The following is a 125,585-nucleotide window of genomic DNA, read 5'->3' as shown; positions in this document are numbered from 1 at the left end:
CTTTGAATTATATGTGATGCTGACATGCTCTGGTATAAGAAGGCAACTTTGACAAAAGAAGAAACCAGTGAAAGAGGAGATAGTAGAGCCAGTGAGACCAATTAGGGTTTTTCCCATAGCCATAATTATCAAATGCTGGCTTCTGAGTAAGCTTTTCTTCAGAATAGGTATACAAGTCAAAGTACGATTTATTTTATCAAGTTCCTGCTATGTGCTAGGAATTATTTCAGGACACTTTTAAAGGTTCTCTTAATTCTAACAGGAAGTTGAGATTATTTTTTAAAATTTTTATTCAATTTATGTAAATAGAACAAAACGGTTCATCCCTTTCTCCCACCCCCATATTCTGCCTCTTGCAACCCCCAATCTATTTTCTGTATCTGTAAGCTTATGTGTGTTTTAAATTCCACATATAAAAGAGATCATACAGTATTGGTCTTTGTCTTACTTATTACACTTAGCATAATGCCCTCGAGGTCCATCAGTGTTGTCACAGCCAAATTTCCTTCTCTTTTACAGCTGAATAATATTCCATTGTATATAGACCACAATTTTTTTTATCCATTCATGCACTGATTGTTGTTTCCATACACTTAGGTTGTTTCCATATCTTGAATATTTTAAATAAGGCTGCAATAAGCATGGGGAGTATATATCTTTTTGAATTAGTGTTTTTGTTTTATTTGGATAAATAGCCAGAAGTGGAATTGCTAAATTATATGGCAGTTCTACTTTTAATTTTTTGAGGAACTTTCCACAGAGGTTACACCAATTTACAGTCCCACTAACAGTGCATAATAGTTCCCTTTTCTCCAAACCTCAGCAAAACTTGCTATCTCTTATCTTTTTGATACTAGCCATTCTGACAGGTGTGAGGTGGTATCTCATTGTGGTTTTGATTTACATTTCCCTGATGATTAATGATGTTGAGTATCTTTCACATACTTGTTGGGCATCTGCATGTCTTCTTTGGAAAAATGTCTATTCAGATTTTCTGCCCCTTTTTTAATTGGACTTTTTTTATTCTGTTGAGTTGTATGACCTCTTTATATGTTTTGGATATTAGTCCATTTTCAGATACATGGTTTACAATTATTTTTTCACATTACGTAAGTTGTCTTTTCTTTTTGTTGATTTCTTTGCTGTGCAGAAAGTTAAAAAATTTTTTTAAGTTTTTATTTAAATTCCAGTTAGTTAACATACAGTTTAATACTAGTTTTGACGTACAATTTATTTTATTTTATTTATTTTCTTTTTTTCAAATTTGTATTTAAATTCTAGTTAATATACAGTGCAGTATTGGTGTCAGGAGAATAATTCAGTGATTCATCACTTAGGTACAACACCTAGTGCTCATCATAACAAGTGCCCTCCTTAATACCCATCACCCCTCTAGCCCATCTCCAACCCACCTCCCTCCATCAACCCTCATCTATATTTAAGAGTCTCATGGTTTGCTTCCCTCTTTCCCCCCCTCTCCCATATCAGGTGTACAATTTAGTGATTCAGCACTTACAGGCAACACCTGGTCCTCATCACTAGTGCATTCCTTAATCCCCATCACCTATTTCACCCATCCCCCTACCTATCTCCCCTCTGGTAACCATCAGTTTGTTCTCTATAGTTAAGAGTCTGTTTCTTGGTTTGTCTCTTCCCTCTCTCTCTCTCTTCTTCCCCTTTACTCCGTTCTTTTGTTTCTTAAATTCCACATATGAGTGAAATCATATGGTATTTGTCTTTCTCTGACTTCGTTCACTTACTGTAATACTCTCCATCTCCATCTGTATTGTTGCAAATGGCAGGATTTTATCATTTTTTACAGCTGAGTAATATTTCATTGTGTACATATACCCACATCTTCTTTATCCATTCATTAATCAGTGGACACTTGGGCTATTTCCATTGGTTATTGTAGATAATGCTGCTATAAACACCAGGGTGCATGTATCCCTTTGAATGAGTATTTTTGTATTCTTTGGGTAAATACCTGGTAGTGCTACTGCTGGATCATAGGGTAGTTCTGTTTTTATGTTTTTGAGGAATCTCTATACTGGTTTCCACAGTGGCTACACCTGTTTGCATTTCCACCAACAGTGCAAGAAAGTTCCCCTTTCTCCTTATCCCCATCAACACCTTGTATTGTTGTTTCTTGTGTTACTGATTTTAGTCATTCTGACAGGTGTGAAGTGATATCTTATTGTAGTTTTGATTTGCGTTTCCCTGATGATGATTAATGTTGAGCATCTTTTCATGTATCTGTGTAGAAACTTTTGGTTTGATATAATCTTACTTGTTTGTTTTCGCTTTTGTTGGTTTTGCTTTTGGTGTCAGATTTAAAAAAATAATTGCCAAGACCTGTGTCAGGGAGCTTACTGCTTCTGTTTTATGGTTTCTGGTCTTACATTCAAGTCTTTAATACAGTTTGAGTTAATTTTTATGTATGGTGTAAGGTAGTGGTCCAGTTTCACTCTTTTGAATGTAGCTGTCTAGTTTTTCCAACACCATTTATTTATTTTTAAAAATTTTAATGTTGTTTATTTATTCTTGAGAGACAGAGAGAAACAGAACGAGTAGGGGGAGGGGCAGAGAGAGACAGAGACACAGAATCTGAAGTCGGCTCCAGGCTCTAAGCTGTCAGCACAGAGCCTGATGTGGGGCTCGAACCCATGAACTGTGAGATCATGACCTGAACCAAAATCTGATACTTAACCAACTGAGCTACTCAGGCACCCCTCCAACACCATTTATTGAAGAGACTGTCCTTTCCCTGTTGTATATTGTTGGCTCCTGTGTTGTACGTTAATTGACCATATATGCATGGATTTATTTCTGGGCTGTCTAATCTGTTTTGTTATATGTCTGTTTTTATGCCAAATACCACAGTGCTTTAATTATAAAAGCTTTGTAATATAGTTTGAAATCAGGGAGTGTGATGCCTCTAACTTTGTTCTTCTTTCTCAAGATTGCTTCGGCTATTTGGAGTTAGAAGGTTGAGATTTTCCCAATTTCCAAGCGCCTTGAACAGATCTAACACTTTCCTCTCTCAGTAAAGATTGTGCTCATCCCTGACCTTCAGGGCCTCCATTCTACATGAAGGCCTACCTTCAGCCAGATCCTTGGAGAAGTGACGGATATTTTGTAAAATATCTTAAAGTGATAATTTAGCTCTCTGTCCTTGGGGTACAGCCTCTCAATTTTCTGAGATTGGATCTAAGCCTGCTCTTAGGTACTGAGATGTCTGAATGGTAACTTTTATTTAGAAGTGGTTATCATAATGTTACTTGAACATTGAAACTTGGGAGTTGGAGTTAATCTTGAAGAAACACCAGAGACCCTGTCTGAATGCCATAGGAGAAATAACCGGACAATATTATAAGATCTGTGGTGTCAGAAGTTCAATTTAACACCAAGGCACCCTCTGCGTAGTTTTTCAGATACCGTTAGAGCTTAAAGATCACACCCTTTGTGGGTTACCTTGCAGAACTGTGATACAAACTAGTGAAATTCATGGTCTCCAGAGGGTTAGTAGCATGTTACACCATATAACTAAGATTTTTGGATAGGTTAGAGTGGGTTATAGAAAACACTTAGTGTGATGAATTAAAGATAAAGAAGGACCATAGCAGAAGTGATGATCTGGAGACACTTGGGATTAAGTGCCTATTGAATTTTTGACCCCAAGAAATCTCTGGACTTCACACAGAAAGGTAAAGGACTCTCCAGAAATCACAGAGGCCTTTCAGAAATTAAGTTGGCAGTCCACTGGAGCAAAACAGTAAGCCCTCAGATCTCCAGAGGCCTCTTGTAGAGCAGTCATTTCTCTAGCTGCATGCAAACCCTGTGTTCCTGAGGGCAGTGCAGAATTTCTGGATATTCTTATTGCCCAGACTGCATATTCAAAAACCAGTTTATTAATCTATTCACTTTGGAGAGAGCAGTTGAGAAAATCCCAGCATGTTAATCATAACATGCTGAAGGCTGGTTATAATCCTTGCAAAAACCAACAAGCATCTGTGGGTTCTCAGGGTTCATAATATTTCAGGAAACAGACTATTTCTATTCCTCTCATTTCTAGATTAGTGTATAATTTTCTCAATGATCAATTTTCAGATATTAATCTGTTGCAGGTGTGTAGAAAAAATCTTGAATAAAGCACTTTAATTGTAGAGGGAACTAATGAATCCACTAATCAGTGCACACTTCTTTACCTCCATTTTTCATATAGGAATGGGTATCCTTAAGGATGATCATGGTGGACTGATAGAAATGGAGTAGTGAACTTTCCCTGAAGCTGTTCTTAGAGTGTCCATCTCTGCCATGTTCTAATCCCACCTTACATGTTGTCAAGTGATCATTGGCCTTGTATGAGTGGTCTCACTGTGCCCCAGAACAAAAGGAGTCCAGACTGGCAGAATGACTAGCAGAACAACTAAAATATTTTCCCCAATAACACCAGGCTCCCACCAGGGCTCACATTCGGTTTATAGTTCAACATGTATGTGCCAGGTACTATGCTAAGCCAGGTGTCTAAAGAGCAACAGAAGTCTTAGCGTTTACACAATAGTTCTCTAAGCTGACAGCTATCCACCATGTACCACCATGGGAGTGGTGCAACATGAGGGGGTAGTCTGCCTATGTAGCTCCCCTCTGCTCTGGCAGCTGGGAAGAGACCAGTCCTGTGCTTCAGCTAACTACCTGGGACCTACTGTGCTTGTAGAAAATCTGATAGCCTTTCTTTCTCCTCTTAAACTTGTGACTTTATTTCAGAGAGATAGGTATAAGTTGAACCTGTCTCTGCATCTTCAAATACAGTCCTGTGAGGTTTACAGTTTTATGCACAAGTCACAGTTCTAGCCCTTTACCCAATCTAGATCCAAGGTCTTGTATCCTTTTCCTGTGTGACCATTGCCTGCTATTATGAAGCTCAAATGAGATGATGGATGTGAAAGTATTCTAAAAACCACAAGCTTTATGTGAGAATATTATAATTTTTAGGGTAAATAGTATGTTTGTGTAAGGTAGAGAGTAAGGGTACTTTGATTCAGAAAGACCTCCAGTTCTGTCTTTAGCGTTCATTGTATTTGAAATTTGTGGACGGTCAGTTAATCTTGGAGTCTCAGTTTCTGTATTTTTAAAGTGGGGACAATAATATTGCCTTTTGTAAACCTTATTTACAAGATTGTTGTCAGAACCAAATGAGATAAGGGATATGAAACTGCTTCATAATATATGAATAGCCATTATAAATAGCCTTAGTTTATTAATCCATTCAGTTTGGAGAGAATACATGTGGACTTTGTAAGATATGCTTAGACTTCAAAAATAGGAAACTGTAATGTTGGTTACAATCCAGATCATTTATATAATGTACAAAGGTGGTCTCCCCCTGGTATGCTGTTGTCTAGCAAGGAAGGAGTCTGGTGTTCCCAGGGGAGACCTGTACTGGAGTCAGAGCACTCTGAAGGTCCCAGTGTCATCAGGACTGCTCTGCCGGCAGAGTATTCAAGCCTGACCTTTGTGTCTCTTTCAGCTTCTGCAAGGTTCTTTCCAGCTGAGGTCTAAGTCTTGGGCTTAGGGACCCCCTGTTTTTCTTTTGTTTCTTCTCATGTATCAAGACAGCAGTTAGTTTGGACAGAGGTCCTAAAATGTCCCAAAGACTGAGGGAAATAAATTGTTAGTCTGAGCTCACTTATCACAAATAACTAAGTTTTGACTCTAAATAGACTAAACATGTTTCTTTGTAATTTTTGCTTCTTTGTAAACTATAAGGTCATTGCAATTTATTGCAGCCCCACCAGGTTTTTTATATACTTTGTCTCATTTAATTCTCTGAAGACTTCTATAAAATAGATCACCACTGTTTTACAGATGAGACAGACTCAGGTAATTTATCCAAGAGGACACAGTAATTCAAATTGAGTTCTTCTGATAAAAAAATTAATGCTTTTTCCCCAATAGTATAATGATCTTAAGTCTTGGGGGGCTGTCTCAGCCTCTTAGAACAATACTACATGAGACAGAATGAGGCTAAGCAGCTTATCATTTGTTCCAAGACAAATTTTTGTTTATAACATTTCCAGTCAGGAAATGTGTAAAGTTTGAAGAAAGTCTAGGAGTTTGAAATTCAAATCTTGCCAAGTTGACAGGGTTTGGATAAACTCCTTGGACTTCACATTAAAATCCCCAAAGAGCTGTGCCTTAAAAGTAAGTCTGGAACTTTAGGACTAAGGGCTAAAATAAACCTCCCCTAACAAAATGTAAAGACTGGTCCCCATAGACAGGATCAAGGTTATCTGACAATAATTTTAAATCACCAGAACAAAATGCATCATTTTTTAAAATATTTTTATTTATTTTTGAGACAGAGAGAGACAGAGCATGAGCAGGGGAGGGGCAGAGACAGAGGGAGACACAGAATCCAAAGCAGGCTCCAGCCTCTGAGCTGTCGTGGGGCTAAAAGCCTGACGTGGGTCTCGAACTCACGGACTGTGAGATCATGACCTGAGCTGAAGCCAGACGCTTAACCTACTGAGCCACCCAGGCACCCCAAAAACACATCATTTTTTAGCAGACAGAACAAAATCCAGAATTGCATCAATGTATTATCAGTAATGACCAGTATACCAAAAAACAAAATACAAAAAAAACACTGCAGGTAAAGAAGCAGGAAAGGATCACTGATAATCAAGAGGAAAAACTTGCGTATAGAAGCAGACTCACAGGCGACATAAGTGTTGGAATTAGCGGAGGACAGCTACTATAAATAAGTTAAAGGATTTAAGGACGTCAAAGATGGAGAATTTTGGCAGAGAAATGAAAACTATGAAAGAACTAAATTGAAATTATAGCACTGAAAAATGTCTGGGAAAAAATGAACTGGATGCAGTTAATGGCAAATTAGAGATGACTGAAGGAAGAGCTAAAGATAGGTCAGTAGCCATGATCTACTTTGAAGAACAGAAAAAATAATTGGTGGACAGATGAGCTTCAGTGGTCTGTGACATGATATTGAAAGGTCTAACATACATGCAATTAAAGCCCAGGAGAAGAGGAGAGAGAAAGTAGGATATAAAAAAAAAATATTTGAAGGAACAATGGTCATGAAAAATAGAGGTAGACTGAAGGTCAGGGAACTTTAAGCAAGATAAATACAAACCATACCTGAGCACATAACAGCGAAATCACCAAAAACCAAAGATAAATCTTGAAAGCATTCATAAAACTCTTCATTGATTTAACACTGGCTTCAAATTAAAACTCCAAACTGTTTTTCTCTTTCGTTGCTTTCTTGAGTTATGTCATTTCCCACTTCACATTTTCATGTTATCTAGTCATAATCTTCATTGTTTGGCTATCCCTTTTCCATTTTTTTATGTCTGTTTTATGGTCTTCCTCCACAGTTGTAATTGCTCTGTTATATTTTTTCTTTTTAAAATATATATATAGGAATATTAGCTTAGAATTTTCGTCTACCTGCAGTGGGCATTTTGTGTGTGGGAGTTTTTATTTATAGGAAAATTGGTACTCTATTTTTTTCTTACACTGCCTTAGTCTAGATGCTGAGCATATTCATTTTTATTAATCATAGTTGAATGAGATGGAAATTTCTGGATTAGAATTAGAAGTTTCTGTGGAGTTTGTTGGGAAGCCAGGATAGCTTTCCAAGCTTCATAGTTCAGGGAAACAAAACAGCTGCCTTTGTGGATATAGTCCTATCTCCCATGGTTCTCGGGACCCAGCCTAGTTTAGGGACCCTGGACTTCCACAGATTCTTTGTATGTTGCCATTACCAAGAAACACAGTAATCACCTTCCAAGAGGATGTACTTTTCAAAGTTGGTGGGAACTTTGTGAAATCTGCCCCTTCAGGGTTCCGTCTTCCAGCATTTTCTGAGCATTTCTCTTTGCCCCTCTCCACTGGTATCCTGTCAGACTTCAGTCTTGTTCACAATGGTTTCTTTTCCACATAGGATCCTCTCTTTATAGAATGTAACATTTGTGGAAATCTCTGAGATCTTCCACTGCCGGGCCCTCTGTTCTTCTCTAAGACATGCATCACAAACTCCTATGCAGGCTTCTTAGCTACCCTACCTTTGGTAGTGCTTATGCCCAGTTTTGAGTTTTCAGATTTTCCCTGTCTCCTGTATTCACTGAAATGTAGTTTGAGGGATTTTTCTTTCTCCTCCCATTTCTCTGGTTTCTAGAAGAAATAGTGCAATTCAGAATTTAGTTTCTACCTCATTCCAATGGAACCCAGAACTCTAAGTAAGACAAAATATATCCAATTGAATATTTAGATGATTTTCTTTGTAATTGAGATTTTGAAATAAGAGCTAAATTACACGAATGATGGCAGATGGTGGGAGCCAGGTTTCTCACTGCTAGGGGTGGGGGTGGTTACAGATAAGAGCAGGAGGCTGGAATGATCCATGTGGTGAGGATTAGTGTTGGAGACATCAGTAAGAACTCATGTTTATCTTAAAATATAGATATAGATGGTCACATATAGGGGATTTTTTGTAGTTAGGTGTATTTTACACAGGTTATTATACACATATTTCTTTGGTCAGTTGAGAGAATAACACCTAAAAGAAAACACTCCAGTGGCAACCAGCACACCTAATGCCCAGATCTTGGTTTGTGATATTCTCTAATAAAAGACTCCTTGGAGAAATAATTGATTCTAGGACTGAGGAAGTAAATATATATATGATGAGCTTGAAGCATCTTGTAGTGCCAGAAAGTAAGGAAGTGATCATAAATTCAAAACCAAAACCCACACACATACACACATTAATGGTGATATGTAAAAGGGACACAGGAGTTAGCTGAAAGAGCTCCCGATCGGCAAAAGTGGAACAATTTGAGCAATTAAATTAATGAAGGAGTGTTGAATTATAACCCAACATATAAAATAAATATCTGTAAGTCTGTACCGATGTAAACAAATGATTGAATAAATAAATCAATGTGAGAGAATAGACAGATATCCTGTGCAGAATTCTAAATAATAATGTAGATACTTCTCCTTCAACTCTCCACTCACTAAGTGTGGTGTAGGCATAGTAACTTCCAAAGAGTACAATATGGAAAGGGTTTGGAAAAGGAGTAGGTTTATTGGAGAAATATAACAAACATGCCCCAGCCAGGTAAAGTTAATATGGGCCAAGTTATATTGATAATATATACTATTGACATAATGTTATGAGAATGGCTCTTTACCTCTGTTTCTTCCTTCCAAAAACCCATAATCCCATAATCATGAGAAAAACATCAGAGAAGTCCCACTTGAGAGACATTTTACAAAGTCCTTCATCAGTACTCCTCAGAACTGTCAAGGTCATCAAAAACAAGGAGAGTCTGAGACACTGTCACAGCCAAGCAAGGAGGAGTCTAAGGAGACATGATGATTAAATGTAATGTGGTATCTGGGGTGCAATTTTGGGAAAGAAAAGAGGCAGTATGTTAAAAACTAAGGAAATCTGAATAAAGTATGGATTTTGGTTAATAATGTATCAGTATTAATTAATTGTGACAAATACATCACACTAATTTAAGATGTTAATAATAGGGGGATGCTGGGCAAGGGGTACCTGGAAATTCTCTGTATTCACAACTTTCCTGCAAGTCTAAAACTATTCTAAAGTTAAAATTTTATTTACAAGTTGTTTTTAAAATACCTCCACAAATTTCTAACTTGATTCCTAGGAGCTCCCTAGGAGATGGTATTATTCTCATTGAGAACCTACTGAACTGGTCCCATACTTCAAATTCTGATGTCTTACCTCTCTTTGCTCACTTAGAAAAATTGAAGGTAAGGTGGAATGCACAAACTTTTTAGGAATAGATAAGGACGTTGTCTCACTTGCCATGGAGTTTGTGTGAAATATTTTCACTAGGTAATTTGGTTTGCTGCCCATTTTGTAATTGTAATAATGATGATGATATTAATTACAGTAATAATATTGATGATAGTGATATTGGTAAACTCCAGAGGGAAATGGAGAACAAGTCGGGCTTCTTGTTAAATCCTAATATTGAGAGTAATACATGTTGGGGTGGGATTCTCAGACTTACTACTGGAAAGACAAGGAAAAACTGTCATTGGTGTGATTTTCCTATAAGCAATTAGTGTAGCTCATTTTCTTTGCTGCTTATAGTAGAAACTGGCCTCTTAGAAAAGTGGTATTATTCTGTTAGAATACACACCAGCCTCAGCAGAGTCTTTTTCTTAACAAAGATAGTTGATCTGTAATCAGACAATCCTTAAGAGAAGGGAAAGAATTTCCAACCTGACATATTCTTTCTGTATCTCCTTTAAAAGAACTATAATCACTGGACATAGCAGAAAGAGAGGGTTATAAAAAAGTTCCTTGCTTCTATGAAAGCTATGAGTTCTATAAACTCATGAGTTCCTTGCTTCTATAAAAGCTATGTGAATGACTAAAAGAAGACTTTTGTTAAAACAAGACTGTCTGAAAATATCAAATTTTCCCTTATTAGTAGAAAAGTCAGATAAAGAGAACAGTATGCCATTAGAAAGTAGATTATGTCAGAGGAAAGACAAAAACCTCACCAGGAATGGGTAGTGTAAATAGACCATGAAGTAGTGGTGCAACAGACACATTATGAAACAGAAGGTGATGTAGAAGATTGCATGCGAACAGCTTATACAGGTGATCCTAGAAAGATAAGCTTACCCTAATTTTTGTGGGCGTCTAACAAATTTTTAGGGCATCACGGTAATTTAGCCTACTATAAATTTGCTTTTGCAACAACATATGTTGCTTAATGCTTTTTCTTTTAATAGAAGTTCCTTTGGATTTTTGCTTGTAAGTTGGACAGTTAATGCCAGATTATTGAACCTTCCAGAGGAAAATTTTTTTCTCAAGTTTATGCATAGTATTGAGTTAGAGATGTCTAGCTCCCACAAAATATTCAATCTCCCCCTTTTTGTGGGAATGCAGCTAAACATTTCTCAGCATCCCTTGCAGTTAGGGTAGACATGTGACTAAGTTCTTACCAATGGAATGTGAACAGAAGCGACGTGTTCAATTTCTGGACCTGAAGGGAGATTTCCTGAAACTCTGCATGGAGGAGAGCTATCTGTGACCTGGAAGACCTGTATAGTACTATTATATGAATGAGAAATAACTACTTTTGAGTTTGAGCAATTACAGTGTTGGATGTATTTGTTAGAGTAACATAAAGTATCCTAATGTGAGACTCTTGTTGAGTAGTCAGTGAATGAAAGAAAAATCTTTCATAGGGCTTTTTTTTTTTTTTTAAATCTGACTATATACTGTTTACAAGGAGATATGCTTTCGATCAAAAGATAACAGCCAGGTTGAAAGTAAAGAAATGGATTGCTTCTTGGCCTTTTGGCTAAGATCAAGTGAATGCAAAGATGGAAAAAGATGTATCCTGTAAATAGCGATTATAAAGCTAGCATGATTATACTAATGTCAGACAACATAGACTTCAAAACAAAAAAAAAATGTTACTAGAGATAAAGAGGGACATTTATAATAATAAATAGGTTAATCCATCAGGAAGTTATAATAATCAAAAACATATATGCACCTTACAACAGGGCCCCAAAAGATTTGAAGCAAAAACTGACAATTGAAAGCAGACAATTAATAATAATATTTAGACACTGTAATATTCTCATTTTCATAAAGGATGTAACAACTAAGCAGAAGATCAACAGGAAATAAAACATTTGAGGAACACTATACACAAACTAGACCTAATATATATGGAACACTCTACCCAACAGTAGGAGGCTATACCTTCTTCTTAAGTGCACATGAAACATTCTCCAGAATAAACCATATGCTAGGTCATAAAATAAACTCAATAAATTAAAAAGGATTAAAATCATACATAGTATGTTCTCTGATCTCAGTGCAGTGAAATCAGAAATTTCACTCCATTTGATAATAGACTATCCTGAATGATTTTGAAGAACAGCGTTTGAGGATTTATACTACTTGATTTTAAGACAACTGTAAAGCTACAGTAACAAGACAGGATGGGATTGGCATAAGGATAGGCATTCAGATTAATGAAACAAACTGGAGAGCCCAGGAACAGACCTGTGCATATGTGGTCAATTGAATTTTGATAGAAGTGCCAAGGTATCCAATGGGGGGAAAGGATAGTCTTTTCAACAAATGACTCTGGGACAACTGGATGTCCATATGGAGTAATATGAACTTTTCTCCTCCTACCTTTCACAATTCACAAAAAGTTAGCTGGAATAGGTCATATCTTAATGTAAAAGTGGAAACACTACCATTCAAAGTATTGCATATTAAATTAAGACACCATTTTCATCTCTTAAATTGAGAAAGTTTCTGAAAGGGAACCTGGGTGAGTCAGTCCGTTGAGTGTCTGACTCTTGATTTCAGCTCGGATCATGATCCCAGGTTGTGGGATCAAGCTCCACGCTTTGTGTGGAGCCTGCTTAGGATTCTCTCTCCCTCTCTCTCTCCCACTCCCTCTGCCCGTCTCCCTGACTTACACACTCTCTCTAGAAAAATAAAAATTAAAAAAATTCGAGAAAGTTTATAATATTCTAATATTTAATTGCATTTTTAATTAAATAAAGCACTTTCATACACTACCTGTGGAAGTGTGTATTAGTCCAAACTTACTGGAGGGCAATTTGACAATACTTAGCAGCAGAAGAAAAAGCCATAACTGAGCAATTTTACTTCTAGAAATTTATCCTAAGGAAATTATCATAGATATTAAAAAAGATTTATCTACTGGAGTGTTTATATTTTCTATTGTTTATAATAGCAAAGAATTGTAATGAATATGTATTCATGAAATCTTAGTTTAAATCTATAACACATTACAACATTAAGCAGTTATTTGAAGTGTTGATACAGGAGAATATTAATGACGTGGGAAAATGTTTATACTAAATCATCTAGCAAAAGCAGTACTCAAAATATTATATGTAATTTGAGATTATTTTATTAAAGAAGAAATATGCAATAAAGCAGACATAGAAAGCAGAGTTGGTGCGGGTGGGAGAGAGATAGAGTTTACTATATCTAAATTAAATCTCTGGACAGTGAGATCATGAGTATATTTTCCTCTGTGATTTTCTGTATTTTTCATACAACAAATGCATATCAGTTTTATAATCAGAAATGAAATTGCAGGGCTCCTGGGTGGCTCTGTCCATTGAGCGTCGGACTTCAGCTCAGGTTATAATCTTACAGTCTGTGGGTTTCGGGCACTGCATCAGGCTCTCTGCTGTCAGGGTGGAGACTGCTTTGGACCCTCTGTCCCCCTCTGTCTGTCGGCCCCTCCCCTGCTTGTGCTCTCTCTCCAAAATAAATAAACATTAAAAAAAAATGAAATTACAAAAGTCATTTAAAAATAATGAGAGAAATTATAAAGGAGAGAATTTTTTTTAATTCTTTTTAAAAAAATGTTTATCTGTTTTTGAGAGAGAGAGAGAGAGAGAGAGACAGAGCATGAGTGGGGGAGGAGCAGAGAGCAGGGACAGAGAATCTGAAGCAGGCTCCAGGATCTGAGCTGTCAGCACAGAGCCCGATGTGGGGCTTGAACCCACGAACTGTGAGATTATGACCTGAGCTGAAGTTGTACGCTTAACCGACTGAGCCACACAGGCGCCCCAAGAATTTTTTTAAGATTTTATTTTTTAAGTAATCTTCACACCCAATGTGGGACTCAAACCTACAACCCTGAGATCAAGAGTTGCACGCTCCACCAACTGAGCCAGTCAAGTGCCCTTATAAAGGAGAGAATTTTAAGGTGGCTGAAAAAATTCTAATACAACATATGTGGCTAATGAAGCTCCTTTGTTTTTAAGATTAAATGCCTTCAACAGCATTTAAACAATAAAAATATAAGAATAAAACAGGCATATTTTAATCCATTTTTTAAAACTTAGTAATTTTATTATAGTTGATTTGTTAGCCATCATGTCTTGTCTCATAAATAACCTTTGTTCTAGGAAGAGTTTGGTAAAAAAGTGCTCATAATGTTGTATATATATACTCACCCTATCAGGTCACAAAGGAAAAAAAAAAAAGCAACCAAGAAGTCTGTGCAAGATGTTGCGTGGGCAGTGGGAAGTTCTTCCGAGATTTAACAAATAAATTTGGCTAAAGAAAATTCAGACAGGTGCACATCATGGCCCCCCTTACTCCATTCATTCATGTGCACTCTGGATTACTGCAGGCAAGTCATAATTAGATTGATGATGATTTGTATAACCCAAATACATGTTTTTAATTCGATGATAAAATGAAAAAGAATGGTCTCCATTTTCTACTTTGGGTTTTTATTGGTAGCAGTGTTAGGCTTTTAGACCAATAAACTTATTTTTTAAGCAAGCATTTCTGGTTTGAATTTTTTCAGAGAGGATATAATGGCTTTTAGTGATGTAGTATATCCCAATTTGTGATGATGATGTACGGTCCCAAACAAAATATGGTTGCCTCCAAGATAATTCTTCTGTCTGCAGAAGAAGGGACGATAAGATATTGCTCTCCTCCTCCAGTAACAATATTTTGGAATTAATGAAGTGCTTTATAGTGTATTATCTCACGATTCTTCCAATATCCCTTAGAGAAAGGCAGAGAAAGTATTACTAATCCAGACTTGTCCACAAAGAAACTGGAGCTCAGAGATTTTAGGTAAGTTTGCTGGAAGTTAAAAATGTCTAGGAAGGACCTGGGAACTAAGGTGGTGTTTAGAAAGGACATGGTTGTTGGGACCAGATCTATAGGAACATGAATCATGACTGTCATTTGGAAAAGTCACTCAATCTTTTTTTTTTTTAATGAAATTTATTGTCAAATTGGTTTCCATACAACACCCAGTGCTCATCCCAACAGGTGCCCTCCTCAATGCCCATCACCCACTTTCTCCTCCCCCTCACCCCCCATCAACCCTCAGTTTGTTTTCAGTATTTAAGAGTCTCTTATGGTTTGCCTCCTTCCCTCTCTGTAACTTTTATTTTCCCTTCCCCTCCCCCCTGGTCTTCTGTTGAGTTTCTCAGGATCCACATGAGTGAAAACATTTGGTATCTGTCAGAAAGTCACTCAATCTTGCTGATAGTTTTCACATATGTAAAAAAAAAAAAGGGTTTTGGAACACCTGGGTGGCTCAGTCGGCTAAGCATTTGATTCTTGATCTCAGTTAAGGTCATGAGCTCATGGTTCATGGTTTGAGCCCCAGGTCAGGCTCTGCACTAACAGTGTGGAGCCTGCTTGGGATTCTCTTCCTCTCTCTCTCTCTCTCTCTCTCTTTCTCTCTCCCCTCTCCCTCTGCCCCTCCCCTGCTCACGTACACACACATGCACACTCTAAATAAATATTGAAAAGGGGGGGGTCATTAATTCCTACTTTGGAAGATTGTTAGGAGACTTAAATGAGAATAATGTAAGTAGATTATCTGGAATTTAGGATGTTACTCTAACAGCTGTATTCATTCATTTCTCTTAAATATCTCTATATTTACTGAGACCCTTGCAGCTGAGTATTTTAAGTAGGAAAACAAACATAACTTATGGGATGGAATTACTAAGCCATTTAACTGTTTCCCAGAGTCACTTTGACTTTATTTCGTGTGGGGCTGGTGCTTGCTCTACATGAAATTTGGGGCAAGTCCCACAGCTTTCCTGATTGCTTTCAGTTAACAAAAGGTTCTTCAAAAAAATATTTAATATGCTGGGTGCAGTGCAGTCATCACAACTGCGATCTTGAAGGTAAAGAACTTCTCCCTCTGCCTTTGCTAAGGCCTTCTGCAATGAGGGGGCTGGGCGTGTTTGGCTTCTCTCTTTTCCCCTTCCAGGATTCTTTCTCTAGCCTGTGAACAGAATAGAAAGGAGAGGAAAAGGCCAGGAGGCCAGTTCTTCTGTGACTAACATGCTGACAGGAGCCGCACTGAGTTCCCTGCCCTGACATCTTTCTTTAATGGGGCTCTTTCGTGGCTTCCGTGGAGACTTCCTATCCCACCCAGTCACTAGGAAACTCTATTCTGTAGTTTCTTGTTGGGTATCATGCACTCTCCCTGGCTGGTCAGTTATATTTCCTTCCTTCATCTCTACACAACTGATGATGCCTCTACTTTTTTTTTTTTCCTGCTGAAGTTTATCTCTGAATTTAGACAGCCCTTCAGCCCTTTTAGACAGGACCCAAGACAACACAGTCCTTCCCTGGGGCACCTTGCACAACTCACATCTGATACAGAAGAAACATTCATACATTCTTTGTTTCAACAGACTGTGTAACTTTCCTAAGGCAGCAACTTCTCTTTCACTTTATTGGTGATAACAGTCAGCAAACATTCTGTAACTGTAACTCTGTCCACAGTTCATCAGTCCTCAAAACTCGTGTCAGATTTTCAGGGAGTCTCACTAAAGCTCTTTGCTCTAAGCTGGAGATGAGGGGCACGTACCTCTTCCCCCAGGTGGAAGGTGGGGCTGGGTAGAGGAGGGGACTCAATGCAGCAGCAGCTCTTTCCAAATATCCTCTTCTAATGCAATCCCTTTTACCCTCAGTATCGGTGAGGGTTCTCACTTACCACCATGACTTCCTTTGAAAATTCTGCATTATGGTCGTGCATATCATTTTGAAATAGGTTATCAGTGGTCTTGGTATCTTAATCTAAAACTCTACTTAACTGCCTGTTCATTCTGCATTACCTTATATAAAATTTGTGTTCCTATATATTGAGTATGAATTTAGCTTTTGTTAATTGAATCTCATCTTGTCGTTGACTTGAATAATAGTTTCAGAGACACTTTATTGTTTTTATCTGATTTGTTTTTAAGTGGAACTGACTTTTGGATATTTGACAAATTAGATAGAATCTGATATACTGAAGCCCAAAGCAATTACATTTAATAAAGAAACTCTATCCGTACATCTATATCCTCTTCCAGAAAATGCCCTTCTCCCCTTTCCTTTTATCTGGTTTCCCTGGGAACTGCAGAGCATTGACATAATCCTGGGACCATGGCTAATTATTCCAGCAGTGAGCGCCTAACCCCAAGAGGAGTCCCGCATGAAGACTTGGAGACTTTGTATCAGAGAGTGTTAGCAAAGGTTCTCTCTGGCGCCTGAGGGGGCATGACATAAAACTGAGAGCTGTTGCAAGCATGCTTTCTACCACGTGTAGAACACAGAGGTGAACTGTGGGAAAAGATGGAAATGAGCTCAGATGGGAGCAGAGAACGTGAGAGAATCTCGAGGCTACTCCAATTCGGGGTTCTCATTTCACCCCAGCTCCAGCTGTAGTCCTTTCTCCTGTTGCTAAGTTAACGCAAGTGGGATTTCTGGCATTTGGACTCTCCAAACGCTATCTCCTGATAGACTTCTAAGGTGTCTTGGTAAAAAAAATTGTTTTGAAAACAGAAAATATAAAAATTAAGTTTTAATATGACTATAAATTTATTGTATATACACGCACAAGTATTATAGTGCCTTATATAGAGCCAACATCTAGGAGACATTTGAAGCTGTATAGTCATGAAAAGGAAGGGTTAAGTAAAATCAACAACAAAAATGTATCAATACTGTAACAACTTTAAAAAGTGGGACACTTAAAAAAATTCCATAAAAGTCAAATCATTTTGGACAGCTAATTTTGAGTAAAGACCTGATCAAAGGCAGTGAGAAACATGAAAAAAAAAAAAAAAAGTGGTACACTTTGGCAGCAGAAGATGTCAAGGGTTACAAAAAGAATTTTAACCATCTTTTGGCCTTTTTTGGAGCACATTATCTAATTTGGAGTTACATTATCTACTTCAGGGCTTAAATAGATGATGGAGTCACTGAGAAATCATTCACAAGGATTATAAAGTTCCAGACTGCAGAGGAACCTTAGATTTTGTTATTGAAGAGGAAGTATGCCGATGTGATGCATTGTTTTTGCAATATATAAAATAACTTTTAAAGGTAAATGTATGATCGTCCTGTTGATTTACTTTTGTTAGAGTGCAGACTATTTTTTTTTTAATTTTTTTTCAACGTTTATTTATTTTTGGGACAGAGAGAGACAGAGCATGAACGGGGGAGGGGCAGAGAGAGAGGGAGACACAGAATCGGAAACAGGCTCCAGGCTCTGAGCCATCAGCCCAGAGCCTGACGCGGGGCTCGAGCTCACGGACCGCGAGATCATGACCTGGCTGAAGTCGGACGCTTAACCAACTGCACCACCCAGGCGCCCCGCAGACTATTTTTTTTAATGGAAAGAAAGTATATTGTTACACCCAGGTTTTAAATAACATTTCAGTTTGTATCTTTTGTTAGTGTAGTTTAGGGATCTATAACTATATTGATGACCAAAAAAGAAAGACCCACTTTTCTTCCTTTCCTTGGATCCCCTTCTGCTTTCACTCCCCACACTCCAGCTTCTATTTAGCCCTGACCTTCCTTCATCTTTAGGTAACAGCACCCTCTATTGAGATGTTAGCAACATTACATGGTGGCCATTTTCCCCAATGCTGTCTTTTTCTTTGGGAGAACAGCACTGAAAATGTACTCAAGAGATGAACTTTCTGCAAATTGAATTACTCTCAAACTCTTTGAAACTTACTACAAAGATACAAGTACAGTCACGTAAGTACAAATATACAAGTGATCATAAGTTTGAAGACATCACAAAGACGTACGCAAACTTTAACGTAAGACATCAAAAATTAATATATATATATATATATATATATATATATATATATATATAGCAAAAAGGCATGAAAGAAAAAAAACCAGCAGAAATTTATGTTTTAAAAATGAGTGATGGGGGCACCTGGGCTCAGTCGGTTAAGCGTCCAACTTTGGTTCAGGTCATGAGCTCAAGTGTGTGTGTTCCAGCCCTGCGTCTGGCTTTGCTGACAGCTTCAGAGCTTGGAGTCTGCTTCAGATTCTGTGTTTCCCTCTCTTTCTGCCTCTCCCCCACTTGTGCTCTGTCTCTGTCTCTCTCTCAAAAAAAATTTTTTTTTAAATGAGTGATGAACATTTTAAAATGGGAAAATGTGCATTGGAAATTTCTCTCTGCACAGCATAACTAAATTTTTTTTAATGTTTATTTATTTTTGACAGAGAGAGAGACAGAGCATGAGCGGGGGAGGGGCAGAGAGAGAGAGGGAGACACAGAATCCAGAGCAGGCTCCAGGCTCTGAGCTGTCAGCACAGACCCCGACGTGGGGCTCAAACTCACAGACTGTGAGATCATGACCTGAGCTGAAGTCGGACGCCCAACTGACTGAGCCACCCAGACGCCCCTGCACAGCATAACTTTAAAAATAAATGCCAGGGGAGCAATTTTTTAAATTGTTTTTATAGATTCTTAATTTTATTGTTATTTATACAACCCAAACTTCTTCTAGCTGCAGAACCCCAGAGGTATGATTACTTCCTGTTTCCTCTGACTGAACTGTATGCCCTATGAGAACAAAGACCTCTTTATATTTCTGTATCCAAGAATATTTAAAACCGTGCGTTCGCACCAATACCACTAATTCAAATGCGTCCTTGGGTTAAGGACGCTGTAGGGTTCATTCTAGCTTTCTCTTTTGCATGTTTCTAACTCCTTTCTCTGACAGCAGGAAGCCTAGCTCTTCCTATCCTCAATATATTTATTTAGTTGCTCAAGCCCCGTATATGTAACCAGCCTCCCAACCCAGGAGGCTGCTGCTCTGCCCATCTTCTTTCCCTGAGCTCTGACCCGTTCTGGGCAGCTTTCCTCAAGCCTGCCCAATGACGTTTAACTGGTGATGAAGGAAGGGAGGGAGGGAGGGAGGGAGGAAGACAGGATGGAAGGGAAGGAGGGGAGAGAGATGGTGGCTTTACAAGCAAAAATATATAGAATATTGATCTAATTTTCATGATTATTGATTCCTTAATAGATGTGCTTTTTTTTTCATTTTAAATGTATCAGCCTTCAGAACAAAATTTACATAAATTTTCGCAAACTGAAGACATTCTTAACACAGTCTTTTACATAGTTATTTTCAAAGTAGTGAGGGATGTGGTTTTGAAGCCAGTGTGAACTTGACACAACTGTTTTGAAATGGGAAGTATTTACATGATTTAGTAATGATGTCAAACTTCCAGTAATTAAGCACCATGTCTGCGTTTACTTTTTTGGGTGGGTTGGGGTAGCGGATGATGAGGAGTAGTGAGCAAGACACAGAATTCTCCTGGTTATCTGGATTTCTGTCTCCTACATGACTTGGAAAATCTCAAGGGAATATTCACTTAGCTTAGATAGAGTTAAAACTTAAAACGATTCTTGTCTCTCTAAAGACTACCTGGATATTCAAGGTTAAAATACATATGATAAAACTAGCTTTCTGGTGATGGTGATGGCTTTACCCTGAACCAATTGAATTCTCTTACATAGCTCACTTTGTAATTCCTTAAATTTGAGACAGCAGTGAACAGAATTTTGACATAGAGTTATTCCTTGTAGAGAGGCTGAGACTTTGGTTTTCTTAGCACCCACAGTAACTGCATGGTCCAGTAGGTAAAAAGGGTAAACTTGTTTACCAGCTAAAACTATGAACATCTATGGGGCGCCTGGGTGGCGCAGTCGGTTAAGCGTCCGACTTCAGCCAGGTCACGATCTCGCGGTCCGTGAGTTCGAGCCCCGCGTCAGGCTCTGGGCTGATGGCTCAGAGCCTGGAGCCTGTTTCCGATTCTGTGTCTCCCTCTCTCTCTGCCCCTCGCCCGTTCATGCTCTGTCTCTCTCTGTCCCAAAAATAAATAAAAACGTTGAAAAGAGAAAAAAAAAAAGAAAAAAAAAGAAAACTATGAACATCTAGAATGATCATTCAAGGGGATTCTTCCTAACTACAAGGATTTCAAGGTAGGTGCTGAAAAAGGTCTTTGAAGACCAAAATAGATGAAATTTATAAAGTTTGAAGGTTGTCCCAATGGAAGATGGTAGTGCTTAAGAAAGCTAGAAACTGGAAAAATACAGAGGCAAGCTGAATTGGGCTGAACCCTCAACTTCTGTCCTGACCACAGAAATGAATTGGGTTAAGGACATCTGAGTTCAGGGTTTCTCCTGTTGATCTCTGTCGGAGCTACTGGTCTTTGGGAATTATCAACATAGGAATGGGTAGGGATGCTGTCTCTCGTGCGTGTGTTTAAATGTCTATGTAAAATTTTATTCTCTCATGAAGGAAGTTGTATTGTTAATTTTACCTTTATTCTGTATGGTAACAGTGTTTTCTTTCTTTCTTTCTTTCTTTCTTTCTTTCTTTCTTTCTTTCTTTCTTTTTTTCTTTCTTTCGAGAGAGACAGAGTGCAATTGGCAGGGGTGGGGGCGGGGAGCAGAGAGACAGGGAGACACAGAATCTGAAGCAGGCTCCAGTTCTGAGCTGTCAGCACAGAGCCTGACGTGGGTCTTGAACTCACGAACCATGAGATCATTATCTGAGGTGAAGCTGGACGCTCAACCAACTAAGCCACCCAGGTGCCCCAAGTAACAGTGTTTTCTTAAAAAAAATTTTTTTATGTTTTATTTTTTGTATTTGAGAAAGAGAGACAGAGAGACAGAGAGCGAATAGGGGAGAGGAAGAGAGACAGAAACAGAATCTGAAACAGGCTCCAGGCTCCCAGCTGTCAGCACAGAGCCCCACTCGGGGCTGGAACTCATGAACCGTGAGATCATGACCTGAGCTGATGTCGGACGCTTGACTGACTGAGCCACCCAGGCGCCCCAACAGTGTTTTCTTAGTCCATTGTGGATACATAAACCATTGTGAAATACAGTAAAAATGATTTGTTAGAGAATTAAAATTAAAAAGACAATACAGGAGTCATTATTAGACTCAACAAATATAAAAGTACTCTATCAAAATTGCTATAATGTTTCTGGATGCTTCCTCTTAATCTCTGACTAAACTTGTTGCGAACAGGGAAGAGCTTGTAGTCTGGCACTAGTGTGCAAACCGCACTTTGAGTGGCATTACTTTATACCAGCAAAGCTTCTCAAACTTTGATGTAGGAAAGGATCACTGGGGCTTTTGCATAAGTGCAACTCTGAGCTGGTCCTGAGACTGTATTTCCTAATAAGCTCCCGAGTGATACTGATGCTGCTGGTCTGCAACCATACTTTTGTGTAATAAGTCACAAACTGTTTTGATTTTCACAGTGATATTTTGAACTAAGAATTCTTATTCTGTTTTACTTATGTTTAAGTCAGATATTAAAGTCAGATTTAATGAGGTATAATTTCCACAGAGTGAAAGTAAACCTTTTTAGTATACACTGCTGTGCATTTTAACAAAGTGACAGTTGTGTAACCACCACCAGAATCAAAACCTAAGCAACTCCATTACCCCCAAAAGCTCCCTTATGCTGTTACATAGTCAACACCTCCCACCCCCCAGCCCCTGGCAACCCCTGGTCTGTTTTCTGTCCCTATAGTTTTGCCTTTTCCAGAATGCCATATAGCGTGTTGTATGGTGTAGTGAGACACTCCTTGTTATCACTGTGTTCCACTGTATGAATGCAACACAGATTGCTCATCCATTCACTCATTTAAGGACACTTTGCTTGTCTTGGGTTTGGATGATGATGAATAAAACTGCTGTAAACTTTCTTATACAAGGCTTTGTGTTTAAAATAAATTTTCTCAAAGTTTTGACAGTTAATTCCTCTAGTTACTACAAAAAAAGAAAAAAGAAAAAAACCATTTAAGTCTGGGAGGACTATTTCAAGCAGCCTCTCTTCGAGTACAGAGTATCCACAGTGGTGGTTAAAAGAGGTTTTTAAGGACAGATAGAAAATTTGATGTGGTTAGAAGGCATTTCCAAAGGAAGAGGATAATTGATAACAAGATTGGAATTCAGAAGTAGTATGAAGAGATTGGTCTCACAATGATGTAACTAAACAGGCAGTCCTCAGTTTACAAACTCTAGATTCGCCTGTGCCTTCAATATATAAACTGGCACGAGGGGAAGTGATTTCTGGGTCTGAGTTCCTGGGTTTTGTTGGAAGAACTAGCCTTGTTTAGTTATTCAGAGGATGTGGGGAAAGCCTTATAAGTACAGAGTTATAGCTCCTGCAGATAAGAGGAATGCAACAACAGTTTCTATTAAGCGGCTGGTGGATGAACAGGGAATTATTACAATTGGTGAATCTCATTTTATTGGCACTTGAGAGTATTAAGACCTTTCCCACACAATGTAAAACCCTGTTGTTATGAGGCAGATATTCATACTCTTATGTTACTGATGAGAGGCTGATAGAGAAGCTATGCCACATTTCCAAGTTTGCACAGCAGAAGAATTAGGACCCTGCCACTTTCTCTCTATCCCCGGTGTTCCTTGTCTTATTCCATGTTATGAAGGAAGTCCTAAGCCATGTAGCTGTACCCCTCTTGAAAGAGAGGGGCCTGAGGTCCTCCTGGTAAGTGCTGCTGGCAAATGCTCCCTATGATTTGTCAGGGTCAGATCTTACTAAGCTGTAGAGCAAAGTAGTCCCTCTTTTTACCACTGCCCACCTGGATGAACGTAGATCTTTTCTGCCAAAGACCCTTCAGTTTCTCCTTTTTTTTTTTTTTTTTTTACCCCCAGTTGTGTTGAGACATAATTGACATGTAATACTGTATTAGTTTTAGGTGTTTTTTGTTTTTTAAATTGCTTTCAGCTTTAACTTGTTTCTTCTTTTAAATAAATTTTTAATGTTTATTTTGAAGAGAGAGCGAGTGGGGGAGGGGCAGAGAGGGAGGGAGACAGGAGACAGAGGATCCGAAGCAGGCTCCGTGCTGTTGTCGCAGAGCCCATCGCAGGGGCTCCATCCCATGAACCCGTCTGATCCTGACCTCAGCCAAACTCAACAGTGGGGCGCTGAAAGTACTGTGCCACTCAGGCGCCCCCTTAACTTCTCTGTTTCTTAAAGAATTCCCATCCCAGGTGTGCAAACACCCAACTTCCTCCTTTTTGTTAATGGAAAACAGGCCTGGAAGTGTAGTATCTGTGGAGCCACACGAAAAAGTCAGATATCTGGGCCGACCGACATGGCTCACTTTCCATGCAGAGAGGACTACCTCCGGGCAGCTTGCTGAAACTCCAAGCTGTTAGGGAAAGGGGGGCGTGAAGTTAACCTGAGCTTCGAACGTCCTCTCCCCCCCGCCCCAGCACTTAACCTGCGGATGCTAAAACCCCCAGCCTCTGGGGGCTTGCTCCTCGAACTTACACCTCTGACAGCTCCACTGGGCGCGAGCAGACCTCCTCCTCCCCGCACCCCCCACCGCCCCCCCCCCCCCCCCCCCCCCCCCCCCCCCCCCGCTCCTTCCCCAGCCCCGTTGCCACCGCCCCTCCGGAGATCCACGGCAGCCCTTTCACTTCCTGCTCGGCTCTAGGCAGCGCTAGGCCCGCCCCTCCACGCCTCTAAGGGAGGCCAGCGCCGGGCGAGCTCCTCCCCGAGCAGCAGCTGGCGCGGCCACTCCCTGCGCGACAAGCCGGGCTGGGTTGGGGTCTTTGCTCCTGCGCCCTGCACCCGGCTGTCTCCTCGCAGCCAGGCGGCGGCCGGGACGCTGGTCCTCGTTGCACCCGCCACCCCCCGAGTCCTCGCCCCGGTGACTCCCCTGGGCTGCGCCGCCCCGCGCCTCCGGGACCATGCTGCGTTGGCTGCGGGGCTTCGTGCTGCCCGCGGCGGCCTGCCAGGACGCGGCGCCGCCGACGCGCTTCGAGACCCTCTTCCAGAAGCTGGATCGCAACGGGGACGGCGTGGTGGACATCGGCGAGCTGCAGGAGGGGCTCAAGGGCCTGGGCGTCGCCCTGGGCCAGGATGGCGAGGAGGTGGGTGGCTGCTGGGCGCAGCGGGAGGGCCGGGAGGGCTGCGGAGATTCTGGGTGCGGGCTGCAAGGAAGGCGGAACTGTGCGGCTTCCAGCCGGCGATCGGGTGCCGAAGCTCGGGAATGGGGCGCGGGGCCAGGGTCCCCCGGGACCGGTGCTCGTCACCTGAAAGCCTCCTGGTATTTTTCCAAAGGAAGTTAGCGCAGCGAACACTGTAGCCCGCTCTAACGATTTAAAACGTCTGTACCGCAGTACTTTTGTGTGAATGCATCCCGGCTCTTTCACCTGCCTTTTTGCAAAATTTAATCATAAACAATTTTTTTTTTTTTTTTTTAGCTCTCATTAAGTTTTTTGTTTCTTTCGGGTTTTTGTTGTTGTTTGTTTTTCAAGTTCTCAGACTTACGTGGGCTCCAGGTTCTGTAAAAAAGGCTCACACTTTGTGACACTCAGAAGCTGCTTTGTTACACCAGCTAGTTTTGTCTAGTGTTTCAGAACTTGTGAAAACCAACCGTGTGTTTCCTGCCAGCTAACTGTTGAGGACAGGCAACATTCCCTTGTTTAAGACCTTCTTAATGTCCTCAGTACATATATTGACCTAAAGGGTTGGCCTGTCGCTGAGCAGTTTCAACTCCTATGAGTCATTTTGATTGTGCCTCTGAAGTTCAGCCCCCTTAGCGGGGTGGGGATACTTGGAACCTCGCCAACTGCTCTGAAACATAAGAGGACACTTCAACATTCCCTATCCCAAGAGGGAAGGTGATTAAACTATAAGAGCCAACAACTGTTTCACAGTTACATTTTAAGCTACTCGTTCAATGTCTTTAGTAGTTCCCGGCCCCCCGTTAGTTTACTATTTCTTACCGAGGTCAGGCTTATTAGTAAGTTACAATTTTTAGAAAACTGTCTATTTTGTCCAAGGTTCATAATATTCACTTACAGTTTTTAAAAAGTTCTGACTATGTGTCATTAAGTTGTTCAATTTCATTTCTGATATTGATCTCCACCCCCCTCTTTCAATTTTGTCAAAGATTTTTCTTATTTATACTTTGAAAGAATGAACGTTTGGTACTTTTTGCTGATGGTTTCTTTGTTATTTTTTTCCCACTAATTTGTGTCTTTCCTTCTGCTTTCTTGGGGCTTACTCATTTGCTCTTTTTCTAATTTTTTCAGTTGAATGCTTGATGACTTAATTTTGAACTACAGTATCCCTTTAATCACTTTTTTTAGCTGCATCCCACAAATTTGTATTTTTGTTATTTAGTTCCAAGTATTTTCTAATTTCCAATGTGATTTCATCATTAACCCATGAATTATTTATTAATTTTTAGATTTTTTAATTTTTTTGAGCGAGCGAGAGAGAGAGTGTGTGTATGTGAGTGGGAGAGGGGCAGAGAGGGAGGGAAACACAGAATCCGAAGCAGGCTCCAGGCTCTGAGCTGTCAGCACAGAGCCTGATGCGGGGCTCGAACCCAAGAACCATGATCATGACCTGAGCTGAAGCCGGACACTTAACCAACTGAGCCACCCAGGTGCCCCAGACCCGTGAATTATTTAAATGTGTGCTTTAAATTTCCAAAGATACGCTTTTTTGGTTGGTTCTTTGAAAATATGAATAAAATAGACAAACCTCTGGTAAGGTTGATTAAGAAAATAAGAACTTAAAATCAGAAATAAAAAATGCCTTTAGTTTTCCAGAGTTTATATATGAACAAATTATAAAGTAAGTTGTATAAAATTATGTGAATGCAAACATAGAATAGGATGGCATATATTTATCGCTATCACACACATATACATAAGCATAAAATGTATTTTATGCATACATATACACATATATAGTATTACTCCCTGTGCTTATGCTAGATATTATTAACTATTCCCAGCACTCTTTTTTGACTTCTTTTTTAAAAAATATTTATTTATTTTTGACAGAGAGACAGAGTGTGAGTGAGGGAGGGGGTAGACACAGAATCTGAAGTGGACTCCAGGCTTTGAGCTGTCAGCACAGAGCCCAATGTGGGGCTTGAACTCATAGACTGAGATCATGACCTGAGACGAAGTCCAGCACTTAACTGACTGAACCACCCAGGTGCCCCTTGACTTCTTCAATAAAATGTTAATAATGGTAGTGGCACTTGGGTGACTCAGTCAGTTAAACTCTGACTTGGATTCAGCTTGAGTCATGATCTCATGGCTCATGAATTCAAGCCCCTTATTGGGCTCTACACTGACAGTGTGGAGCCTGCTTGGGATTCTCTTTCCCTTTCTCTTTACCCTTACCCTGCTTGCACACTCTCAAAATAAATAAACTTTAAAAAAAAGGTCAATAATGGTTATTTATGGATGACTGGAGTTAAATTACCTTTTTACTTTTTTCTTCACAATTTTTGTATTCAATTTTTAAAAATAATTGTATATTATTATGATTAGGGGGAAAAAGAGGTTTTTGTTTTGTTTTTATAAGTATCACCTCCTCTGAGATGAGCCTTTTTGGGCCACCCTCTATAGAAGAGTTGATCACACCCTACTATGTGTAAGTCATTTGTCTCACATGTCACTACTGTTATCATTTTCAAAAGGTATTATTTTCAGTTACTGCCTGTGCCCTCCAATAAGACCAACCATCTCGAAGATAAGGGTCATGTCTTAGTCACCTAAACACTGTAATACAAAAATATTTAGGCCTGTGATTTGAAACAGCCTAAACAAGGCAGAGGCCCATTTGAAATAATTGCAGAAAAAAAGATAAAATTTAAGGGTAAAGCAGTTGTTAGTACTTGTATTTCCAGCCTATGTAGGACAAGATAACCAAAAAATCCTCCTATTGCAAGATACAAAGAAATGCTGGATAAAATAAGAGAAACATCTTTTTTTTTCTAAATGAAGACTTATTTTTTAAGATCAATTTTTAAGTTTAATTGAGAGGAAGGTACAGAGATTTCCCATATACCCTCTGCCCTTACACACATGATATGCATAGCCTCCCCTATCGTCAACATCACTCAACAGAATGGTGCTTTTTTTAAACCAAGAGTGAACCTACATTGACACATCATTATCACCCAAAGCCCATAGTTTACCTTAGGGTTCACTCTAGGAATGTATATTCTGTAGTTTTGGACAAATGTATAATGACATGTATCCATCATTACAATATCATACAGAGAATTTTCACTGCCCTAAAAATTCTGTGCTCTGCCTGCTCATCCCTGTCCCCCATTGCTGATCTTTTTATTGTCTTCATAGTTTTGTCAGATACACATCTTTTTACATGCATAAGAAAATAGGAGAAATCTAAGCAAACTGTCTGGGTTTGAATCTTGGTTCTGCTACTTAACTAGTTAACTTTGGACAATGTTCTTTTTCTCTCTCTTTTTTTAATTGAAGTATAGTTGACACACAATGTTACATTAGTTTCAGGTGTACAACATAGTGATTCAGCAACTCTGTATGTTCTGCTGTGCTCACAAGTGTAGCTGTCATCTGTCACCATACAACACTATTACAATACCATTAACTATATTCCCTATGCTGTGGTTTTCATCCCTGTGACTTATTCATTCTGTAACTCCCCTTTACCAATTTTGGCTTCATCCCTTTCTGGACAATTTTCTTAACCTCTCTTGCCCCAGTTTCCTCAACTGTGACAGAAGCAACATTAGTTCCTATATCATAGGGTTATTGTGAAGAATAAATGAATTAAAATATGTCAAGTACTTATAAAACTGCCTGGTACCTAATAAGCAATCAGCCATTAGCCTTTATTAAAAATTTATTTATTTATTTATTTATTTATTTATTTATTTATTTATTTATTTTTAGAGAGAGCAAGCATGAGTTGGGGAGGGGCAGAGAGAATCTTAAGCAGGCTCCACGCCATGCTCAGCGTGGAGCCTGACATGGGGCTCGATCCTACGACCCTTATTTCATGACCTGAGCTGAAATCAAGAGTTGGGTGCTTAACTGACTGAGCCACCCAGGCATCCCAACAATTAGCTTTTAAATTATTATTAAAAATTTTTTTAATGTTTATTTATTTTTGAGAGAGAGGCAAAGAGACAGGGGTGGGGCAGAGAGAGACAGAGACACAGAATCTGAAGCAGGCTCCAGGCTCTGAGCTGTCAGCACAGAGCCTGACCATGGGGCTCAAACTCATGGACTGCAAGATCATGACCTGAACCAAAGTTGGACACTCAACCGACTGAGCCACCCAGGTGCCCCTAGCCTTTAAATTATTGACTATTGTTACTACAATCTGTCATGAAAGATGTCAAAAGCTCCCTCTGTGATTGTGGATTTGCCAACTTCTCTTTATAATTCTGTCAATTTTCCCTTTTATATTTTAAAAATAGACTATATAGTGGACTATACTACTGGTGTGTTCAAATTTAGCATTTTGGTATCCTCCTGGTAAATTGATCCTTTTATCAGTACACTGTCTTGCCTACCCTTATAGCATATTTTTCAAATGCCTGAATTATTATACCACAGTGTCGTCCTCAAACAGTCATTTCCCAGATCACCACTGGGAAATCATCAGCATTGGGCTCCCACCTTGTGCAAAACATTATTCTTGTGCCATAGTCCACTCAGGGCTCTTTGCCGGTTGGGTGATGAGTGAGCCAGTTGCCAGATCCCATGTTATCACCTCTTGTGTTGAACTTCTCTTGTACTGTCAGTTCTGGTCTTCTTAGGGGAAGAAACCCAAGATGGGATTGAGTGTGCAAAAGATTTATTGGGAGCAATGCTTGTGAAGGGTAAGGAGGACGAAAAAAGGAGTAAGTCGAGGGGGTCTTAAGACCATGACATAAATTTAACCCCTGTTAGAAGAGTTGAAGAAAGAATGATTTTGGAACAACTTTAGGTCAAAGCAGTGTTCTTAGAAAGTCTCAGCTAAGATAATAGGGAGTCACAGGGCAAATGTTGTCAGTGGAGTCCTGTGTCACAGGCTGCCCTGTGCTGGTCCCCTACTGTGGCCAGTGTTTGGTTGGAGCAGCCCAGGGCAAGCACATACTTGGTGTCAGAGCTGTGGCAGCAGGGTCCAAGGGTGTGGCAAGGCCAGCCGTCAGTCAGCTCTGCTCCCACATCAGTTTCCCTTCACGGGTGATCTGACCTAGGCACCAGAGACCTCTCCTTGTGCCACGCAAATCTGCTTCTCTACATCATTGTGGGGAATACTTCCTCATTGTTCTCTCTCTCTGTTTCTCAGGGAGGTCAGTGGGACAAACTACAGTCTCCATTCCAGTCACAGCTGGTACTCATTTCCCTTCTTGACTGTCTAGTTTTTAAAAACAATGTTTATTTATTTATTCTGAGAGAGAAAGAGAGTGAGCCGGAGGGCGGGGGTAGAGAGAGAGAGAGAGTGAGAATGAGAATGAATCTCAAGTTGGCTCCATGCTCAGTGTGGAGCCTGATGTGAGGCTCAGTCCCACAACCGTGAGATCATGACCTGAGCCCAAGTCAAGAGCCAGACGCTTAACCGACTGAGCCACTCAGGCGCCTCTTGACTGTCTCCTTTAAATTCCACTCATGCTCAGCTATAATACCTGCAGGTCTTTGTGACTTCCGGTGTGCCCCAAACCTTCATTTGTCAGGGGTCTGAGCTTCTCAAGCCAGTGTTGCTGCTTGTGTCCATTCACAGTTCTAATTGGGCAGTGGAGTACCAGGTAGCGTTTGTGGTGTCCACATGGGTCACCTAAGTTCCATACCTATTCCTGTTTGTCTCCATTGCATAAAAGCAGCCCTGTCTCCTGCTGATCGGGGTCAACTGAAACCTACTAAAGCAATGACTTCTTTTCTTGCCTGTTGGTCCCTGGACACAGGGAGTTCCAAGTGTCCTGGTGGTAGCTGTAGCTGTGGTTCAGGGGGACCCTTGCTGTATTCCCTGTTTGGGGACTAGAAACTAACCCTGTAAAGCCCAGAGTTGTGGGAGCAGGAAGCAAAAAGTCTCCCAGTGGGTCACATGGAATGCTAGTAAGTGTGACTGCTCTTGCTCCTACCTCTTGGTTCCTGAACTCACGTTTTTTTCCTGTTGGGGGCACAGAACCATACAGAGGTCTCTCATCTCATACATATACTGCATCCTGAAGGGTGGCAACTCACTTTGGCCAAATATTGTCTCCTCAGTGCTTCAGTTATGGTTTCAGTAGGCCCCTCTAGCATCCTGTGAGGATGGCTGCTTCTGGACAGTGTGGTGTGTAATACGCCAGTGGATCCCTTGGTCATGGGCCTACTTCCACACCTCTTTTACTATGAAGCAGATTCCCTGGTCAGACGCTGTGTTATGTGGGGATTTCAGGCCTGTCAATCAGGTATTCCATAAGCCTCCAGATAGGGGAAAGGGAAACCCCTACCTGGAGGAGGTTATCTGTTCCTGTGAGGATGAGCCAGGTGCCCCTTCCAGAACAGAAGGCCTCAGTACAGCTGACTTTCCACTTAGTGCCTGGTTGGTCTTCTTGAAAAATTAGTGTCATATCAGAGGAAGACAGGCCAGATCCTCAAAGACATTTTGGGCCTGTTGAATGGTTTGGCTTTTATATGAGCAATGGGAGCCTTGAGAGGTGTTAAGTAAGAGCGGGACACAGGCAGACTGATGTTTTTAAAAGGAAGATCACTGTGGTGGCCGTGTGGGAAATAAGTGGAGGAAGAGAGGGTTAAAGCAAGCCTGGGAAACAGTAGCTAACCAAGTAGTTGGAATTAGGATCACATGGTCAGTCTGTATGGGGGAGAGTTTCAGAGGCATAGGTCAAGGGTTTGCATAATGTCGAGGATTGGGGAGATTATTTACTTGAGTACCTAGAAATGAGAACTATGAGGTGACTCTTCAAGGGAAGCCTAATAGTTTGCAGCTAAGACAAATATTCAGCATGAAGTGAAATCTCTCTAAATTTCCATCTGATAATATCTCCTCTCCATGTTTCCAAGCGTTTGTAATGAATTCAGTAATTAGAAGACAGCAGATTTCTGTTTAAGTTCTTTTAGACCTTAAATGGAAAGAATATGGAATATAAAAGTAGAGTGTAAAAGAGAGTCTTAAGGAGTACAGCTAACCATTACTAAGTGTTGCAAAACTACCCAGGGAAAAGATTTCAAAGCAAGTTCTGCTTTTTAGAATATTTTCTTTTTTTAAAAAAAATTGTTTTTTAATGTCTATTTTTCTTGAAAGAGAGTACGAGTGGGGGTGGGGGTGGGGCGCAGAGAGAGAGAGAGAGGGAGACACAATATCCAAAGCAGGCTTGAGCTGTCAGCACAGAGCTTGATGCAGGGATTGAACCCACAGCCGTGAGATCATGACCCGAGCCGAAGTCGGATGCTTAACTGACCAAGCCACCCAGGCGCTCCTAGAGTATTTTCTATTTTTTCCTCCTCCCTCTCCTCCTCCTTATTGTTTTTCGTCAAAGGCTACATTAGAGCATTCTAAAATACAGTCCCAATGTTTGGATGCCATTTGAGGTACTCTAAGGAACAAGTTTTAGAACATTAAAGAATAGAGGAAATAATCTGAATTTTAATTTACCCAAATGGAAATTCTGAGGAAAATAAACTGATGGGGAAGAGTCAGCAGTTTTAGCTGGAATTATGCTTATTTTGTTTCAATTTAGAAGAAGAATTTGGAAGAATTTGGAACAGTGTAGGGCCAAAACCAAACCAAAACGAAAAAAACAACAAATGCCCCAAATTTTGAATTCAGGCAATAAAATGAAAAAAGGGGATCTTGCCCAAAGGATTTTACAGATATTTTTCCTCCTTCTCCAATCTTGGCATCATTTTAGTGACTCCTCTTTTAGTAGTATGTGGAGGAGAATGGGGGTCAGGTTTCATACAGTATGAAGGTATTCCTGTATCCAGGTTCAGAGTTGGCTGATTTAACAAATCTGTTTAGTTAAGCAGGTAAATTACAGGCAGTTTTAAAACTAAGTTGTTTGCCATATTTTCATGCGCATCAAGTCTTACTGTAACTTTCTTAGGAGAGATTTATCATCATAAGGGGTCTAGGACTCTCACAGCAGAGACTGCCGAGAGCAGGAAGGGAAGTAGCATGGCCAACGAGGTCCCTACGTGGTGTGACTGTGTAGTCCTGGTCAAGTCACTTAACCCTTTGCTTTACTTTCATTATTCTTAAAATGCAAATATCTTTCTTGGACAGAGATCTTTTTTTTTTTTTAAGTAGATTTCACACCCAACATGAGGCTTGAACTCACAACCCTAAGATCAAGATGCTAGCTGAGATCAAGAGTTGGACACTTAACCGACTGAGCTCTTGTCAAGATCACATGTGACTGGATATGAAAGTTCATGTAGAAAAGCCTTTAAAATGTGATGTCACAGGTACTAGATGATGGACTTGAGGACCCTCTGTCCTAATGGGTTTTGAGTGTATGCTAAACGATTAGGCAGTGTCTGACAGGTGGTTGGACTGGACAGCCTGATTTAAGGGGTCTTCCAGCTCTGACATGCTATGATTGTTTTGATTCTCTGTCTATAAATTTTATATTTACAACTACAGATGGAATAGGGTCACATACAAAAACAGTAGCTTAGCAAATGTGTATTGCTTTGCATGCAATTTCTTTTCAGGGTTTTACTCCATGACATAATTCCTCTGTTAACAAGAGGAATTTATTTCATTAGCATTTCAGTTGTCGGAAACATTATTACTAAAGAGAATATGATAAAGAAATCATAGAGGTACATTTTAGGACATCATAGCAGGGAGATTATGGTATAAGAAAAACAATGAATTCCAAATACATTTATGTCAAATGTTCTAAAATATATAACATCTGTATCTTTTGTTTTTTCTCCTTATATTCTAAAATCTTATCCCTCAAGGGATGACATCTTTATTTTGGAAAGAATGAAAAAAATGGAAGAAGTCTTTCTTAAGGCATAAAATACCCATTCCATTTTGGTAGCAGTCTACCTGTTAGTCTTCTTCCCAAACCCCAACATTCTGTTTCCCTGATTGGGCCACAACCATGGACACTTGTCTCTTTATTTTCTTTTCTCTGCTTGGCATTGCTCTCACTTCCTCTTTTCTGCCTGGTAAATTATTACCCATTTGTTCAAGGCTTCAGCTCACCTGTATAATTTTACCCTAGTGCACTCAGAATTCTTTCTTTTTATTTATTTAAAAAATGTTTACTTATTTTTTTTTAATGTTTATTTATTTTTGAGAGAGACAGAGACAGAATGCGAGTGGGTTAGGGGCAGAGAGAGAGGGAGGCACAGAATCCAAAGCAGGCTCCAGGCTCTGAGCCGTCAGCACAGAGCCCGATGTGGGGCTCGAACTCACAGAGCTGTGAGATCATGACCTGAGCCGAAGTCAGATGCTCAACCGACTAGGCCACGCAGGCGCCCCCATTTACTTACTTTTGAGACAGAGAGAGAGAGAGAGAGAGAGAGAGAGAGAGAGAGAATATGAATGAATGAATGAGTGGGGGAAGGGTGAAGAGAGAGGGAGACAGAATCTGAAGCAGGCTCCAGGCTCTGAGCTGTCAGCACAGAGCTCAACACGGGGCTTGAACTCATAAACCGGGAGATTATGACCTGAGCCAAAGTTGGGTGCTTAACCGACTAAGCCACCCAGGCACCCCAGAATTATTTCTTTACTGGACAGGACCTATGAACACAGCGAAAGGATTTGTTGAGAAAGTTTGATGCCCCACTCTGAACTGTAGACGATCATACCTATTTCATTCACTGGTGCAATGTGTGTGGTGGTTATTATTATGAGCTGTGGAATTAGTTAGACCACTTGTGACCTTGGGTGAGCTATTTAATGCCTGGAAACCTGAAATGTAAACTAAGAATGGTAAGACCTACATAGTAGGTAGCACAAATATTAATATCATTCAATTAATGCTTTGGAGTAGTGCCAGACACTGTTCAATGAACTGGGGACATAGTGGTGAACAAGACAGACAGGGTCCCACAACCGTGTCCTCACAGCTTTCTGTATAGGAGGTCTGTGTTGGATGGATGGGTGGGGGGTAATTATAAGCAAATAAGGAACAGGGTAATTTTTAAAAGTGGGAAGAGCTAGCTATTCAACAAAAATAGTTGCCCTTTTATTAGATGAAACTGTCAGCTCTATTTTTTGCTTCCTCCTATCAGTTCTGTAAGATTCTGTCAGTTTTCCTTATTACTCTGGCCATTACTTTTGTCTTTTCTCCTCTGACCACTGGACTCTTGTGTCCTGTCTGGATGTCTGTCTTCTATGACTCTTTGTGAGTACGTGCCTTCTCTGCAGTGCACAGGGAACCTGTGGACTGTGCAGTTCCCTTTTGTGGGAGAATTCATTCTTGATGGGGCCACAGCACATCTAATGAAACAGCATTAAATGTTTACCACTGCTCAACAGCTCTGGCTGGGGTCGGGGTTGGGGGGGGCTGTTTATTGCAAAGCCTACTGTGGTACTTAGAACTAACCATAGCATAACTTCCTCCTAGAGGCAAACCTGTGGGTGTTTTTCATGGACATGTGACAGGCCTCTTTATGTTGTCAGTACTTGACAGGGTGAATAAATGGAGCAAGAGCTAACAGATAATGGTTGAATTAAATTTTCTTTGTGAATTAAAAAAAATTAATTAATTTTTTGGAGCAGTTTTAGGTTCACAGCAAAATGAAGTTACAGAGATTTCCCATATACCCCCTCCCTCCACACATGCATAGCTTCCCCCATTATCAACATCTGGCACCAGAGTTGTACATTTGTTACAATTGATAAACCTACATTGACACATCATTATCACCCAAAGTCCATGGTTTACCTTAGGATTCACTTTTGGTAGTGTTCTGTGGGTTTGGACAAATGTATAATGACATGTGTCTATCTTTATAGTATCATACAGATCGTTTTCACTGCCCTAAAAAAATCCCGTGCTCTGCCTATTCATTCTTCTACCCTTTCCCCCAACCCCCTGGCAACCACCAATCTTTTTAATGTGTTCATAGTTTTGCCTTTTCCAGAATGTCATATAGCTAGGATCATAGTATGTACTCTTTTCAAATTAGCTTCTTTCACTTAGTAATATGTAATATGCACTTAAGTTTCCTCTGTCTTTTCAGAGCTTGATAGCTCATTTCTTTTTAGTGCTGAATAATATTCCATTGTCTGGATGTACCACAGTTTACTTATCCATTCACGTACTGAAGGCCATCTTGGTTGTTTCCAAGTTTTGGCAATTATGAATAAAGCTGCTATAAATATCTGTGTGCAGGATTTTGTGTGGTTGTAATTTTTTTAAGTTTATTTATTTTGAGAGAGATAGGATCCCAAGCAGGCTCAGCATTTTCAGCCCAGAGCCTGATGTGGGGCTCCATCTCATGAACCAAGAGATCATGACGTGGGTGGAAATCAGGAGTCAGACCGTCAACTGACTGAGTCACCCAGGCTCCAGTGTGGACATAAGTTTTCAGCTCTTTTGGGTAGATACCAAGGGCGTGATTGCTGGATTGTATGGTAAGAGTGTGTTTAGTTTTGTAAGAAACTGCCAAACTGTCTTCCAAAGTGGCTGTGCTGTGTTGCATTCCCACCGGCAATGAATGAGAGAGTTGCTGCTGTCCCGCCTGAATTTTAATATTCAACTTTTTAAAGAGTATTCCATATTTAGGTAAACAAATTACATAAAAAATGGGAGTTTTTACTGTGAAACTACACTTCTACATTTCCAGTAGAGCAGGGGAGGGACCATAGGTATATGTATAGGGGAGCCAGAGCCCTCAGTGGCTCTGGAGAGTGGGATTAAGAAGCCACATTGTTTATGAAGATCTCCTGACATCCCTCTGAGATCCCAGCTGACTTAACTTCTGTCCATTTTGAGATTATCCTGAGTGTGCTGCCAACATCTGCAAGGGTAAAGCTGGGACCCTGGCAGTTAGAGTAGCCTTGACCCCAAGCCACTGCAATGCTGGCTGAAGATAAAGAACTGGGGGTGGGGGTGGGGTAAAATCACAGAGGCAAAGCCCAAGTAGGCAGATTTTCATCAGGTTCCTAATTACTTATCTTTACAACAATATTATGCGCCTCAGCCTTAGAAGGCTTTTCTAAAAAGGTGTGACGAAACAACCTAAAAAAAATGTTGGACCTTACCACCAGTCAATGTGGCCCTACAGTCCATGTCCTAACCATCGCTTACCCCCCCTCTCCCCGCCCCAACCTTTTCTCTAAAAAGAATATCTACCTTTAGAGACAGTCCTATGCAGAGGTCCTTCCAGAAGTTTGGGGGAAGGACACAAGTTGTCCCTTCTAGGCTCCTCCTGGAGTGGGGTGAAAACCTGGGCGTCTCATCCGATGACCGCCCAGTGCAGGCGGAGCACCATGGCCTCTGCCTGGAGCCAGGCCCCCAGCAGTGAGACCTCCCGCGCACGGATGCACCTCGAGCCTCTGCCCTGGAGCCCTTGCGATGGTCCCTCCCCTTCCTGTTTTAATCTCGAACAAGGAGCCTGGGGGGAGTGGCTGGGGAGAACACTGCTATCATAGGTCCCTGCCAGCTGTGCATGTGGTGGGCAGTATCTCCTTCCTCCTTCTCACTTCCACCTCTGGGAAACTGTTGGAGTACACAGCGTGGTCCACTCCTGACGCCAGAGACATCCCAAATGGATCCCCTTTTGAAAAACTCTTTCGGTACTTGGACCATAATGAAGATGGGACCCTGGACATCCTTGAGCTTCAGGAAGGCCTGCAGGATATGAGGATCATTGATTTCCTGGAGAAAGGGCAGGTGGGCCTCAGTGGGGCTATGGTAAGAGAGCTGTGGGGCTGGGAGCTCTGGACAGGCTTGGGGAAGCCAAATTGACACGTTCCCAATTGACCTGCTGATTACCCACGTTTTACCATATTAAGAATAACTCTACACAGCTAAAACTTTTCTCAAGCATTTTCTCATTATTTCCCCTGGCCCTCATAAAACTTCAAAATTCAGATTGTTCTCAAGATGTTGGCTAAAACCTTGTTTTGAGGAGGTCACCTTGTTCAATATACTCACCTGTTATTAGTAGGGTGAATGGGCTTCTTGGCCAATGATGTTCCTTCCTCACTTTGGGGAACTGGGATAATCACCATATGTGTGTTTGGGAGGGGAGTGGTAGTTGGAAATCATCTAATATTATCTTTTGGTTTTTGTTTCTGGAAGGAGGGCATTCAGTCTGAGTGGCTTGTAGTCTTGGGGTTTCACCACTGCTGACCTTTCCTCATAGCATGCCTAATTAGCAGACTTTTGAAGACTGAGCTCAGGCATCATTACCTCATGGAATCCCTCTTTTTTCCCAGCTGCCTAGATTATGGGTTACTTCTCAGTATGTAATGCCTTATACCTGTTTCAATCACTGTATTTCCAAATTATTTTCTGTTTGGAAATTAGTATTGAATAGAATTACTTTCCAATTATATTTGCTCTTTGGGTATCTACACCAGTAGAATGGCAGATTCAAGACCATGAGGACCATTGAATTCATTTCAGATCATTGGTATTTTGTTCTCAAAAATCTCTTGGCTGAGTTCTGTCGATGTTAAGATTTAGTAAAATTCTTCTTACTAGCTGTGTGATCTTTGGGAATCTTTATTTGAATCATCCAACCAGTGATAGATCAGTTGTACTTTGGGCATGTTCTCTATGTCAAGCCCTGTGCCTTAGTTTCTTCATTGGTAGCATCAGAGGCCTGGATTGGGTATTGTCTGTGGACTAGGCCAACCCAAAATGTTATCTCTGGAAAGTTCACTCAATTTTTTAAATTCCTAAAACAAAAACTAAAGTATTCTTCTTTTTAAAGCTAAATATCCTTTTTAGGCTTATTTAAAGCCACTCTTGCACTTAGATTTTCAAGTGTGACTTGTGTTTGTTTACTTGATACAAACTATGCTTTTATAAGAAATTCTGGTTTAAGCCATAAACCAGTTCAGTTCTTGAAACATTTTTTTTTCTTGTCAAAAAACTTTTTTTGCAAATCTTTTGTTTTTGGTAAGAGATGGTGTGAGCCATATAAAGGCTTTGTATACCCAGTGATGATTGATGAGGGCTCACATATTAAAACCAAGGAAGAGTTAATTCTGGAGGACTTTCAGCAACTACACAGAACCTTATACTTCCGTGGAACACTGATGTGGCTTTTCCTCAGGCGACAGTGACATCTTTAGGGGGTTCTGATGTGAGTTTTCTCCCACATGTCTCCAGCTTCCCTAGTAGAAAACTCATTTATATAGATTAATAATTCAACCAATTAAAAAATAGAAATGGTACTTATGTAATGATAAGCAAGAAAAGATACAACTTTTTATTCTGATAACTAATAGGTTTTTTGAATAATGTTTTATTTGGCTTTTTACTGTGAAGGGGGAGAGACTGAATACACAAGTATGGACAATGGTTTGCCCATATTTAAAATTGAACTTTGGCCCACAACTTGTAGCAATCCACTCAGGAAACCAACCCATTTTCTATAATAAATGATCCAGGCAACCAACCTGCTATAACTAAGACTTACCAGGAGGCCAGATTGTGGTCTCTAGACAATCCAGAAAGCAAAATAATAACTTCTGTAATGACCCCAAATGGCCACAGATTGATTGATAACTGACAGCTTCTGTAATTTTTATCTCCATTTCCAACTTAGGACCAGAAAGCTGAATAGGTACTCCTAACCAATCACACAGGATGCCCCCCACTTCTAGTTAGCTTGCCTATAGCTTCCCCAGGCCAAGAGCTGCCAATCAGGGCACACCCGAAGCCTCCCTTTTCCCCACTATAAAGCTTGCCCATTCTGTGCCTGCCTTTGAGTCTCAGCCACAACTGACCATGGCTGATTCCCTTGCTATAAGTAAGCTCAGAACAAATAGCCTTTGCTTTTCTCATTTGATATGCCTTCATTTATTTCTACAGAGGAATACAAAAGAAAATTCAAAAGGGAAACCCTGGTCTTTCATATTTTTGTAAGTTGGAGTCCTTATTTACCACAAGAAGGGTTAAAGTAATATGGGTAAAAAAAAACCTGTTAGAAAATAGTGTCGGGATGTCTTTTAACTTGTAATTTACGAAATGATAATTGTTCCCTGATACTTCCATTGACCAAAATACAAACTTCTTACAAGAAACTTGAGTATGTACATGGGGCCTCAGAATGCTGTGACATTTTCTCTTGAGTTATGCTCATCTCAGTATATGTATTTGAGGTGAAATCAGGACATAATTTCCAGGTGAAAATGATCCTCAATCTAATTTATAACAGCAAATAGCAGTAATTATTTTTCAGTGATAATATAAATGTAATTGTTTTTAAAGCTGTAAGCAATAATTGGTGGTTTTTGAATTCAGGCTATTTAGTTTGCAGATGAGAGAATCCTGTTCACACTAGGTTAAACAAAAAAGGCTAGAATTCTTGCTAGATACCTTTTATCAGATTGGGGAAACACCACACTGTTTCTAGTTTGCTCAGAGTTTTTGATCATGAATGATGTTGAATCCATCAGATGGTTTCCTGCATTTATTAAGATGATCATATGATTTTTATTCTGGTAATGTGGTAAATTACAAGATTTTTTTTTAATTGTATTAACCTAACCTGGTATTACTGGAATCCATTCACCTTGTTGTATGTAACTATATGTATCGTACACAACTATATATATATAAAATCATATATATACACATATAATGATATATAATATATAAAACTACATATAAGTAAATACAAAACTATATGTAAATAATATCCATTTTATGTGTAGTATTATAATTTTAGATATTGTCATATTTGATTTGCTAATATGTAGGATTTTGCATCTATTTCACTAATGACACTGCTTATAGTTTTCCTGGGAATGTTTTAAAATTACAGATTAAAATTTCTTTAATACTTATAGGCCTCCTCATATTTTCTGTTGTATCAATTTTTGATAAGTTCTTTTTTTCTAGGCATTTGGCTATTTTATCTTGATTTCATATTTTTTGATATAAAATTGTTTATAATATCTTTAATAGCTGTAGTATCTAGTGATTTTCACTGTCACTATCATTCGTTATTTGCCACTTTCAGGGGTTTATCAGTTTTATTGGTATTCCCAAAGAGGCATCATTTATATTACTGATCGTCTCAATTACACATTTTCTTCATTTTACTCTTTATTTTTTTCTTTCAGCCTTGTTTCAAACTTTTTTTCTGAGTTTTTGAGATTGAGGTAAGCCTCATTGACTCATCATTGATTTCTAGCCTTCTTCCATTTCCTTTTTTTTTCCTAATATTTATTTATTTTTGAGAGAGAGTGGGAGAGAGGCAGAGAGGGAGATAGACGATCTGAAGCAGGCTCTGTGCTGACGGCAGAGAGCCCAATGCAGGGTTCTAACTCATGTGAGAACACGACCTGAGCCAAAGTTGGATGCTTAAGTGACTGAACCACCCAGGTGCCCCTAGCCTTCCTTCGTTTCAAATTAGGCATTTAATTTTTAAAAAATGTTTATTTATTTTTGAGAGAGAGACAGAGACAGAGACAGAGAAAAAGTTGAGGAGGGGCAGAGAGAGAGGGAGACACAAAATCTAAAGCAGGCTCCAGGCTCTGAGCTGTCAACACAGCTCACGAACCCACGAACCACAAGATCATGACCTCAGCCAAAGTTGGACGCTTAACCAACTGACCTACCCAGGTGCCCTTCAAATTATGCATTTAAAATCATAAATATTCCTCCAGGCTTTTGTTACATCTTACGGAGTTCAGATCCTTTTCTTTGAGTCCAAAGCTTGGAGGTCTGGCCATTTCACATTCTGCAACGAGGCATTATTTCACAACGAGACATTATTTTCTCCACAAAGTGTGACCATTAAACTAATAGAGTCTATAAGCTTTGAGTGGGTGATTATGAGTGTCTTACCAGGCAGAAGGTTTATATTTTGAGTGATGGTGGTAGAAGGCTTGCTTGTAATATCAAATAACATAATTTTATTTCTTTCTCAAAAGCAATGATTTGTATTAATAGAGATAGATAGTTTGATATGACAGCTTTTTATAAGGATCATTTTTTGGAAAAGATTATTTAATTTTGGAAATCAAAGGGAAAAACACTATTTTAGACATTTAAATCCTATACTAAGTCAAGTGTGTGTTTTTTATCTTGGAGTTTATAAAATGCATGTCTTCTGGAAAACAGGCAATCTGCTCGAAGTGTTTGTATGTCCAAATAATTTTGCAGTTTAGCCTATTTAAAACTCTTTTTCTTCTTTTTTTGTAGAAAATCTTAACCACTGGTGATATCAACAAAGATGGAAAGCTGGATTTTGAAGAATTTATGCAGTACCTTAAAGACCATGAGAAAAAAATGAAATTGGCATTTAAGAGTTTGGACAAAAATAATGATGGTGTGTCTTTATTTTCTATTCATCACCAGCTATGAAGAAGCCCTTCTCATACTTCTAACAGTATAAAACAATGTGTTTTTGGTCTCTCTTTTTTTATTTGGCAAACAATTGTTAATAGTGTGTGTGTACTTGTTTTTCTTAGTGAAGTGATTTTCTATAGGATTTATGTCTTAGTGAAGAAAAGACAAAGACATAGCTTTGTCTACTGAATTAAAAACTGAGTAGGGCGGTTTATAAGATGTTCTCTATGGAGTATTATGCCAATTTGACTTAAAGTTATAGATTAAAAATAGTTATGTTTCCTTGCTCTCTGGGCAAGAGATATTTATTTTTATTCATATATATTCTACAATTTAAAATGTTAAATATATTCTAAATATAAAATGTTATATATTCTGAAATTTAAAAAAAATTTCAAATTGTCTTACATTTAATAGTCTTTTGAAAGAATTAATTTAGAGCAACTGTTCTCAGATCATGGAAATTGGGGAAAAGTACTAGATAGACATTTAAATATGTGTCTTCTTTTCTTTTATAATTAAGCGAATTCTACCTCCAGTGTGGGGCTCGAACTCACCACCCTGAGATGAAGAATTGCATGCTCTACTAACTGAGCCAGCTGGGTGCCCCTAAATATGTATCTTATGACTGGAATTATGCTTTCACTATTTAGATTAATAGTTTGGAGTTAATGGAGTCCCACTGTGTAGAGCAAAAACAAGTGCCACAGTAGGAGAAAGGGAGGGGTCATGAAACCCTTATCACTCAAGGCAGCCTTTGATAGGAAGTGAGAATTTATTTTTTAAAAATTATAATGCATAAGAAACTTAATAAAAAAACTAAAATGGATCCTCAAACCCCTTCCTATATATGAGTAGTCAGGGCCATTTAATTCACAGACTTGTTATTCAAGAAACACATTAAATATATTGAGGAGAAAATATAGTTCACAGTTGGGGTGGGCAATTTTTTTGGTAAAAGGTCAGTGGGTAAATATTTTCGCTTTGTGGGCCATGTGGTCTCAGTTGCAGCTACTCACCTTTGCTGTCATAGTGCAAAAACAGCTCTAGACAAAATGTAAATGAGTGGACATGACTGTGTTCCAATAAAACTTTATTTATAAAAGCAGGCAACAGGCCTCATTTGGCTTGAAGGTCATAGTTTGTTGGCCCCTCGTTTATACTGAATATAAACTTTAGTTAGGCATAAAGTAAGTTTCTTCAAACAACTAAACCTTTGAATGAATTTGATGATGGTTCAAGTCTGTGACAGTCATCTAAGAAGCTGAGTTTGAGGTGGAAACTAGTCCGATTCGAACATTTGTTACCTTCTCCTCTAAGCCTTACACATTATATGTCCCCAAGTCTAGCCTTAGTCCAATCTTTTAGCAAAATGCAGTTCTTACTATCAGCTTTACTTCTCTACAAACATTCATCCTATGTTGAACCCATTACAGTTCAGTCAAATAGGTAGGACTGTGTGTATAGTGTTAAGGCAGGCAGTTGCTGGGAGATGGAACCCCCTCAGGATCATCTGCCAGATAAGCAGAGGTGAATCATCCCAGTATGTAAGTTGTGCACATATCAGTTGTTCATTCCAGAAAATTCTAAATGATCCAGAGGAAATAATTAAAGGTGAAATTTTATGGTACATTTGTAGTAAATGAAAACAGTTTTCCCTTAATATATCTTGTTTGTAGATTTTGAGATAGTTTCTTATTGTAAGTTCATATTTGTGTTTATCAGGCTTCTTTTTTTTAATAGACTCTGGAGACTCTATTCTCATATATATATATATATATATATATATATATATATATATATATATTTAAAGTTCATTTATTTATTTTGAGAGAGAGCTAGTGAAGTGGGGGAGGGGCAGAAAGAGAATCCCAAGCAGACTCCGCCCTGTCAGTGCAGAGCCTGATGCAGGGCTCAAACCCACAAACCACGAGATCATGACCTGAGCCAAAATCAAGAGTCAGCCGCCTAACCGTCTGAGCCACCCAGGCACCCCTGTTTATCAGACCTCTTAAAGCAAAGCATAGTCTTTCCTCATTTGTGGGTTCTATATTTGAGAATTTGTCTACTTGCTAAAATTTAACTCCAGAAGTAATTCCAAAATCAATGCTTATAGCATTTTTTCAGTCCCTCACGGACATGTGCAGAGTAGCAACAAATTTCATTTGCTTGACAAGCACATTTCTAGCTGAGAAAGAAGAAAGTGATGCTCTGCTTTCTTGTTTTAGCACTCCTACTGTAGACAAGTGTCCTTCTGCAGTCTATTTAGTGCCATGGTTTTTTGTTTTTGTTTTTTGCATTTTTGTGCTTTTTGTTGGTGATTTTGCTGTTCAAAGTGGCTCCCAAGCATGGTGCTGAAGTGCTGTCTAGCATTCCTGAATGCAAGAAGGCTGTGATGTGCCTTAGGAAGAAAATATTAGATAAACTTCATTAAGGCATGAGTTGTAGTACTAATAGCCGTGAGTTCAATTGGTATTGAATCAACAATATAATATGGTATTATGTAGTACCATATATTTATATACACATATAACAAGATTTTATATTGACAAGGCTTTGTATTGATTGATTGGTGAAAATACTGTGGTCAGAGGCTCACAGGAACCTACCCCTGTATTTCCCATAGGAATAATGGCTCAGTATTTGATAATTCAGGGATTATAGTGACCTTGTAGAACATAACTGCCATGAATAATGAGAATCGGCTGTATTTAAGAGTGCAATTATAAAGGGGAACATTCAGGGGTGCCTGGGTGGCTTAGTTGGTTAAGCATCCGACTGCCGTTCAGGTCATGATCTCATGATTTGTGAGCTCAAGCCCTGTGTCAGGCTCTGTGCTGACAGCCTGGAGCCTGTTTCAGGTTCTGTGTCTCCCTCTCTCTGCCCCTTCCCAACTCATGCTCTGTCTCTCAAAAATAAATAAATGTTAGAAAAAATGAAAAATAAAGGAGAATATTCAGAGTGGTATATAAGGAATTTCATTGCTAACAAATAGATGCCTCTAACTGTTCTTACATTGTTCAGATTCTCGTGTTTCTCTTTTCCTCTCTCCAGGAAAACTCTCCAAATCCTGGGATTTCTTTTTTTTTTTTAATTAATTTTTTTTAATGTTTATTTATTTTTGAGAGAGAGACACACAGAGCATGAGTGGGGGAGGTGCAGAGAGAGAGGGAGACACAGAATCCAAGGCAGGTTTCAGGTTCCAAGCTGTCATCACAGAGCCTGATGCAGGGTTTGAACACATGAACTGCGAGATGATGACCTGAGCTGAAGTCAGACGCTCAACTGACTGAGCCACCCAGGTGCCCCTGAATTCTGGGATTTCTTCAAAGTCCTTCTCTTAGATGAAGTCTTTCCTTTCATCGCTAACAGTCATTTTTGTCCTCCTCTTTTCCTGGAGAACTTTGCCATTAGTACTAGTTTGGCATCGGACCCTCTCATGCTTTGTTTTGTTTCATCCTATTTCATGTATATCGATGTTGAGATCATGAATCTGTGAGTTGCTTGAGGGGAAAGTAGTATTTAATGCTCCAGTTTATTGCTTCTATTTTCTCTTTGTTCCTTTCTTCATAGTCCTCTCATTCTGTCTATAAACATGCTCTGATTTCTTTAATAATAATAATTTTCCTTCTTCCACTCTCCTACTATCCCTGATTTCTTTATTTTTACTGCCAGATTTCTCAAAGGAATAGTCCCCACTCTTGGGCTTCGTTTGGTCATTTTCTACTTCTTTTTAAGCCAGTGCAATGCATCTTTATGCATATGAGATGCCTACTCATTTATCAAAGTATAGAAGTGCAAAGTTGTGAAATGAATAGATCCTAGTTAATGTAATTTACTTCGAAGTTAGAGTGTCTTGATTTGAATCTCAGTTCTGCTGCTGCTTAATGCTACTTGATCATGCCACATAAGCTTTCTTCTTTAGATGGCATATCATTATTCACCTATGAGGCTTTATGATTTTTGAATGAAATAATGTCTATGTACTTGTTTAGTCTATTTGTTAAATTTTGAGCTGGTGTGGAAGTATGTATTTAAGCAAACCTATAACTCACCTAGATTCATAAAAATTTTGCCTGAGTCCAAGACTTTCCATTACTAAATGAGAGATGTAAAATTCATGATTTCTAAGATCCTTATCAGTTCTGAATCTGAGTTTATGCTCTTTTTAATTTTTTAAAGGAGTAATTGAGGCTTCTGAAATTGTCCAGTCTCTTCAGACATTAGGTCTAACTATTTCTGAACAACAAGCAGAGTTGATTCTTCAAAGGTAAGCTCTTTCTCTTACTGACAATTGTGGGGGGTTCCTTGATGTTAATTTTATGTTTTTTTATTATTTTTAAGATTTTAATATCTTATATTAGAGATCTTCATTTTAAGTATAGCTTAAAACTCCCTACATCTTACCATTCCTCATGTACATTCAATATCTTTCTTTGTCTTCCTTTTAATTTTGTATGAACACGTGTAAAGCGTAGGAGTGGAGGGTGTGCCTGGCTGCTCAGTTGGAGAAGCGTGAAACTGAAGTCTCACACACCCGTATCCTACCTTCTGACCCCTCTTCCAAATTTTACGTAGTGTTTCTCCCACTCTACTTGCTTTTTGACTTACAGATCTCTGGCCCTTTGTTTACACTGGTTCCTCAATATCTTGATCCATTTCCTTCCACTTTTTCACTCCTCCTTTCTCCCATCCCCAAACCATCCTACCAGTTGCCTTCTTTGCCCCAACATTTGGGCTATTAAACATTTCTAGAGAAAAATGAGACTGTATAGATTAGTACTCCTAAAAGGCACAGCCTTTATTCTCTACCAGACATTCAGGCTGAAGCTTTGTGTGTCTGTGTTCCTGGCCACCCTTGTCTTCCATTCCCCACAGTGATTCTAAATGTTTACCGTGCTATTCCCACCTGCCACTCTCTGTCCATTCTCTGTGGCTTCAAAGAGCAAGTTCAGCTAGGCATGGATGAAATCTGTTGACTCTGCTCTCTCCATGTTTCTTTCAGTTCTTTGAATTCTCTAAAAGTCTTTTCCAACTTTGGAGACTTTCACTTGTAATTCTCACTGCTTAAGGGACTAAATGCCTCCCGTATGTTTGATTTCAGTCTTCATGTCAGAGAGATCTACCCCGTCTAAATCAGTCCCCTCCACCCTACAGCAGTTTTATTTATTTGTGCAACTTATGAAGTTGCTGGTTCATCGCTCTTACAGGTTGTAACCATAAGCTCATTTGTATAGCTTAGTGTTTAGAAATACAGTTTCTGAAGTTAGAAGGCCTGGGTTGAAATACTATATTCTGTTTTACTTACCACGCCTGTGACCTAGGACAAAATACTTAGTCTCTCTCTGTCTATAAGATGGAGACAATAGAAAGTATATAGGATTGTTTTAAGGATTAAATGAACTTACTTGGGAAGTGCTTAGAACAATGCCTAGCAAATGCTCCATGAATATTAGCCATTACTTGCTACTGTTCAGTGTCTGTTTTTCCTGCTACACTGTAAGCTTTGAGGGCACAGACCACTTCCATCTTGTTAAGTGTTCTACACTCAGCACCTTGCAATAGTGGGCGCTCAGAAAATATTGAAGAATGTGTTAAAGAATGAGTAGAAGTCATTCTAGTGAAAAAGAGTAGGGGGAAGGACATTCTAGGTAGAGGGAGAGACCTGTGCAGACATGGAAGCGTGTGAACACCACACTCAGGAAATGGGTCAGGCAGTGCTTTTCAGAATCCTCTCCAGACCATTGGTGGCCTTTGTTTTAGCTAGTGGTCTATGAGCTGTTAGAGTGGCCCATTGGAAACAGCCATGAATATAATAATAATGAACAATTTCTGGGAATTAAGAAAAAGAACAGCTGAAATAGTAGACAATAATAGTGAGACCAGAGAGAATAATTTGTCTTAAACTGTTATAAGATCCTTATTCTTAGAAGAGGGAGATCAAATAGTATCTTTAGATTTTGTTATATGTATCTGGCAAAAATTCAAGGTAAACCTTGAAAGTATAGGAAGAAACTAGTTTCAGGCAATTCAACAAAGAAAGGAGGAAAACAATTCAAAGAAAAAAATGAGAACAAAAGATAAGATGGGAGAAATAAGTTCACGTACAACAAAACCCTGTCAAAATGTACCCTGAAAAAATGTTAGGTCCTGTTTTCTTTTCACTTCCATTCCCAAATGGGGCAGGTTAAATAAAGTTATTATCTTTTTGGGAGGTGTAGCATGGGAGAAGAGTAGGTTAGAAGGTTATTGCCTCTGATAGGTCAGGATTTTCTCAGTTTAGTATACAATATGGTGGGGACAAATAATTTCAATATTTTTGTAGTATTGTGACAGAATACACTCATTGAAAAATATTAATGTCACAGTGGCATGAAACTATATTTTTATGCTCCCTACTTATAGTGGATTTTTAATGTATATCAAACTAAAAATTAACATAAGATTTGTTTGAACAGAAAGATTGTCAGATGAAAGAAAAAGTAAAACAAAATCCTGCAAACTAAGTGCAAGCTGCTGTAGCTAAATAATATCAGATAAAATTATAAGGTAAAAAACATTAGTGGAAAATAAACTGTCACCACATTTAAAATTCACAAAGACATAAAATTTTAAGCTGGTTAATAGAATTCCAGGGATAAATTGACAAATCCTTCATAGTAGTGAGAAGTTTTCACATAGGTCTCCCTGTACTTGTTAGATCAAGCATAGAAAAAAATTTAGTCAAGATGGAAGAGAAATAAATAAGCTTGATTTAATGGGTGTACAATAGAACCTTGCACCAAAAAATTAGAAAGAAAAATTTTTTTCTCAGGTACGTATGGAGCATGTATAAAAATTGATTTTATAGTAGTCCATAAAACCAGACTCAATACATTTCAAAGAATTGGTATCACAAAGACCATCTTCTTTGACCACATATAGGTATTTAGAAGTTAATAGCAGAAATAAGTTCTAAAAATATCATGGGTTTTGGAAATGGTATATACTTCTCAATAATTTTTGGGTCAAAGAGGAAATCATAATAGACATTCAAAGATACTTCGACTTGAAAGAATATCACATATGAAAACTTGTGAGATATAGCTAAGGTGGTACTTAGAGGGAACTTTATAGCCTTAAAGCTTGTATTAGAGAATTATCAAGGGGTGCGTGGGCTGCCAGGCCAGACCCGTGAGGAGACCAAGATAATCTACAACCTGGATGGGTGGGAGATGTAGTACCTAGCGGAGCTGCCCCTGCTCTCCGAGAGCGTCACCTTGACGGACTGGAAGGGCATTCTGCAGCGAACCAGCTCTATGTTCTTCTTCAAGGCTATGGACCACGGATTTGGAGTGGTGAAGGAGGAGCTGTTGAACAACAGTGCCTGGCTGAGGTTGGTGTCCGCTGATGGCTTGCACCCAGAGCTAGCTCCCTTCTGTGCTGACAACCCACTGTAACTGCCACAGCCCATGGAGTGCACGGGACTCTGGGGACTCCCGGCCCTGTCTTTCCACTCTTGTGCTGGTGGGGGCAGCCAGGAAAACCTGGACAGGGACACAGAGACAGACTCTTTGGTGTCTGCTCAGCATAAGCGGCCATGAAGGAGGGATGGCCAGAGCACACAACCCAGGTAAACAGAACTGCAAAGGTGGAGCAGCGGCAAGAGCCAGGGGGTTGGAATAGCCCATCCACGTTATGAGCAGTGAGGTGGAGATGACCACCTTCTTCCATTCGGATGAGGATGACTGCACCTGCAGGTTCAGCAGCTCCACAGAGCAGGGCAGTGCCTCATACCAAATGAGAAGACCAGCATTAGTGGTGGCAGCAGGAGGTTTTGCAGTTTGAGTGGTCCTGATCCTTCAGCCGATCAGGAGTCCTTCATGGATTCCACAATGTCTCTCAACATCATCACAGTCACTCTCCTGGAAAAGTAGTTTTCTGGGCGTCTTCACTATGGGCCAAGGCAACAAGCATGGTGATGGAGGCATCTACATTGGCTCTGTCATGAAGGCTAGGGCTCTGATAAACACGTCATGCCAGGAGATACGCTGTTACAGGCAAGCTGGATGAAATTTGGGAACATGAATAATGACAATGCGGTCCGTGTTCTTCTGGAGACTGGGCACAGACCAGGCCCATCACCCTGACTGTAGCCAAGGTGGTAGGACCCAGGTCCACATGGCTGCTTCACAATGCCCAGGGGCAAGCCCATGCAACCCACTGACCCTGCAGCCTGAGTTTCCCACACTGCAGCCATGACCAACACCTTTCCTACGTATGGTATGAGCTCCTCCCTGAGCACCATCACCTCCACTGGCTCTTCCATCACCAGCTCCAACCCCGACACAGAGCGTCTGGACCACTTACACCTGTCCATCCACAGTGACATGGCTGCCATCATCAAAGCCATGGCCTCCCCAGAATCTGGGCTGAAGGTCTTAGCCACATGTGGCTCCAGATTACCATCCTCAGTGCTTTCATTGGCTTGGATGTGGGGGACTGTACCACAGTGTGGAAGGCTTCACTGACTGGTAGGAGACCAGCAAGTATGCCAGCAGCCTGCTGAAAGTGACTTCATCTGCCACACTGTCAACAAGGTCAACTTCTCTGGGCAGTGCTACTACATCTTTGGCAGCCTTTGTGGCAACATGGTCAGTGTGTCCCTCCATGATCACAATGGCTTCAGCAGAGCCTCTGACTAGGACATGCCAGGCCCCTTTGCCACATCTGGGGGCTGCTCCTGGATCCATGGATTCCCTTACCAGTACCTGCTGCCCTTGCACCCCTACAACCTGCACCCGGGCTTCCCAGAGCTGGGGTACAGCTATGGTGGGGGCAGTGCTAGCAGTCAGTATAGTGAAGACAGCTGGAACAGTGGCTCCAGCCATAGTGGCAGCGACTGGTGGAAGGAGAAGGACCTGAAATTGGGTGGCAACAGCAGCGAGTGGGACCACACAATCCACAGTAGCCTGCGGGGCTGTGGGAGCCAGCGCCCGGTCAGCATAGCTGCCACAGCCAGCACTCAATGACCAGCAGCCTGTGCAGCCACTGCATACATCTGAGCTACGGCCCCCTATGGCATTCCTTCTTTCTATACAGTTCCCCCATGCTGATGTGCCTCCACTACCTATGGCCCTGGGGCCCCCAGGAACCCTCCAGGCAAAGACCTGGCCTCCATGTCCACCAAACTGACCACTAGCACACAGTCCTTCCGCATGGCCATGGGATACCCTAGTAAGTTCTTTGTAGATGTGATATGAACTGGGCCCCTCCCCTGCTTCCATCCCACTCCTACCCAGGGCCAGCCGTGTCCCTGTCTTCATCTTTCCATCTTTTTTACTTTGTCTGGTACCTGAAAGGGAAATAAGCAAATAAATTCAAAAGAAAATAATGAAGGCTGAAAATTAGTGTGCTAATTTAAAGGAAGAAACCAGAATATCCTCAAAGAAGGTAGGAAGGAGGAGATAATTAAGGAAGCAGTGGAAACAGAATGTAGAGATATAGTAATAGGATGAACAAAACCAAACATTGGTTATTGGAAAAGACAAACTTCTGGAGAGATTGATAAAGAAAAAGAGAAATGAGATATAAATAATGTTTGATTGCAAGTAGACACGTCAGAAATTTTTCAAAGATAATAAAATATCATGGATAATTTTATGCTAATAAGTTTGAAAACATGAAATAGAAGAATTTGCAGACACATGTAATTTACCAAAACTAAATCAAGAAGAAATAGCCAACAGTGCCTAAGCAAACACATTACACCAGTAGTTAAAAATTTTCCCATAAAGAAAACTTTAGCCCTAGATGATTCTCATAAACTATCAAAGAACAGATCTACAAATATATGTAGAATGTACAAGAACAGCATTTGACCCATTCTGTGAGGTCATTATAATTTTAACAGCAAAGGCTGACAACTAATGAAAGAAGGAAATTATAGGCCAGCATCATTTATGATATAAATACAAATATTTTAGAGAAAATATTAGGGATCTGCTAGCTGTATAGAAAAAAAATTAGCTGTACATAGAAAACATAATGTACCACAATCAATACTTTTAAAAGAGCAACTTAAAATTTATTTTAAGTTCAAAAGATATTAGTGTCTAGATTTTTCTTTTTTTTAAATATAATTTATTGTCAAATTGGCTTCCATACAGCACCCAGTGCTCATCCCAACGAGTGCCCTCCTCACTGCCCATCACCCCCTTCCCCCTCTCCCCCACCCTCCGTCAACCCTCAGTTTGTTCTCTGTACTTAAGAGTCTCTTATAGTTTGCCTCCCTCCTGTCTGTTTGTAGCTCTTTTTTTTCCCCTTCCCCTCTGCCATGGTCTTCTGTTAAGTTTCTCAAGATCCACATATGAGTGAAAACATATGATACCTGTCTTTCTCTGACTGACTTATTTTACTTAGCATAATACTCTCCAGTTCCATCCATGTTGCTGCAAATGGCAAGATTTCATTCTTTCTCATTGCCAAGTAGTATTCCATTATATATATATAATAAATATATATATATAAATAAATATATATATAAATAAATATATATATAAATAAATAAATATATATATATATATAAATTACATCATCTTTATCCATTCTTTAGTTGATGGTCATTTAGGCTCTTTCCATAATTTGGTTATTGTTGAAAGTGCTGCTATAAACATTGGGGTACATGTGCCCCTATGCATCAGCACTCCTGTATGTATCCCTTGGGTAAATTCCTAGCAGTGCTATTGCTGGGTCATAGGGTAGTTCTATTTTTAATTTTTTAGGAACCTCACGCTATTTTCCAGGGTGGCTGTACCAGTTTGCATTCCCACCAACAGTGCAAGAGGGTTCCTGTTTCTCTACATCCTCGCCAGCCTCTGTTGTTTCCTGAGTTGTTCATTTTAGCCACTCTGACCGGCATGAGGTGGTATCTCGGTGTGGTTTTGATTTGTATTTCCCTGATGATGCATGACGTTGAGAATCATTTCATGTGTCTGTTGATCATCTGGATGTCTTCTTTGCACAAGTGTCTGTTCATATCTTCTGCCCATTTCTTCACTGGATTATTTGTTTCTCAGGTGTGAAGTTTGGTGAGTTCTTTATAGATTTTGGATACTAGTCCTGTATCCGATATGTCATTTGCAAATGTCTTTTCCCATTCCGTCAGTTGCCTTTTAGTTTTGTTGATTGTTTCCTTTGCAGTGCAGAAACTTTTTTATCTTAATGAGGTCCCAATAGTTCATTTTTGCTTTTAATTCCCTTGCCTTTGGAGATGTGTCAAGTAAGAAATTGCTGCGGCTGAGGTCAAAGAGGTTTTTTCCTGCTTTCTCCTCTAGGGTTTTGATGGTTTCCTGTCTCACATTCAGGTCTTTCATCCATTTTGAGTTTATTTTTGTGTATGGTGTAAGAAAGTGGTCTAGTTTCATTCTTCTGCATGTTGCTGTCCAGTTCTCCCAGCACCATTTTTTAAAGAGACTGTCTTTCCTGCTTTGTCAAAGATTAGTTGGCCATACATTTGTGGGTCCAATTTTGGGTTCTCTATTCTATTCCATTGGTCTATGTGTCTGGTTTTGTGCCAATACCATACTATCTTGATGATTACAGCTTTGTAATAGAGGCTAAAGTCTAGGATTATGATGCTTCCCGCTTTTGTTTTCTTCTTCAATATTACTTTGGCTATTCGGGTTCTTTTGTGGTTCCATACAAATTTAGGATTGTTTGTTCTAGCTTTGAGAAGAATGGCAGTTGTATTGAATGTGTATATTGCTTTGGGTAGTATTGACATTTTAACAATATTTATTCTCCCAGTCCATTAGAATGGAATATTTTTCCATTTCTTTGTGTCTTCTTCAATTTCCTTCATAAGCTTTGTATAGTTTTCAGCATACAGATCTTTTACATCTTTGGTTAGGTTTATTCCTAGGTATTTTATGGTTCTTGGTGCAATTGTAAATGGGATCAGTTTCTTTATTTCTCTTTCTGTTGCTTCATTATTGGTGTATAAAAATGCAACTGATTTCGGTACATTGATTTTGTACCCTGTGACTTTGCTGAATTCATGTATCAGTTCTAGGAGACATTTGGTGGAGTCTGTCGGGTTTTCCATGTAGAGTATCATGTCGTCTGTGAAAAGTGAAAGTTTGACTTTGCCAATTTTGATGCCTTTTATTTCATTTTGTTGTCTGATTGTGGATGCTAGGACTTCCAACACTATGTTAAATAACAGTGGTGAGGGTGGACATCCGTGTCCTGTTCCTGATCTCAGGGGGAGAGCTCTCAGTTTTTCCCCATTTAGGATGATATTAGCTTTGGGCTTTTCTTAGAATACTTGATACAGAAAAGCTGTACCTTTTTCCAAATTGATAATGATTCAGTGCCATTGAAACTTGTCAAGAAACTTGTCAAGCTGAGCATCAAATTTATACCAAAGAAAGAGCAAAGGCCCAGGAATAACCAAGACATTCCTGAAGAGCTGTGAGAAGCAGGGACCTGCTCTGCCAGATACTGATTGTTATTAAGCTATAGTTAAGACAGTGGTGGTGGTACACAGATAGCCAAGGTGGTACGTGGAACATAATATCCCAGAATCAGACCCATCCATATTTAGGATTTGTCACACAGAAGACAGGAAAAGGGAAAGGAGAGACTATGTGGTATGTGGGGCTAATGCATCTGGTTGTCCGTGCAGACACATGTGAAACTGGATACCTACCTGACGCCAGACACAAAAATCAACCTAAATGTCAAAGTTAACTGGGAATACTTATAGAGGAAGAAAAGGAAATGTCTTTATCTCATGGAAGGAAGGATTTATTAAAAAAAAAAAAAAAAAGACACAAAAGGCAGTAGTGCAAATAAAAAGATTGATAAATTCAGCTATATTAAAATTAAGAGCATCTTTTCACAGATACCATAAACAAAGTGAACAAAGAGAAGGTATCTGCTAATTTATAACTTGAAGTATAAGAATCAACTATATAAAGAACTGTACATATAAAAGAAAAAGACACTTAATGTAGTAGGAAAATGGGCAAAAGACAAACAGGCATTTCAAGTAAAAGGAAACCTGAATAGCAAATGAATATGGTAAGGGATGGTTGACATCATTAGTGATTTGAAGAGAAATGCGATTTAAACCACAATGAGACTATTTTATGTAAGTTTATCAGTGTTCTGTGGCTTTAAGCTCCAGAATTTGGAATTCATGTATTCATTCAGTAAATATTCTCTCTGCTAGGCTGTTCCAGACACTTGGGTCATATCAGTGAACAAAATCAACAAAAATCTTTGCCTTGTGGAAGATACTTATGAAGGCATGTGTGGGAGGTGGAGGGGTAGGGTCAGATGATAAACAATTGCATTAAAATGGAAAATAGTGGCTATAAGTATTGCAGCCCACAACAATGTTATAAACATAAGTAGTAACTAGGACTCTCATGCACATGTGGAATGTTAATACCCATGTGCTGAGACAAATGAAAGTTTAAGTATAATTTCACACATGGAAGTCAAAATTAGAAATTGGCACTAGAAAACATGATAATAAATGCCTGAAAATTACTTTTTATTTGACTGCCAGCTTTATGTATCATTTTCACACAAATTATAGAATAAATATAAAGTTTGGAGGAGACACTCAAACTTTTCTTCAGAGACATTCATTAATTCAACAAATAAATGAGCACCTTCTTTGTGCCAGCCACTTAGGTCTTGAGTATAGATAGTGAACAAAACAATCAAAATCCTGGCAGGCAACAGAGTAGATCTTAGGAAAAAGCTGGTTAAATGACACACTATGAAGACACTTGTAAAACAAGCAAAAAGTTAATGACAAATATCTAAGACTACAGTATATTAATGTTACATGTTGAAGATGAGGTACCCAGATTTCTTAAGATTCAAAAGCCCCAATCAGCAAGTTAGATTTTTTTTTTTTATAAATACTGCTAATTTTCTTAGCTTTGAGGAAGTTAGAGAAGGAAATTGATAGAATATTTTGCATATATTCCCAAATCACATCCAAATATTTTAACAGAGTGTTAAGAAATATCTTTCTGGAGCACCTGGGTGGCTCAGTTAGTTAAGCTTTGGACTTTAGCTCAGGTCATGATCGCACAGTTCATAAATTCAAGTCCTGCATCGGGCTCTCTGCTGTCCATGCAGAGCCCATTTTGGATCCTCTGTCTCCCTCTCTGCCCCTCCTCTACTTGTTCTCCCTCCCTCCTCCCTCCCTCCCTCCCTCTCTCTTTCTCTCTCTCTCTCTCTCTCTCTCTCTCTCTCTAAAAAATAAACACTTTAAACAAAAAAAGGAATATCTTCCTGATCCAGTGCAAGAAAAAAAGATAGATCATAAATCTATTCATTTCCCTCCCAATATTTAATCTTCAAGCTTTAGTGTTTGATAGCTCACTGATTGGAGTTTGACACAGTGCCAAAAGTAGTCTTCAGTGAGAGCTCTCTAACTTTGGGACCCTTCTTTATCTAAATGATTAAAACTATCTAACAGAACATCAAAAACTTGCTGCCATTTCCAACAATCTATTATTGTGAACTGGAATTTTTTAATAAGAATACTGAGTTTGAAAACAAACTATCATTCTGCAAAATGGCCAATAATGTTTTACTTATAAATTTTATTTTTTTTTTTAATTTGCTTCTTTTTATTTTCAGTATTGATACTGATGGGACAATGACAATAGACTGGAATGAATGGAGGGACTATTTCTTATTTAATCCTGTTACAGACATTGAGGAAATTATCCGTTTCTGGAAACATTCTACTGTAAGTATGCTATGTGCGTTACATTATACTTCCTTGTAAGCCACCCAGGCATCCCTGAAGTTCACGTTATTGTTAAATCTGCTCCCTAAAGCAATGGGAACTCTCTGAGGGAATTTTAATTTTTCTAATGGGTTTGTCTGCTATGCTTATTCGTGGATTTCAGTAAATTTTATACATAATAAATAAAGTCTAGGGTTCACATTGCTGCTGGTAGCAATGCCTAAACTTAAATAGAACATTATAAAATGATTGATGATTAATGCCTCATTTCTATGAGTATAGAAAATATATTAGTAGTTCAGTTGCCTAGATAAATTTTCTACTTATGTGAAGTTATATTTACATAATCAGACTCTTACTGTATCTTTGGAGATAGTCGATAACAGGTGAGGCTACAATCATGTACTCATTTTATTGATAGTAAAATTAAGAAAGAGAGGGTTACTACTATAGTGTAGCCTCTTATCCCTACACTCCTACCTATAAAATCTTTTACACCAGAAGCACTTAGCTAATAAAGTTGTAGAAATACTATCATTATAGAACTCAATTTATCTCAAGCTATATTTTTAATCTATGGTGATGTGAGTAGGATGAAGGATTATTTTTAAACAGTATTTCCTTGTTAGCTAAATTTTATAAAGAATTTGTTGCATGTTTTAAATGACAAGTCTATAAAAATATTTATAGACAGTCTGTATAGCAGATGAGTTTCGAGGTGTTCACATATATAGCTTTAATTTTTATTTACAGGTCTATAGCATATATCATGGTATAAAGAATAATGTGGCTAGAATTTTGAGATAAAGGGAATATCTTTGAAGAATTGACAAACTAATTTCTTTCTGTAGCTAAAAAGGATTCACAACACTTGACAAAAGGCTGATCTTTCATTCTAACTTAGACCAAGAAGAGAAAAGTTGTTCTGAACCCATTAAGAAAGAAAGCTGTAGTTTTTGGTTTTGTAATTTGTAATTACTGTTAACTTTCATTTCCTGTGAAGTGATACTGTACTTCATTTAGTGTGGATAGTCTATTTATAATTATATGCTCAAATTAGTTCAGTGTACTTTTTTTTTGAATAAAAAAGTTCTAAATATTTTTATTCTCTTCTAGTAATCTACTGTACTAAAATATTTACTTGAAAATTTTTGCAGCTTTTGCATTTGTTTTTCTTTTTTATGTTAAATCCTGAAGTTAGTTAACATATAGTATAATAATAATTTCAGGAATAGAATTTAGTGATTAGTCACTGACATGTAACACTCAGTGCCCATCCTGACAAGTGCCCTCCTTAATGCCCATCACTCATTTAGCCCATCCACCACCCAACATCCTGCAAGCAACCCTCAGTTTGTTCTCTGTATTTAAGAGTCTCTTATGGTTTGTCTCCCGCTCTGTTTTTATCTTATTTTTGCTTCCCTTCCCCTATGTTCATCTGTTTTGTTTTTTAAATTCCACATATGTGTGAAATAATATATTTGTCTTATTCTGACTAATTTCGCTTAGCATAATACCCTCTGGTTCCATCCACATTGTTGAAAATGGCAACATTTCATTCTTTTTGATCACTGAGTAATATTCCATTGTAGATATATACCACATCTTCTTTATCCATTCATCAGTCGATGGACATTTGGGTTCTTTCCATACTTTGGCTATTGTCGATAGTGCTGCTATAAACATTGGGACACACGTGTCCCTTCAAATCAGCACTCCTGTATCTTTTGGATGAATACCTAGTAGTGCAATTGCTGGGTCATAGGGTAGTTCTATTTTTAATTTTTTGATAAAGCTCCTTACTGTTTTGCAGAGTGGCTGTACCAGTTTGTATTCTCACCAGCAGTGCAAAAGAGATCCTCTTTCTCCACATCCTCGCCAACATCTGTCATTGCCTGAGTTATTAATTTTAGCCATTCTGACCGGTATCAGGTATCTCATTGTGGTTTTGACTTGTATTTCCCTAATGATGATTGATGTTGAGCATCTTTTCATGTGTCTGTTAGTCATCTGGATGTCTTCTTTGGAAAAGTGTCTATTCGTGTCTTTTGCCCATTTCTTCACTGGATTCTTTGTATTTTGGGTGTTGAGTTTGATAAGTTCTTTATAGATTTTGGATACCAATCCTTTATCTTATATGTCATTTGCAAATACCTTTTCCTATTCTGTTGGTTGTTTTTAGTTTTGCTGATAGTTTCTTTCGCTGTGCCGAAACTTTTTATTTTGATGAGGTGCCAATAGTTCATTTTTGCTTTTCTTTCCTTTGCCTTCAGAGACATGTTGAATAAGAAGTTGCTGAATCTGAGGTCAAAGAAGTTTTTGCCTGCTTTTTCTTCTAGGATTTTGATGACTTCCTGTCTTAACGTTTAGGTCTTTCATCCATTTTGAGTTTATTTTTGTGTATGGTGTAAGAAAGTGGTCCAGGTTCATTCTTCTGCATCTTGCTGTCCAGTTTTCCCAACACCATTTGCTAAAGAGACTGTCTTTATTCCATTGGATATTCTTTCCTGCTTTGTCAAAGATTAGTTGGCCATACATTTGTGGGTCTATTTCTGGGTTCTCTGTTCTGTTCCATTGATTTGTGTTTCTGTTTTTGTGCCAGTACCGTACTGTCTTGATGATTACAGCTTTGTAATACATCTTGAAGTCTGGCATTTTGATGCCTTCAGGTTTGCGTTTCTTTTTCAACATTACTTTGGCTATTTGGGGTCTTTTCTGGTTCCATACACATTTTAGGATTATTTGTTCTAGCTCTGTGAAGAATGCTGGTGTTATTTTGATTTGAATATGTAGATTGCTTTGGGTAATGTCAACATTTTAACAATATTTGTTCTTCCAATCCAGGAGCATGGAAAATTTTCCATTTTTTTGTTTCTTCTTCATTTTCTTTCATAAGCTTTGTATAGTTTTCAGTGTATATATATTTCACCTCTTTGGTTAGGTTTATTCCTAGGTATTTTATGGTTTTGGTGCAATTGTAAAAGGGGTCAATTCCTTGATTTCTTTTTCTGTGCTTCATTATTGGTGTATAGAAATGCAACCAATTTCTGTACTTTGATTTTTTACCCTGAGACTTTGCTGAATTCATGTATCAGTTCTAGCAAATTTTTTGGTGGAGTCTTTTGGGTTTTCCACATAGAGTATCATGTCATCTGCAAAGAGGGAAAGTTTGACTTCCTCCTTGCCAATTTAGATGCCTTTTATTTCTTTGTGTTGTCTGATTGCTAAGGCTAGGACTTTCAACACTATGTTGAATAACAGCGGTGAGAGTGAACATCCTTGTCGTGTTCCTGGCCTTAAGGGGAAAGCTCTCGGTTTTTCCCCATTGAGGATGACATTAGCAGTGGGTCTTTCATATATGGCTTTTATGATCTTGAGGTATGTTCCTTCTATCCCTACTTTTTTGAGTTTTTTTTTGTTTTTTTTTGTTTTGTTTTGTTTTGTTTTGTTTTTTTACCAAGAAAGGATGCTGTATTTTGTCAAATGCTTTTTCAGCATCTATTGAGAGGATCATGTGGTTCTTGTCCTTTCTTTTATTAATATGATTTGCAGATATTGAACCAGCCCTGCAGCCCAGGGATAAACCCCACTTGATCGTGGTGAATAATTCTTTTAATGTATTGTTGGATCTGTTTGGCTAGTAGTATCTTGTTGAGGATTTTTGCATCCATGTTCATCAGGGAAATTGGTTTGTAGTTCTCCTTTTAAGCGGGGTCTTTGTCTGGTTTTGGAATCAAGGTAGTGCTGGCTGCATAGAATGAGTTTGGAAGCTTTCCTTCCATTTCTTTTTTTCTGGAACAGCTTCAAAAGAATAGGTGTTAACTCTTCTTTAAATGTTTGGTAAAATTCCGCTGGAAAGCCATCCAGCCCTGGACTCTTGTTTGTTGGGAGATTTTTGATTACTGATTTAATTTCCTCACTGGTTATGGCTCTGTTAAATTTTTCTATTTCTTCCTATTTCAGTTTTTGTAGTTTATATGTTTCTAGGAATTTGTCTATTTCTTCTAGATTGCCCGATTTGTTGGCATATAATTGTTGATAATATTCTCTTATTATTGTTCATACTTCTGCAGTGTTGGTTGTGATCTCTCCTCTTTCATTTGTGATTTTATTATTTGGGTCCTTTCCTTTTCCTTTTTGATCAGTCTAGATAGGATTTTATCTATTTTGTAAACTCTTTCAAAGAATCAGCTCATGGTTTCATTGATCTGTTCTACTGTTTTTTTTTTTTTCCTCAAAATCATTGATTTCTGCTCGAATCTTTATTATTTCCCTTCTTCTGTTGGTTTTGGGCTTTATTTACTGTTCTTTTTCCAGTTCTTTGAGGTATAAGGTTAGGTTGTATATTTGAGACCTTTCTTCTTTCTTTAGGAAGGCCTGGATTGCTGTATACTTCCCTCTCATGACCGCCTTTGCTGTATCCCAGAAGATTTGGACTGTCCTGTTTTCATTTTCATTGACTTCCATGTATTTTTAAATTTCCTCTTTAATTACTTGGTTAACCCATTCATTCTTTAATAAGATGTTCTTTAATCTCCAAGTATTCATGGTTTTTCCAAATCTTTCCTTGTGGTTGATTTTGAATTTCATAGTGATTTTGAATTTCAGTGGTATGAAAATATGGATGGTATGATCTCGATCTTTTTGAATTTGTTGAGGGCTGATTTGTGACCTGGTATATGATCTATTCTGGGGAATGTTCCATGTGCACTCAAGAAGAATGTGTATTCTGCTGCTTTAGGATGAGATGCTCTGAATATATCTGTTAAGTGCATCCAGTCCAGTGTGTCATTCATAGCCATTGTTTTCTTGTTGCTTTTCTGCTTACATGATCTGTCCATTGCTGTAAGTGGGGGTGTTGAAGTCCCCTACTATTATGGTATTATTAGCAATGAGTTTCTTTATGTGTGATTAATTGATTTATATATTTGGGTTCTTCCATGTTGGTGGCATAAATATTTATAATTATTAGATCTTCTTGTTGAATAGACCCTTTAATTATGATATAATGCCCTTCTTCATCTCTTGTTACAGTCTTTATTTTTAAAATCCAGTTTGTCTGATATAAGTATGGCTTCTCCAGCTTTCTTTTGATAACCATTAGCATTATAGATGGCTCTCCATCCCCTCACTTTCAGTCTGCAGGTGTCTTTAGGTCTAAAATGAGTCTCTTGTAAGCACTTATAGATGGTTCTTGTTTTCTTGTCCATTATGATACCCTATGTCTTTGGAGCATTTAGTCCATTGACATTTAGAGTGAGTACTGAAAGATATGAACTTAGTGCCATTGTGTTGCCTGTAGAGTTGGTGTTTCTGCTGATGTTCTTTGGTCCTTGTTGCTTCTGTTTTTTGTTTGTTTGTTTTGTTTTGTTTTGTCTTTTCTCCACTCAAAGAGTTTGACTTAAAATTTCTTGCAGGGCTGGTTTAGTGGCCATGAACTCTTTTAGTTTTTGTTTGTCTGGGAAACTCTTTGTCTCTCCTTCTAATTTTGAATGACAGCCTTGCTGGATAAAGAATTTTTGGCTGCATATTTTTCTGAGTCAGCACGGTGAATATATCCTGCCACTCCTTTCTGGCCTGTCAAGTTTCTGTGGTTAGGTCTGCTGTGAACCTGATCTGTCTTCTCTTGTAGGTTAAGGACTTTTTTTTCCCCTTGCTGCTTTCATAATTCTTTCCTTGTCTGTGGATTTTGTGAATTTGACTATGATATGCCTTGGTGATGGTCAGTTCTTGTTGAATCTAATGAGAGTTCTCTGTGCTTCTTGGATTTTGATGTCTGTGTCCTTCCCCAATTAGGAAAGTTTTCCACTATAATTTGCTCACATAAACCTTCTGCGCCTTTTCTCTGTCTTCATCTTCTGGGACTCCTATGATTCGGATGTTATTCCTTTTTAATAAGTCACTGAATTCTCTAAGTCTTGTATCATGATCTTTTGCCTTTGTTTTCCTCTTTTTTTTCTGCTTCATTAATCTCCATAATTTTATCTTCTGTATCGCTTATTCACTGTTCTGCTTCGTCCATCTTTGCTGTAATGGCATCCATTCGAGATTGTATCTTGATTATAACATTTTTAATTTCCTCCTGACTAGATTTTATTTTTTTTTCTCCACAAAAAGGGATTCTCTGGTGTCTTCTATGCTTTTTTCAACCCCAGCTAGTATTCTTATTATCCTGGTTCTAAGCTCTAGTTCAGACGAAACTTCAGACTCTATGCTCCACTGTTTATAGAATCCTAGTGGTATTGAAACCCTCTCCTTTCTCCCCATCAATGGTTTGGGTGAAAAGATTTCTTGTTCAGTCCCCTGTGAGTGTTTATACTCTTTCTCTTTCTCTCCAGCTACTTTCAAGGGGTGTGCTTTTCTTGTGCAATCCTGATGCACCACACTCTTCCCCTTTCTCTCTCTCTCTCTCTGTCCTCTTCCCACGAAAATGACTCCCTACCCTCCGTAGTCTTTCTGACCCCAGCTCACCTCTTCATGCCACGTTCCTGCCGAGTTCTGTGGCTCAAGTTACGTAGATTGTTGCGTTAGTCCCCATATCAGTTTCCTAGTTGTTCAAAACGGTTTGGTGCTGACCTAGCTGCATTTCAGGGAGGAGACAAGTTCAGGGTCTCCATGATGCTCCACCATCATCTGTGGACTTTGGCTTAGTATACTTTCTAAGGAATGAAGTTGATGTTAACTATAAACTAACACATGATTCTTCTCCAAGAGAAACCTTCTGGAGTGATCTATTTTTAATTGAAGGGGCATGGGGATCTTTCCATTTAACAGGGTATTGACATAGGAGACAGTTTAACTATTCCGGATGAGTTCACTGAAGAAGAAAAGAAGTCCGGACAGTGGTGGAGGCAGCTTTTGGCAGGAGGTATTGCTGGTGCCGTCTCTCGAACAAGCACTGCCCCTTTGGATCGTCTGAAAGTCATGATGCAGGTGAACTTTATGATCTTGTGTCTAAGTTTCTCCTACATATTCTGAAACAGTGAGAAATGTGCTGGTTTGAAAAAGAAGTTTTAAAATTTCTTAGTAATATTCTTTCATACCTTAAAAAAGAAAGTATGAAAGCTCTATTTTTGCTCTTAATCCCGAATTCAGGCCATGTAAGTATTTCAGTGTTCTGTAAAACCTTAAATTGTTGTGTGATGAACTTTTAGTCTTTGGCATTCTATGACTTTTCAAATGTTTAATGAGAAAAAAATCTCTAGGCCATTATTGTAGGATTCTCCTTAAATTATTTATATTTTCCTTCTGTTTTGTGTACTTTCTCAAAGTGGAATGTTTCTAAGTTTTAGAATCTGGGAACAGGGATGTGATTTTTAAAATCATTCTAAAGATAAGGTTAGTAGAAAAGACCTGGATTTATAGACTGACTTTGCTATTTACCTGCAATGTGGCTTTGGCTGATCAGAGTGGAAAGAAGGAGAAAGGAAAGGAATTGATATTTATTTGGTGCTCATTATGGTAACCCATTTAATCTTCATAGCAAGTGGGTATTATATTCTCACATTATCTCTGGAGAACCTGAGGCTCAGAGAAGTAAATAATTTTTCCTTTATAGGAAATTAGACAAGGAATGGAGTATCTTTGGCTATACAGCTGTGGTTCTCGCACCGCATGGAACCCCTGAGGTCTCATTTTCCTTCATCTGAGAGTGGGATTAAGAATATCTAACAAGGCTAGTTGTAAGAATTAAATGATTTAAAGTATGTGCAAATGCCTGATAAACTGGAAAACCCTACTGGAATATAGTAGTTGCTTAAAAATGAGTTTTTACAAGTTGTGTTGTCATACCTGTGGTCAACATTTTTTATACTTGTCATTAGATTTAGGTATAAAAACATTTCTGACAATATTTTTAACAGCATCCATTCAGAATGTACCTAAATCCCAAGATATATTTAGGGGTAAAAATAGTGCATTAAAGAAGAATAAGAAGGAATTGGTGTTTGTGTTTTTCTTTAGGAATGATAGTAAATTGACTTTGAGAGAGCTTGAATAAGCATTCATCTTTTCCTTTGTCATATTTTATTGTGAAGTTCATTTAAAATAAAATGGATATCTCTGGACTTTATTTCCTGCAAGTTCTGTGGGGTAGGTGGCTGGGGTTTTTCAAAATTACGTTCAGGTTCAATAATTCAGGAAGGCTCACAGAATATACTAGAAGCTTTAATACTCATGGATGTGGTTTATTACAAGGAAAGATACAGATTCAAATCAGCCAAGGAAAAAAGCATATAAGGACAAGTCTGGGAAAGCACCAAATGCAGAGTTTTTGTTTTCTTCTCCCTGTAGAGTTGCCATGTGTTATGTTCCAGCATTGATGTATGACAATATGCACAGTGTTGCAAACCAACCAAGAAAGTTCGCCTGAGTCTTTGATGTCCAGAGTTTTTATTGTGGATCGATCATATATTGCCCACGTGGCTGACCTTTATTCTTCAGCCCTTCACATATTGTTTTTCTGTTTTTTAAAGTAGCCACTCATTCAGTAGCCACTCATAACCATAACCAAAATGATCAGAAGAAGAGCTGATTTCTATAACTGTTTTTGGCTTATTAGATTTCGTCATTGTTATACAGAGGCAGTTATAAGGTCTAGTGTATTTAAATAGTGATCACATCTGTGGTATAAACCAAATATTCACTGGGTGAGGCAAGTGGTACATGTTGCCTAGAGAGGCTTTGAGATAAGCCATTGAAGGTATTTTAAGTTTTGGTGGGAGGCTGTGTGCATTCCATTGTCTATGGCTCTGATATACAAAATACAAAATTGTTTTCACACCCATTTATATTTCATGGTGGTATTGCTTCTGGGGGGTGGAGAGATAGTATATTACTTGCAGTGTATTTTTAAAAGTCTCTTAAACTGAACTTGTTCACATTCCAAGGGCAGTTCTGTAGTCTAATACATACTTTGGTTCATGTTATCTTATTGTTGTCTGTAATAATTTTAATTTTGATCATGTCCTGTCTGCCTGCTTTCCCACACTAAGGGTACTGATTTTTCTTAGTTTTAGATTTGGAATCAGCCTCTACAATGTGGTAATAATTCTTCCCATCATTATATATTTTATGAGCTTTCTATATTCTATATTCTAGTTTTATTTTTTCTAGATTCTATTTTTAAACATATCTTCTTGCAGTAATAAATAGTGTTGAAATAAAGAGGGTGGTTTGTATGGTTACCTTAGAAATAGTAACAGTAACATGCCACCAGTATTTTGTATCACTCTGCTTTTATTTTTAGGTCCACGGTTCAAAATCAGGCAAAATGAACATATATGGCGGCTTTCGACAGATGGTGAAGGAAGGAGGTATCCGCTCCCTTTGGAGAGGAAATGGTACAAATGTCCTTAAAATTGCTCCTGAGACAGCTGTTAAGTTCTGGTCATATGAACAGGTAATTGTTATCACCTGTGGAATTTATTAACAAAGAGGAGTTAATAAACTGATTCAATAGCAGTGAACATACAGTGCTTTTTGGGTTCTTGTTGTAATGCATAATAATTTTCCACATCTACTCCAGGAGGAATTTCTTTTATAGGAGATTAGACTAGATAAACTCAAATTCCTTATGACTAAACTCTAGGACTTTTTTTTTAATGTTTATTTTATTTTTAAGAGAAAGAACGTGAGCAGGGGAGGGGCAGAGACAGAGAGGGAGACATAGAATCCCAAGCAGGCTCCAGGCTCCAAGCTGTCAGCACAGAGCCTGATGTGGGGCTTGAACCCATGAACTGTGAGATCATGATCTGAGCTGAAGTCGGACACTTAACTGACTGAGCCACGCAGGTGTCCCTAAACTCTAGGATTCTTAATTTCATGTGATTTATTTTAAAAAAGCCGTTTATTATTATTATTTGTTTTATTTTAGAGACAGAACACATGAACTGGGGAGAGGGCCAGAGGGGGAGAGAGAGAGCATCCTAAGCTCGATCTCACAACCCTGGGATTGTAACCCGAGCTGAAATTAAGAGTCAGATGCTCAATTTGCTGAGCCACCAAGGTGCCCCTAAAAAAAAAAAAAAAAAGACTTTCTTTTCTTTTTTCTTTTCTTTTCTTTCTTTCTTTCTTTTCTTTCCTTCTTTCTTTCTTTATATTTTTAAATTTTTATTTAAATCCAAATTAGTTAGCATATAGTATAATAATGGTTTCAGGAGTAGCATTTAGCGATTCATCACTTACATACAACACCCAGTCCTCATCCCAACAAGTGCCCTCCTTAATGCCCATCACCCATTTAGCCCATCCCTCTACCCACCTCCCCTCCAGAAAATCTCAGTTTGTTCTCTGTATTTAAGAGTCTCTTATGGTTTGCCTCCCTCTCTATTTTTATCTTATTTTTCCTTCCCTTCCCCTATGTTCATCTGTTGTGTTTCTTAAATTCCACATATGAGTGAAATCAAGTATTTATCTTTCTCTGACTGACTTATTTCGCTTAGCATAATACATTCTACTTCCATCTACTTTGTTGTAAATGGCAATATTTCATTCTTTTTTCTTCTGTTTCTCTCTTTTTTAAAAATTTTATTTATTTATTTTTAAATTTACATCCAAGTTAGCATATAGTGCAATAATGATTTCAAGAGTAGAATCCAGTGATTCATCCCCTTCGTATAACACCCGGTGCTCTTTCCAACAAGTGTCCTCCTTAATGCCCCTTACCCATTTAGCCCTCCCCCAACCCACAACCCCTCCAGCAACCCTCAGTTTTTTCTCTGTATTTAAGAGTCTCTCATGTTTTGTCCCCCTCCCTGTTTTTATATTATTTTTGCTTCCCTTCCCTTATGTTCATCTGTTTTGTATCTTAAATCCCACATATGAGTGAAGTCATATGATATTTATCTTTCTCTGACTAATTTCGCTTAGCATAATACCTAGTTCCATCCACGTTGTCACAAATGGCAAGATTTCATTCTTTTTGATTGTCGAGTAATACTCCATTGGAGGATAGAGCAGAAGAATGAACCTGGACCACTTTTTTATACCATACACAAAAATAAATTCAAAATAGATGAAAGACCTAAATGTAAACCATCAGAATCCTAGAAGAAAAAATAGAAAACGACCTCTTTGACCTCAGCTGCAGCAACTTCTTACTCAACATGTCTCCAGAGACAAGGGAAACAAAAGCACAAATGAACTATTGGGACCTCATCAAGATAAAAAGTTTCTGCACAGTGAAGGAAACAATCAGCAAAACTAAAAGGCAACTAACAGAATTGGAGAAGATACCTGTAAATGACATATCAGATAAAGGGTTCGTATCCAAAATCTAAAGAACTTTTCAAATTCAACACCCAAAAAATAATCCAGGGAAGAAATAGGAAAAAGACACAAATAGACACTTTAACAAAGAAGACATCCAGATAGCTAACAGACATGAAAAGATGCTCAACATCACTGATGATGAGTGAAATACAAATCAAAACCACAATGAGATACCCCCTCACACCTGTCAGAATGGCTACAATGAACAACTCAGGTAATGACAGATGTTGGTGAGGATGCAGAGAAGGAAACACCCTTTTGCACTGCTGGTGGGAATGCAAACTGATGCAGCCACTCTGGAAAACAGTATGGATGTTCCTCAAAAAACTAAAAATAGAACTACCCTATGAGCCAGCAATTGCACTACAAGGTTATCTATCCAAGGGATATAGGTGTGCTGTTTTTTTTTTTCAATATATGAAATTTATTGTCAAATTGGTTTCCATACAACACCCAGTGCTCACCCCAAAAGGTGCCCTCCTCAATACCCATCACCCACCCTCCCCTCCCTCCCACCCCCCATCAACCCTCAGTTTGTTCTCAGTTTTTAAGAGTCTCCTATGCTTTGGCTCTCTCCCACTCTAACCTCTTTTTTGTTTTCCTTCCCCTCCTCCATGGGTTTCTGTTAAGTTTCTCAGGATCCACATAAGAGTGAAAACATATGGTATCTGTCTTTCTCTGTATGGCTTATTTCACTTAGCATAACACTCTCCAGTTCCATCCATGTGGCTACAAAGGGCCATATTTCATTCTTTCTCATTGCCATGTAGTTAGGTGTGCTGTTTTGAAGGGGCACATGTACCCTAATGTTTATAGCAGCATGTACCTCAGTGTTTATAGAAGTATGGAAAGAGCCCAAATATTCATTGACAGATGAATGGATAAAAAAGATGTGGTATATATATGTGGAGTATTATTCAGTGATCAAAAAGAATTCTGTACTCTTTCCTTATTAGCTCTTAAAAGAAATGTAGAATTTTTGCTTATTCATTTTTCTTATTTTTTTTAAGAAGTTTGTTTATTTATGAGAGAGAAAGAGACAGCGTGTGAGTGGGGGAGGGGCAGAGAGGGAGGGAGCCACAGAATCTGAAGCAGGCTCCAGGCTCCAAGCTGTCAGCACAGAGGCCAATGCGGGGCTCAAACTCATGAACAGTGAGATCATGACCAGAGCCAAAGTCAGACCCTTAACTGACCGAGTCACCCAGCTGCCCCTTGTTTATTCATTTTGAATTCAGAGCAGAAGCTTCCTGTTAACGTATGTTTTATGAAAGTATCCCAATCTAAGATCTTGGAGGAAAACTTTTAAGTTGTGTATTGACATTGTCATAAAGTGGAGTTGAGTTAGAATGAAAGCTCCATGAGGGCAGGGTTTTGGCTTCTTCTCCATGGACTCTAGCACTTGGAGCCTGGCCTGTGAGAAGTGGTCAATAAGTGTTTGTAAATGAGTGTCATATACTGGTGAACATCCTTCAGGACTTTACTCAGGAGTTATTTCCTCCAGGAAACCTTCTTCACTGTTACATTTCCTTTGTTTCCCTCTATGAGAATTATCACACTAAATTCTGATTATCTCAGTGCTTCTCTCTCTCCTTTATGAGACTGTGAGCTTCCTTAGGCAATATCTGTTTGCAGGTTTATATTCCCAGTACTCTGCCCAGTGAAAGTGAGTCCTTACTGATGAGTGAAAGCACAGAGCTCCCAGAGCTGGAATTTGAGCCCAAGCCTGCCTGCATCTCAAGTCCACTAGGGTGAAGGGAAAATGTGTATTTCAAGCAGAAGCAGAAATGCAGGCACAGGGGAGCATCATTCACTTAGGAAATTGAAGGTGGTTCATTTGACTCCAGTGCAGTGGAGTGTGTTTCTGGGAAGATAATGATGAAAGCAGGCTGGACAGGTAGGCAGAAGCCAAATGTAACAGGAATTTTGATTTTATCCTGAGGGTGAGGGACTATTGGACATTTTATATGTAGAAGTGAAATGAGTATATCTACATTTAAGAAAGACCAACCTGGAAAAAATGGAGGATGTATTAGAGGCAAGTGAGGTCAGACTGGAGGCAGGGAGACTAATATTTAAGGAAATATTTCTATAATTCAGGTAAGAAATGATGATCACCAGTGCAGGGTGGTGGCTGGAGAAATTGGAGAAGGAAATGAACTGAAAAATATTTTGGAAATAGAATCAGCACAACTTGTTGACTGAGTAGATATCGAAGTGAGAAAGAAAGAGGAATCAGAGATGATACGCTGGTTCCTAATTTGAACAACTAGAATACATAGAGAATACAATAAGAGGAATAGATTTTCGGGTAAAGTGACATGTTCCATTTTGGACAAGCTGAATTTGGGACATCTCTGCAACAGGGACTTTTGATCTCTGATGGAGAGGTTATTTTTGAGTTGCAGCCATTGAAATGGATTGCTGAGGAAGGCTTATAGAATGGAAGAATTCTGGGAATCTGCCAGGGAGAAGTAAAAGGAGCCCGTTGCAGAAAAGACTGAGAAGGAATAGCCAGAGGGACAGGAGGAAATGCAGAGAGTGATGGCCTAGAAGTCAGAGGATTAACAGGGTTTTGTGAAGGGTCAAGTGCTATAGGCTGGTAAATACAATAAGGAAAGGGTCTTTTAGGATTTATCAACACACAGACAGGAGAACTTGGCATAAATGTTCCAGTGAAGTAAAGAGATGAGAAACCATTCTGAAACGACTGTAAACCAGGGGATGATAATAATTGTACAGTGTAGACACATTTTTGGGAAGTTGGACTTGAGTGAAAGGAAGGAGAAGATATGAGGGAGAGTGATAGAAAGATGGTGGACAGAGGGAGGGTTTTGATATGTTTTATTTTAATGTGCCCATTGCTGAAGCAAGCATGTCAACACAAAGAACGAAGTTAAAGGTATAGGTGGGAGAGGCTGGTAAACGCAGCAGGTGTTCACAGGAAGTGGGGATGGGGGTGGAAGGGCTGGGGAGACATAGGTGCTATCCAGATGCCCTGGGAAAGATTGGCTTTGATGGTACGGGGGACTCTTCTTATGTCACTTTGGGAAGAAAGAAGATATTTGTGGATGTGGATAATTTTGCAGAGAATGGGCAGGAATACCCTTGCCTTGTAGCCTCTGTTCTTCCTTGAGTTCCCAAGAAAGGACAGTCACTGAGAATGAGGGAGGAAGTGGTATTGGAAGCTGGAGGAGGATGGAAACGATTGAAATAGGTGTTGTAACACATGGAAAAGGACAGACAAAAGGATTTTAGGGTGGCTTTGAGGGCTCAGTTAGTCTCCTGCTTCTCTCTGTTGATTTATTCCACTTCTCCCTCCAGGGTTGGTGGTTAATAATTACCTTTGTAGACTCTCCTTACCTTTCTAAAACAAGGAGTCTGATTTGCCTGGTTTATGACCACAGTCTGTTTGGGCACAGCTTTTCTTTCCAAGTTGTAAGAAGTAAAGAGTAATAGTGATAACATTTGCTGAACATTCGCCATGTCCTCAACACTCTGCTGTATTATATTATTTAATACTTTTAGCAACCTTGTGAGATAGGTTGTTATCATAGATGAGGAAACATGCTCATGAACTTGCTCAGGGCCACATGTTTCTGGAGTTCCAGCCCCAGGTCTGCCTGTATCTGGAGCCTGTGATATTATCATCCTGGTCTGTGGACATTTTGGATGCATCAGGGTCAGATTTTACCCTTGGCCAGATTGGCTGTGTTGGTTGCTTTAGTACCAGTGGGCCAGATGGGCTCTGGGGTTGATGTGGTAGAGTAATTATATGTATTACCTACAGAAATCTTTCTAAGTTGTTTTGTTAATATTTGTCACTTATTTTATTTATACTGGTGAAAATAAACTCATCTTAAAAAAGAAAAACTATGAGAAAAACATCTAAAAATTGTAAACACTTCATCAACCCTGTATGAGTGCTATGAATTGTGTTTTAGCAAAGGAACAACTGGGTCCCGTCTGTGGAACATCTGTGTTCTGTGGAAATCTAACTTGAAAACCGCTGTCCAGTAAACTGAATGTATTAGCATTTGAGCCTTGCTTTTTTCTTTGAGGTATTAACGCACTGTATGTATTTGGAAAAGCATCATCATATTGTCAATTTAGGAGCTAATTTGTATTTTGATATTTACCTAGTTAGCTCATGTTGCCATAACAAAATACCATACTGATTGTTTAAACAACAGAAATTAATTTCTCACAGTCCTGGAACTGCGGGATCCAAGACCAGGGTGCTGACCAGTTTGGTCAGTTTTGGTCTGGTGAGGGCTCTCTTCGTGGCTCGCACATGGCTGCCATGTGTGCTTACATGGCCTTTCTCTCATACATGTGTGTGTAGAAACAGTAAGAGAGGGAGAGAGAGAAAACTCTCTGGTATCTTTCTTAAGGACACTTTCTTTTTTTTTTTTAATTTTTTTTTTTTTTAAATTAAAAAATTTTTTTTTCAACGTTTATTTATTTTTGGGACAGAGAGAGACAGAGCATGAACGGGGGAGGGGCAGAGAGAGAGGGAGACACAGAATCGGAAACAGGCTCCAGGCTCTGAGCCATCAGCCCAGAGCCCGACGCGGGGCTCGAACTCACGGACCGCGAGATCGTGACCTGGCTGAAGTCGGATGCTTAACCGACTGCGCCACCCAGGCGCCCCTAATTTTTTTTTTTTAACGTTTATTTATTTTTGAGACAGGGAGAGACAGAGCATGAACAGGGGAGAGTCAGAGAGAGGGAGACACAGAATCTGAAGCAGGCTCCAGGCTCTGAGCTGTCAGCACAGAGCCCGACATGGGGCTAGAACTCACAGACTGCAAGATCATGACCTGAGCCGAAGTCGGCCGCTTAAAAGAACCCCACCCTCATGACCTCATCTAACTCCAGTTTATCTCCCAGAGGCCCCATCTCCATGTATCATCACAGTGGTGGTTACAGCTTCAACATAAGAATTTTTTGGGAGGGGGAGACATGATTCAGTCTATAGCAGGTATTAACATACATTTAAATATGTATTTATACAGTACAAGAAGTTGCTTACTGTGGAAGGACAAAAAATAGGAATCTTTGACAGATTTATTTCTGGTTCCTTGGCTGGGGCAACTGCACAGACTATTATTTATCCTATGGAGGTAAGTACCACTCTGAAGTCTGACTGTGTGGGTGCTATTTGTTTAATTATCTACTGTTGGGTAACAAGTTACCCCCAAATTAACAGTTTAAATTTTTTTAAATGTTTTTATTTATTTTTGAGACAGAGAGAGACAGAGCATGAGCAGGGAAGGGGGAGAGAGAGAAGGAGACACAGATTCTGAAGCAGGCTTCAGGCTCTGAATTGTCAGCACAGAGCCCGATGTGGGGCTAGAACTCAGGGACTGTGAGATCATGACCTGAGCCAAAGTCGGATGCTTACCGACTGAGCCACCCAGATGCCCCCCAAATTAGCAGTTTAAAATGGGCATTTATTATCTCAGGATTTCTGTGGGTCAGGAGTCTGGGAGTAGCTTAGTCGGGTGCCGTTGGCCCAGGGTTTCTCTGAGCCTAGAGTCAAGGTGTGGGTTAGGGTCTCAGCCACCACAGAGTTCACCTGCAGATGAGTCTGCCTCCAAGCTTGCTCACATGTTTGTTGCTGGGCCTCCCTGTTTATTAGCTGGAGATATCAGTTCCTTATCGCAGGGACCTCTCCATAGGCTGTTTGAGTACCCCCACAACATGTAGCTGTTTTCTCCAAGTTGGTGATATGAGAGAGAGAGAGAGAGAGAGGGAGAGAATGATTTAGCCAGCACTTAGAATGGAAGCTGCAATCTTCTGTCATTTCTGCTATATTCTGTTGGTCACACAGACCAGCCCTGGTGGAGCGTGGGAGGGGACTACACACCGTGTGAACACAAGGAGGCAGGGATAGTTGGGGCCCCTCTTGGAGGCTGGCTGCCACAGTGTTGATAAGAATTATAGTACCCATTTCCCTCCAAAGAGGTTCTGTACCATACATTTAATAATGGAACCTCAAGATTCGACTAGGTAATGGTAGTCCTAACTAGACATCCTATCATTAGAGCCTGGGGTTGGCAAACCATGTACCTGTGTAATACTTTATATAGCCCTTGAGCTAAGAATGATTTTATACATTTTTAAAAGGAGGTTAAAAAAATATGCAACAGACCTGATATTTTAGGGCTGCAAAGACTGAAATATTTACCATGAGGCCTTTGCAGGAAAAGTTTGCCAACTCTTGCTTTAGAGCGAAAATAATATTACAGATGTGGCTATCTTTATTGGTATGACAAAGGGGTTTTCAGCATATAATAAGATCTAAGCAAAAAATACCCTTCATTTTCACCTTTGTGCTATGCATATTAATACAGCTTTCCTTGCAAGCATCTTAATATGGTTATTCATATTATTTCCCATAACCCCTTAAAAATATCCTAACGGAATACATAGTCTTCCTCTTATAGCCTCCATCTCAGTTAATAGCATCACTTTCCCACTTCTCTGCTGCCTCGCTCCTGTGTTCAAGCTAGAAACACTGGGATCATCCTGTGCACTACCATTTCCCTTACCCTCCATATCTAATTTTAAGACCTCTGTAAATTATTTTCTATTTCCTCTGCCACTACCCTCATTCAGATCCTCTTTAAAGTAAATAGGTTCTCTTGGGTGTCATCTTAGCCCTTCACTAGTCATGCTATGTGAGGGATAACACATCAACAAACTAGACAGTCATTTGAGGGACACTATGTGCTGGGTATTTGTTCTGTGTAAAATACTTTGAATTCCATGATGGACTTAATATAAATTATAACATTTTGTTATATTCTTTTATAACTAGGTTATAAAAACCAGGCTGGCTGTAGGCAAAACTGGACAATATTATGGAATATTTGATTGTGCCAAGAAGATTTTGAAACATGAAGGCGTGGGAGCTTTTTACAAAGGTTATATTCCCAATTTATTAGGCATCGTACCTTATGCAGGTATAGATCTTGCTGTGTATGAGGTGAGTTTGCAGCCATGTTTTACATCTGAAAATGTAGTTAATATAGTTCCTATTGTTAGAATTTGACTTCATATAAAGAAGCACATATATACCAGGAAATAGTTTGTGACCAGAAGCAGATTCAGGGCTGTGTTATTTAATCATTTTTTTTTCAAGTACCTTGAATATAAGATCCCAGCCTGTGGTCACCTTTGTATCAGATTTCCCTGGGAATTATTTTTTTTTTAATTTTTAATGTTTATTTATTTATTTTGAAAGAGACTGCATGAGCAGGGGAGGGGCATAGAGAGAGAGGGAAAGAGAGAATCCCATGCATGCTCTGCACTGATAGTGCAGACTTGGGCTTGAACTCACAAACCTGTGAGATCATGACCTGAACTGAAATCAAGAGTTGGAAGCTTAGTAACTGACTGAGCCGCCCAGGTGCCTCTCCCTGCAACTTATTTTTATTAATGAAGCGAGCAAACTCACATTCAAGTATAGTTATTCAGCTGAGAAGATGGTATTAAGGATTTTTTTTTGAGGGGAGACAAAATAAGCAAGAAGGGCGCATTTTCTTTATTTGTTAAAATCTGACATTGATAAAGCTGAGAGACTGATGTATATGGCACAGATTCATCCCTGGTACTGAAAAGACAACTTAGACTACAAATCTTGGGTCAACTCTGCCATTGAACCGTTTAATAATTTATGAATCTGACAAACAGTTTCAGTTTTTGCCTTTGAAAACCTGAAGTTCTGGTCGGGGAGATAGGCAGACTACTAAAGCATAGTGTGGTTAGCTGTGCTGTGATAGAAGTAAGCCTGGGCGCATTTGGAAGGGACCCCACCTATAGCTGAGAGGAAGGGTGGCATGTGTAATGAAAGTTTTCTTAGAGGACTTTACCTTTTTTTCTAAACAAATTTATTAGGATATAATTTACATGCCATACATTTCATTCATATAAAGTGTACAGTTAATTTAAAATTGTGGTAAAATGTATGTAACATAAAATTGTCATTTTTAACCATCCTTAAGGGTATAATTCAGGGATATTAATTACATTCACAGTACTGTGTTCCATTCCCACTATTTCCAGTGTTTTTTTCATAATCCCAAACATAAACTCTGTATCTGTTATGAAATAACTCCCCACTCTCCCCTCCTCCCAGCCCCGGGTCACCTCTAATCTACTTTCTGTCTATATGAATTTGCCTATTCTAGTTATTTCATACAAGTAGAATCATGTATTCTACAAGGGAATCATGTCCCTTTTTGTCTGGCTTATTTCATTTAGTATAATGTTTTCAGGGTTCATCCATGTTGTAGCGTATCAGAACTTCACTCCTATTGGCTGAATAAGATTCCATTGTATGTATATACCACATCTTGCTTATTGTTCATCTGTTGGTGGATACTTGGCTCATTTCTGTTTTTTGGCTATTATGAATAATGCTACAGTGAACATTGGGGTACAGGTATCTTGTCAAGTCTCTGCTTTCAATTCCTTTGGGTATATACTGAGGCATAGAATTGCTGGGTCCTATGGTAATTCTATGTTAAGCTTTTTGAGGAACTGTCAAACTGGTTTCCATGGTTATACCCTATTTCATTCCTACCAACAGTATACAAGAACTCTAATTTTTCTACATCCTTGCTAACACTTGATAGCTTCTGTTTATTTTATTTAATTTTTTTTAACATTTATATTTATTTTTGTGATAGAGATAGAGCATGAGCGGGGGAGGGGGAGTGAGAGGGAGACACAGAATCTGAAGTAGGGTCCAGGGTCTGAGCTGTCAGCACAGAGCCCAATGTGGGGCTCAAACTTGTCAACTGCAAGATCATGACCTGAGCTGAAGTCAGATGCTCAACCGACTGACCCACCCAGGTGCCCCTGTTTGTTTTTTTTAAATAGTGGCCATCCTAACAGAGATGAGGCAGTGTCTTATTATGCCTTTGACTTTCATTTCTCAGATGATAAGCGATGTTGAAGATCTTTTCATACATTTACTGTCCATTTATATATATTTTTGGAGAAATGTCTATCCAAATTTTTGCCAGTTTTGTTGAAGTATAGTTGATACACAATGTTATGCTAATTGTAGGTGTACAACATGGTGATTTGACAACTCTGTGTGTTATGTTCACCAGTAGTGTCACCTGTCATCTGTCACCATACAACACTATTATAATACCATTAGCTATATTGCCTATGCTGTACCTTTCATCCTTGTGACTTATTTATTCCATACTGTGCTTCCCACTCCTCTTCATCCATTTTGCCCATCCCCCAATCCTCCACCCTTTTACAACTATCAGTTTGTTCTCTGTATTTGAGAGTCTGTTTCTGCGCACCTGGGTGGCTCAGTCAGTTGAACTGCCAACTCTTGATTTTGGCTCAGGTCATGATTTCACAGTTTGTGGGATCAAGCCCTGTGTCAGGCTGTAAGCTGACAGCGTGGAGCCTGCTTGGGATTCTCTGATTCTCTCTCTCCTCTCTCTCTCTTTGCTCCTTCCTGCTCGTGCACTCTTTCTCTCTCTCAAAATAAATAAATAAACATTAAAAAGTCTGTATCTGCCTTTTTTTGTTGTTTTTTTTTCATTTGTTTTGCTTTTTAAATTTTTTTTTTTTTTCGTTTATTTATTTTTGGGACAGAGAGAGACAGAGCATGAACGGGGGAGGGGCAGAGAGAGAGGGAGACACAGAATCGGAAACAGGCTCCAGGCTCTGAGCCATTAGCCCAGAGCCCGACGCGGGGCTCGAACTCACGGACCGTGAGATCGTGACCTGGTTGAAGTCGGACGCTTAACCGACTGCGCCACCCAGGCGCCCCTTGTTTTGCTTTTTAGATTCTACATATAAATGAAATCATGTGGTAAGGGTCTTTCTCTGTATGACTTATTTCCCTTAATACCCTCATAATACTCTCTAGGTCCATTCATGTTGTTGCAAATGGCAAGATCTTATTATTTTTTATGGCTGAGTAATATTCCATTGTATGTGTGTGTGTGTGTATGTATGAATGTATATATATGTGTATATGCACATGCACATGAACACACACACAGCATATCTGTTCTAGTCATTTATCTGTCCATGGACACTTAGGTTGCTTCCATATCTTAGCTATTATAGATAATGCTGCAGTAAACATACGGGTACATATATCTTTTTGAATTAGTCTTTTCATTTTCCTTGGGTAAATACCCAGTAGTGGTATTGCTGGATGATATGGTTGTTCCACTTTTATTTTTTCAAGAAACCTCTGTACTGTTTTCCACAGTGGCCATACCAATTGGCATTCCTACTAATGGTGCATGAAGTTTCCTTTTGCTCCACATCCTCACCAACACTTGTTATTTCTTGTCTTTTTTATTCCATTCTGACAGGTATAAAGTGATATCTCATTATGGTTTTGATTTGTTTATTTCCCTGATGATTAGTGATGTTGAGCATCTTTTCATATATCTGTTGCCTTTACCCATTTTTAATTTTTTTAATTGTTGTTGTGGAGTTATAGGAGTTCTTTATATATTTTGGGTGTTAATCCTTATCAGTTGTGTGGTTTGCAAATATATTCTCCCATTCCGTAGATTGCCTTTTCACCTGCTGATTGTTTCCTTTGCTGCAGAGAAGATTTTAAATTGGTGAAATTCATTTATCTATTTTTGCTTTTGTTGCCCGTGCTTTTGATATCATGTCCAAGAAATCATTGCTGAATTCAGTATCCTGAAACATTTAACCTGTGTTTTCTCCTAGAAGTTTTATAGTATTAGGTCTTATGTTTGGGTCTTTAATCCATTTTGAGTTAACTTTTGTACATGGTGTAAGGTAAAGGTCCAACTTCATTTTTTACATGTGGATATTCAGTTTTTCCCACACCATTTGTTAAAGAGACTGTTCTTTCTCCAGTGTGTAGTCTTGGCATCCTTGTTGATGATCATTTGGCCATATATTCAACAATTTATTTCTGGGCTCTCTGTTTTTGTTCCATTGATCTATATATCTGTCTTTACGGCAGTACCACACCATCTGACTACTGTTGCTTTGTAGTATTTATTCAAATAAGGGAGTATGAGGCCTCCAAGTTTATTCTTTTTTTCTAAGGTTATTTTGGCCGTTGGGGTCTCTCGAGATTCCATATGAATTTTAGGGTAGTTTTCTCTTTTTCTTCAAAAAATATCTTTGGGATTTGAGTAGGGATTGCATTGAATCCTTAGATTGCTTTAAGTAGTGTATTACTATGCTTGTGCTACCATAAAAATAATTTTCCCACGTATGTGCATAGATTCTTATACTTAAAATATTGTATATTTAAAAAGTAGGTTAGCATATGTGTTTTATACAGTTACTCTCAATCATCACCTTCTAATGGAATTACAAGGATATAGGATGACAGGGAAAAAGGCATGGCCGGGGGATCAGTACACTTGATTCTGCACTCTTGTTAAAAAGTAACTCCACTGAGACTCATTTTCCTCATTCTAAAATTGGAAGAATAGCTCCACATCAGGGAAAGGACTAAATGAAATAACATGTATGTAAAGTACACAATTAGATGCAGTTAGTAGAATTACATTGTTTTTATTAATACCATTGGAAATGTGCTTGAGGTCCTACATTTGGAGTGCTGTTGATCTTAACATTTGTTCAGAAGAAAAGGAGCAACCTGTGCAAAGCTCATGTGTTCTGAATCCCCAGTGGCTACCACACCTGTGTGCGGAGCTGCTGCCTCTTCCAGTGACTGCCGCTGATGGGAATGTGTTACCTGATCTCACAGATGTGCGGCCTGTCTCTCATAAGGATGAGGGTGTCTGTGAAAATGTTCATGTTGAGCGAAAGCAGTTGTAATGTTAGTTGTTCACTGTTTTTCTTCTCTTCTGTTTCTCTGGCAGCTCTTGAAGTCCTACTGGCTGGATAATTATGCCAAAGACTCTGTAAACCCTGGAGTCATCGTGTTGCTGGGATGTGGCATCGTATCTAGTACTTGTGGTCAGTTGGCCAGCTACCCCTTGGCTTTGGTGAAAACACGCATGCAGGCCCAAGGTGAGATTTTTTTTAATGTTTTTATTTATTTATTTTGAGAGAGTGCATGCATGCATGCGTACGTGTGCATGAGTAGGGAAAGGACAGAGGGAGAGGAAGAGAGAGAATCCCAAGCAGACTTCACGCTCAGCACAGAGCCCGATGTGGGGCTCAATCCCACTGCCGTGAGATCGTGACCTGAGCTGAAATCAACAGTCAGACGCTTAACTGACTGAGCCACCCAGGTGCCCCTCAAGGTGAGTTTTTGATGGATGAATGATGCTGATAAAAGTACTCTATCAGCAACATGCTTTTGGAGCTTCAGGTTCTTCTGAGGTAGCAGAATATGCTTTTCAGATAGTATTTCACAAGCTTTATTTATTTATTTTTTTCATTACTGCCTCCCTAGGGAACCCTTTCATAAATTATTTTCCTAATCACTCCCTCTTCATGAAATTTTAATATCACAAATACACTGCACATGTACTCTGTGTATATCTGCATTTTATGGGTAAACAGTGAGATTTGGTTTTGCCCATATTGAGAATGCATGTTTTAAGAGTATATAAGCTTAAGTATCTAGATGGATTTGGGTTCAGACCTCTTTGGATTTTCCTTTACTCATCTGTAAATGGGAATGAGAACTGTGCATTGTTGTGAGAATTGGCAACAATATATGTAAAGCACCTGGCCTTTGGCAAATTGTTGGTAAATGGTGGCTGGAATTGTTTGCTCTTATTGGACCCTACAACTTTTGAACTGTGGGATCCCTCCTCATTGTGACCCTGTCCTCTCCCTTGGCTTTGATTATACTGTGTCCCCTGGCTTTTCTACCATCTTATTGATTATTCTCTATTCTTAAAAGATTTGCTGGCTTTTATTGCTATTTAAAGTATGTAGCCTGTGCCTTTCTTTCCTTTTTTTGCTCTTTGCTGGCCAGTCTCACTCACCTACTATCATTTCTTTAAACAGTACCTCCTGGGTATCTAAAGCTCTATTCCCAGTCTCTCCTCCAAGTACCAACCACCCCACTGCCCCCAACCAAGTGGTCACTCGTTAAGTAACCAATACTTTCAGAGCCATTGTCAGGTGCTGGACACTCTGCCAGATGCTAGGGTTAGAGCAGTCCACAAGTCAGATGTGGTCCCTGCCATTGTGGAGTGGAAAAGACACACATGCGGCAAGTAAACAAACTTGTTAAATCACCTCCCCTTTGTCAGGGGAGTACAGAGCAAGGGGCTCTAACCTTACTTGGGAGCCAGAGGACATTGTCATTTAAGTTCAACCTGGAAAGACAGGTGGAAGTTAGCTGGTCAAAGGTGGGGTGAGGTGGAAAAGAAAGAGCCTTACAGCCTGAGGAAAAGCATATGTGAAGGCAGTGAGGCAGGAGAAATGGGGTCCATTTGAGGAGCTGAAAGAAAATCATATGCCTGGAGAGAAAAATGGAAAGTAGTAACTAAATATTTCATTTGTATTCTCTCATTTAACCATCACAACCGTCTTTGGGATTGATACTAGTATTATCTGTATTTTACAGGTGAATAACTGGGGCAAAAAGAGATAAAGTAACTTCCATAAGGTTATACATTGGTATATAGTGGAGCTAGACTTCAAACCCAGCCAGTCTGATTGAAACCTTCATCTGGCAAGTCCCCCTCTCCCATCTGCCAACTCCAATCCAGTCCTCTCGTGGCTGATAGACCTATGTTTCTTTTTTTAAAGATTTTATTTTTAAGTAATCGCTACACTCAAAACGGGGCTCAGACTCAAACCCCAGACTCAGGAGTCACACGCTCCTCCAACTGAGCTGGCCAGGCACCCAGATCTGTTGTTTTTAAAGTCAAGGTCTGTTCACTTGATTCCTGTTCAGAAATCTTTGTGACTCTTCAGTGTCCTCAGAATAAATTCCCAAGTTCTTAGTGGGAATTTCAAAGCCTTTAGTAATCTGGCCCCACTTTATTTTTTCTCCTCCTCTCCATTTCCCCACCCCTGCCTCACTCACTTCCAGCGCTGGATACCCTCTGTGTAATAACCACATCAGCAGTCCCCATGTAGTGCCCCCATGTGCCCTCACTTTTCTTTGTGGTGTCAGCAGCATGGGCTTTCTCTTCCTCCCTTTCTTGACTCTTGAGGCCATTTTCAAGGCCCAGGAACCCTACATTTTCTTAAGCTCCTCAAAGTGTTCCCATGCTCCCCTTAATTCCAAGGATTGATCTACTCTCTTTTCAGTGCTTGGTTAATGAGGAGGGCTGGCCATGGCAGTGTGGGGTGGTAGAAAGTGTGTGAACTTTGGAGTCAGAAAGACTATCTACTCTTAGCTCCCTGCCACTTGCTGGCTAAGTATATTAGGCCAAGTTTCTCCATCTTCCTAAACCTCCAATTCCTCATTTATAAAATAGGTATGATACTTACCTTGCAGGATTGGTATATAAAGTGATAAAGCCATTGTCTAACCCATAGCAATTACTGAACTAATAACTGTTGTTACCATTGTTACCGTAATTACGGAACTCACTATGAGGTGCCATGCAAGGAGATTTATATATAAAGGGATACTTTATATATTCTAGAATATCATTCAGAGTCACAAATACAACATATTTGAATACTAAATTAGCCTTCTTTCTTTCTTTCTCCCTTTCTTTCTTTCTTTCTTTCTTTCTTTCTTTCTTTCTTCTTTCTTCTTTTCTTCTTTTCCTAGCCATGTTAGAAGGAACCAAACAAATGAACATGGTTGGCCTCTTTCGACGAATAATTTCCAAAGAAGGAATACCAGGACTTTACAGAGGCATCACCCCAAACTTCATGAAGGTGCTCCCTGCTGTGGGCATCAGTTATGTGGTTTATGAAAATATGAAGCAAACTTTAAGAGTAACCCAGAAATGACATGTTGAAATTTTTGCTTTAGGGTGATTATTGAAATTTTCATCAGTCCTCTGGAGTGACTTTTACCACCTAGAATTACAGGTCTATGGCAAAAGAAACCATATATTTGTCACAAAAAGGAAGAGCATATCAATGATTACTTCAAATATTTGGGCTCAATTTTATATATACAGAAATGTTAAAAATCATAGTTTTGATAAGCTCATACAATTTTGAAAAGGCCACAAAATTGTATTTTATCTTTTCATATTAGTGCCTTTCGACAAAGCTATGCCCTGAGTCCTAAATCTGAAAAATGTATGCTTGAATTAAATTTGTTTTGTGTGGTAATTATAAATCACTAATCTTTATTTTGGTTGGTTCAAGTTTATGCCAGTTCCTTAATACTTAAATGTCTTTTTCTAAAAAACAAAATGATCAGAAAACCTTGAAATTTAAGTTGTTTAATGTATTTTGAATGTCTTTGTAGACTTCTTAAAATTTCCTTGTAGAACCATTAATAGAAAATCATTGCATGAAAACATACCTTACAGCAGCCAAGTAAGTATAGGGCTTATATCACTGTGTTTCTTTAAGCTGAATGAGAATGAACTGAAGTGGCAGAATTCCAGGGCATGCAAATAACTCTAGTCCATTTACATTTTTTGTATAAGGAGAAATGATGAAACAGTATTTACTTCAATGTGCCCCTTTCCCTTTTCCTTGCACTGTTATTTGGTTCCTGGAGTGACACACTGATTGCCAGTATATTGCTGTTAAATTATCAATGCAAGGCAACTTATTTGAAAGATTCTATTTATTCTGTCATTGCTTTGAAAAGCACCAGGAAACAAAACCTTTTACCTATATCAGCATCTGCAGAACAGCTGTCTTATCTTTGTCCTCCTTTGTTTCCTACTTGAATCAGATTCTCTTTTAATCAGGAAGGCTTCTAAGGAGTATTCTTGGTAATCGAACATTTCTTAATTATGTCAAGTAGGTTGATCATGGGTGAATGACATCTTCATTTCCCCATCAGTGTTGAATTTGTCTGAACCTGCAATTCTCAACTTGGGCAGTGCAAACCTGGGAGAATAGTGCATTTTAATAGTAGTGTATATTAATATTATATGTTAGGTACCTGTGTTTAAATGAAAGGCTCAATTTATAAACATATACATTCATATTCTCCCTTGTGCCAAGTTTTAGGAACACATTATGATGTAGAAAATTTGTAAGATTGACGGCATATTTTTATTTTACTAAAGGCATTTTTGTAGGCAATCATCTTTTTTTACTTGTGTGATTAAGACTTAGACAAATATTTATTAGTTGAAGTTATTCTGTAGCTTTTTAATGTAGTTTGATTTCTAGAGATTTCGGTTATCAATTGCCAACATTTTTTTGTGAAAATCTAGTGACATAATAGGCATTTATTTGAACCTACCTCTTATATTTTTTGAACAAAAGAGAAATGTTGGAGCTGTGTTTGTGAAACATATTCTAAAATATAGCTTTTAATACATTAGTTATGCCTGATAAATGTCTTGGTATTTTTATAATACCCATGATAAGCATGGAACTCTATCTTCAGGGTTGTTTGTACTTTGGAGTAATTCGTAAATGACAATATTAAGGTACATGATTAGCTTTTTCTTTTTTTACTCATAAGAATTATGGGATGAATAACTAAAATTTTAAGCTACTGAAAAATAGTTATTGTTCATTATGAATTTAAATTGTTTGCTATTTAACATTGTAAGGTATGAATGTGGTTTATCTGTACATCATGTATCTTTTGAAAAAATGATCTTGTGTCTTTTGAAAAGAGCCCAGAGTTGAAGATGTTTATTTCTGGTATTATTGCATATGTACTTTGCATTTCTATTAAAAAATATATATGTTTGTTTTAAAAATGATTTGTTTCCTCATTTTTAAAAAATAGGCAAAAAAGAAAAAAAAAATGGCTGTGTTACACAGCTTCTATCACTGGCAGAAGTTTGACTGATACTTTTCACATCTAACTCCATATAGTCTGCAAATATTTTCCTGAACAGCCACAGCAATTGTTGTTAATATCATACATTTTGGTATAAGATGTTTTTCATGATGTCCAAATCCCACATTTATTAGTTAGGGTTACACCCCTGGGGGTTCATGGTGTCAAGGAGAATTCAAAATCATGGGATGACTTTTTTTTTTTTTTTTTTTTTGTGAGAGAGACAGAGGGAGAGAGCAGGGTAAGGGCAGAGAGAGAAGGAGAGGGAGAATCCCAAGCAGGCTCTGCACTGTCAGCACAGAGCCAGATGCAGGGGCTCAAACTTGTAGGAACTCGATCTCATGAAACATGAGATCATGACCTGAGCCAAATCAAGAGTCAGACGCTCAACTGACTAAGCTACCCAGGTGCCCCCAAAATCATAGGACTTCTTGACACATCTTGGTGGAGTATCAGTTTGTCTTCAAGCTGTGGGAAGCAAAGCTAAGTAAGTTTAGTGGTGATTAAAACACTTTTTTACAGTGCAGATTACAATTAAATACAAAATTTGATTTTAAAAAATAAAATAATAAAACATAAGACTGCAAAGACATTTCTGTGCTCCAACTCAGATGCCACTCAGACTCCAAGAATAAACATATGAACCCTCCTCTGTTTTCAGGAACCCTTGGTTAGAAAAATGCTGCTGCATTTACTTCTCAACCTTGTATCCACATCAAGAGAAGCTTCATGTAAACAGGGATCATATTTTATGCTATTTTATACTTTGAGCTTTATATCAGGACACATGTATAAAAGTATGTCCTGGTTTACTTCTCTCCAGATAGGAATTTTACTTGCCCTTTTGTTCTTATGGAATTTTCTTTTCTCTTCTTTTCTTTTCTTTTCTCTTTTTTCTTTCTTTCTTTCTTTCTTTCTTTCTTTCTTTCTTTCTTTCTTTCTTTCTTTCTTTTTCTTTCTTTCTTTTTCTTTCTTTCTTTCTTTCTTTCTTTCTTTCTTTCTTTCTTTCTTTCTTTCTTTCTTTCTTTCTCTTTCTTTCTTTCTTTCTTTCTTTCTTTTTCTTTCTTTCTTTCTTTTTCTTTCTTTCTTTCTTTCTTTCTTTCTTTCTTTCTTTCTTTCTTTCTTTCTTTCTTTCTTTCTTTCTTTTTCTTTCTTTCTTTCTTTCTTTCTTTCTTTCTTTCTTTCTTTCTTTCTTTCTTTCTTTCTTTCTTTCGATGTGCACCACAGGAGTATTGATATTTGTGGGGAGGAGCAAGCAGCAACCCTCCTCTCCTGCTTTGCTGTGTTCCCTTGTTGGGATTAGCATGGGGTGGACTGAACTCCTTTAGACTGCTCTCTGGGAGAGCATGCCCTGCCACGTTCTCCCTCCAGTGCAGCCCAGAGCTGTGCTGAAGTCCAAGCTGCCCCAGCCTGGACCCACCGCTGCCCTCTGGCCACAGTGCGATTGAAGATGCCTATTCACAGCCCTCTGGCTGGTGGGAAAGTTGTTTTTCTTCTGTGTGTGTGTGTGTGTGTGTGTGTGTTGTTTTTGTTTTTGTTTTTTTTTTTTTTACCAGATGTGCATGTTCCCTGGTTGTCACTGGGTCCCATGGCCATGAACTCAGATGCTCAGCCACAGCCACTACAGCATGGTTTTCTGTGAAAGAAGGACCTCAAGCCTGGGCCACTTGGGCATCTTATTCCATAAGAACTTATGTGTCATTTTTAATTTCAGTATTTATTAAACACTACTTTGTGCCAGTCACTTTCAGCGGCTGAGGACACAGCATTGAACAGAAGACACAGCACCTTTCCTCATGGAGATCACCTGGAAGGAAGAGACAGACAAGAAATTCACAGAGTAAAATAAGTAATATGTCTGATGGTGTAAGCACAGAAGGCAGTGCTGGGGTTGGGGCCGTAATTTGAGATAGAGAAGGCCTGGCCCAGAAGGTGCTTTTTGAGTAGGGACACAAAGGAGGTCTGGGAATGGGTCATACCAATATCGGGGGAGGGCATTCCAAGCAGAGGGAATGCAGATACAGGCCGCAGGTGCAGTGGAGCCGAGTGAGCAAGGGGGAGGGGAGGGTGTAAGCCATGCAGCCAAGGGGCTACCGTGGGAGGCATATCAACAGTGCGTTTGTCTAGTTCTCAGTCTCTAGGACACCAGGACAAGATTCAAATGTCTCCCCTCTGGGGGTGGGACTTTCATTATTGGAACCTTGTTGGAAAATGCCAGCCATTTCTGGTAATCTTCATGTCCATCTGTACAGTTGTCCCTAAAGTAGTCCAACACATGGACCTCTTCCCAGGCAGCATGTCTATTGGCTGCTGTATGCCTGTCCCTCTCCAGAGAGAATTTTAATTTTTAAAAAATGTTTATTTTTGAGAGAGAAAGAGAGAGAGCGCGAGTGGGGGAGGGGCAGAGAGAGAGGGGGGACGGGGGACAGAGGATCCGAAGTGGGCTCTGAGCTGTCAGCACACAGCTGGATGCGGGGCTTGAACTCATGAACCATGAGGTCATGACCTGAGCCAAAATCGGTCGCTCAACTGGCTGAGCCACCCAGGTGCCCTGAGAAATTTAATTTTTTAAAAAATAAATTAGAGATCCTAAAAATTTTCTAGATATTTCCCGGAGAATTACAGAGAACTTCAATTTCAGCAAACTAGCAAGGCTATAGCTCTTTTCATGTTCTTCTCTGACCACCTTGTATCTGCCCAGGATTTGTTTATCATTTATACAAGTTGTTCAATATTGGAAACAATCCTTTTATTTATTTTTTGTTAGTTGATATTGTCCTGCTTTGAATTCACTTCCACAAAATCAAGATAATAGTAACAAAAAAGTGATTTGTGTTTTGTTACTCCTGGAAAAGGTGCTGGTCTTGCCAGGGATTTTAAAACATTATAAAGTACTCTTTCAAAAACTTAAACTTACCACCACCCTCAGCATTCGCTCATCAGTCATGTTTTCCAAGAGTTTATACTTGTCTCTATATATACCAGTTGTACAACACAGTCAAGACCATGGGCTCAAGATGAATTAGCCCAAATCCAAGCACCTATAATCAGTCTGGGCTGTAGGTATGCATCAGTCAGCCCCCACAGGAGGTCCTCACATGAATCTTTTTTTTTTTTTAATTTTTACTTTTAGAAAGAGTGTGTAAGTGGGAGAGAGGGGCAGAAGGAGAGAGAGAGAATCCTAAGCAGCCTCCACACTCAGTGTGAAGCCAAAATCAAGAGTCAGACACTCAATTGACTAAGTCACCCAGGTACCCCTCCCTATAAGAATCTTACTGCACCAACTGGCTTGTGCAAAAAATATGGTATTTCCTAATTTCTTTATATCAGCTTAAATCCATTTGAAATCTCTGATACCACTCAGTGTTGTGCCAGCGACCCGGGGTCTTAGCCTCACTGGACGCAGGTCATGATCCAGCATCCGTGCCATGCTTGGCAAGGGCGTAGCTGGGAACCTGTGGGGCATCTGTACCTGGGGTCTGGCCTTTCCATTCTGAAGGGGTGAGGTGTCCAATATAAATCTCTTTTAACCCTAGGACCTTCAACCTTTGTCTCCTTCCCAGACTCTGGGTTTGCCTCTTTATCTCTTTGCTCTTAAAAGTATTCCTCTCCTCTTCCCCCTGGGACCCCTGGCATCCTCTCTCCAGGTTAACTTAGATGTTTGCAAAAGACAGAACAGACCTTGATCAAAGTGACTTCTATTTTCCACTTTTAAAAATCACTCAGAGAAGGAAATACTAAAGGCTTGGCTCCTTGTCTGAAGTGAATTGAAAGGGAACATATAGGGGAATAAACACAAATTAGTATTTCATTAAGTTATCCTGCTATAGGCTCTCAAATTCCTCCTGCTCCTTGGCAGTCTCTCTCAGGGGTAAGTCTTACTGTGCCATGGAGCAGGGGGCTCTCTCTATGCAGGGAAACACCACATTGTTCCACTTACTGAATCTCTGAATCTCCAAAACTTTATTAGTACATGGCAAAGTAGCTTTATAGCTAGACAGCTCAATAAACAGTGTCTAAAAGGAAAAGTCAGCAATATCATTGAGAGTCGACACTTTTCAAAGGCGTGGGAGGAGAAAGGAAATAGAGGGAAAAATTAGTTGTAATATGGAAAAGAGTAACTTGGAGTCTAGAACTGTTTCTGAATCTTTTGTTTTGGATGATATAGGGAATACATAAATGATACAGTGCAAGTGTAGGTAGTATTAATAAGTTCAGGTGCTTGAGACTTTTTATGGTAGAGGAATCTGGAAGAAACCTAAAGGTGAGGAAGAATTTTTAACTTTCTTTCATGTTTATTTTTGAGAGAGAGAGACAGAGCATGAGTGGTGAAGGGGCAGAGAGAGAGGGAGACAGAGAATCCTAAGCAGGCTCTGTGCTCTCAGCACAAAGCCCGATGTGGGGCACGAACCCACAAACTCATGAACCAAGAGATGATGACCTGAGCTGAAGTGGGACCTTCAAGCAACTGAGCCACCACCCAGGCACCCCAAGGAAGAATTTTTGAAGTCTATCCACTTGTGATCTTTGTTCTTCTGATTTTGTTTCCTTCCCACTTTGTTATTTGCTAAGATGTTCCTCCTGGTGAGATACGAAAAAATTTTCCATAAGGTAATAAAACTATGTTAAGGAGAGGAAAGAGTCAGACAATAGAAGAATTTTGCTATAGTTTAAAAAAATTTTTTTAATGTTTTTATTTATTTTTGAAGGTGAGAGAGAGACAGAGCATGAGCAGGGGAGGAGCAGAGAGGGAAACAGAATCAGAAGCAGGCTCCAGGCTGTAAGCTGTCAGCACAGAGCCCAATGCAGGCAAACTGTGAGATCATGACCTGAGCTGAAGCTGGACGCTTAACCGACTGAGCCACCCAGGCGCCCCTGCTATAGTTTTAAATTTTTGCTTTTTTATGTGTGTTTTCTATGACTAGTAAAAATATATGACTATTATTTTAGGGAATTTTGACCAGAGATTATGGGAGACTTTCCTCTCTATGCCAAGCCTTGATAGTTCACTTATTATTTATATAAGGCATGAGCAAAAAGATTCAGAACATCAAGAGACATTCATTGGTCAAGAGGGTCATTCAGCAAAGTTCTTCCTATTTTTTTTTTCATGGTACTATTAACTGATAATCAGATGGTAATTTCTGGTGAGGTATTTCCATCCCCTTTTCAGATTCTGCACAGTGGAGGTCTCCTTGGTCAGGAGGGCTGGGCAGAGGGAGCATGGGAATTGGCCTCAGTGCAGCTCTGTGGACATGGCCTTAAGGTAAGCAGTGAACTGACATCCTGATTTATAACTGATAATTTCTCATGATGTTATTCAATTATAGATTTGCCTGTTTGGGGCACCAAGGACCATAAATATGGTTCTCTATTTTTTTTAAAAAAATTTTTTTTCAACGTTTATTTATTTTTGGGACAGAGAGAGACAGAGCATGAACGGGCGAGGGGCAGAGAGAGAGGGAGACACAGAATCGGAAACAGGCTCCAGGCTCTGAGCCATCAGCCCAGAGCCCGACGCGGGGCTCGAACTCACGGACCGCAAGATCGTGACCTGGCTGAAGTCGGACGCTTAACCGACTGCGCCACCCAGGCGCCCCAATGGTTCTCTATTTTAATACAGGCATTGCAAGTGTCAAGTATGCATAATTTCTGACAGAGAGAGAGGGAAAGGGAGAGAGGGAGGTGATTTATGACTTTTGCAGCTCATTTCATCTCTTCCCTTGTTGATCGTGTATAAATTATCTCTTTGGAAACAAATGCTTTGGGAACACTAATACAATCAAGCTCAACTATTCCTAGATGGATGGTTACATGATAAATGGCCAAAAGCCTCATCCCAAAGGTAGTATTTTCCAAGGGTTTCTTGCCATAGTCTACCCTTTGTTTTACTGACTGTGAACAGAGGAGTTACAAAACTCTGTAGATTCTATCATCCAATGCAAAGTGAAATAGGAAGGCTATTTTTTGCCTGTTGTAGCAATAGCACTGGACCAGTAAAATAATAACACCTGGCCCACAACCATAAGGCTTTGAAGGTGCTGGTCATGAGAACTTTCCCCATAGCAGCCTAGTGACCACCATTTAAAAAGCATGAACTGTTAAAACCCAATTTTTAATTTACTTTTCAACACCATAGTCTATATCACATTAGTTTTTCACATAGTCACAGATAAGACTGCTACATTTGAGTTGATCCAGCTTATGATGATATACAAATTGAGGTAGGGCCAAGTTTGTCTCAGTCTGTTGGGTCTAAAGTTTATACTCCTGATGCAGATAATTTTTTTAAAAAAAAAATTTAATGTTTATTTAGTTTTGAGAGAGAGAGAGAGAGAGAGAGAGAGAGAGAGAGAGTGTTTGCGGGAAGGGCAGAGAGAGAGAGAGGGAGACACAGAATCTGAAGCAGGTTCTAGGCTCTGAGCTGTCAGCACAGAGCCTGATGCATGGCTGGAACATACCAACCATGAGATCATGACCTGAGCCAGAGTTGGATGCTTAACCAACTGAGCCACCTAGGCGCCTCTCCAGGCACATAAATTTTAATCAAAACGCTATATGCTTCTTCTGAGAGGTGTCTTTTTTTCCCAGGCAATAGAATGGAGCATCTAATTGGAAGATGGGGATGTCTCGGCATCCTTGTGGACTGCAGCCCTCATAGGGACGCTGACAGCTGTGGTTGGGTAAACTGAATGCATATACGTAATTGCCAAGCTAGTGTTAGGATGCCCTGTCCAGGCTTCCTTCACCGTTCAGCATCACCCACTGCACCACATATTTCCGTTTAGAGGAAAGATCGGTATTTTTATTGAACCTCCAGTACTTCCAAAGTGAGCCAGTAATTATGTAAATCACGCCAATAACATGTAGAAGATATGCAAAGTGAGTCTCCCCTTACCTATCTGTGGTTTCGCTCTCAGCAGTTTCAGCTGCGCCGGCAGCGGTGGTCCGGAAGCAGCTGATCTTTTTTTCTGACGAATCGTAAGGTCAATAGTAGTCTAACTCGCTGAAGTCTCAATAACTGCATCATTCACTTCACTCTATCTCGTCGCGCAGGCATTTTATCCTCTCACATCATCACAGGAAGGGTGAGTACAGTACAATGAGTTCCTGTGATAAGAGAGACCGTGTTCACATAACTGTTGTTAGTGTATGTTATTATAATTGTCCTATTTTATTAGCTATTGTCGTTAATCTCTTACTGTGCCTAATTTATAAGTTAAACTTTATCACATGTTCCTATGTATAGATAGGGGAAAAAAAACCCAAAACAGTATATATAGGGTTCCGTACTATCCCGGCATTCACTGGAGGTCTTGCAACATATCCTCCTTGGGATAAAGGAGAACTACTATAATGCAGATTAACGAGGACATTATAAATTTAATATAATTGCTTGGAAGAACAAAAGTGAGCTAATATTGATAGGGATCACCTTAAGACATTGTAATATTTTTAAAAAGCTTATTTTGAGAGCGTGTGCGCGCGAGCACAAACACACATGCGCAAGTGAGGGAAGGGCAGAAAGAATCCCAAGCAGGAGCTTGGAGCCCACCGCAGGGCTCCAACTCACAAACTGTGAGATCGTGACCAGAGGAGTCAAAATCAAGAATTAGGTGCTTAACAGACTGAGCCATTCAGGTGCCTCTAGCCATTGTAACTTCTTAAGCAGATCTTAAACACAGTTGAGTCTTCGTAAGTAGTGTTTTTTACACAGCCCTAATTGGCATGTAATTGAAATACAATAAACTGCACGTATTTGAAGTGTATAATATGATGAGTTTAAACAAATCCCTATAAGCACAGTCAAGATGATGAACATACCATCAGCCTTCAGTTTCCTACTCCACCAGGAAACCACTGATCTTTCTTGCTATCACTATAGATTAACTTGGATTTTATAATTTGACGAAATGTCTGGCTTCTTTGACTCTGTTTCTTCTGTGTTTCAAGTACCAACAGTCCATTCCTTTCTCTTGCTGAGTAGTGTTCTGTTGTAGGGCTACTCTACAGTTTGTTTATGGACACTGAACTATTGATGAATGTTAGAATTTTTTCCAGCTATTTTTTCCAGCTATTACAAATAAAGCTGCTATGAACATTCATGTACAAGCTTTATGTGGACATATGTTTTTATTTCTTTTGGGTAAATACCTAGGAGTGGCATGGCTGGATCATATGGTAATACACATTTAACTTTTTAATAAATTGCCAGACTATTTCCCAAAGTGGTCGTATATTTATTATTTTATATTCCCATCACTGAGAGTCCTATTTACTTTACATTCTTGCCTTGTGGCCTGTCTTTTAACATTTGAACCATTCTAATATGAGAAGTGCCATCTCCTTGTGCTTTTAATTTATATTTCCCTAATGACTAATGATGATTTTTCATATGTGCTTTTTTTTTTTTTTTTTTGCCATTAGTTTTTTGCCACTGTGTTTATGGGTGTATACCTAAGTCAAAACTTAAAAAAAAAAAATTTCACTTTTCTGAAGTAGTTTTTCAGGTCTTTTGACCATTTGGGGGGAATTGTTTGCTTATTATTGAATAGTGAGAGGTTTTTTTTTTTTGATATATCCTGTGTAAAAGTCCTTTATAAGATATATAAGGTTGCAAGTATTTTCTCCTAGTCTGTGCTTGTCTTTTCATTTTCATAGCTGTGTCTTTGACGAACAGTTTTTAATTTTAATCCAGTTCAGTGTATCAATTTGCTCAGTTTTAAATTTTGATGAAATTTAATTAAGTTTTTCTTTGTGAATTATAGTATTATACCTAAGAAACCTTTGCTTAAACGAAGGTCACAAGAATTTTCTGCTGTATTTTCTTTGAGAAGCTGTGTAAAGACCTTACATATAGGTCTATGATATGTTTCAAGTTAATTTTTCTATATGGTACAAGGTGTGAATTGAAGCTCATGTTTTTGCATACATTTATTCAATTGTTCTTGGCTCATTTGTTGAAAGAACTATTTTTTCTTTACTGAATAGCCGTTGTACCTTTGTTGAAAATTATTTGTCCTTAGATATGCGCTTTTATTGTTGGACTCTGTTCTGTTGATCTGTTTGTGTATTTTAAGTCAGTGAGACACTGTCTTTATCACTGTGGCTTTGTAAGTCTTGAAATCAAGTACTATAAATCATCCAACTTTGTTCTTTTTTTTTCTTCTTTTTCAAGGTTGTTTTGGCTATTTTAGGTTCTTTGCATTTCTATATGAATTTTGGAATTAGTTTGTCAGTGTCTACAATAAAGCCTGTGGGGAATCTGATTTGGTATTACATTGAATCTATGGATTAATTTGGGGGAGAAATGACATTTTTTGACACATGAAGAATGTATACCTTTCCATATATTAATTTTTAAAATTTCTCACAATAGTGTTTTGTAGTTTCATAGCAATATGTACAAAGCTAACAAAAACCCATAACTTTGAAAAATGCAAGTTGCAGAAGGTTTCTGATATGTCACCTTTTATATAAAGTTAAAAAAACTCCCACCACAATCAGTTACCAAGATAGTCTTTGAAATTGTTTAAAATACAGTTTTAAGTGGTACCTGATGGCTCAATTGGTTGAATGTCAGACTCTTGGTTTCAGCTCAGGTCATGATCTCACAGTTCATGGGATTGAGTCCTGCACTGGGTCCATGCTTGGGATTCTGTCCCTCCCTTTCTCTGCCCCTCCCCCACTTTCTCTCACAAAATAAATAAATAAACTAAAAAATGAAAATAAAGTACAGTTTTAAGAAAAGCAAGATTCAGATTAGTGAGTACTGCTGAGTGGGAGGGGATTATGATTTAGAGGGCATTCTGGATAGTCAATAATACTGTGGTATCTTAGGCTGAGTAATGGAGACAGTCATCGTATTTTATATATACATTTTTTTCATATAGAATATTTCACTGAAATACTTAAGAATCAAATCCATAGGACTGGAAATAGCTGTATAATTTCTAATCTCCCCAAAGAAAAGAACAGAAAATGAGAATTTAACCAGCCTAACAAAATTGAGCAAAGGGGATGTGAAAGAAACAATGAGAACATATTATGTACAGATGGTGCATATACATGTATTTCTAAAGTTTGTACATGCATAGATAAGAATCTCTAGTGAAAAACTCAGAGCTGTGTGGCATGTGCATAAGAACTTTCTTATTTATTTATTTATTTAATGTTTATATTTGAGAGAGAGAGAGACAGTGTGTGAGCAGGGGAGGGGGAGAGAGAGAGGGAGACACAGAATCCCAAGCAGGCTTCTGGCTCTGAGCTGTCAGCACAGAGCCTGACCTGGAGATCAAACTCGCAAGCTGTGACCTGTGTTGAAGTCAGATGCTTAACTGACTGAGCCACCCAGGCGCCCCAGAACTTTCACTTTTATTTATTTATTTATTATTTTAAACTTTTTTTTTTTTTAATGTGTATTTATTTTTGAGAGAGAGACACAGAGTGCGAGCGGGGGAGGGGCAGAGAGAGAAGGAGACGCAGAATCTGAAGCAGGCTCCAGGCTCCCAGCTGTCAGTACAGAGCCCAATGAGGGGCTCAAACCCAGGAGCCATGAGATCATGACCTGAGCCAAAGTCGGATGCTCAACCGACTGAGCCACCCATTCTGTCCTCTTAACTGTCTAGTCCTGGATGTGTCTGCTCCCAGATCCATTCCTTGTCTTCCCCCTGCCGTGCTCTGTATCATGGGGCCAAACTCCTCCAAACTTGTTTCCCAGGCTCCTGGGTCTGCTGCCCCCAGCTGGAGCTGGCCAGTGGCAGTAGGTTGGAGGGCAGAGGAAGGGAGAAGGGAGGATATTTTTCCCCTGTCTCCACTTTCCCCCACTGCCCGGCACAGTAAATGACAAAAGACACACATATCTACACCACAGTTGCAAAATTCAGAACACCAAGGATGAAAAGAAAAGATCTTAAAAGCTTCTGAGGTAGAAGGGGAAACACAGATCATCTGCAAAGGAATAAGAATCAAAATATATCAGATTTTGCAACTGTATCTTTAGAAAGTAGAAAAGTTATTTTTAATTTAGAGTTAAAAGCATTAATTTGCTAAGCTAAAGATAAGAAAAATACACGTCCAAAGTGAAAGGAAATTTACTTCCCACACAGTTTTTTTTAGGATATAGTCAAGCAAAATGAGGGAGTAAATATATCAAGAAAAAAGAGGGAATGGGATACAGGCAACAGTGGCCTCAACCTGGGAAAGCAGTGTCAGAAGGTCTCAGGATAACAACGGGTACAGAGAAGGACTCCACAATGGAGCAGTAAGATGGAGGGCATACATAGAAACTCTACAGAGAAAGAGGGGCTCAAAAGAATACCAATCCCTGATTGGCACAAGAGGGTAGGGGAAAATGTCAAATAAAGGCAAAAAGGGCAAGAACATTAGAAGGTGGTTAGAAACTTCAGGAAACATTTTTTTTTTTAATTTTTTTTTTCAACATTTATTTATTTTTTGGGACAGAGAGAGACAGAGCATGAACGGGTGAGGGGCAGAGAGAGAGGGAGACACAGAATCGGAAACAGGCTCCAGGCTCTGAGCCATCAGCCCAGAGCCCGACGCGGGGCTCGAACTCACGGACCGCGAGATCGTGACCTGGCTGAAGTCGGACGCTTAACCGACTGCGCCACCCAGGCGCCCCATGGAAACATTTAAAAGCTCAGATACAAAAGAAATGTAATGAGGGGCGCTGGGTGGCTCAGTCGGTTAAGCGGCCGACTTCGGCTCAGGTCATGATCTTGCAGTCCGTGGGTTCGAGCCCCGCGTCGGGCTCTGTGCTGACAGCTCAGAGCCTGGAGCCTGTTTCAGATTCTGTGTCTCCCTCTCTCTGACCCTCCCCCGTTCATGCTCGTCTTTCTCTGTGAACATTAGCTCCGCAGTGAAAAATACTATGGAATCACATCAGTGTGTTTTTTAGAATCAAACTATTGGCTGAGCATCTGGGACCTAAAACATAGCTATAGAATAAGGTAAATGAGAAATCAAATATAATCAGAAGCAGAGCTGTAGGAAAGAGGAGGAACAGCTGAAGGGAAGTATGGGGGCCCTAAAGTCTTCATCTTAGAGGATAAGATGCTGGCTATTGTGGATGGAACCCCAAAGGAAGCTGTTAGCATATCCTGAAAGTGATGGAGGTTTCCAAGGAAGGACTTAAAATGATGAATCGGGAAGATGGGAAGGGGAGATGGCTGTGTGTGTTAGTGGCTTGCTCTTCTAGGTGAGATGGCCTTAAGTGAGTGCCAACAGTGCCTTGCCCAGATACCTGACACTGACCATGGCTGCATACAGCAGCTCTGTGTCCAATGAGGCAGCTTCTGCATGTCTTTGCTTTGGAGTTTCTCCTGCAGCTGGAGCTCACTCAGCTGCCCATGTGACAAAAGCAGCCCTAAACTGGCAATCCCAGGCTCTGTTTTTCACTGGCTCCTATTTCTGCACTGGGGTCTGGCTCTAGGTGCTCGCAGTAGCAGCTGGTTTGATGCCATTCCCTTTCCTGGCTTCCTTTCCTGTGTCATCTCACTTCCCCATCCTGCCAAGGAATCCTTAACCTCATGGTCTGCTTCCAAAAGAACCCAAACCAGAGCAGTCCACCACCAATAGATCCAGATGAGCAGCAAACGCATTTTATTTAGAGATTATGGAGGAACATAGCAAAAGAAGCATCTAACAGACCTATAAGTAATTACTTCTAGGGAACAGGACTAGAGTAGGAGTGAGTAGAACAGGGGACTGATGCACTCAAATAGATACCTGTACATATGCTATTTTAGTTTCAATTTAAAATAATCATTTGAAACATAGAGCAAACTAGAATACTGTGACAAATGGAATCAAAAGAAGAGAGCACTAACACATCTTCATGGCCTGACTTGGGGTACACCTCCCAATCCCTTAACTTTACTTGCACATGTCAATCATTTTTGAGTTGCAGCCATAGACTGGGATAAATTATTGCACAGGTATGAACAGCTGAAAAATATTCTCTGTACAGAAAATTCGTAAGTACAACTTTAATCATTATAATGGGGGATAGGTATACTTCCCACCTGTGTTTTCACCGTGTAGGAAAAGACACACAAAATACATTGGTAACCACTGGAAATGAGATTTGTTAAGTAGAAATGGGATTTGTTAAGTAGAATAGTACTTTACGTGGTACTACTTTATGAAGAGGCACTTGGTATATGAAGAGGTGTTATTGTGTACTTTCGTTTATAGGAAGGTATGGTTTGTGTCTTGGGTTTGAATATTGTTTGTAGTTGGTAGTGGGTGGTTTCTTGATAGTACATCATGTCCCAAGGGGAAGCTGTGGCCCAGGTGTCCGTGTATAGAAGCCGTTCTTGATGGCCTTGAGGCCCTGGCACAAAACTATTGCAAATAACCAGCCTTGGCCTCTGTCTTCCACTAGGTGGCAGACGTCTCCCAGTTCTGCCGACAGCAGGTGCCAGGAGAGGGACACAGAGCCTCTTTGGGCCGCTTTCTCCCTTTGCTTCCATCTGGAAAATCACTGGGCTGCTTCTGGCCAGATTTAGATTTCCAGCGCAAGCCATCATTACCTTGGTTAGAGAAGTGAAGGTAAGGTCGGTCTGTTAGCATTCCAGGACAGAAGGTGACAAAGATCCTTTATATGTAGCACTGGAGAGAAAGGCTTGTTCTAATTTTTTTAGACAGTTTTTCAAAAATAGAAAAAAATTTCATGTTTTACAAGTAAAATTACAAATGATTGAAAAAAAAAACACCACACACAAGTATTACTGGTCCTATACGGGGTTATAGCTAAATGTTCAGATATGAGCATTGTGACCATAGAAGATATTTTGAGACATTTGTTTTCACAGTGTGATGAATATTTTTTCATTCACTTAAAATAATTTGAGAGGTGTACTCATAATTCCAGCATGAAGTGCAAGTGTGGTAAAATAACTGTAAAAATAAAATAAAACAAACAAGCAAAATGCACCACAAAATTGAATTTGCTCTATTCTCTTTTAGGGATTTTTTTTTAATTTTAAAAATTAATTTACACCAAGTTAGCTAGCATATAGTGCTATAATGATTTCAGGAGCAAATTCCGGTGATTCATCCCCTATGTATAACACCCAGTGCTCATCCCAACAAGTGTCCTCCCTAATGCTCCTTACCATTTAACCCATCCCCCCACCCACAACCCCTCCAGCAACCCTCAGTGATTCTCTCTATTTGAGTCTCTTGTTTTGTCCCCCTCCCTGTTTTTATTTTATTTTTGCTTCCTTTCCCTTATCTTCGTCTGTTTTGTATCTTAAATTCCACATATGAGTGAAGTCATATGATATTTATCTTTCTCTGACTAATTTTGCTTAGCATAATATCCTCTAGTTCCATCCATGTAATTGCAAATGGCAAGATTTCATTCTTTAAAAAAAATTTTTTTTAATGTTTATTTTTGAGAGAGACAGACAGAATATGAGTGGGTTAGGGGCAGAGAGAGAGAGGGAGACACAGAATCTGAAGTAGGCTCCAGGCTCCGAGCTGTCAGCACAGAGCCCAACTCTGGGCTCGAACTCACAAGGTGTGAGATCATGACCTGAGCTGAAGTTGGACGCTCAACCGACTGAACCACCCAGGTGCCCCAAGATTTCATTCTTTTTGATTGCCAAGTAATATTCCATTGTGTATATAAACCACATTTTCTTTATCCATTCACCTGTCAGTGGCTTTTTCCATACTTTGGCTATTGTCAATAATGCTGCTATGAACATTGGGGTGCATGTACCCCTTAGAAACAGCACACCTGTAAGGGATTTTTTTTTTTTTACAAGAAGTTGTTTTCATTGATTTGTGTAGTACTCTGGTTGACATGTTTTGAAAGAAATACAGTTTAGATTTCACATTGAGATATATTTTCTCTGGTGTATAAGCTTCAGAGGAAGAATTTAATAAGAAGATAAGGCAACTCAACCTGAATTTTTGGGTTAATCTGGAGTAGTCATTAATTCTAGTAAACAGGTGGAAATATTTACAAATTTCGATCAGAGAAAAGTAGAAATTAGGATGGGGAAGAGAACTGTTAGATTCTGATGTGATGTGGGCCCCTCCCCTCTTACCGGGTCTACCAGATGTTTACCTGCTCCCCACACCCCCTTCATAGGAACTGAGAAGAGACGCCAGGCCCTGGCCTCCTTTTCCTCTTCCTTTCTCCTCCCTCCCACCCACCAGTCCTCTGGTGTTTTTTAGTGATCCTTCTTTACTTCCCAATTATCTCTTTCCCCTTGTTTGTTAACTTAGTAATAAAAAAACTGCAGACAGTTTACCAGTGAGAAGCCGCAGCCTGCAGGCCTTTACAGGAAAAGTGAATGAAAATTGAAGAGGAAAATCAAGGTGATGAAACTGACCTCATTAAATTGTTAAACTCCTTCAACCCTGCCTAAAACTGAGATGAGCTTTTCAGCTCATTTCCCTCCAAATTCAAAGAAAAATGTCTGTGCCTGAAGAGAAAACACAGAGGATCCAGAGCTAAGATCTGGTGATATTCTGGCCAGTTTTTTAGCCAGGGTAAGATTTTCTCACCCAGTGATCCCTATTTTAAAATGAATAAAAAAGATTGTTATAAAAATGAGAAAGAAAAGAATATAAAAGGGAAGATTGGGATTATAAGGCTTGTTCAAGAGAATAGAAAATGCTATAGCTTCCCAGTTTTAATTCTTATTGTTTATTTAGATTTGGGGGATTTTTTTTTAATTTTTTTTTTTTTTTTTACATTTATTTTTGAGAAACAGAGTGAGACAAAGCGTGAACGGGGTAGGGGCAGAGAGAGTAGGAGACACAGAATCTGAAGCAGGCTCCAGGCTCTGAGCAAGTGGTCAGCACAGAGCCTGATGCGGGGCTCGAACCCACGAACTGTGAGATCATGACCCGAGCCGAAGTCGGACGCTCAACCGACTGAGCCACCCAGGTGCCCTGGGATTTTTTTTTTTTTTAGTGTACAATGCTGATTCTAAAATCTACTTGATAAGCACTGATAAATACTAATGATTTTCACCAGGTCTCTTTTTGTTAAGCCCTGACACAGTGGCTAGAAAGTTTACCAGCACATTAGAACCACCTGGGTGGGGGTCTGGCGTGGCTTTTAAAAATCCCAGGCCACACCCCAGACTATTTAAATAAGAATCTCAGGTGGAGGGTTGAGACAGGGACACCAGAAGTTTTTAAAGGTGCTGCCACCCCAGATGATTCCAGTGTGTAGCCAAGGCTGAGAACCATTGCAAACTGGTTGCCTCCTGACCACTGCGTATAAATGACATTGTGAATGGTTGAGATAAAAGGATATAAAGAAGACAGGCTCGGGGCGTCTGGGTGGGCTTAATGTCCGACTTCGGCTCAGGTCAAGATCTCAGGGCTTGTGAGTTCTAGCCCCACGTAGGGGTCTGTGCTGACAGCTTGGAGCCTGCTTTCAGGCTCTGTGTCTCTCCTTCTCTCTCTGCTTCCTCCCCTGCTTGTGTTCTGTCTCTCAAAAATAAATAAACACTAAAAAAAGAAAAAAGACAGGCTCTCCAGTGCCCTCCTACAGAGAGGAAACTGGAAGGGAGTCAACAGGATTTGCTGACAGATACGGTAGAAGTTTAACAGAAATTGTTGAGTCAAGTTTTTGACCCAAGAGAGATAGAATGGTGAAGCTGCCTTTTATTGACATGGGCAGACTGCACGAATCCCCCCAAAAGGCGGGGCTGATTGGCGGGGGTGGGGGGAGAACTGGGTTTGGAACATATGAAATTTGAGATGCCCAAGAGGTAGCCTAGGCAAAAATCCAAGAAGGCAGTTCTGGAATCCAGGCTAGACGCACACATCTGGGAGTCTTCAGCATCGAGATGGTATTTAAGGCCTGGAGATCTGATGGTTACCTAAGCAGTAAGTGTAGACAAGGGAGAGGAATTAAGGGCTGAAGACCAGGGCCTGGCACACCCTGTAGGAGGTCAGAGGGATGAGGAGGGAGCAGGTGGGGTGATGAGAAGGAGCAGTGGCGAGGTAGGAGGACAGCCGGAACGTGGAGAGGCCATGTTAGGTAAGGTGAGGACTGAGAGTGGACCCTTGGCTTTCACTCCATGGAGGTTGCCAGAGGAAGGAGAGGAAGAGAAGTGTATGACAGGAGAGAAAATTCTGCCGTAGTGCACCGGATTTTTTCCAGCAGTGTTTAACATCAGATAGCTTGATTGGACTAGGGTTCAACAGGCAGGGGTGTGAAAGCACAGACAGGAAGGGAAGGTGGGAGTCCCAGAGAGGGAGTTTTGCACATTAGGACCTTGGAATCAAAGTAGCACAACGGAGGGGAGACTGTTGCATTGAGGAGGGTGTGGGTTGATGGTCCATGGGTCCTAAAAGATCTGAAGAGCACAGGTTGGGGGAATGATCGCAGATCACCTGGGAGGAGAGCAGTTGGGCCAGACTGAGATTTTGTGACAGAGAAACAGTGTGGGGTGAGGGCAGTTTCTGGTGACCTGGTTACCTAGTCTTTAATGAATGAAAGTGAGTAACTAGGAAGTGGGGAAAAAATGTTGATGACAGAAGGAAGATGATGAGGGACAGAATTTAAGATGCATGAGGATGATGGGTAGAAATAGGAACGCGAGCAGCGTTGAAGCCTGCCAATCTCCCTGCCTGTCAGGTGAGGGCTCTTGGGAGCTTGTGTTCCCAGGGGTGCTATGGCCAGAGGCAGAAGAGCACTGCTTGCTGGCTGTCACAGAGGGGAGCAAGAAGGCAGATCTGAGAAATTCCATCCTGGAGGGAAGTCCAAACTGAATCACAGTCCACGTTAGGGGCCATGTACAAACCCCAAATGTCAGGGTGTGGAGGAACCTGGAAACTGAGTGGGAGAGACAGTGGTATGGGCAAGGAGGAGGGGGCCTGGGAGTTTCCTGGAGACAGAGCAATGACCTGCTTTTTTGTTCTGGGACTCTTCAAATCAACCCCAATGAAGTCTAGCGTGGGTGGGCGTGGTTCATTTACAAGGGCAGGAATGGAATCAGCGGAAGGCATGGTTTTCAAAGAGTAGTAATTACTACACAATGACAAAATTAGAAAGAATGAAAGGAAATTAAATGCTGTAAAATACAGAGGCCGTGCCTTTTGAATCAAGAATAGCCACTTAAGCTGTTTGGTTATGTAATATTTCATTCATTAGGCATTGAATTACCTCTGGCTGTATGTACCATTTCTGTGAAGTTAATTTTGATTCTATTATGAAAGAATTAATCAAATCCAGTGAAAGAACAACTGTCCTCATTGCTATCTACAGGAGGAGGGGTGTGAGCCAAAAGTCTTTTTGTGGTTTTAATATTTTTGATTTCAACTTAATAAAGAAGAGAAGCCTGAGGGATCAGAAAAGAGGTCAGGTTTTGCTTTTTCCACTTAAAGTACATAAATAGAACAAAGAAGAAGTTGTGAGATGTGGACAACTGTAAATACATAAAATCAGCCTGGAACATACTACATATTGATGGGAAGCACCAGCACCAAGCATTCACGGTCCCACTGAGAACAGAGTAATTATCTCAGCAATTTTTGTTGATGTGTGCTAACAACATGCCAGAGACTTTGCCAGGCATTAGGCATATATAAAAAATAAATAAGAGGTACTGGGGTGCCTGGGTGGCTCATTCGGTTAAGCGTCCCAACTTCAGCTCGGGTCACGATCTCATGATTTGTGAGTTCAAGCCCCGAGTCGGGCCCTGTGCTGACAGCTCAGAGCCTGGAGCCAGTTTTGGATTCTATGTTTCCCTCTCTCTCTGCCCGTCCCTTGCTCACGCTGTATCTCTCTCTCTGTCAAAAATGAATAAACTTACAAAAAATTTTTTTAATTAAAAAAAATTAAAAATTAAAAATAAATAAATAATAGGTCCTTTTTGTTCTCACAGTTCACCATCTATTGGAAAGGCTGATACACACAAAAAAACCCCAATTTCTGTATAAAGTGGGAAGTACAAGAATCTAAACTGTAATTTAAAATTTATCTTTGAGACAAATGACTAGATGTCAGTCGTGGAACTAGTATGGTGTAGAGGATAGAATGCTGGATTGAGAATAGGGAACCTGGCTTCCCGCCCCGGCTCTGCTACTGACCTGCTGAGTGAGACTTGCCAAGCTATTGCTCTGCTTGAAGTCTTCGTTTCACCTCTCAAACGAGTTAAGTTCCTGTGCAGTGGTCTCTTTCAGCCTGAAAACTCTATGATTCAAGGTGTTATAAATTTGGTAATATAAACATATCTTTTCCTAAAATAGTTGGCCTCGAGTATAACTTAGATGTTTTGTTTTTGGAGGGTTTGCTTTATACTAACTTTAAGAATAAACGGGTATTGTTTAAGAGGAGATGTGAGAAAGAACTCTGTAGACTTATGAGGTAAAACGGCTACATTTCTATTTATTAATAATCATGCTAATTTTCTTGACCCAGAGACCTCACGTGTTCTCTCTCTCTCTCTCTCTCTCTCTCTCTCTCTCTTTTTGGATATATTACCCTGGAGTATGAAATCATAGCAGAAGGGGGACCAAAATTAAATTAGCCCCTTATCTAAAGATTTAGATGCCCTGGCATAAACCTCTCAAGGATAATAAACTAACCATTTCCCTATGGATGGTGAAATTCTGGTTTGCATAATTATTTCCTCATGATCTAATTGAAAATATGAAAGATGAAGCACACAGATACCAGGGACTCTAATACAGGATAACACATTTCCATCTTTTGTCTCTATAGCCCTCACAGCCTGTAAGGTTTAAATGCAAATAGAAATGCCCGGGAAAGATGGGGCTGAACTGAGGCGTGGAGGTGGGCCATGCTGTGGTGTATGTAAGCTTAGGAGACTCTAGGAGTCAATGGAGGGCAGAGGCCAACAGCTGTCTTTTCCCTCTTCTGATGTATTCCTAATCCTGCCTGTAAGCACCCCTCCACAGGACTTGGGAGTGCCACTCAAGCATTCACACCCTCAGACCTGGCAGCACAGGAACTGGGTGGCTTTCTGAATAGACCCACTGAACAGCTCTCTCCTGCAGCCTGAACTCTGTATTTCAGAGACACAACCTGCTAGAAACCTGACAGCCATCCTGAGCTCCTCTCTTTTCTCCTCCCTCATGTCCAAGAGGGTTTTTGCCACCTAGATAGTCTTTCTTCTGGGTCCCCTTTGTGCTTACTATTCTCACTGATGTAACTCTGGCAAGAGCCTCTCCTGCTTCCCAGCCATGCCCTCTCCATATCCACCCTCCACAGTGCTGCTAGATTCTTCAACATGGCATTCAAGGCTCTTCCTTTTTTGGCCTCTGATACCCCCAGAGTCTCACCTCTCACTCTTACTACCTTCATGCCTAGATTCCAGCAACACTGGTGGTTCCCTGTTTCATCTATTTCTACATGCCTCCTGCTTGCCTGTACTGCCCCTGTCCTGACATTTTAGCACATAATAGGTGCTCACTGTATGCACGTTAAATGGAACTAAACTTTATTTTATTCTTTCCTTCTTTACCAGCCACCCTTTTATTTTTATTTTCAAAAATATGTTTCTAGAAGAATAGAGAACTTTTTTTCACTTTTCACACATGTCCTAATATTAATAATAGCAAATGTTTCATTTGTTGAGTGTTTTCCGAATACCAGGCACCTAAGAATTTTACATACACTGTTTCCTTTATTCCTCACAACAGTCATGTGAGGGAGGTATTATTGTCTTTATTCTCTGCATGAAAGGTCTTAGCTTCATAGATGAAGCAACTTGACCAAGGTCCAGCAGCAAACAGAACATGGGTGCAGACCTGGGTCTCCTGAGAGCAAAGCATATGCTTTTATCTTGCATCTGCCTCTTACTAATTGCTGTTACCATGTGTTGAATGTGCTTTGGCAACGTAATATCAGTCAATTGTTTTAAAAATGCAGTTTTTCTAAATTTATTTATTTATTTTGAGAGAGAAAGAGGGAGAGCACATGAGAGTGCTGGGGAGGAGCAGAAAAAGAGGGAGAGAGAGAATCCAAAGCAGGCTCCATGCTTAGCGCGGAACCCCATGTGGGCTCAATCCCATGACAGTGAGATCATGACCTGAGCTGAAATCAAGAGTTGGACGCTTAACTGACTGAGTCACCTGAATGCCCCTAAAAGTGCAGTTTTTAAAATGCACGGTATGTGAATACCTTCTCTTGTTTAAAAGGAAAACATCACAGAAAGTTCTTTGACTGCTGATTCCCAAACCCATCCCGTAGCCAAAAAGACACTACTGAGTTTTGTGTGTAGTCTTCCAGATCTTTCCCTGTGCTTTTTTACACACATAGTACACACTTGCAGTGTATTAATTAGGATAAAAGCAAGCTAGTTCAACAAAGGGGCCCCCAAAGATAGTTGATTAAAGAAAGTCAACGTTTATGTTCTCTCACATAATAGTCCCAAAGTGAAGAGTTCATGTAGAAAGGTGGCTTTGTCCACATGGCCAATCACAGACCTTCCTTGTGTGCTACCCTTCTCTGCATGATTGAAGATAGGTCATTGGCAGCTCTAAATCCCATCATCAGGAAGGGAGGAAATGCATGGAGGAGCTGACACCTGGTGTTGTAAGGAATAGAACTAAAAGGGGCAAACCTCACTTTTACTGCTTTTCAACTAGTTGGATATGAACATACCAAAGTTTAGAAAATTCTGTTGAATAACTTATTGTACTGGGTAGTTGTACTTATTTACATGATTGCCAGCAGTATATGAGAGTCTTCTTTTCTGATATTCTTATGATCACTTGATATTATTGAAAACATTTTAGCAATTGAAAGGATGAGAAATGATCTCATTTTTTCCTTTATTTTTAAATTAAAAAATTTGTTTTAATGTTTATTTATTTTTGGGAGAGACAGAGCACGAACAGGGGAGGGGCAGAGAGAGAGAGATAGAGACACAGAATCTGAAGCAGGCTCCAGGCTCTGAGCTGCAGCAGAGTCTGACGTGGGGCTCGAACACACAAACCAGGAGATTGATGACCTGAACTGGAGTCAGACGCTTAACCAACTGAGCCACCCAGATGCCCTGATTTCATTTTATTTTGTTGAATTTTTTTTTACTGCTTTGTAATTCTTTCTCCATATTAGACCCTAATATTTTATTAGAGATATGAATGCCAAACTACTTTTCTCAGTCTTTAAATTGTCTGTTAACCTTATTTATGATTGGCTTTCTCAACCTCTGCACTATTAACATATTGGGCTAGATAATTCTTTGTTGTGGGGATTGTCCTGTGCACTGTAGGATTCTTGGCAGTGACCCTGGCCTCATTATCTTAGATGTCTGTAATATCCAACCTCCCCTCCCCAGTTTTGGCAGGCAAAAATGTCACCAGGTATTGCCAAATGTCCCTTGGGAAGCAAAATTGTCCCCAGTCAAGAACTGTTGTTTATACAAAGCTTAATTCTTAGTATGATTATATTGATAAGGCTTTTTCTTACGATTTTCCTTTTTTGTGACTTATTTAAGGAAGCCTTTCTTAACCCCCAAATAATAAAGGCATGCTTTTTAAATTTTCTTCTAGTACTTTTATAGTTTATTGTTCTTTAAAAAGTATTTAGGTCTCTAATGCCCCAGAAATTATTTTCGTGTGAAATGGAAAGTGTGGATTTGTAGCAAAGCCAGTTTCTGTGCATCCCAGGTCTGCCAGGAGCAGCCAGGATGCTGGCCACCTGCCCTGTTGCCTGGCCAGAGGGACCCTGGAAATGGCTCACTTTGTTCTCATGGTCATAAAGCCATAGCCACTGATCCCATAGCCCGAGGAGCCCCTTGTAGCACTGACTGACAAGGAGAGTCCATCATCCCTGCACCTTGGTTAGATGGGATATGTGGATGCTCGGACTTCTCCAGTGGCTGCCTGGAGGGGGCACAATCAAGAAGTGTAAGGGAGTCAAGGCCCTAGTAGGTGGACTTCTATAAAGGAAGAGAAGAGGGGAAGGGGAAGGGGGTGGTTGCCTGTCCTCATCCCATGGAGCTCCAAGATGCAGTGGTTTCTTTTTCTTTTCTTTTCTTTTTTTAATTCCAGTGCTCATTCTAAGATTGATTGATTGATTGATTGATTGATTGATTTAATTTATTTTTAATTTACATCTGAGTTAGTTAGCATATAGTGCAATAATGTTTTCAGGAGTACATTGCGGTGATTCACCCCCTATGTATAACACCCAGTGTTCATCCCAAGTGTCTTCCTTAATGCTCCTTGCCTGTTTCACCCATCCAGGAACGCTCAGTTTGTTCTCTGTATTTAAAAGTCTCTTATGTTTTGTCCTCCTCCATGTTTTTATATTATTTTCGCTTCCCTTTCCTTATGTTCATCTGTTTTGTATCTTAAATTCCACATATGAGTAAGTCATGATATTTGTCTTTGTCTGACTGACTTATTTCACTTAGCATACCCTCTAGTTCCATCCACATAGTTGCAAATAGCAAGATTTCATTCTTTTTGATTGATGAGTAATACTCCATTGTATATATAAACCACACCTTCTATATCCATTCATCAGTCAGTGGACATTTGGGCTCCTTCCATACTTTGGCTATTGTCAATAGTGCTGCTATAAACATTGGGGTGCATGTGTCCCTTCAAATCAGCACACCTGTATCCCTCGGATAAATACTCAGTAGTGCAATTGCTGGGTTGTAGGGTAGTTCTATTTTTAACTTTTTGAGGAACTTCCATAGTGTTTTGCAGAGCAGCTGCCCCAGTTTGCATTCCCATCAACAGTGCAAAAGAGATCCTCTTTTTCTGCATCCTCACCAACATCTGTTGTCACCTGAGTTGTTAATGTTAGCCATTCTGACAGGTGTGAGGTGGTATCTCATGGTGGTTTTGATTTGTATTTCCCTGATGATGAGTGATGTTGAGCATCTTCTCATGTGTCTATTAGCCATTTGGATGTCTTCTTTGGAAAAGTGTCTATTCATGTCTTTTGCCCATTTCTTCACTGGATTCTTTGTATTTTGGGTGTTGAGTTTGATAAGTTCTTTATAGATTTTGGATACTATCCCTTTATCTGATATGTCATTTGCAAATATCTTCTCCCATTCCATTGGTTGCCTTTTAGTTTTGCTGGTTGTCTCCTTTGCAGTGCAGAAGCATTTTATTTTGATGAGGTCCCAGTAGTTCATTTTTGCTTTTGTTTCCCTTGCCTCCGGAGATGTGTTGCATAAGAAGTTGCTGCAGATGAGATCAAAGAGGTTTTTGCCTGCTTTGTCCTCTAGGATTTTGATGGCTTCCTGTCTTATGTTTAGGTCTTTCATCCATTTTGAGTTTATTTTTGTGTATGGTGTAATGAAGTGGTCCAGGTTCATTCTTCTGCATGTTGCTTTCCAGTTTTCCCAGCACCATTTGCTGAAAAGACTGTCTTTATTTCATTGGATATTCTTTCCTGCATTGTCAAAGATCAGTTGGCCATATGTCTGTGGGTCTATTTCTGGGTTCTCTGTTCTGTTCCATTGATCTGTGTGTCTGTTTTTGTGCCAGTACCATACTGTCTTGATGATTACAGCTTTGTAATACAGTGTGAAGTCCGGAATTGTGATGCCTCCAGCTTTGGTTTTCTTATTCAGGAGTGCTTTGGCTATTTGGGGTCTTTTCTGGTTCCATATACATTTTAGGATTATTTGTTCTAGCTCTGTGAAGAATGCTGGTGTTATTTTGATAGGGACTGCATTGAATATGCAGATTTGTTTGGGTGGTCTTGACGTTTTAACAATATTTGTTCTCCCAATCCATGAGCATGGAATGTTTTTCCATTTTTTTGTGTCTTCTTCAATTTCTTTCATAAGCTTTCTATAGTTGCCAGTGTATAGATTTTTCACCTCTTTGGTTAGGTTTATTCCTAGGTATTTTATGGGTTTTGGTGCAGTGGTAAATGGGATCGATTCCTTGATTTCTCTTTTTGTCAAGATCCAGTGGTTTCATTTGGCCTCTTTGGAGACATGGTGTGAGACCAAGTGATGAGCTGTGTTGATGGCAAAGCTGCGACCAGCTCACTAACTCACCTCCATGCATCTGCTCTCACTTTTTCCCACAGTGCAGGGTTAGCATATTGTCTCTTCGTGGGGTCTGTCTGGAGTTAGAATCTTACTTGAACCTTTATCCCATGTGGATAACTAATTTCTCTAACAGCTTTTATCAAACTGTTCATTTTTTTTTTCCACCTTGAAGATGATTTCAGCTGCAAGTAACAGAAGTTGGAACTGAAAGTAGCAGGGCCAGGACTTGAGTCAGACAACTGAGGGACTCACCTTGGGTGCAGATTTGGGACTGGGGGGGCACCAAAAAACAGTAATAAAGATTTATACCATTTTAATGTAGGGTTTTAAAACATCAACATTAATGCAAAAAAATCCATGATGAACAAAATATCAAAATTTTAAATGAGGACAGAATCTGATCCTACACCTGCTTGATTTACTCACTTCCTCCTAATCCTGGCCCTTAAACAATGAGAAATTCCTATATTACATAACAAGAAACCTATAGGAAGAAAAGGGAAGGCTCCAGGCTCCTTAAAATCATTAGCTCAGCTGTGTCCTCCAGGACCAGATGCCTTTCGTCTTCTGTTCTTCTGCCTTCAATATCAGCTACAGCTCAAGGCTGGTTTCCCATGGGATTGTAATTTAGGCAGCATTCCAGGAATTACATTCAGAGGTGACTAGTGCAGAGACAAAGAAGGGACCCATCTTCTGGTGGAATTCTACTTGGTTGTGTTTTGGACAAAAACGAGGAAGTTTTGTGTGAATTAGTTCAATGACATGTTTTCTTCCCAAACATGGTTTAGCTTTCCTGAAAGACTGAGTTTTGAGGATGAGAATAATGATAGGAAAAATGGAGACTTAATTTTGTGATGTGGGGGACACTTCAGGGAGAGTGGTTCTGAGTAGGCTCTGGGAAGCCAGAGGAAACGCAAGAGCACTGGGAACTCTGTGGGGGAGACCACATGCCAGAAGAAAGGGAGGGGAATGAGAGAGAGGTACAAGAAAAGGGGGCTGAGTAATGTCTCTGGACAGTATATAGGACCTGCCCTGCTCCTCCACACCCTCAGGGACCTTTGATAAGAGTCCCATTTCCAGACAAGCCTAAGCTGTCATTTGACCTTCAGGATGTGGCCATTCTTTTGACTGCTCCAGTGCTATTTACATGGAAACTTGGGGACATTTTCTAAGCTGGCTAGGCAGGGTCCTAGGAAAGTGATAGTGCTGTGTGTGTGTGTGGCGGGGTGTTTCTCTGGTGGCAATGATGGCTCACAGCATGAAAACCTCATCCTCCCTGTCTCCTAATGTGACAGTCCAGGCCAGGTCTGGACAATCCTCTTTTGGTTACCTGTCACACTGAATTAGTCTGGCTCTTTGTAGGCTCAGGATCATGACTGCAGTCTGGGGCTCACTGGACCCATGCTGACTGCTTGCTGATCTCAATGAAGCCAGTCTTGCCAGTTTGAAGTGATGCATCCAGCCTTGTTCTTAATCTGACCCTCCACTCATTCCTCCCCAGGCATGGGGGGTGGGGGGAGGCAATTTATTTGATTGCCTTTGGGAGGCACTGAACACTTGTGGCCTGGCCAGCCACCCTCCACTTCTCAGTCTCTTTTGGAGCCACCTATCTATGGAATAGACTTATTTTGATCTGCTTTCTGCTGTATACCATTTGCTCTGACCCAGTCATGGAGGCTTCTGATGGCTCAGCTGGGGATGAGGGGTGGGTGCTTGTAAGTCATTGCAGTTACACATCTAGGCTACATGCTTCGCTCCAGCTATGTAAGTAGTAAAGATATCTGATTCCCTTTTTTCCCCCTCTCTTACAACGGTTCTGAATTATTGGCCCCTAAAACCCTAACCCAACAATGGAATTTATTCCAAAGGAAAAAAGGACATAAAGAAACTCCTTCCACTGGGGCCTTTAAATTTACTCATTTATTCAGTAGACATGTATTAAAGCCATATTTGGTGGACAGTATGGTGGTAGGTGCTGGACATGTTGTGGGGTCAAATTCCAGCCTCATGGAGATAATATCCTGTGTGTGTGTACGTGTGTGTGTGTGTGTGTGTGTGTGTGTGTGTGTGTGTTTGGTCAATAAACAGATAATCCCCCAATTCATTTATTATAAATGTTAAGGAATTTTACTATGAAAGAAAAGTGCTATAAGAGTACTGTTGGGGTGCCTGGGTGGCTCAGTCGGTTGAGCGTCCGACTTTGGCTCAGGTCATGATCTCATGGCTAGTGAGTTCGAGTCCCACTTCGGGCTCTGTGCTGGCAGCTCAGAGCCTGGATCCTGCTTCAGATTCTGTGTCTCCCTCTCTCTCTGTCCCTCCCTGCTTATTCTCTGTGTCTCAAAAATAAATAAATGTTAAAAAAAAATTTTTAAGAGTCACTGTTGCTGCTCAGCCAGATCAGCCTGTCCTCAAACAGCCTCAAAGACACCCTGCCACCCTCCTCACCTCAATATCCTGTTTCCCACAAGGCACAGGGACACTGTGCAAAGTGAGCCTTGGTAATACCCTATGCGTCCCCAGGGTAGATATGCAAGTTATACTCACAGTGGTTCTGCATTACAGAAATATCTTTAATTAGAGATGTTAAATTGCCAAATTAAAAGAAGAGGAAACAATTGCCAAAAAAAAAAAAAAAAAGTTGAGGAGAGGATCACATCAAGGAAATAATTGCTTAATAACCCCTGTTGTACTCTTCCAAGAATATGAACAGGAACATTCTTTTTGGTCTCTAAGGGTTCAGAGCAGGCATCAGGCTCCTCTCGGAAGTCAGGAGCAATTCCTAAGCTGTGCTGTAAAGTATGTGGGTATGGAGAGAGGGACCCATGAGGCTGGGAGAGCCTCCCATTCAAAAGCGTCTTTTCAATGTTCCCACTAACTAGAATTTTTTCTTGGTTAGCAAACAACCTATTCTTAGGGTTAAATCTGTTAATAATTTCTTTCTTAGTATAAATTAAGATTATCTGTATTGGGATACTAGGAATTTGAGTTGAGGAATTGAGAAAATAATAATAATGATTATTGTTTATGGAGAACTGAAAGAACTGATTCCATGAATTAGGTGATAAAGGATTTTTTGAGGTTGGTACTGTTATCATTCCAATGGATTTCAAGAAAGTAAGTGACTTGCTTACAGTCATAGCCCTCCCTATTAATTGGCAGAGTCATAATTGGAACCCAAAATATTCTGACTTCAGAATCAAGTCAGTGCTTAAGTCTTGCTGAGCACTTCTGGGAAGGAAGGGAGAGATCATCTCTGCAAGGTCAGGAGGCAGGGTGAGAGAGTAATGGAATAATAATGATAATGTTAACACACATGTAGCTTCAGTTTATTGGGTACCTACTGTGTGCAACTCATCTCCTATATGTCATATCCTTAACCCTCTTAATAACCCTACAAGGAGAGTCTTGTGATCCCCATTGTACAAATGAAGAAAGGGAGGCATGACCATACTCAAAGCTATACATCTTTGTATAGCTTTGGGGGTCAGAAGACAGCTTGGATTCCCAGGCAAAATGGTGCCCCCTGAATTCCATCACCAGGGCCATAAACTGCTGGTATTGTTTGGAGGACATGCTGTTGGAGGCAAGAAGGAGCCTCAACTTCATGACTATGACATAAGCCACCTTGGGAAGCAATTGAGACCCAAGAACTAGAATTCTGTGAAGTTTATTTTCCTATTCTGAATTTATGTTTCTGTATCTAATTAGCTCAGAGCTACATTTAGAGTTTAATCTGCAGATCTTCCTTAGGGAGTTTTGGGTCTATGGCAGGAACTCAGTTTACATATGTAGCCTTGGATCTGGAGGGAAGCATGGGGAGGAATGGTAGGAGGAGGAGCCTCTGATAAAATTAGGTGGTCTCCGTGGCTGCCTGAGAATGGGCTAGTCTGGATATGTGTCAGCTTTGCCTCATCTTCCCCAGAGCCTCAGTTTCTCCCAAAATGGCCTAGAAATCCCCAAGTTGCTTGATATTACCCTGTCCAGGTCATCAGAAGATACCCCATCCAAAGCCACTCATGAATATGAACCCCTGGGAAATATGAAGGGTACCATAAGTCTCTTTTTAAAAATGCACTAACCTCCTGGGGAGAAATACTGTGTGCAATGGCAGCTTTTCATAGGGACTGAGCCCAGAGCCCTGAGCCTCCAGTTTGTTGCTGGAGGCTGCAGTAACTGGGCTCCTGCTGCTATTGCTGCTGGTATTTGTGCCCAAGCTCCTTTGGTGGTCCAACTACTGCTTCAGTTCCTTCTTCATGGACAAAGCCCAGGGACTCTTGCCATGCTACTCAAGTCCCAGCAGACGGATTGGGTTCCTCAATTTCTCTCGATGTGTAAATGCTACTAAATGCCAAGTGATACCAGGCCATATTCACAGATTTGGTAGTTTAATTAACTGTGTTTTCTGGAAGTAGAATTAGGCATGCTAATCAGACCTTAAGTGAAACATAAGCCAGGTTGTCTGATGAGAAAGTGCTTTGCTGACAACTTCATTAAACATATATGAGGAAGTGAGTCAAGCATTTCAGCAAAGAGGAAATCCAGTAGACAGTGGGCAGGAAATAATAGGAACACCAGCAGGGCTTAGAGATACATGAACATGAAGCATAGTTGTAAAGATGAGAATAATTGGCTTTGGCATGGATGCATGCCAGTATAGAGGAGTAATGAGGCTTTGTTTATTCACTCATTAAAAAAAAAATATTTATGGAGCTATTTTTTCCATCCCAAGTACTGTACTAGACAATGGAAAATGGGATGAACAATAAGATCTAGTATTGGCCTTCTTGGTACTTACCAAACGTAATGGGTTAACATTTTCAGGAAGTTTTTAAACAACTATAGGCAAGTAGACAATTTGGGCAGATTATTTACTAATATTATTTTTAAAATCTCTGTTTTGAATTTCTTAATGTTTGTTTTTGAGAGAAAAAGAAAGAGCATGAGTTGGGGAGGGGCAGAGAGAGCAGGAGACACAGAATCTGAAGCAGGCTCCAGGCTCCAAGCTGTCAGCACAGAGCCCAACGTGGGGCTTGAACACATGACCTATGAGATCATGACCTGAGCCGAAGTTGGACACTTAACCAACTAAGCCACCCAGCCACCCCTTAAAATCTCTATTTTGAAATGTACAGAGTGTATAAAACAGTAATGTAAAGTTTAATGAAAAATAATAAAACAAAGACCTGCACAGCTGTGTTTCAGTTTAAGGAACAGAACATTACTAAAATCTCAGAAGCCTCCTGTGAACCCCTTCCTAATTTAATTCTCATCTCAACCCCACCTAAAGGAAACTACCTTGACATTGGTGTTAACTTACTTCTTCCTAATTGTTTTCCTTTTGCATGTTTTTCTGAAAAATATTTTGGGAATCCAAAAAGTATGTAAGTGAATCTAAAGATCATTTTGGTGAGAATTCATTATGATATTAAATCTTTCTATCCAGGAATATTACATATCTCTCCATTTGTTTAGGGTTTTCAGTATTGCAATAAAGTTTTATATTTTTTTTAAATTTTTTTTTCAACGTTTTTTATTTATTTTTGGGACAGAGAGAGACAGAGCATGAACGGGGGAGGGGCAGAGAGGGAGGGAGACACAGAATCGGAAACAGGCTCCAGGCTCCGAGCCATCAGCCCAGAGCCTGATGTGGGGCTCGAACTCACGGACCGCGAGATCGTGACCTGGCTGAAGTCGGACGCTTAACCGACTGCGCCACCCAGGCGCCCCTAAAGTTTTATATTTTTTCGGCACAATGTGTTACATCTTTTGTTAGTTTTTTTTTCCTAGCTAACTACATCTTAAAAAAAGTATCTTAAAAAATTATGATTTCTTGACTAATTGCTGAGGGTGTAGAGCAATGCCATTGGCATTTTCATAATGGGTTTTGTAAGCAACAATTGTTAAACCCTGTTACTAATTAATAATTTCCTATGGCTTACATGTAGACAGTCATAGGAGATGCAAATACTGACAATTTTATCCCTTTCAAATCCATTTTTGGTATATTTTTCTTGTCTTACTGTACAGGCTAAGATCTCTAGTACAGTGTTCAGTGGAAGCAGTATTAAATAGGCATCTGTGTCTTGTAACAGACAGTGCCTAACAGTGAAATGCTGGAAGCAGTACATTTAAGTATGCTTTGCTACCAGACTACCAGTTATTTTTAGAGATCCTTTGACAAGTTAGAGACTTTCTATTTCCATTTTCTTAGGTTTTTTTTTTTTTTAATCATGAGTGGATATGGAATTTTATTGAATGCTTTTCTCATATCTATTGAAATAATCATTTTGATTAATTGATATTTAATTTTAAGTCAAACTTTCATTCCTGAGAAGGAAAACCAACTTGATCATGTTACATTATTATTTTATGCATTTTGGGATTCAGAATTATAATATTTTCCTTAAGGTATTTACATTTGTGTTCACGAATTTACTTGACCTGGGTGATTTATTTCCTGTTTTTTAAAGTTTATTTATTTATTTTTCAGAGAGGGCGGGGGGTGGGGGAGGGAGAGAGAGAGAGAGAGAAAGAGTACGAGCAGGGGAGAGGCAGAGAGAATCCCAGGCAGACTCCATGCTGTTAGCACAGAGCCCGATGCAGAGCTCCAGCTCACGAATCATGAGATTATGACCTGAGCCAAAATCAAGAGTCAGATGCTTAACCGACTGAGCCACCCAGGCACCCCTGATTTCCTTTTTGTTCTGTCTTTGTCTGGGTTGGGTACGAAATATGGTAGCTTGAGAATATGAGTTGGGTAACATTTCTTCTTTTTTTTTTTTTTTTTTAACGTTTATTTTATTTTTGGGACAGAGAGAGACAGAGCATGAACGGGGTAGGGGCAGAGAGAGAGGGAGACACAGAATCGGAAACAGGCTCCAGGCCCTGAGCCATCAGCCCAGAGCCTGACGCGGGGCTCGAACTCACAGACCGCGAGATCGTGACCTGGCTGAAGTCAGACGCTTAACCGACTGCGCCACCCAGGCGCCCCTCTTCTTTTTAAAAAATATTTAAAGTTTATTTATTTTGAGACAGAGACAGTGCAAGTGGGGGAGGGGAAGAGACAGAGGGAGAGAGAGAATCCCAAGCAGGCTCTGGGCTGCCAGTGCAGAGCCTGACTCGGGGCTTAAACTCATGAAACTGTGAGATCAAAGCCTAAGTCAAAACCAAGAGTTGGACACTTAACTGACTGAGCCACCCAGGTGCCCCCATTTCTTCTTTTTATGTTTTCTGGAAGAGCTTATGTAAGATTAGAGTTATTTTTTACTTGAATATTTGATAGAATTTGCCTCTGAAGTTCTCTGGGCCTAGTTTTCTTTTGGGGAAGATTTTAAAATGTTGATTAAATTTATGTCATGGTTATAAGAATATTCAGATTTTCTGTTTCTTCAGTTATTGTAGGTAAGGACTCCCCTCCATCCTCCAGAACTGATATGTTTCATCAGGTTTTCAAATTTCAAAAAGTTGTTTATCATTTTCTGATCTTAGTATCTGTGTTTTAATAAACAACCCCAAATCCCAGATAGGCACAATATCTTTTCCCTGAACCAATTTTCCAGTGAAAGGATTTCTTGATTGCCACACTGCTAATTCAACCTCTACTTCCAGCCACTATTATCAATTTTTGAAGGACCTGATCTCTGAATTCTGATGTCTATACCTTGCCTGGTGTTTGCCCCTAAACTGAGTTTTTATTGACCTTTGTGTGCCCAAACTTCTTCAGTATTACCTTTTACTGTTTATGGGTGAGAAGTGGTTGCCTCCTGTACTATACAAGTCCCTGAATTTGTGGGCTTTGTTCTCTTTCACCCCTTTCTGAAAGCCAACCAAATCTTCCTTGAGCTCCTTTCTTCCTGTTGGCACTTTCTGAATGCAGCCAACCGTAACCAAAACATGTAGGTAACATTTTGTCTTCTGAGCTTTTCCCCTAGGGTTACAAATTCACTAGGTACATGAGCTGCCTTCCAGGTTCCTGTAGTGACAATTCTACCAAATGCTTCCTAATGTATAAAACAGATTGCTATTCTAGCCTCTACTCAGTTTCCTTGCCAGTGACCACTAAGCCAGTGTCACCCATTGAGGGTATTTGTTATTATTTTTCTTATTAGCAGAGTCCCCCTTCTGATACTAATTTCTGTGCCTGTCAAGGGAAGCCTAGGTTGCGCTGCAATGCTAAATGACTTCAAACTTGACAAGTTCAGTGTAAGGTCGGCAGAGGCTCTGCCCCTCATAGTCACTCTTTGACAAATGTTGCCATGATCACAGCAGCAGGGAAAAGAGTGGCTTGCCTGGCTGCTCATGGCCCTATTCTTCATCCTTCCCTTGTTTTGCTCTGTAGTGTAGGAAGCTGACACAGGTTCCCATGTCAGCTGGCTTCTCATGGGTTTTCCAGTGAGAGGTACTAGGGGGAAAGGACTGGGTATTTCTGAGATTCTGAAAGGAATCTGAGATGGCTGAGACTACCATAACAGGGTCTGTCCTCTCCCATCCCACATGTAGTTCTTGAGCTGAGGCTTGAAGCCTGGGAGGGCTCCTCTCAGTTTCAGCAGGTGGCCCTTACACCTGTTCCCTAGGTTTCCACTTGGGTGGAGTCTTCTTTTGGTGGTGAGTCTTTGCCAGCCTTTTTGGTTTGTTTGGTTTGCTTTCAGGATGAGTTTGAGGGAGACTTAACAACTTCATGCTGCTACCATTGTTCTTTTTCAGAAGTCCCCTGGGGCCACTTTAAATTCTCTGCTTGGGTGTTTGGACCACAGAGTTGATGTGGATTTAGAGTGTGAACCCATGAGAGCACTCTGTGGTTATGAGATCTCAAGGAGAATATTTTTTCCTGTTCCACCCACCATCAAGATGGAGGCGGACTATCCCTTTCAGCATGGAGGGGTTTGGTTTTTATTTCATCCTGAGGGTGTAGGCCTTTGCAATCTCAGCTTTGTGCAGGGTTTTCCATTTGATGCCTACCCTGGGTAGTAGCTAGGATTTATACTCCCCACTCACCCCTGGCCATGTACTCTGCAGTTTTATTAAATGTGTCTCTAGGATTTAGCACAAACTTTCCATACAGAATTTCATACTTGCTTACCACCTAGAGTTCCTGCTCTCATTTCATTTTTGGACTCTATAGATTCCTTTGTGACACCTCAGTGATGCATTTAAAATATTTTAAGAAACATTTTATCCTGCATTTCAGCTTATTCGATTGTGAAGGTTATTCTGAGTATCTAATCTGTTCCTAATGCCAGAAAAAGAAGCTTACTTCTGGTCTTTTTATTCTTTCTGTAGCACAGTAGGAAAAGTCATTGGGACAGTAGTCCCTATTTTAAAGTGCTATGACCATACCAAAAAGACAGGGGAAATAGATGCCTGGGTTAGTATTGATTACTAGATAGTAACAAGTAAATTGATAAGGTTAGTCATTTATTCCCTTGTCTGGAATTCCTCAGGTCCTCTTGTCTGCTGGAAGGTGGGGAATTATGTTTAATGATTTAAATAAAACTGGTTTGAAACCCCATCTCAAATTAAAAACAGAAACACATACTTGCTACAGTAGAACTAAGGATTTGGGGGTAGAAGAGGCTTGCATTCAGTATTGCTAAATTTAATAAGTAACAATACTACTTTTTAAAGTATTGTTATATCGCAGGCAATATTTGAGATAATACATATTCCAAAAATGTTTGTTATCATAAATTAAGATTTAAGCTGGTGTCCTTTATTTCATCTGGAAACCCTGCTGTCATTTCTTCTAGTCACCTCTTGCTCACATTTTCTGCTTCCACTGAATTCTGCTTCTCTTTGTTTCATTTTTCATAGATATTCCCTTCTCTCTGCTCTTGGTTACCCTCAAGGGAACAATCCCTTTTTCTGATTTCTATGAAATACTTCGTGGACTTAAACTGATGACTTGGAGGTTGATGTCAGGCTTGTGTGATATTGCAGCAGAGCCCAGCAGGCAACTTAAAATAGAATATTAACTACCCCTTTTCTTCAAGATCAATAGCTAGGCCACAACTTTGAGTTTCTGCGTAGCGATCTGTTCTCGGCCACTGTACCTCTTTTTCTCTCTTCATCCTCTTATATCTCTTCTCCCAGTTTCTCTCATGTTCACAGACACACCCCCCACCCCTTCCACAAAAACTTATTTACTGTGTAGAACAATTTAATTCTTTTTTCTTCACTCGTGGCCCATCCTGCGTCATCTTAAGGGATATCTTTCTACAACAAAAGGCCAATCAAGATATTATAAATAAAAGATCATTTTCCCTTAAAAGTATCCTCTCACTTAGTTTTTAAAAAAATGTTTAATGTTTATTTATTTTTGAGAGAGAGAGAGATGGAGCATGAAGGGGGGAGGGGCAGAGAGAGGGGGAGACACAGAATCTGAAGCAGGCTCTAGTCTCTGAGCTGTCAGCCCAGAGCCCAGCATGGGGCTCGAACTCCAGAATGGTGAGATCATGACCTGAGCCGAAGTTGGACGCTTAACCTACTGAGCCACCCAGGTGCCTCTCTCTCACTTAATTTTTTAAGCCAACATCTTTTCCTTCCCTTTTCCCCACTCTACCTGATCATTGGTGATTATAGATTTGAGCATGAAGGGATAAAGAGGAAAGAAAATCTTTAATGGAAATACTAGGACTGAGCTGTGTTGAAAGGAATCAGGAATACGAAGTATTTTGAAATGTCGCTTTCTTGGAAGAAAAATTATTCAAAGGCATTTATCGCATTGGTGGATTCAGTAAATGTATTCATAGTTTTCTTACTGGTGCCAAAATAGTGATTGTGAATGTAATACATAATACCAAATCACTTAGTTGCTTTCCATGTTGGAGATTTATAGTTGTGGCATGTTTTCACAGTATTATATGGTGAAAAGATATTTTGTTAGCAATTCTTTTAGTCATGGCATCAATAAACCAAAAATTTATAGCACCCAATATACTCTAGGACTTACTACCATCAAGCTATATATGTTTTCTGAGACTACCAAAATCACACATTTAAATGTATTAACCTCCTTCATAAATAGCACTGAGTAATGGGAGCAAATTGGTGCCTTTATATAAAAGTGCTGTCACCCTGGGCCTCTGATGTGGATCTACATTCTTAGTTGATAAGAACCAATGTCTTACAAAGTAGGGCAGAATTTTTCAAGGTTGTTGGCAATGAAACTTAGAGATTACACTCAATTTTATTGTGAGCTGACAATGACCTTTAATAAGGGCTTGCGGTAGATTGCTTTATTGTACCCAATTCTCTGTTACCCCTTGCTTGTGGGAGCCTCATCATGGCTGAACTGTGTCTCCTTCTTTTCATCTTGAGCTCAACTTCGTGATTTTTTTTTTTTCTTGCAAATGACCTGTGCACAGAAGTGATAGTGTGCCAGTTCCAAATCTTGGGCTGTGCATTTCTGTAGCCCCTCTTGTGCCTTGGCTGTCCCATGAGAAGAACATGCCCAGACTAGCCCATTGGTCCAGAGAGGATGAGGGACATGTGGAACAGAGCTGCTCCAGACATGCTCAGTGTAGGTCAGCCAACAGGCATTAATAATAATAAATGAGTGTTGCTTTGAATCACTGAATTTTGGGGAGTTGTCTTTTATTTGTTTGTTTTGTTTTGTTTTTGTGTATAAGTTTTGTGGCAATACCCAACAGACCAGCAGCTTCCTAAATTTTTAAATGTAAAATGTTAAAAAATTTTTAAAAGCAAAATGTTGTGAAGACTCTGAATGAAGGATGACAGTTTCCAAGTCACCTGTTAATTCTGACTGATGTTACCAGCTGCTGGGTGCATTGTTCTCAAAAAAAAAAAAATCTGAAATTGAATCTAGGTTTAACACAAAAGTGATGTCATTGATTATTAATGTCTGCCACAGGAATAGGAAGGGAAAGTGGAAGGCTGTATGCTATATATCCTCCATCCTTACTCAGACTCAACTCAGGTGAGACTGGCTATTCATGATTGACTGGTAGGGTAAGTGGATCACCAGGAGCTTTCTGAAGTGGATTATAACTTGTCATTGAATCTCACTAGACTCTTTCTATTTTGTGTTTTGTTTTCTTTCAAAAACATCTGCTTCCTCTAGGTATTATTGTATCTATCTGTGGTGTGTCACATATTGCAGTTTGTTTGGCCTTCTCCACAACCATTGTGTTTCTAGCATGTTTTCCTGTACATCAGAGGCTAGAAAGCTGAAAATCACATCTTTAAGACGGGCTCTTAAAAGGTTCTGGTTGTAATCTAGGTTTTGCCAATCGGATGCACTTGTAACTTAGAACTGAGTTAAGTGGGAAGAGAGTCAGGATCTCTGAAGCCTCCATTGGGCTGATCAGGATTGTGATGGAGCAGCAGGTTCTTCAGTCAGCAAAGAAATTATTTTTCTTCCTTGATTTCTTCCTTCCCTTCTTCCAGCCTGTCATCCTCAGTTCTATTCCACACAACCTCTCTGGTTATTCTGGTGGCAGCAGGTATGTTCTGCCAGTCTACCTTTAGACAGTGGCTATCTTTTCTTCTGCCCTCCTCACATTATTGATGACAGCATTCCTTTGAGGCAGTCAAGTATTTAAATCTCATTTTCCCTGGGAAAAGTCAAGAGTAGCTTAAGTTACTATGAATCTTGGAGGTGCAGGTCTGAAAGGAAGCTACACAATTGGGCATGGAGTTGGAGCTGGCTAGCTCTCTGGGGCAGAAAGCATTGGGTTTCTTCACTAAGGAAACCCTTGTGGTCTGATCCCAGGGGTAAGTGACCTTACATAGGGAAAAAAAAATCCACTCATCATTGCCCAGCTATGTTTACCATTTAATTAATGGGTGAAACTTCCTCCCCCCTTTAAAAAAAACAATAATACAATGCAATCTTGAAGATAGAACAAATCAGATTTCAGGCATGAAGAAATCATCGCTAGTTACAGAATACTGGCATGTTGAGTTGAAAGTGACTTCAGAAGTAGTTTAATCTAACATCCCACTCAATGGAGAAATCTTTTACATCATTCTTTAGAGGGCTGATCTCTCATAAAACATGCACCCAAGCAGGGACTGCCACCTCATTAGAAAATTCTAACTCAACATTTCCCGAAGTGTGTTCCATTTTAGAAAGTGATAATTTGCATAAAAAGGTCCTGAGATTAAATGCATTAGGAAAATGTTTTACAGAATTGCCCCGTCTTGGAGAGCCATCATCTGAATTAGAGTAACAAGAGCTTTGCAAAAATCAGGAGATTAAAAAAATTTTTGTTTAAACCAAATTTTCCAAACATTTAACCATGAAATTTTTTCTACCTCTTCATAGAAGTGATCTGAGGACACATTTGGAAAATATGTAATTTGCAGTAATTATAAGCTACAATAATTATAAAGCTCTATATAATGGGAGATTTTTTGTTTTTGTATCTTCTCTCACACTTACACCAATTAGTCTTAATTGTGACCTGGAGCAACAGAGAAAAATGAACTTTCCACATAAAGATCTGATGTATGGTGGTCACTTAGTACTGGCAGTGGGTAATGGGTGAAAGCTGTTGCGGGAAAGACAAGCATCATGAGGGATAGGAAAAAAGTCACCTTATCAATTTGTCTTTCTGTTGGGCTGTGAGACTCCATTTTCTGCCCAATTCCTTCTTCGCTTTGCCCCATAGAGTGACCTTTCTAATCTCACCCTGTTTTTCCTTTGAAAATGCCAGTGCTTCCCATCATGGAATGGATAAATTTCAGTTCCCTTGGCAAGGCATAGAAAGTGCTGCAGGATATGGTCTTTGCTTCTTGCATTTTTTTTCTTTGGCCAATATTTTCTCTCCCCATTCAACTTGTACTAGAGCAGTAATGAATTACTTGCAGTTTTTGGATCCGCAATGCCATTTCACACCTTGCAGGCTTTGTACAGGCTGGTCCCTATGCCTGGAAGAATATCCTCTCATTCTCCATCCCCACCTTGCCTTCCTGTAGCCATCATCCATGCCCTAAATTAACATCACTATATCTGTGAAGTCTTACATGAATTCCCCCCACACCTAGATCCTCAGTAAGTTAACTGCTACTTTTTATTACACTTGAATGTTGTATATAATTTTATTTTATATTTGTCTTGTCACTCCAATGTGTAAATATTTGTTTATGTGTGTGTCTCTTATCATGGGTTTTTAAAGATAGAGACTGTAAAAGTTTCCTAGGGCTGCAGTAAAAAAAGTACCACAAACTGGGTGGCTTGTAAAGAACAGAACTTTATTGTCTTGCAGTTCTGGAGGCTTGCAGTCTGGAATCCAGGTGTCAGCAGAGCCATGCTCCCTCTGAAATCTCTAGGGGAATCCTTCCTTGCCTCTTCCTAACTTCTGTTGGCTGTCAATCCTTGGTGTTCTCTGGTCTGCAGCTGTGATGCTCCAGTCTGCCTCTGTGATTACATGGCCTTCTCTGTGTATTTCTCTCTTCTTATAAGGACACCAGTCATACTGCATTAAGGAGCCTCCTCACTCCAGTATAACCTCATCTTAACTAATTACACCTGCAAGCATCCTAATACTAAATAAGGTCACATTCTGAGGTGCTAGGGTTTAGGACTTCAGCATATATTTTTAGAGAATATAATTCAACCCATAACAGGGACTCTGTCTCACTTTTCTTTTACTACAGAGTAGATGCTTGGTAAATGTTTGCTTGGTTAAGACCCGTGTTTACAGTTAGACATTTTGGTTGTCTGTTTACCTGCATTTCCCCCCTCTATTATTGAAAGTATTGCTGTGAACAAATGTGCATTCTCCCTCAATTTTTTTTTAATCTCTTGCTGCTTTAAGTCTATGGCAAAAATTCCTGAAACTCAAGTTCCTGAATAGGGGCTGGGCATTGACTCAGGCCAACTGAAGAGATGACTATAAAGGTACAGTGGGTAGGTTGACAGTTAATTCACTCACGATTCATTATTCATTCATCAGTGTGCCTACTATCTGTCAGCTACTAGGTTAGTGAATAATGGTGCTGTGTCCCATGCTTTCATGGGATTTATAACCTAAGAGCCCTGAGCACTCAGTAAATCCCTACCCTCAAGATCTCCCAGTGTAGTGGAGGAGATGGACACATTAAGTGATAATTACAATATAATGTTGAGTATAACAAAAAAGTGTGTGCTGTGATGTTTCTGATGAGGAGTTCCTAAGCCAGCCAGAGTGGAGAGTGGAGTTCTAAGGGGGTGGTTCTGGATATGGACACATCTCAGCTGAGTTTAAAGTGATGAATAACAGCTGGGTATGTTTTTATGACTCTTTTGTGGCTCAGGGGTGGGACTTATTGCATAAACAAAGGCAAGGAGGTAAGGAACAAGTTGTATGTAATTCCATGTGACCTAGAGCATAAATTGGCAGGTGGCGAGAAGTAAAAATGACTGGAGAGATAGATAGTTTCGAGATCATGAAGAGTTTCCTAAGCCGTGACATTTGTTTTGTCTGATTACAAATACAATACATAGGCAATATTCAAACATTAGCAAAACATGATAGCAAAATAAATCCCAACAAATCCAACCCCCAAAATAACCA

General features: G+C 39.7%; 1 protein-coding gene and 1 pseudogene across 2 annotated transcripts; both read left to right on the top strand.

The window, feature by feature from the left end:
* Positions 1–24,486: 24,486 nt before the first annotated feature.
* LOC112869352 (mitochondrial adenyl nucleotide antiporter SLC25A24) lies at positions 24,487–84,992 on the top strand. Of its 2 annotated transcripts, none has more exons than XM_025932468.2 (10): positions 24,487–24,813; positions 42,030–42,156; positions 46,359–46,446; positions 56,826–56,937; positions 63,712–63,870; positions 66,185–66,337; positions 73,224–73,331; positions 75,032–75,199; positions 80,079–80,229; positions 82,910–84,992. In XM_025932468.2, the coding sequence occupies exons 1-10, from the start codon at positions 24,631–24,633 to the stop codon at positions 83,092–83,094; spliced, it is 1,434 nt and encodes a 477-aa protein (XP_025788253.1). In that variant the 5' UTR covers positions 24,487–24,630; the 3' UTR covers positions 83,095–84,992. The 2 variants fall into 2 exon arrangements, with proteins under 2 accessions (XP_025788253.1, XP_086573851.1); XM_086717725.1 differs by lacking the exon at positions 24,487–24,813 and adding an exon at positions 36,820–37,535.
* On the top strand, positions 47,852–52,649 carry LOC112872231 (segment polarity protein dishevelled homolog DVL-3 pseudogene; annotated as a pseudogene).
* Positions 84,993–125,585: the final 40,593 nt, after the last annotated feature.

This window comes from Puma concolor, chromosome C1 (genome assembly GCF_028749965.1).
Source record: "Puma concolor isolate L17-30 chromosome C1, mPumCon1.1.hap2, whole genome shotgun sequence".
NCBI lineage: Eukaryota > Metazoa > Chordata > Mammalia > Carnivora > Felidae > Puma > Puma concolor.
This window is presented reverse-complemented; position numbering and strand designations above follow the sequence as displayed.

Coding starts and splice junctions, on each gene's coding strand:
- LOC112869352 (XM_086717725.1), top strand. CDS start 37,218: ATGGTCCCTCCCCTTCCTGTTTTAATCTCGAACAAGGAGCCTGGGGGG. Junction 42,157..46,358: donor TTTGGACAAAAATAATGATG/GTGTGTCTTTAT, acceptor AATTTTTTAAAG/GAGTAATTGAGGCTTCTGAA. Junction 80,230..82,909: donor AACACGCATGCAGGCCCAAG/GTGAGATTTTTT, acceptor TTCTTTTCCTAG/CCATGTTAGAAGGAACCAAA.